This window comes from Pseudorca crassidens, chromosome 2, assembly GCF_039906515.1.
Source record: "Pseudorca crassidens isolate mPseCra1 chromosome 2, mPseCra1.hap1, whole genome shotgun sequence".
NCBI lineage: Eukaryota > Metazoa > Chordata > Mammalia > Artiodactyla > Delphinidae > Pseudorca > Pseudorca crassidens.
Window position 1 is genome coordinate 143,894,534 of NC_090297.1, and position 144,179 is coordinate 144,038,712.

General features: G+C 39.5%; 4 protein-coding genes and 1 pseudogene across 16 annotated transcripts in view; 2 read left to right on the forward strand and 3 right to left on the reverse strand.

Moving 5' to 3' along the window:
* Positions 1-5,153: 5,153 nt before the first annotated feature.
* On the reverse strand, positions 5,154-43,571 carry FLVCR1 (FLVCR choline and heme transporter 1). Of its 9 annotated transcripts, XM_067728991.1 has the most exons (12): positions 42,579-43,571; positions 37,528-37,794; positions 37,124-37,268; positions 30,466-30,606; positions 16,743-16,810; positions 15,937-16,040; positions 14,044-14,154; positions 13,349-13,454; positions 13,016-13,127; positions 8,229-8,296; positions 7,988-8,063; positions 5,154-7,564 (listed from the first exon to the last, which is right to left on the reverse strand). In XM_067728991.1, the coding sequence occupies exons 1-11, from the start codon at positions 43,314-43,316 to the stop codon at positions 7,989-7,991; spliced, it is 1,935 nt and encodes a 644-aa protein (XP_067585092.1). In that variant the 5' UTR covers positions 43,317-43,571; the 3' UTR covers positions 5,154-7,564; position 7,988. The 9 variants fall into 9 exon arrangements, 5 of the variants coding, with proteins under 5 accessions (XP_067585092.1, XP_067585095.1, XP_067585090.1 ...); XR_010941267.1 differs by having other exon boundaries at positions 7,988-8,296; XR_010941268.1 differs by lacking the exon at positions 5,154-7,564 and having other exon boundaries at positions 8,229-11,175.
* A 5,095-nt stretch (positions 43,572-48,666) lies between these two features.
* LOC137218943 (small ribosomal subunit protein uS8-like) lies at positions 48,667-49,299 on the reverse strand (annotated as a pseudogene).
* A 6,140-nt stretch (positions 49,300-55,439) lies between these two features.
* On the reverse strand, positions 55,440-81,490 carry TATDN3 (TatD DNase domain containing 3). Of its 4 annotated transcripts, none has more exons than XM_067729000.1 (10): positions 81,354-81,490; positions 79,337-79,369; positions 78,341-78,414; positions 78,040-78,124; positions 73,491-73,553; positions 72,464-72,573; positions 72,244-72,299; positions 70,841-70,953; positions 69,191-69,271; positions 55,440-66,241 (listed from the first exon to the last, which is right to left on the reverse strand). In XM_067729000.1, the coding sequence occupies exons 3-10, from the start codon at positions 78,403-78,405 to the stop codon at positions 66,098-66,100; spliced, it is 717 nt and encodes a 238-aa protein (XP_067585101.1). In that variant the 5' UTR covers positions 78,406-78,414; positions 79,337-79,369; positions 81,354-81,490; the 3' UTR covers positions 55,440-66,097. The 4 variants fall into 4 exon arrangements, with proteins under 4 accessions (XP_067585101.1, XP_067585100.1, XP_067585098.1 ...); XM_067728999.1 differs by having other exon boundaries at positions 69,191-69,268; positions 81,259-81,463; XM_067728997.1 differs by having other exon boundaries at positions 81,259-81,463.
* Positions 81,478-119,465, forward strand: NSL1 (NSL1 component of MIS12 kinetochore complex). 2 transcript variants are annotated; one of them, XM_067728995.1, is made up of 6 exons: positions 81,478-81,711; positions 83,569-83,647; positions 89,113-89,243; positions 90,963-91,017; positions 115,726-115,793; positions 117,921-119,465. In XM_067728995.1, exons 1-6 carry the CDS (start codon positions 81,478-81,480, stop codon positions 118,197-118,199), a joined length of 846 nt encoding a protein of 281 aa, XP_067585096.1. In that variant the 3' UTR covers positions 118,200-119,465. The 2 variants fall into 2 exon arrangements, with proteins under 2 accessions (XP_067585096.1, XP_067585097.1); XM_067728996.1 differs by lacking the exon at positions 117,921-119,465 and adding an exon at positions 117,189-117,891.
* A 20,923-nt stretch (positions 119,466-140,388) lies between these two features.
* Positions 140,389-144,179, forward strand: part of BATF3 (basic leucine zipper ATF-like transcription factor 3) — a 12,561-nt gene continuing 8,770 nt past the window's right edge. The window contains exons 1-2 of the mRNA XM_067729002.1: positions 140,389-140,553; positions 143,897-144,001. Of these exons, the coding sequence (XP_067585103.1) occupies positions 140,476-140,553; positions 143,897-144,001 (183 nt within the window). The 5' untranslated portion in view covers positions 140,389-140,475. The remainder of the gene's footprint in view (positions 140,554-143,896; positions 144,002-144,179) is intronic.

The window sequence follows — 144,179 nt, forward strand, 5'->3', positions numbered from 1 at the left end:
GAAACTTTCAGTGGCAAACACACTTGTTCAGCACCAGAGAGTCCTCACTAGAGGAAGATGTTACACGTGCAGCGAATGTGGGAAATCATTTAGCAAAAGCTCCCGTCTCATTAGACATGAGAGAGTTCACACTGGAGAAAGGCCTTATGAGTGCAGTGAATGTGGGAAATCCTTTAGCCAAAGCTCTAACCTCATCACACATCGGAGAGTTCACACTGAGAAAAGGCCTTACAATTTGGGGAATATGCTGAATTCTTTACCTACAGTTCCAGTCTCTTCAACCACTAGACTGTTTACACTGGATCAAGGCCTTGTTAATGCAATGAATATGATAAGGCCATTAGCCCAAGGTTTTGACTCTGGAACCGCAGATTTCAGAAGGAAAAAAACATCTTACATGTGCAGGGATGTACAATTTCCTTTTTCAGTATATCAACACTTGAGATCCCTCCTTGTGGTACCATCTGAATTGAACCTCATACATCCAAACATCTGCAGACATCCCAGGCATGTGGGAGCTGCACTGTACTTTTTAACCTGCCCAGGCCCCTTGCCAGATTTCTGTCACTGCCAGTTTCTGTGGCCAAGCCATTTCACCTCTCCCACCTGGCAGGTACTCACAGTGCACAGCATTGACCCACCACAGTGTGTTCAGGAAAAGAAACCTTGGTTTTTCCCATTCACAGGAGGGACTGTGAGAATCCTGAGCACTCACTCCTTTCTCATGTTTTTGATGAGTCAAGTCACTGACCTGACCCATTTTTGGCCCAAAGGACTCTGCTTGTGACTTGCAAAAATGGACGACCTTATTCAGGGATATTGTTGGCCTCACATTAACTCCTATGATAGGATTTTCTAGCCATCAAGTCACCAATCCAGGAGTAGCTTCCCTCCCATTGCTCTGGTTTGTGCAATTATAAAGGTCTCACTGTTTAAGCCACATTAAATCTTGAGGTTCCATTCACTGTATGGGATGATTTGAAAACAGTTGGGTTCTGCTAACGTAAAGGAGTGATCAGCTTTTGTTGGGAATCCCATGCTTTGTGTGCCTCAAGGGCACAGTATGATAGCAGATATACCTCTCTCCATTTTGGCCTTGTTTGCATTATGGCCCAAGGCTTCCAAGGGAAGCCTGAGTACCATATTTTCTTGGTTCAGAGGTCAGCCTGGGGAAGGAGCAATTGTTGTGACAACCTTCGTTGCTTCTGAGAGTAACATAAAATTATTGTCTTGTTCACAGGGGATATTGCCTTGAGCTCAGCATTAGTGAGGAAAATATTCTCCCAGGTCCTTCAGTAGAGCCATGTGCCCTTATGTGCAGAATTCTGTAGCATAGCATCACTGGTTGTAAGATTATAGGGGGAATGATAATTGTTACAGAAAACATTGGATTAATAGTGGGAGGAGGACACTATTACAAGCTGGCTGGAATGTGCCTCATTTAAAGGGGCATCCACAATGACAATGTTCCAGTCATTGTGGCTGTGAAGGATGAGCATGTACAGAAATTCTCAGATCTCCTGAATTGTGAAGCTTGTATAGCAGAGGACATTACAAGAGAAAATAATCCGAAGGTTTTGTGGATTTCTGTAGCCTCTGTGGGCTATCCTCCTCAAGGCCATTTCTGTGCAGACAGAAAAATGAGAATAGAGAGAGGGGATATCTTTTCATCGAGTAATGGACTTTGTGACCCAGACAATATTCTTGTTGAATCAGGTGAGAACAGTCTTCATTGCTTATACATATATATATATATATATATATATATATATATATATATATATGTTTTTGTTTGTTTGTTTTGTTTTTGCGGTACGCGGTCCTCTCACTGTTGTGGCCTCTCCCGCTGCGGAGCACAGGCTCCGGACATGCAGGCTCAGCAGCCATAGCTCACGGGCCCAGCCGCTCCGTGGCACGTGGGATCTTCCCGGACAGGGGCACGAACCCGTGTCCCCTGCATCGGCAGGCGGACTCTCAACCACTGCGCCACCTGGGAAGCCCTGCTTATTTATATTTTTGACCACTGAGGCAAGGTGACCCTCCCAGGGGGTGTGGCACAAAGTGGTGATGTCAATATAGGGGATTTTACAAAAACAGTAAGAAATCCAGATTTTTATTTTGGATAATATTTTTAAGCTTTAATAAGGTATAAATACATGCAATAAAATGCACATGGTTAAAATAAAAAAATATGTTAAAAAAGAAAAAAAAAGAAATGTGCTACTTACCTATATATCTTTGCCTGCTGTGGAAAATGAGAATGGTATTTTTTTTCTGAAAGGAAGTCTTTTTTTCCACTGAAAATCTAAATGTAATTTTAGTGCTTTTCAATAGGATCTAAAAAAGGGCTTAGATTTTGAAGTCTCTGTTTATTATAGGGTAACTAATAAAACTACCCAGTTCTGCCTTTCTTTCTCACAGACTCTTCTGTCTCCAATGATTCTCCTTTCTTCTGTCTCCTTATTAGACACCTTTGATCCTTGACCCCCTCTTACTCTCCACTCTTCCTTTTTTCTCACACTGTCAATCATTGATTGAAAGCCAATCTCTTTTCTAGAACAGTGGTTCTCAAAGTGCGGTTGGCAGAAACTTGGGAGTCCCCAAGACCCTTTACAGGGAATCCATGTCAAAATTCTTGTAATAATAATAATACAAAGAAGTTACTTGCATTTTTTACTGGGTGACATTTGCAAAAAGCGGTAACTGGTAAAACTGCTGGCATCTTAGCCCGAATAGGGCTGTGGCACCAAACTGTACTACTGGTGGCCATTGGATCCTTCACCACCACGCATCTGCAGTTTAAAAAAAGTCAGTTTCGCCTAAGAATATCCTCAGTGAAGGAGTAAGAGCTATTGAATCCCGATCCTTGGGTATATGACTTTTTAATATTTTGTGATGACATGGAAAGTATGCATAACACACCCTGCCACACACCAGAGTATGAAGGTTGTTTCGCAGAAAAGCACTTGTACAGTTATTTGAGTTGCAAGCTGAACTAGAGCCTTATTTTCACAGAAAATCATTTTCACTTGAAAGAACGATTGACATAAATTACGATTACCTAGACTTGGGCATTTAGTAGATATTTTCTCAAGAGACAATGAAGCGAGTCACTTCAAGAAACAACTGACAGAATATTTTTGCCAATGATAAGAATCAAGTTTTCAAACTAAAATTAGTGTTTTGGAAATCCTGCCTCTGCCAAAACAAGGTTCAGAAGACTTGTATGAACTTGACTGCTTCCCAATACGTGAAAGACTTTCTGATGAGATCAGAGGTGATCTGTCTGGCATCATATAATGAAATATATCAGTATTTGGAGGAGCTGCATAATTCAGTGAAATCCTATTTTCCAAATGTCAATGCATAATATTACAAAATCATGCATGGTTATAGATCTCTTTAAACAAGAAGACAGACCATTAGATTTTAATGTAACAAAGTTTCAGATTCCACATAGCAACTAACTTTTAAGACACTACCAGTTCCAATTTTGGTATAGTATTAAAGAATATCCACAAGTACCTGAAAAGACTAGTACGTTTCCCTTTCCAGCTCCAGATACCTGCAAAGCTTTCCTTCAAACATGTCAAAATAGCGTATCTTTACAGATTGAACCCAGGATCTAAGAACCCAGCTGTCTTCTATAAAGCCAGACATTAAAGTTTTGCATTCTTTAAACATTTAAAAGAGTCACTCTTCTCACCACCTTTATTTTGGGAAATAGTTATTTTCATAAAGATGTAATTCATGTTAAGATATAATGAAGTTATTTTTAAATGAATAAAGTAGTTTTGTTTTAGTTTCTAATATGATACATATTGATTTTTAAGTGTAAAAGAATTTTGAGATCAAAACCTTTGGGAGTCACTGTCCTAGACCAATCTTTCATCTGGCCTCCAGTCTCTATTACAGTTTCCTTAATAGACACTAACCCATTTATTAGTACACAAGACTAGCTTCGGGAGGATTTGGAGTGGGCAGCACCCTGCCCGGTTTGATTTGAATGGTGCAGGCCATCACTTCCCTTCTCCCCAAATATCTTCTCTGTTGACCCTCCACAGGACTTCAGATTTTCCTCATTGGTATTCTTTTGAAATGTCACTTGAACGTCTCTCTTCAAATTTAAATACATGTAAGTGGTAGTCGTTGCTAGTTACCAGTCATTAATGTATTAGAATAATGCCCCTTTTTAAAAAAGAAAAATCTTTTGGCTGCACTGCGTGGCATGTGGGATCTTATTCCCCGACCAGGGATCGAAACTGCACCCCCTGCATTGGAAGTGTGGAGTCTTAACCACTAGACTGCCAGGGAGGTCCCAATACCCAACTTTTGAGTGTTGACTATGTCAAGCTTAATTCTAAACACTTTTCATGTATTATCTCACTTAATCTTATGAAGAATGAACATTTATCCTATCCTATTTTCAACGAATAAACTTGTAGATTGATATTATTACATTAATCAGCAAGGCCTTGAGGAACAGTGACACATACTCTAGGATATAAGGTCCCATACAGGCACATGCTACCAGGAGAAAAAGGCAGAGAACAGTCTGGAGCTTAGATGTAGTGTCCATGATGGCTCATGGCGGGCCACCCATCTGGCCAATGAGAGGCAGGCACCAAAGTAAGGGGAAGAGATTGAGCCCTGGCTACTTTGCTGGTTCAGCCCTGAACCTGATCTGGACCCTGACCCTGGTGGGCTTTGTTACCTTGTACAGTTAAGTCCCCTACATACAAACCTTCAAGTTGCGAACTTTCAAAGATGCGAATGTGCATTTGCATGTCCAATCACGTGCTTTTGTGCACCTTACTGTACAGTACTATATAGAGTACAGTAGTATAGCGTATTTACTTCAAGCCTAGGATGTCTGGAAGCAAGCGTGAAAGCAGCAGGGATGTAGCTGGTACTACTGCTAAGAAGCGCCAAGCAATAACAATAGAAACAAAACTGAAAATAACTTTGTTGGACTTACAAACAAATTGGACTTAGGGATGAGCTCTGGGAAGAGAACTCGTTCATATGTAGGGGACTTACTGTATTCCACAAACCACCTCTCTCCCTTGGCCCATTCTGAAATGTTATAATCCCTTTCCATTCCCCATGTGTACTAAAACATCATAACTTAAAAAGAAAAAAGCCACACAAAATTAGCCTTAAAAAAATAAATTTATCTCAAGTCTGAAATAACTGAAGAACAAGAATACAGCTAAATAGTACAAAAAGCAAAAATCAGAACACGAAAAATGACTTAAGACCGACAGGCATTCTTCTGGCAATACTCTATGTTTACACATATTTTTAAAACACATTTTTAAAGACATTTCTCCAACATTCACAAAAGGCAAAAGCTATATTTGCAACATTTATAAATACAAGAGCTTTTGAAAGCATCCAGTTTCTTTCTAAAATCACTTGATTAAAATTTACACAAGTGATAGTTACCAACTCCATATTCCAAAGCTACGACATAGAATTACATGACATTCTTGTTTGATGTATTACAGACAAATTTAATTCAAAATACAGAAAAATTATCAATTCATTTTGTGTTTTGTCACATCATATTTCATTCTTTTTCTAATCAACAAGGAAAAATACATATGACATATATGTATATATGCTTTTTAGAAATAAAATATTCCAACTTTTATCTGTAATTTGTTCAAACCTCAGGAACTTGACAAGTATATGATTATTTGAAATAACATTGACTGTTTAAAAGTAAAAACAATTATTTAGAGGAGGTACCTTAAAATCTATTTTTGGCCATAAAATCTGTGACGTAAATATCTAAGGAAGTTAATGATTCAGCATATTCTGCCTGAGCTATCACCAACTGAACAAAAAGGCTAAAAACAGATTTGATTTTATTTTTTAAAAATTTTGTCATGCATATTTTTTAAATTAATTTATTTTTGGCTGTGTTAGGTCTCGTTGCTGCGTGAGGGCTTTCTCTAGTTGTGGTGAGCAGGGGCTACTGTTCGTTGTGGTGCACAGGCTTCTCATTGTGGTGGCTTCTCTTGTTGCAGACACAGGCTCTAGGTGCATGGGTTTCAGTAGTTGTGGCTCGCGGGCTCAGTAGTTGCAGCTCGCGGGCTCTAGAGCACAGGCTCAGTATTTGTGGTGCACGGGCTTAGACGCTCCACAGGATGTGGGATCTTCCCGGACCAGGGCTTGAACCCATGTCCCCTGCCTTGGCAGGCGGATTCTTAAACACTGTGCCACCAGGGGAGTTCTAAAAACAGATTTTAAGTTCCCTGTATCTACAAGGTAACAACCACAGTTGTTTATTCAACTGTCCAGGGAATTTTTCTACAGCTAGATTTAAGTTCCTGTGGTACAATGATTTGGTCTATCCCCCCATGAGTGCATTTAAAATTCAAAAAAGATCTCTGAGATCAAATTTTACACATTCATTATACGGATGAGGAAAGTGCCGCCTGATTTACAGGGAAACTAGAAACAGATCCAGGACATAGACCTGAAGTTCCTGATTCCCAGCTAAGTTCTTCTGGTAACACGTTCTCCAAGGTAAGATTCCACATAATTTACTGTCGTTTGGTTACAGAGAATGTTATAATTTCAGTATAAAGCGATGCATATAGTACACCCAAATCAGAATTGCTAATTCACTTCAAGGATATTCAAGGGAATACCTGATTGGCTTTTTGTGTTTCTGTGGACATAATATAAATATTATGGCTGTTTAAATGCCATTACTCTAAAGATATTCCCTATCAGCTTAGAGAGCCAGGACATGAACAACATTGAGATTCTCACTGTAAACAAAACGCAGTGGTAGGCACTGTGGAAATGCATTTGGTCCTATTCTCCTTACCCTGAGCATGTAAAAGAGCAGATGTTCCAACAGTTTGGAGCCTATGCACATTCTGTGGTGAAGAAAAGAATCCACTCCCCCAACACACTGAGGGAGCACAGACCTGGGCACAGGATTCCTCAAAGAATGATAAAGATTCCATAAAGAATGATTTTCTGAATTAGAACAGACAGCATTTCAAGAGGTCTCCACTAAATGGGAATACCTAGGCTACCTGAAGTTATTACAGAGTTCCTTATCTCAGGAATCTTCAAGGCAAAAGTATAAGGTGTGATACAAAAAATCATGAAAAAGCCAGTAACACACAGGATGAAATTTTCTTACTAGAAAGTTATATATTGAAGAAAAAAAGAGTAAAAAAGGGTAGTGGATACAAAACTACTCTATATCAAGTTGGAGTGGAAAAATATAGTGTTAGCATTCTTACGATGAATGGGAAGGCAGCACAAAGAAGAACTCAAGGTAATGAGTCTGTGTCTGAGCTACTTCGCTTAATGAGAACATATGCCTAAGACCAAAGTTATGGGTTCCGTCTGCACACAGAAAAGTTTTTACGGTCACTGACAGTACCTGTTACAAAGTATTTTCTAACAAGAATGTAAGAAATGGGAAAAATCTTAAGAGGTCATCTGGAAGTCTCATCCCAATAGTGTCATTTGGTGGGTTAGAAGTGTCATATTCGTAGACTGTATTCACACTGAGGGGGCTTGGACAGCTGGTCTGAACAATGGAAAGGGAGATAATTAGGAATACGTTGTACACTTGGTTCCACTGGATAGTTTTATATAAAAAAATTGCATGTACTCCTATGTGACCTGAAGGGATTGGACCTCCATATGATCATTTTAGAAAGCCTTCTAAGCTTCCATTTTCTACAAAAAGAACATTCACTTTTAAAAACCAAATGTCAAGAAGCTTACTTTTAGGTCAATAATATAAGATGGGACACTCATTAGATAAATGGTAGTGTTAAAATGAGGTAAACAAAAGTATTTTAAGCAAAATATTGCTTAAATTAACAAATAAGAACAGTAACTGCATACAGGAGTCATACAATAATTTTCAAGTAAGTGTCCATTCCCCACAACCTATAAACTAAGCTTTATTACTCAATTATCACATGATATTAACTTTTCCTTTCACCTCAAATTGCTGATTCTGATTGCTTGGACATCAGAATAGTTTTTGATTCTTCATCTGTGGGGCTATCAACTGGTACCTGTAGAAAGAATAAGAGGATAAAAAATTTACAGTACGTATCTGGCATATGCCATTATGACAGAGCCACAGGAATTAAAAAAACAGCTGATGGGGCAGACGGGTTTATACTCACTCTAGGCACACATTTCCCAATAGTATAATCATAAAAATATTCACTACTTACAGCTTTAATATCGCCATTTGTAATTCCTTTATTTATATTGTGTCTTTTCAGATCGGACTTGATTAATGCTGCAAACAGAGAAGCATCAATGGAGTTACCGTAGAGTATGTATAAATATACTTTATTCTAAGCAGTACAAAATCTTTTTTGATACTGTCAAATTTAGCACTCTACAGTACCATAATATGCCATAACATTCTTGTAGCCTGAAAAAATAACAGTATCTCTCTAAGCCATTAACTTAATTAGCAAGTCATTCATTAGTGAACAAATACAGGATGCTAAGAACCAAGACACAAAGATGAAAAGCACCATTCTTTCCCTAAAGGACACTCCAGGCTAGGGAAACACTGACATGCAAACAATTATAACACTGTATAACAACTCCAATAATGCAGGCATGCACAGTGTAGCGGAAGTGTGGGGAAAAAAATGCCTATGTCAGAAGGAAATCAGGAAAGGCTTACCAGAGGAGATATGTTTGAACTGAAACTTGAAAAATGAGTTGGAACTTGTCAAGCAGATAAGAGGAGAGGGGAAGGCATTCTAGGCAGGCGGAAACCAGTACATGCCAAGAGACCAGGACAGGAAGAGTACAGCCTATTCTTGGCACTAGAGGTAGTTTGGGATCATTGGAACATCAAGTACAAGAGGCAGGTGGCAAGATGGGAGGCTGGGTTGGCAGGATGACATTGCGTCTGAGTAGAGGAGGACATGATCAGGTCTGTGCGTTAGGGAACTCAGTCTGGCAGCTGTGCGGGGGATGTCATCAGCAACAAGGCTAGAGGCAGGAAGGCAAGTCAAGAGGCTTTCATCCTGCCGAGAGATGGGAAAGCCTGCATGTGTGAGAAATGGTGATATAAGGACAGGTTTCAGAGATATTTTAGAATCAAACCAATAAGACTCAGTGGTTTGAGGGACTTCCCTGGTGGTCCAGTGGTAAAGAATCGCCTTCCAATGCAGGGGACACTGGTTCGATCCCTGGTCGGGGAACTAAGATCCCACATGCCGCGGGGCAACTAAGCCCGCATGCCAGAACTACTAAGCTCGTGCGCCTCAATGAGAGAGCCCGCGTGCCGCAAACTACAGAACCCACATGCTCTGGAGCCTGTGCGCCACAACTAGAGAAGAGAAAACCCGCACGCCACAACTAGAGAGAAGCCCAGCGCCGCAACGAAGAGCCCGCATGCCTCAGCAAAAGCCCTGCGTGCCTCAAATAAGACCCAACGCAGCCAAAAAATAAATAAGTAAATAATATTTTTTAAAAAAAGATTCAGTGGTTTGATAGGATATGAAAAATGGGGATTAGGGAGGGGGAAGTGGGTGACTTGCTTGGGCAATTGAATGGATGGAGGTCCTAGTTATTGAAACTGAAAATACAAGACGAATTGGTGTGCTTGGAAAGGTGGTGAGTTCAGTTCTGCATAGGTTGAGTATAAAATCCCATGGGACATCCAGGTCCAGAGATAAATAGATGATTAGACATATTGGTCTGAAATGTAAAAGCGATCAGGGTCTGGAGGTACAGATTAATGTGGTAGTTAAGGCCACAGACTGCAAAAAGAGAGTGTAAAACAAGAAAAGATAAAAGTTTGTGGGTAGTTAACTAATCTAATCAGTCATAAAGCAAAGTCTGAAAGGTGAAAGTAAAACCAGTCTTAAAAATTAGACTAATGCTTCTTTAGAAATCCACACTGCCCCTTAGAATTCTGTTCCATTACTGATACCAATATTTTAGAAATTCAGATATTTACGCTGAACTAATTGGACATATGTAAAATGGCCTTTCTGAATGCATTTAAATGATTTTAAAGTGATGTTGTATAACAAGCTCATATTTACAAGCAGCTTGATATTAAAACGGCATGCTTTAAATTGCAGCAATGATCGATATCGGCTGATCCGTTCGACACTGTTGTATAATCCACCAAATCAAAGAGGCTACTTAGGGGGAAACTGTGGATTTCTTTACCATTAATATTAATCATAGCATTTAGAAACACTGTGAAGTGTTTAGAAACATTTTTTTTAATGGACATAAATGGGCTAAGGAGCCTATATAATAGACTTTACAGAGAGCTGTCAATACTGGAAAAGCAGAATGCACTGCATTTAAATGGTAATTCCCCTGTCAAAACAAGATCTGCCAACAATTCTCAAAAAAATGTAAAAAGAAAAGGTACCACCTTCACCACACCTCAGGAATTTCCCAGCCTTCTTTCCTCTGTCTAAACAAATAACTACTGGATATAAATCCATCATCTCTCTCCAGTAAAACATTCAACATATGAGAGACATTAATTAGTATTTTTAGGTGGCAAAAGTATCAATGTAAAACTAATTTTAAAGATCTTTTTTTCACTTCTTAATTAATTTTCTGTACTTCACCTGTTTGAATGAACATTTATGAATCTTACTATAAGATAATGTGAAAAGAGAACACAAAACTGTTCCCTTTTTTGGTGCAACAGAAACACTCTATTTGATAGCTAGGTGTTACTTCCCTGGAAATTAAGAATAAATATGGAATTATTTATGACAGATCAGTAGTTAAGACAGTTAATGTATTAAATTACATACATTCAGTTACAGAACATTCAGTTTTGTACACTTTGTTTTACTAACTGAAGAGAATAAGAAGAAAACACTTCCGTGGTAGGATGTTTTTCTTTGAGGAAATGGTACATTTAGTCCCTTTGAGTGTAATGAATGAATGATAGTGACCTTAGGTGGTTGTGTATTTCCAAAATAAGTGCTTATCACTGGTAAGCATTTATCATATTGGGGGTTTCAAAAAGAATGATCAGGTATTCAAACGAATATAAAAAGAAGCCTTGATTCATATCTTTCTGCTAGATTCTATCCTTGAATCAAGTTATAGCAGATCAAAAAAATAATCCCTCTTCAAGTCTCCATGGCTTCTGTCTCTCATGTTGACAAGGGGACTCTGAAAGAAATTAACAAAGTGAAATAACAGTTGAGGCCAACATGGGCCTGGAAGCACTAATGGATATAAATCTTGCTTTTTTTTTTTGGCCGCGCCCCACAGCTTGTGGGATCTGTGCTCCCTAACCAGAGATCGAACCCGGGCCCCGGCAGTGAAAGCTCAGAGTCCTAACCACTGGACTGCAAGGGAATTCCCTATAAATCTTGCTCCGAAATTCATCCTTACACCCGTGTGCCTGGACAAACTATGGATAAAAGTTCTTTTACATGCTCTTTTTCTGGAGATCGGGCACTCTATTCTCTTTCCTGCCCATGTCTATTGTGACTAAACCTAAGAAGAACTGGCAAATAATTCCACACGCTATTTCCACCACCACCATTTGACTTCGTCCCATGGTTACCACATTATAACAGCCTGGGACTTCCCTGGCGATCCAGTGGTTAAGACTTCGCCTTCCAATGCAAGGGGTGTGGGTTCGATCCCTGGTTGGGGAGCTAAGATCCCACATGCCTCGCAGCCAAAAAAACAAAACATAAAACAGAAGCAAAAATTCCATAAAGACTTTAAAAATGCTCCACATCAAAAAAATCTTAAGGGGACTTCCCTGGAAGTCCAGTGGTTGAGAATCTGCCTTCTAATGCAGGGGACATGAGTTTGATCCCTGGTCAGGGAACTAAGATCCCACATGCCACAGGGCAACTAGGTCCATGTGCCGCAACTACTGAGCACACAAGCCACGGGCCACAACTAGAGAGAAGCCAGTGTGCTGCAACAAAGAGCCTGCACGCCACAGCGGAGGATCCCACATGCCACACAACTAAGACCCGACGCAGCCAAAAAAAAAAAAAAATCTTAAGAAAAAAAAAAGCAGGGCTTCCCTGGTGGCGCTGTGGTTGAGAGTCCGCCTGCCGACGCAGGGGACACGGCTTCGTGCCCCCGTCTGGGAGGATCCCACATGCCGCTGAGCGGCTATGCCCGTGAGGCGTGGCCGCTGAGCCTGCGCGGAGCCTGTACTCCGCAATGGGAGAGGCCACAGCAGTGAGAGGCCCTCGTACACCAAAAAAAAAAAAAAAAAAAAAAAGCAGCCTATGTGATACATGATCAGGCATGTCCTAGGTGCCAGACACTATACTAGGAGCTCTTCATCAACCATCTCAGTTAATCCTCACAGCAACCCCCTAAGGCAGCCTTTTTTTGTTATTGTTTATTTTTTATTCGTTGCTCTAGGGAGTACACTGTGCATCTTTAATTTATCACAATCTTCTTAGACTTTATATAGAATTACTTCAAGAAAGATGTAGAAATCTTGCAATAGTATAGTTGCATTTCCCCCTTTCTTTTTGCTATTTTTACCATATTTATATTACATCTATATACATTTTTTTGAGATACAATTCACATATCATAACATTTACCCCTTTAATGTATACAATACAGTGTTTTTAAAATTATATTCAAAAAATTGTATAACCATCATAAAGCAGGCTTTTAATACCCTATTATATAAATGAGAAAGGGAGGATGTGAGAGGTTGAGTAACTTTTCAAAGTCACACAGCTAGTGAGCAGCAGAATCACAACTTGAGGCCAGGTCTGTCCATTCCAGGCCTTTACTGACACTTGTTACAATGGTTTTATTTTCTATGCATAGTAATTGCATTGAATTTGAAACCCGAAAAATGAATTCATAGATTCATCTCCTTGAAGGGAAACAATAATATCCTGCTTTTTATCTCATTTTTTTCTTGAGTTCTGTCAAGCCTTGAGAAGCAATATAAATGAAAATTAAATATAAAGACAACATGACACGAGTACTTTGGCAGGCAAATTCCCTAATTTACCTGTTAAAATGATGCCTACAAACATCCAAACACAGAGGAAGATGTTCCCTCCCGTAGGACTATAGTCTGATGTGAGCTTTCCTTGCGCCAATGTGAATAAAATTCCAAATATCTAAAATAAAGTAAGAGAAATATTTTTATTGTTTGCTTCTTTAAAACAAATATAATGTTTTCCCCAGAACTTTTCTTAACTATTTTATTCATATGATTTGGCTTCTAGAAACATGCATTGAAAGGTGGAATTTTTAAAACAAAAACTATGGTCAAACTCATTATCCACTAGACTATTTGGTAAACTAATGGTCTCAGATTTAAGAGAAATCAGAGGTTTACCTGTGCAGCAGCATTAAGAAGACCAGATGAAGTACCTTCAGACTCAGGGTAAGTGATTTCAACAGCAAATTCAAAACCCAAGGGGAGGTAACCAGTCATGAAGAAACTAAGAAAATAAATCCAAAATCACAGAAAGAATCATTAAAAGGACAATATCACATATTGATGCAATTGCTTAACTTCTCAGACCTATTCTAATTATCAAGTAAGTGAATGTTTTGAGGTTGGTATGTGAAAGGAAGGCACTATGATGATTCACCAATTAACCCAAGGACATGAGAACTGAGAAGCAAAACCATGAACTAGGAAGCAAAACAGTTTCTCATTTTTTTTCCTGAGAAAAATTTACCCCTAGTTTTCTAAGTCAGTTGTCTTTCTAGCCAAGTAAAGTTACTTGGATGAAGTAAGGCTTATCCATTTTTCACCTACAGTATAGCAAAAAAATAATTTTAAGCTAATTTTTTATAGTTGTAAAGAACTACACATTGGCGTGCACAAGACAGATTTTTAAAGTTTAAAATATTAAAGAACTTTTGAGCAATTATACTCCAATAAAGACGTTAAACAAATAAAAATAAAAAAATAAAATATTAAAGAACTTTCGGATGAACTTAAAAAAGTTAAAAACCACTGTAGTGGTACTTCAGAATTATAACAGCATGCTATCATTCCTCCTAAATACATGTGATGCTTACCCAAGCAACCCTCCAGTGACAAACACGATGATAATGTGTCCAAGGTTTAGTGTGAAAGTAAATATAACCATTCCAACAAAAGACAAAATGTAAACTGTCAAAGTAGTATGTCTAAAACAAAAACAACAAAATTGTTAGTATTTTGTCCGATTTTCTTAGGCATATAAAAATCATGTCTAGCTATGCTCTGTCCATACGGTAATAAATTCTTCAGATTTCAAGATTAACCCCTTCTTATCTATGGAAAATGTTTCCACCAAGGCATGGACTTGAAAGATTAAATTTAAGTTTCAACAGCAACAGACAACAAAACTCACATCATATCCAATGCTCAGACAAGAAGGAAAACTCATAAGGATAAAATCATTTTTGTGCCACCAAATGGGATAGTTCCCTATCCGTTATTTCAAGATACAGATCAAATTCCACCTCTTCCAAAATGCTTTTCCTAACCACTGCAGCTTACAAGATTCTCCTTTCTTCCAAACTCCCTAATCATTTTCTATCTACATAATTGGCACTTGACATCTATTTTAGTCTGTTATATTATTATTTAACGTTACATATGTGAACACCTTATCAGGAACACCTGATCCTAAGGACAGGGATCAAATATTACTTCCCATTGGGCTTCCCTGGTGGCGCAGTGGTTGAGAGTCCGCCTGCCGATGCAGGGGACGCGGGTTTTGTGCCCCGGTCCGGGAGGATCCCGCGTCCTGCGGAGCGGCTGGGCCCGTGGGCCGTGGCCGCTGGGTCTGCGCGTCCGGGGCCTGTGCTCCGCAGCGGGAGAGGCCACAACAGTGAGAGGCCCGCGTACCGCAGAAATAACCAAACCAAAACAAAAAAAAAACCCAGGAACTTGGTGAATGAGTGGCAGTTATCCTGAGAAGAAAGCCAGGGCAACAAAGAACATTTCTATGCCAATCCAGTTTCCTAATTATAAAATGGACCAAAGACTATTAATAAATATAAATCCTTTACATATGCTCCCTTCATCTACAAATTTAATGGGTTTTACTCTAAGCTACCATTACATAATAATGAAGCCATAGTAAGTGCTGTCTTAAATTACACGAGAACTATATTGGAGAATTTCAAGATCAGCAGTACGTTGAAAGGGTTTAGATAATGGTATCAAATATATCTTAGGCCTTGAAAGGCGCAGAGGACATAGTTCCATTACTTCATTCATTCATAGTTCCATTCATTCATTTCTCCCAAACAGATGGGAAGTTTCTGTCTGTTAAGAAATGTAGCTATTCTTCTTCTTTTTTTTGAAATATAGCTATTCTTTTAAGGCCCAGTGCAAAAGATGCTGCCTCTGAAACCCCTTTCTCAGTCTCCTAGTTGGTATTACTCACTTTTTCTTTTGTATTAGCATTTTTCTGGCTCCATATAGATGTACAATTAATATAGCATCTTCATATTATGTATTACAGTATAATAGTTAAGTGGAACTACAGTTTGGGGGCATTTTAGCCAAACAATTTTTACCAAAAAGCCTTTTGATAGGAAAGAACAACTTTTTATTTGTTTGTTTTTAAGTTCATAACATGAGAAAAGAGCAATATAAAGTCTCCGTCAGAAGTCAAATGTTTCTCAGAAAGGGCCCTTTTTAGAATAGAAATGATCCATTCTGAAGAGGTATATGTGAGTATTATTAGAGGGGAGGGGAGTTCATAAGGTATCCAAGTTCTCAAAGTTGAAATAAACAAGACCGATAAGATAATACAGAGACTACTGTATTCAGAAGTTAAGGGAACCTAAGAGTGTCTAGAATCCAAGTCTTTTAGTAATAATAACAGTTTGTAAATTTCTTAAAATAAAAAGTAAAGGTTCCTTCAAAACCAAAATACCTTAGGTTGTACACCATATTTGCCTACTTTCACTTACTTGTATGTTTTGGTATAATCCAGCCATAAACCACAAAGAATAGAGCCCACCATTCCAGCTAACACTAGCGTTAGCCCAATCCTTCCAGCATTCACTTCTTCTCCCTTAAAATGTTTTTCAAAAGAAGTTGATCAGATACTTCTAATTCAAACAGATCCTTCACATTCCAATACCTTCTCAAAGTCAATGGAAATAGCAGATAAAATTAAGCATACAATATAACATGAAGAATTCAGTACATGTGTTAAGGTGAATGGGGTAGAGGAAGGTAAAGCACATGTTAAAGGACATTCTACATTAAAACAGAAAAAAAAAACCCTGATATATGGGAGAAATCAAAAAGGGAATTTTTCTTGATCTTCCATGGTTAGAAAGTACAGTAATTTTTGTTAGAATTCTTAAGTAATTCACAGATGTCTGAAAAGGAAGTTAAGCTGATAGCTTTTACATACTACAACTGCATTCTCCTTTCAAAAGCAAAGAGAGATCAGAGCTTGATGTTTACATCTTTATATTTGTGTTGGTTTCTTTTAAAGTTTGTTCTTTGTCTTTTTTCATATAACCAGTCACACTATCTCTTTAAAAAAAATTTTTAAAAAGACTGAGGTATTGTCAAAGCAATAATGACTTCTGCTTTCCATGTTGTTTTATAAACTGGATCAAATGTATTCTCAGTGAAAACAAATATAAATCTTTTACAGCAACAAGGTCATAAATCTTTAGCCTTATGATCATGCTAACAGGAATTATATTGCTAAAAAAAAATTCTTGGCCAGGCATGCAACACAATATAGGCAGAAGCTTACCTTATAGTATGTCAGTATAATTTGATTTAATAATGTTGAGACTGAATAAAATGCTCCAGTCATGATACCTACAATAAATACAGAGAAAACTATCAATGTACCATGTACTAGTTCATAAAGTAATATGCAACACTCTGTGACAGCTGTGAAAATATAATGTCTTCTTAGACAGTTGACAGAAAAAATTAAGACCTCTTGCTATCCCCTTTCAGGATGTGGACTGATCAACGTAACACCTAAACTTACTAGAGATTGTGATTGTAAAATTCTGTCGTTACATCATTTACTATTATTTAGGTTCAGACAATATGGACCAGAAATCACAGTCCCATGCATAACATTGTATACAGCAATCTAGCAACGGATTGCTTCCTGAGCGCCTACACAAGCTAATGAATGTTAAAGCATTAAGACAGAATCCCTCTTTCAGAGATCTCACCCCTGCATCGAAGACTTATAAGGCAATTAGTAAGACAATGTTAATTAAAGAATACTTAAAAAGGAAAAATAAAAACAGCTGGTTATCAGGAATCATATGACTAGGTTTGAATCATGGAGTTTCTTCACATATGTTGTAAAACTTTAGGTCTAAGTCTTTTAACCTAGCTGAAATTTAAGTTTATTGTTTTTCTATTATTAAATATTTCAAGCATACAAAATAGTACAGAGACTAATTTAACAAATACCCTTACTCATCACCCTCTTGCTAAACATTAACATTTTGCCATCTTTGCTGTAGATTCATTTTTTTAGACCTTCCTTAATCCTATTCTTCCTCAGAGGTAATCCCTATCCTGATCTTGGTGTTTATCATCGTAGATATTATAACATATGTGTATCAATACACAACAGTTAGAATTATTCTGCATGTATTTAAATTTTATATAAATAATATGGTATTAGTATCCATCTGCAATTTGCTCGTATCACTCAATATCATGGTTTTGAGATTTAACCATGTTGATACTTTTAGTTCTAGCTCATCAGTTTTCTCTGGTGTATAATAGTACATTGTGTGAATATACTTCCATTTAATTATCTCTTGTCCTAAGTCAATAGACATGTTAAGGCTTTTTCCAGTTTTTTGCTATTTAAAACAATGTTGCAATAAATACTATGTTTTTGTTCTTATGTATAAGGGTTTCTCTAAGTATGTACCTAGGAGTAAAACTTCTACTTTCTAGATATAGCCAAACTACTCTTCCAAATGGGTGTGCCAGTTTATATAGTAAGTCCCCTACATATGAACGAGTTCCGTTCCGAGAGTGGGTTTGTAAGTCCAATTTGTTCGTGAGTCCAACAAAGTTAGCCTAGGTACCCAAGTAACACAATCAGCTATATAGTACTGTACTGTAATGGGTTTATAATACTTTTCACACAAATAATACATAAAAAACAAACAAAAAATAAAGAAAACATTTTTAATCTTACAGTACAGTACCTTGAAAAGTACAGTAGTACAGTACAACAGCTGCCATACAGGGGCTGGCATCAAGTGACAGGGAAGAAGAGTTACTGACTGGAGGAGGGAGAGGAGGTGGGAGATGGTAGACCTGAAGGATCGTCAGCAATAGGAGACGGGGGATAAACTGCAACTTCACTCACACCTGACATTGACGGAATGCACGTTTGCATCTTTGAAAGCTCACAACTTGAAGGTTCATATGTAGGGGACTTACTGTACTACCAACAGAGTTCCTTTACTCTATATCCTTGCCAACTTTGTTTGCATCAGATTAAAAAAAATTTTTTTTTTGCCAATTTGAATGTGTGGGATATTGTATCTTACTTTGGTTTTGATTCGGATTTCCTCAATTACTAGTAAGGTTGAGCATCATACATGAGCAATATACACACACACAAACATATAAATGCCGCCTTCTGATTTCCCCAGACTGCTTGCTCTTTTCTTAGTGATTAATAGGGGTCACTTTTATATTGTGAGTACGAAGCCTTTGTTGGTTATATGCATTGCAGACATTTTCTCATAGCCTATGTCATGTCCTTTTAGAAAATATCATTAGTTTAATGTATATATTTATCAATCTTTTTATTTAGGGTTTATGTTTTTTGCGTTAGGAAATTCTTTTAAGAATACTAAAGATGTTAAAAAAAAAAAAAAAAGAATACTAAAGATGGTTCCCTTCCCTTCCTTTTATTGCTTCTAAAACATTAAAGTTCTGGGAACTTCCCTGGAGGTCCAGTGGTTAAGACTCCATGCTTCCACTGCAGGAGGCACGGGTTCAATTCCTGCCCTGGTCAGGGAACTAAGATCCTGCATGCTGTGCTGCGTGGCCAAAAAAAAAAAAATTAAAGCTCTGATTTTTACCCTTTGATCTTTAATCCACAATTCATTTTCTAATTTCACCTTATTTTTCCTCTATGGCTAATTGATTGTCCCAGGACAATTTACTATGTAGATTCTCTTCTACAAATATCAAGTTTTCATATATGCATAATGTTCTAGTCATCACAGCCGTCTGCAAATATTCTAGTTTTTCTCTATACAGGCACTTAGTGGCATGGCCATATGACTTTAAAGGTGAGTAAAAGTGATACTTCTCATTTCCTACCTGAGTAATCATGGAGACATGTGCCTGGATCCCTGAGTAATTTGCTGCCTACTCACAGTGAACAGGTAGCATTGGCAAGAAATAAACTTTTGATGTGTTTGGCCACTAAGATTTTTTTTGGTGGGGTTTCATTGCTATAATACAACCTAGCCTATGCCAACTGATACACAGGGCTAGGTCCCTGGGCTCTCTATTCTGTTCCAGTGATCTAATTGCCTATCCCTTACTAATACATGACATCTTGATTACCACTGCTCTATAAATCTTGATATCTGAGAATTAGTTCCTTACCTTGTTCTTTATCAAAATTACCATTGTTGTTCTTGGCCCTTACTTATCTCATAGTAATTTCAGAATTAGCCAAGTTTTATTACAAACCCTGTTTAAGTTGGAGATTGCAAGATGAGGCCTAGGTCTAAAGATGTTATCAAAAACCCCTGGGTAACTAGCCTTTGTTACTCTCTTCCCACTGAGCTCAGGAATGCACAGGGACCCAGCGAGGTTAGCCTGAGGAGGCCAAGGAAAATAAAGGAGGCCGGTGCTGAGGCTTGAGTGTACTCTACTGCACTGTACCCTACGGTGATCTCAAATCTATTCCAGACCTCAGTGAGGATAGCCAGAATCTGGAGAAAGAATTACAATAGCAAAGAATACTGTTAGCTGAATCTAGAGTATGGTATTTGTCTGAGTTTCAGATAGCAAGTAGCTACAGATGGGAACAGTGAGGGATCATGCTTTCTCCAAATAGCCCTAACTCAAAAAAAAAAAAAAGTTTCTTGGTTTATTTGGTTCCTGAGTTTTGGACACTAAAATATCCTGAAAACCTGTCCTAGGAGTGTAGTGCCTATCCAGACTATCCCATGTACAAGTCTGCTCCAATCTTTTGTATATAATACTAGGCATGGAGGGGGACAGGTACAATTCCAAAAGGTGTGATATGACTCTCACTCATTCAGACATTATGATCCCTAACTATGCACCCCTTCGGTGACGAATAAGTCAAGAAACTTCTCCAACTGTCCTGGGGAATATTATTGAACTCTCCACAGGGTTTCCCAACTCCCTCTTTCTAATTCCTTCAACAAGTAAACTCTGTTCAGTTTCTGAAGACTGTGTCTGTGTCTGGCCTTTCCATCAGTCCAAATCCATAATTGACATTTGTTAATACAGTGGTCCTGTAAGGTTAACTGACATTATTACAATCTTGAGTCTTCCAAAAACATGGTATATCCCTCCACTTAACTGAGGTCTTCTCTTATGTCTTTCAATGTTTTATAATTTATAAAGTTATTTTTTAACATTTAAGTATAGCTGATTTACATTAAGTTCTTTTTGGTAGATTTATTCCTACACATCTTATACTTTTGGTTGCTATTATAAAATGTATCTTTTTATAAGAATGCAATTGATATTTTCACATTGTTAGGTATCTCATAATCTTTCTGAACCCATCCTTATTAGTTCTAATACAGTCTGTAGGTTCTCTTGAATTATTTTGTAGACCATGGGGTTAGCAAAAACATTTTCTGTAAAAGACCAGACAGTAAATATTTTAGCTTTGCAGGCTATATGGTCTCTGATGTGGCTACTCTGCTGCTCTTGTAGTTCAAAAGCAGCCATAAACAATATGTAAGCGAACACAACTTTATAAAAACCGGCAATGGCCAGATTTGGCTCCTAAGACAGTTTGCTGACCTCTGGTATACATAATCATATTATCTGCGAATAATAGCATCTTTTTTTCTTTCCAATTCATATACTTTTCATTTTTCCTGTATTAGTGGGCCAGCCAGGACTTTCAGTTGGATGTTGAATAGAGGTGGTGACAATAGGCATCCTTGTTTTAAGGGCTACTTCTTACTGATTTTTTTTTGTTTGTTTTTTGCGGTACGCAGGCCTCTCACTGTTGTGGCCTCTCCCGTTACGGAGCACAGGCTCCAGACGCGCAGGCTCAGCGGCCATGGCTCACGGGCTCAGCTGCTCCGCGGCATGTGGGATCTTCCCGGACCGGGGCACGAACCCGTGTCCCCTGCACCGGCTGGTGGACTCTCAACCACTGCACCACCAGGGAAGCCCTTCTTATTGATTTTTAAGGGTAATGTTCCTAAGGTTCTGCCTTTGGAATGATGTTTGCTATAGGGTTTTTGTAGATAAACTTTATCAGGTTCAGAAAGTTCATTTTTCTCACAATTGGTTAAGAGTCTTTAACCAATGGGTATTGTATTCTATCAAATGCTTTTTCCTCAGCCATTGGGTAAATTTTCCTCTTTGATCTCTTACTGTGGTCAATTATATGCATACATTTCTAGTACTAAATCATTTCTCACTCCTGAGATAAACCAAACTTCGTCAGGATGCACTGTCATTTTTATAAATAGCTGGGTTAGGTTTTCTAATATTTTATTTTGGATTTTTACATCTAGATTCATAGGTAAAACTGGCCTATAATTTTTCTCTTACACTGTCCCTGTCTGATTTTGATATCAAGGTTATACTAGCCTCACAAATAAACTGCAGATGATAAAAAATAAGTTGCAGGTGGTAACAGTGATTCCTTCCAGGGAGTGGATGACCTGGGGATAGAGATGGGAGAAGACTGACTTTTCATTGTATGTCCTTTGTACCTTTTAAATCTTATACAAATAAAATTTAGAATTAAGAAATGAGAACTCAGGGGACTTCCCTAGTGGTCCGGTGGTTAAGACTCCATGCTCCCAATGTAGGGGGCCCTGGTTCGATCCTTGGTCAGGGAACCAGATCCCGCATGCCACAACTAAGAGCCCACATGCCGCAACTAAAAGATTCCCTAATGCCACAACTAAAGATCCCTCATGCTACAATGAAAATCCCGTATGCGGCAACAAAGATCCCACGTGCCACAACTAAAACCTGGCACAGGGACTTCCTTGGCGTCACAGTGGTTAAGAGTCCGCCTGCCAATGCAGGGGACATGGGTTCAGTCCCTGGTCTGGGAAGATCCCACATGCAATGGAGCAACTAAGCTTGTGCACCACAACAGCTGAGCCTGTGTGCTGCAACTACTGAAGCCTGCACGCCTAGAGCCCATGCTCCGCAACAAGAGAAGCCACCGCAATGAGAAGCCTGCACTGAGCAATGAAGACCCAATGCAGCCAAAAAAAAAAAAAGACCTGGCACAGCCAAATAAACAAATATTTAAATATATTTTTTTAAAAAATAAATGAGAACTCAGAGTCTTTATTTTTAAAACAAGTATAATAATCTATCTCAAAAATTTAGCTGAAATAATATATATGGAAGTCCTTTACAAATTTCAAACAACTAAACAAATTTTTACCTAATTAGTTATGCATAACCAGGTGCTAAATAATGCGCTATAAAACACATAAAAGCTCCACAGAAATCAGAATAGTCAGAGACGGTGCCATCTAAGGCCCTTGCTCATGCCATTACCCTCTTCCCCCTTGTCTATCCAAATCTAACCTGTCCTTCAAGGCCAGCCTCAACCACCATCTTTGCTGTGATGCCCTCCCTGCCACCCACACCCCTTCCTTTCTTGTATCTTGTCCCAATTATGTATTCTGAAGGCCTTTAGCATGCACTTGCCATACAACTTCTCTTATGTTGTTATCTTTCTGATAAATAACTTTTACACTATTGTTTACTTTTCAGAGGTTTACATAATCTCCTCAATTGAATTATAATTATTTCAGGGTGGAAATCATGTATCATTCTTCTTTCTAATCCACACAGCATCTAGGGCACTGTTATATATTTAGTAGATACTTGATACTTATTGGTAGGATAAATGAATAAATGAATGAATAATACAATGAACAATAAGTGAGGTAAACGTTAAGCTAGCTCTTATAGGACTGCTTAAGGAAAAAAAGGACACATTTCAGGTAGAAGAAATAATGGCACAAAATGTATTACAGAGATGAGAATTAACAGTGTATGTGCATGTGAAGGCATGTTTGTGTCTGTGTATGTGACACAGGGTTGGTTATAAATTTGGCTAAAAGAGAATTTTGTATTGGGAAACAATGAGGTATAAAAGAAGGAAAGAAGCCACCTTAAATGATAGGCTAAAGAAATGAATTTGCTCTACTAGATAATAGTGAGCCACTATATTTTCTCTGCTTCCTAGTTATGAATTTTAGGTTTAAGCTAAGCAGTGGAGGTAACCAAAATTAAGAAAAGGAACTGAAGTATTTAATTATGAGATGATATAACATCTGGTATTTGCTTTAAAATATTCCAGGGAATTCCCTGGCTGTCCAGTGGTTAGGACTCTGCACTTTCACTGCCAAGGGCCCAGGTTTGATCCCTGGTTAGGGAACTAAGATACCACAAGCTGCAGCGTGGCCAAAGCCAAAAAAAAAAAAAAATAAAAAGGTAAAATATTCCAGGAAAAATGCAGAGGAAATAAAAGCAAGATTGGTGAACTGTTGGTAATTGTTGAAGCTGGGTGATGATGGGTACTTAGGAATTCATTAAATTAAATGTTCTACTTTTGTGTTTAATAATTTCCACTAAGAAAAGGGGTGGGGGGAAGTAATCCCAGTAAAAGGGTAAGAGTTTAGGTCACAGCATAACTTGTTACAACTTATAAAACAATTATGTACTCTTGTGTGCACTGCCCCCCAAAAATATAAAGAAAAGAATAGCAGTGAGTGACTTCTGAAGGCAAGTAAGACAGAAATAGGGGGTATTGGTTAATAAACAGTGTTAATATAAGGACAAAAGAATACTGTGTCACAAAACTCTGAAGGGAACACAATGTGTTGGTGCCTGCAGTCAAAGCTACAGTGTTAGGAGGAATATCTGTCTGCTATGCTGAAAGACCTAGAAGGATGAGACGTTGATACAGTAGTCAAAATAGATGACAGTTTGCACGGGGTCAAAGAAAGGAATTATTGATGACACTTTGCATATGCTTATGGTGGTCACAACTATAATTTATAAAGGACCTAAAGTACCCTGGGAGAACTCACAAAAGAAGACAGCGCTGGCAGACAGCAGAAACAAGAACTACAATCCTGCAGCCTCTGGAACGAAAACCACATTCACAGAAAGATAGACAAAATGAAAAGGCAGAGTACTTTGTACCAGATGAAGGAACAAGATAAAACCCCAGAAAAACAATTAAATGAACTGAAGGTAGGCAACCTTCCAGAAAAAGAATTCAGAATAATGGTAGTGAAGATGATCCAGGACCTCGGAAAAAGAATGGAGATCAAGAAGATGCAAGAAATGTTTAACAAGGACCTAGAAGAGTTAAAGAACAAACACCTAGAAGAATTAAAGAACAAACAGAGATGACAATACAATAATTGAAAAGAAAAATACACTAGAAGGAATCAATAGCAGAATAATTGAGGCAGAAGAACAGATAAGTGAACTGGAAGACAGAATGGTGGAATTCACTGCCGCGGAACAGAATAAAGAAAAAAAAAAAGAAAACAAATGAAGACAGCCTAAGAGACCTGTGGGACAACATTAAACGCACCAACATTCTCATTATAGGGGTCCCAGAAGGAGAAGAGAGAAAGAAAGGACCTGAGAAAATATTTGAAGAGATTATAGTTGAAAACTTCCCTAACATGGGAAAGGAAATAGCCACCCAAGTCCGGGAAGCACAGAGAGTCCCAGGCAGGATAAACCCAAAGAGAAACATGCCGAGACACATAGTAATCAAACTGACAAAAATTAAAGACAAAGAAAAATTATTAAAAGCAACAAGGGAAAAACGACAAATAATATACAAGAGAACCCCCATAAGGTTAACAATTGATTTCTCAGCAGAAACTCTACAAGCCAGAATGGAGTGGCACGATATATTTAAAGCGATGAAAGGAAAGAACGTACAACCAAGATTACTCTACCCGGCAAGGATCTCATTCAGATTCGACGGAGGAATCAAAAGCTTTACAGACAAGGAAAGGCTCAGAGAATTCAGCACCACCAAACCAGCTCTACAACAAATGCTAAAGGAACTTCTTTAAGTGGAAAACACAAAAGACAAAAAGGACCTACAAAAACAAACACAAAACAATTAAGAAAACAAACATATCGATAATTACCTTAAACGTGAATGGATTAAGTGCTCCAACCAAAAGGCACAGGCTCACTGAATGGATACAAAAATAAGACCCATATATATGCTATCTACAAGAGACCCACTTCAGACCTAGGGACACATACAGACTGAAAGTGAGGGAATGGAAAAAGATATTCCAAGCAAATGGAAATCAAAAGAAAGCTGGAGTAGCAATACTCATATCAGATAAAATAGACTTTAAAATAAAGAATGTTACAAGAGACAAGGAAGGGGCTTCCCTGGTGGCGCAGTGGTTGAGAGTCTGCCTGCCGATGCAGGGGACACAGGTTCGTGCCCCGGTGCGGGAAGGTCCCACATGCCGCGCAGCGGCTGGGCCCATGAGCCATGGCCGCTGAGCCTGTGTGTCCGGAGCCTGGCTCCACAATGGGAGAGGCCACAACAGTGACAGGCCCACGTACCGCTAAAAAAAAAAGAAAAAAAGAGACAAGGAAGGACACTACATGATGATCAAGGGACAAATCCAAGAAGAAGACATTACAATTATAAATATATATGCACCCAAAGAGGAGCACCTCAATACATAAGGCAAATGCTAACAGCTATAAAAGAGGAAATCGAGAGTAACACAATAAAAGTGTGGGACTTTAATAACACCTCACTTACACCAATGGACACATCATCCAGACAGAAAATTAATAAGGAAACACAAGCTTTAAATTACACAATAGACCAGATAGATTTAATTGATATTTATAGGACATTCCATCCAAAAACTGCAAATTACACTTCCTTCTCAAGTGCACACAGAACATTCTCCAGGATAGATCACATCTTGGGTCACAAATCAAGCCTCAGTAAATTTAAGAAAATAGAAATCATATCAAGCATCTTTTCTGACCACAATGCTATGAGATTAGAAACCAATTACAGGGGAAAAAACATAAAAAATACAAACACATGGAGGCTAACTAATACACTACTTAATAACCAAGAGATCACTGAAGAAATCAAAGAGGAAATAAGAAAATACCTACAAACAAATGACAATAAAAACACAATGACTCAAAACCTATGGGATGCAGCAAAAGCAGTTCTAAGAGGGAAGTTTATAGCAATATAAGCCTACCTCAAGAAGCAAGAAAAATCTCAAATAAACAATTTAACCTTACACCTAAAGGAACTAGAGAAAGAAGAACAAACAAAACCCAAAGTTAGTAGAAGGAAAGAAATCATAAAGATCAGAGCAGAAATAAATGAAATAGAAACAAAGAAAACAATAGCAAAGATCAATAAAATTAAAATATGGTTCATTGAGAAGATAAACAAAATTGATAAACTTTTAGCCAGACTCATCAAGAAAAAGAGGGAGAGAAAAAAAAAATAAAAAAATAAAAAAAAAAAAAAAAAGAAAAAGAGGGAGAGGACTCAATCAATAAAATTAGACATGAAAAAGGAGAAGTTACAACGGACACTGCAGAAATACAAAGCAGCCTAAGAGACTGCTACAAGCAACTCTATGCCAATAAAATGGACAACCTGGAAGAAATGGACAAATTCTTAGAAAGGTATAACCTTCCAAGACTGAACCAGGAAGAAATACAAAATATGAACAGACCAATCACAAGTAATAAAATTGAAACTGTGGTGCTTCCCTGGTGGCGCAGTGGTTGAGAGTCTACCTGCCGATGCAGGGGACACGGGTTCATGCCCTGGTCCGGGAAGATCCCACATGCCACGGAGTGGCTAGGCCCGTGAGCCATGGCCGCTGAGCCTGCGTGTCCGGAGCCTGTGCCCCGCAACAGGAGAGGCCACGACAGTGAGAAGCCCACGTACTGCAAAAACAAAACAAAACAAAACAAAACAAAACAAAACATTGAAACTGTGATTAAAAATCTTCCAACAAACAAAAGTCCAGGACCAGATGACTTCACAGGTGAATTCTATCAAACATTTAGAGAAGAGCTAACACTTATCCTTCTCAAATTCTTCCAAAAAATTGCAGAGAAAGGAACACTCCCAAACTCATTCTATGAGGCCACCATCACCCTGATACCAAACTCAGACAATGATACTACAAAAAAAGAAAATTACACACCAATATCACTAATGAATATACATGCAAAAATCCTCAACAAAATACTAGCAAACAGAATCCAACAACACATTAAAAGACTCATACAACATGATCAAGTGGAATTTATCCCAGGGATACAAGGATTCTTCACTATATGCAAAGCAATCAATGTCATACACTATATTAACAAATTGAAGAATAAAAACCATATGATCATCTCAATAGATGCAGAAAAAGCTTTTGACAAAATTCAACACCCATTTATGATAAAAACTCTCCAGAAAGTGCGAATAGAGGGAACCTACCTCAACATAATAAACGCCATATAGGACAAACCCACAGCAAACATCATTTTCAATGGTGTAAAACTGAAAGCATTTCCTCTAAGATCAGGAAGAAGACAAGGATGTCCACTCTCGCCACGATTATTCAACATAGTTTTGGAAGTCCTAGCCATGGCAATCAGAGAAGAAAAAGAAATAAAAGGAATACAAATTGGAAAAGAAGAAGTAAAACTGTCACTGTTTGCAGATGACATGATACTATACATAGAGAATCCTAAAGATGCCACCAAAACTACTAGAGCTAATCAATGAATTTGGTAAAGTTGCAGGATACAAAACTGATGCACAGAAATCTCTTGCAGTCCTACACACTAACAACAAAAGATCAGAAAAAGAAATTAAGAGAACAATCGCATTCACCACTGCAACAAAAAGTATAAAATACCTAGGAATAAACGTACCTAAGAAGGTAAAAGAACTATATTCAGAAAACTATAAGACACTGATGAAAGAAGTCAAAGATGACACAAACAGATGGAGAGATATACCACGTTCTTGGATTGGAAGAATCAATATTGTGAAAATGACTATACTACCCAAAGTAATCCACAGATTCAATGCAGTCCTTATCAAATTACCAGTGATATTTTTTACAGAACTAGAACAAAAATCTTAAAATGTGTATAGAGACACAAACGACCCCAAATAGCCAAAGCAGTCTTGACGGAAAAAACGGAGATGGAGGAATGAGACTCCCCAACTTCAGACTATATTACAAAGCTACAGTAATCAAGACAATATGGTACTGGTACAAAAACAGAAACATAGATCAATGGAACAGGATAGAAATCCCAGAGGTAAACCCACGCACCTATGGTCAACTAATCCATGACAAAGGAGGCAAGGATATAAAATGGAGAAAAGACAGTCTCTTCAATAAGTGGTGCTGGGAGAACTGGACAGCTACATGTAAAAGAATGAAATAGAACACTCCCTAACACCATACACAAAAATAAATTCAATATGGATTAGAGACCTAAATGTAAGGCTGGACACTATAAAACTCTTAGAGGAAAACACAGGAAGAAAACTCTTTGACATAAATCACAGCAAGAGCTTTTTTGATCCACCTCCTAGAGTAATGGAAATAAAAATAAACAAATGGAACCTAATATAACTTAAAAGCTTTTGCACAGCAAAAACGAAACTATAAAAAAGACAAAAAGACAACTCTCAGAATGGGAGGAAATATTTGCAAATGAATCAATGGAGAAAGGATTAATCTCCAAAATATATAAACAGCTCATGCAGCTCAATATTAAAAAAAAAAAAAACCCAATCAAAAAATGGGCAGAAGACCGAAATAGACATTTCTCCAAAGAAGACATACAGATGGCCAAGAAGCACATGAAAAGCTGCTCAACTTCACTAATTATTAGAGAAATGCAAATCAAAACTACAATAAGGTATTACCTCATACTGGTTAGAATGGGCATCATCAGAAAATCTACAAACAAATGCTGGAGAGGGTGTGGAGAAAAGGGAACCCTCTTGCATTGCTGGTGGGAATGTAAATTGATACAGCCACTATGGAGAACAGTATGGAGGTTCCTTAAAAGACTAAAAACAGAATTACCATATGATCCAGCAATTCCAGTACTGGCCATATACCCAGAGAAAAGCATAATTCAAAAAGACACATGCACCCCAATGTTCACTGCAGCACTATTTACAATAGCCAGGTCATGGAAGCAACCTAAATGCCCATAGACAGACGAATGGATAAAGAAGATGTAGTACACATATACAATGGAATATTACTCAGCCATTAAAAGGAATGCAATTGGGTCATTTGTAGAGACGTGGATGGATCTAGAGACTGTCATACAGAGTGAAGTAAGTCAGAAAGAGAAAAACAAATATCGTATATTAACGCATATATGTGGAACCTAGAAAAATGGTACAGATGAACTGGTTTCAGGGCAGAAATAGAGACACAGATGTAGAGAACAAACGTATGTACACCAAGGGGGGAAGTGGCGGGGGAGGGTGGTGGTGTGATGAATTGAGAGATTGGGATTGACATATATACAGTAATATGTATAAAATGGATGACTAATAAGAACTGCTGTATAAAAAAACTTTTTTTAATTAAATAAAATTTTTTAAAAAACGAGTGCTTCAGGCTTCCCTGGTGGCGCAGTGGTTGGGAGTCCACCTGCCGATGCAGGGGACACGGGCTCGTGCCCCTGTCCGGGAAGATCCCATATGCCGCGGAGCGGCTGGGCCCGTGAGCCATGGCCGATGAGCCTGCGCGTCCGGAGCCTGTGCTTTGCAGCAGGAGAGGCCACAACAGTGAGAGGCCCGCGTACCGCAAAAAAAACACGAGTGCTTCTCTAATACCCACCAATTTTTTTTGTTCTAAAAACATGTAAGGAAATCCATTCTGAAGTTTTTGCTTTTGGTTAAAAATTTAAGTTTACGACTATGCTATTATTATAGAGTTAATAAACCTATCTCATTATCTCATTAATTAAAGCTCAAAGCACTAGATTATAAGAAAATAATAATAATATAATATAATATAATATACATTAATGATATACTATTATTAATATTAATATATTATTATATATTAATAATATTATATAACAATAATAATAATCTAGCTCAAACCACTAGATTATAAGAAAATAATCTGTAATGCTCAAAGGTTTACACAGACATCAACAAAAATAAAACTACTTACCATAAGTGATCAATAGAAGGACAAAAGGAATATTTTTAAATAGGTTCCTTATTGATTTCCCATAGGAATACTCTCCAGGGGGACTGTCTTGGAGAACTGCTTGAGCCTGGCTTGGTGGATACTGAGGTTTTTCTTTGAATGCTGGAAACATACATGAAAAGATAATTCAATATACAAGTCTTCTTTAGTGAGCAGACTAAATTAAGTTTAAAAAGGTAGTAAAAGTCTTTTATAGTAAGGCTTTTCATTTTCACTAATTTCTAAGTGAAGAATAGTTTGATATTATCATCTCAACCCTCTGAGATGGACTAAAACTCAGAGATTTGGCCAATTCACAGAACTGAACTGTAAAACCATCAATACTATGACACAATTTTGCCCAGTGATTATTCTGTTTTTAGTTAAGCAAGATTAATTTTTATTATATTAAGTATTCAACAATTCTATTTCTAAATTTGGTTCAATCCGTAATTAGAGGTAATATCAGATATGAGCAAGCCAGTAAATTGAGCTTTTAGAGGACTGTCTTGAGTTAGTACCTATTTTCTTCTGAAATTTGATAGAAAGTTTATCATTTGATGCAATTACCCCTCTAGAACTGAAAAGGTCCATGTGGATTCATGGGAGCAGAGCTAGGTCCTGCTTGCTGACTCACTTCAGCTGCATATGGAAAATCTAGGGGTAGAGCTGGGAGACATAAAAGTGTGATACATAGTTTCTGATACTGTAAGTTCTAGCACTGCCCATTACTATGTAGTTAGAGAAAGATCGCACAGCCTTCTCAGCCAGATATTTAGAGACTGCCCTTTTGCTGGGCAGGGAAGGATCTACTAATTTCCTGCCATAGATGGCTAGGCAGAGATTTCTGTAGGGTATGGCTAGCCAGGAGTCAAGACTTTCTGATAGAAGATCTGACCTGCTAAGAGTGGTACATCAAAAATTAAAATCCAGTTTTAGTACTGACTCAAAATTTTAAACTCAAATACATACAGGAAAAATGCTGTATTTCACTGAATCTAAAATGGTCTGAGGCTGGCACTTAATGATCTTGGCAGGCATCAGCAGAAGGTTTTCACATAACCATACCTGAATTGACACCAGTGTTACATGCCATTGATTTTTTTTATTGTGATAAGAACATTTAACTTGAAATCTACCCTCTTAACAAACTTTTAAGTGTACAATAAGTATTGTTAACTATAGGCATAATGTTATACAGCATATCTCTAGAACTTATTCATCTTAGACGCCATTGACTGATTACTAAAGGCACCTCAATTTCAGAGACGCCATGAAAAACATGTACACTTCAGAATCAATAAAGTAGGGTAAATTCAAAAGCCAAAAAGAAGGTAAATGGATTCAGAAGAAAGTAATATTTTCTAAAATATTAGAATTTCCTCCTTCTCTTTCTCTCTCTCTCTTTTTAAATAGTGGCTATTTCTTTCTTCCAACAAAGCAGCCTGCTTTGTAGTTTGAAAGTGGTCTAGATCTGATGGACCTGACTGTCAACTGTAATCATGTAGAAATTTTTTAAAAATACAGATTTGGGGATTCTAGAGAAGGCTCAGTGAATCAGAACCTCCAGAACAGAACCTTAGAACTGTATTACACAAAACTCAACGCTCAGCCAGGTTTGAAAATCACTGCAAAAGCAAGAAATGATTCTTAAAACTTGCACACAATATTGTAATTCTCTTAATTCTCCTGTTTGCTGCTAAAAATAAAAAATTACAGCTCTTTGCTCACCAAAACATGGATTAATTATGATATAAATAAAACAACAACTAGACTTCTATTTTTATAGGTCTTACAACTAATTGAAGCGGAGACATAACTCATATTTACTTTTTAATATCCTTATATTGGAGGACTGGTAGACATAAAACGTTTTAAGTGGTTGCAATCCCTCCCCTTCCTTTCACCCTATCTGCTCCTTGCACTGTTGAGGACGCCTGTTGTCCTCCCCTGAAAGTCTCTTTGCATCCTAGTTAAGATAGGAGATATCTCTCTTTATTAATATTGGTAAAACAGAACTCACATGTTGTAAAACAAAGTTTCAGAATGTAAAAACTATGCTTACAACGTAGTCATGGGTATTGAATGAGTCCTAAGTCTCTTACTTAGATTTTTATTTACTACAATAAAATAAGTCTAAATGGCTCAGATCTGAACTCAAATGCAAAATAAAAACAAGTTCTGGTAGTCTTTAATTCCATTAGACTTGTTTTCTGAATACAAGTGTTATGTCTTAGTTTCAGGAAGTTAACTGCTTTCTTGGACAAAATCAAGATTTTATCTACCAGCTACACAATATAGTAAAGTCAGGCTTAAGTCTATAAAGAAAAAAAAAAAAAAGAGGAACAAAAAAACCATTGGTCTATGACCCTGTTTACGCCTCATTGCTCCTTTCAAAGGATGAAATATGGCTTTTTCTTTCTCCTTTGAAACCGAAAAATAGACTTCTAACTTCTCTTCTCCCCACCAAAAAGTTGTGCAAATAAAATAATTAACTAATAAAATAATTAATTAGTAAAAGTTATTCTCCACCCTTAGCAATAGGAATGGAAAGTAGCCAAAGGATTTTGGGCACCACATTCAAACTTTTTCTCCCATGATGAATAAATAACAAATCTATTGTGTTTAGGACCACTTCTATTTTTTGAAATCAGGTTATAATATTATCTTTTGATTTCATTATTTGTGCTTTTGTGATTCAAGCGGACATTACACATATTAATTTATTATAAGACAAACACAAGTTTGAATCCTGGCTCTGCCTCATCTCACTATATGACTCGAAGAAATCAATTCCTGCTTCTCAGCTATTGCTTTCTCATTCATAAAATGGAGATAATAACAACAAGCTGGTATGAGGACTACATGATATGTGTAAAAGAATTTTGTAATTATTGAGTACTACACAAAATACATTGTCTTTTTGAGGAATATTTATTTTTAAAAATCAGAGACTTTTCAGGGAATTCCCTGGCAGTCCAGTGGTTAGGACTTGGCTTCCACCGCAGGGGGTACAGGTTGGATCCCTGGTCAGGGAACTAAGATTCCACATGCTGTGCAGTGCAGCCAAACATAAATAAATAAATAAATATTTAAAAATAAAATAAAATCAGACTTTTCTCAGGGCTTGAAATTCTTATACACTAAGTAAAACGTACTTCTATTAACAATTTATAATAGGAGCCAATATATAAATATCCTGAATATAAGAATCAAAAATAAAATTATACATGCATGTTTTATACTCATGTATTTAAATACCTTAATATTAAATATTTTGACTGCCATTACTTTTGGTTTCTGTCATCCACTCATTTTAGTGAATCAGGATGATAAGGATTTTAACTGACATACTTAAGTGATATAGTTTACTGCTCTGCATAAAAAGAACAGCTTTCAAATACAACGGCATTACCACTTATACAAGAGGAATTGAAACAAATAATCAGACTAAGTAAAAATTAAAATGATATATTTGTATATGTAACATTTTATTAATGGAGTTAGATTGCCCAGGCTCAAATTTCATCTTTAGCATTTATATACTAACTGTGACCATGGGTAAGTTAAATTTACTTAAATTCTGTGCCCAGTTTCCTCATTTATAAAATGGGAATGATAATAATAGTACCGCCCTTATAGGGCTTTGAGGATTAAATGAAATATAGCATGCAGTTGTGCTTTTAAACATGTTTGGTACATATCAATCAAATGTTAGAGACTGTAATAGTATTCTCCCAATAAGAATGGGGTATTAGCGTGAAATTCAGTGGAAGGTTGGGCTTAATTCCTAGAAATGTTAGATGGATTACACTTAGGGAGGGTAATAGGATTACATGACATGAACCCTCCTCAAGTTAGTATTTTAGGAAGACTTCTGAATACCAGTTTGGTATATGTCACATTGCTGAAAAGCATCAGCACAAAACTAAATTATTTTATAAGATTTGATCGGGCTTCCAAAATATGTATGGGTAGAATTTAGAAGGAAGTAGCATTGTCTCTTAGTAATTAAGGAACTATAAGAAAGTTAGGATTTTTAAAATAATCCATATTTTCCTTAATAGCAAATATTTAGGTATAAGGAAAACAGGTAAATTTTTAATTTAAACGTCACAATTTTCAACCTAGACTTTCATATCACAACTGTATATTATCTTGCTTTTATACTATGCTTAGTATCATAAGATTAAGTTTATAGGTCACCAAGCAAAACTTGACAATGAGCTTTTTTTTTTCCTATTCTATTTCCATTCCATTCACCCCCCATTTCCATTTCCACTGTCTACTCATAAGCCATGAGTACGTAAATAATTATGTACATGAATAGCTCTCTTTTATTTCTTAAATAATACAGGGTGATACGCCAATGGTCATACCTATGTTTTTTGTCCCACTCCTTTGACAAATAAAAATCTTATATTTGTAGCATCTCATATATATATATATGTTTAAATACATGTGTCTTATATATAATTTTTTTTTCTTATATATAATTTTGTATCTATAGATATCTTATATACAGTCTATTACTCTCACTTCTTCCAAAGAGACAAGCAATTGAAGACGATAAAAAAAGGAAAACCAGAATTTATGCAAAGATACATAGCAATCAAAGGAAAGAGAATTATATATATATATATATTTCTTTTTTTTTTTTTTTTTTTTTTTTGCAGTAAGCGGGCCTCTCACTGTTGTGGCCTCTCCCGCTGCGGAGCACAGGCTCCGGACACGCAGGCTCAGCAGCCATGGCTCACGGGCCCAGCTGCTCCACGGCATGTGGGATCTTTCCGGACCAGGGCACGAACCCGTGTCCCCTGCATCGGCAGGCAGACTCTCAACCACTGCGCCACCAGGGAAGCCCGAGAATTTTATATTTTAATAATCCCTATTGCTAATGGAAGATCCATTTATGCAAAATGTATATAAACTATATCTCATACTTCATCTAGCACATCAAATATGGCTACCAGAAAAGTAGATATAGGAATTTGTTTTTTAAAAATATAGATTTCTTTTAAAACCTTGTTAAACTGACAAAATAGTACAAGGGATAATTTATCCTTTTTCAGTAGTCAGCACACAGCAAATATGCCACTCCCTAACAGAAACATAAAAACCAATCATAGGTAGATTGGACATGTCAGAATATTTTAAATGCTACCATGAGAATATTTTGTTCATTATCTTAAGGAAAATTAAAAATATGTGGGCTGAGTTTCCTATCCCTGGGTCCAGCAGTTCATCTCTAAAGGCATCTGTGGTGGTGCAGTGGTTAAGAATCCACCTGCCAATGCAGGGGACACCAGTTCGAGCCCTGGTCCGGGAAGATCCCACATGCCACCGAGCAACTAAGCCCGTGCGCCACAACTACTGAGCCTGTGCTCTAGAGTCCACGAGCCACAACTAGTGAGCCCACGTGCCACAACTACTGAAGCCTGCACGCCTAGAGCCTGTGCTCCACAACAAGAGAAGCCACCACAATGAGAAGCCTGCGTACCGCAACGAAGAGTAGCCCCCGCTCGCCACAACTAGAGAAAGCCCGCGTGCAGCAATGAAGACACAAATCAGCCAAAAATAAAATAAAATAATTAAATAAGTAAAATTTAAAAAAATAAAGGCCTCTCTATCAAAACACTCCATAGTCTTTAACATACATTTTCTTTGAAAACTGAGGATTTTATATCTGGTGATCATAAAAAAAAAATTGCATTTTTCATTACTGTTATAACCATGGTAAAAATTAACATATAAAATTTAAAACTCCAGCTATAATGAAATTTAATTATAAATTTTAATGATTGAAAGATGGCCTTTCAACTTTAAAGTTCCTTTCTTCTTCAAATCAATTTAAGATATACTGAGTGCCCACAGGGCAATATTATAGTTATGTTAGCAGCTCTATTACTTAAATAAGCCTCACCTATTCTTTTCCCTGAAATCAAAATTGTTTCCCATTAAAAATAAACTTTAAAAAGCAGACCTTCCCAAACCTTCTTCCAAACTGATGATGGCTGCTTGCAGCTGATTTTGACTGACTGCTTCAAGAGACAGGCCCGGACGAGAGGACTCGGGGACGAGTGGTGGCAGCAGTGCTTTGCTGGAGTGGCCTAACAAGCAGATAGTTGCCACAGTTTGAAATTCTGCTGAACAGCTTGCTGCTGCCCAGGATCATTCACTGGTCAACATTTTCAGATCCAGTTAACTGTTAAATTGGGGATCCCTAGAAGGATTTATCATTTAAAGGAAGGTTGTAGCCTATTCGCATCATTTCAAAGCACGACAAGAACTTGTTCCTGGCGAGGTTAGTGTAAGATGCAGACACATAGACGGATAGGCAAAGAGGAGGCAGGTAATATGTTTGAAACCAACAGTTATCAGGAAAGAAAAGTTAGTAGGGAGACAAATGAGATGAATTAGTCTTCAAACCCTTTACAATATTAAAACGGATGTAGCGGACCATAACATAGCCTTAGGCGGTAGCATTCATTACCTAAACAAGAAAGTGAACAGCAAGAATGAAACAAGCAAATAGCACTTGAGATATTACCAGTACAAATTTTCAGGGTTGGTTATTTTTATTTTCATATGTTTGTCATGCACTTATCTATATAAGCTTTAGGGAAAATAATTCACTTACCAATTACCGTTAAAATAAATAAAAGTGTGGAGACAGCTGAAGTTCCATAAAACATGGTACTGATATTACAAGCCAGCAGTTGTGTGTTATTCTGTGTGTTCGGCACCAAAACTGGTGGCAGCAAAAAGCCAACTGCAGTTCCAAGCTGTAAAATAAACAGTCCTGTTAATTCTTTCTTCTTATTATAAGAGAAAAAAAAGTAATCAACATAAAGACAACCACTATTGCAAGGTCCTTTTGTAAGCTCTAAAGCACCATGTTCTAATGTCTTTTTACCATACCATTAAAGGAAAATTGTTGTCAAATGTCTTCCCTAGTTAATAAACATTTACTAAGCTCCAACCATCCAAATGATGCTGTTATAAAGTTGTGTAAGACACACTCCTTACCCTTTGGCTACTTACAATAAAAAAGGAGAATAAGGGCTTCCCTGGTGGCGCAGTGGTTGAGAGTCCGCCTGCCGATGCAGGGGACACAGGTTCGTGCCCCGGTCCGGGAGGATCCCACATGCCGCGGAGCGACTGGGCCCGTGAGCCATGGCTGCTGAGCCTGCGCATCCGGAGCCTGTGCTCCGCAGCGGGAGAGGCCACAGCGGTGAGAGGCCCGCGTACCGCCAAAAAAAAAAAAAAAAAAAAGGAGAACAAAAATACACACATATACACAAAAAAATGCTGAGAAAAGACAACATACAAAATGGGAGAAAATATTTGCAAATCATATATTTGATAAAGATCTACCATCCAGAATATATAGAGAGCTCTTACAACTCTACAACAAAAAGACAAATATCCCAATTCAAAAATGGGCAAAAGACCTGAATAGACATTGCTCCAAAGAATATGTATAAATGTTCAACAAGTACATGAAAAAATGCTCAATATCATTAGTTATTGGGGAAATGCAAATCAAAACCATACCCACTAGAATGGCTATAATTTTTTAAAAAAAACAGAAAGTAACAAATGTTGTCATGATGTGGAGAAATTGGAACCCTTGTACACTGCTAATAAGACTGTAAAACAGTGCAGTCACCATGGAAAACAATTTGGCAGTTCCTTAAAAAGTTAAACATAGAATTACTGTATGACCTAGCAATTCCTCTCTTGGGTATATACCCCCAAACTGAAAACAGGTATTGAATATTGTGCATGAATATCCGTAGCAGCCTGATTTGCAATAGCCAAAAGGTGGAAAACAGCAAATTGTCTATCAATGAATGAATGGATAAACAAAACGTGGTATATCCATTCAATGAAATATTATTTAGAAAGAATGAAATACTGATAGATGCTGTAACATGGATGACCTTTGAAAACTTGCTAAATGAAAGAAGCCAGACACAAAAGGTCACATACTGTATGATTCTATTTATATGAAATATCTAGACTAGGGAAATCCATAGTGAAAAAACAAATTAGTGGTTGCCAGGGGCTAGAGAGCGGGCAATGAGGAGTGACTGCTTAGTGGGAACTGGGTCTTCTCTGAGGGTAGATGAAAATGTTTGGGAACCAGATATAGGTGATGGCTGCACAACATCGTGAAGGTACTAAATGCCACTGAGCTGTACACTTTAAAATGATTAATTTTTTATGTGAATTTTACCTCAGGAAAAAAAAAATTAGGCCGACTATGATCATCACAACAAGAGAAATAAAATCAAAGTATTAAAGGAGGATCAGTGGAGGGAGATTTCAGATTCTTTGGGGGACGGAGGTGAGACAGAAGGGCCCAAGATAGGTTTCAAAGAGGAGGCTGAGGCAGAGAAGTAACATTTACCAAATATTGCATTTGCTCCCTATAAAAAGCTGGATAGAGACAGTTAAACCGGTAATTACAAGTGTAGTAAGAGCAGTACTGTGATGAGAGGTAGAGTGCCATGACTGGGAAGATCATGTAATTGATCATTCAAGCAAGAACACTAGTTAGAGTGAAAGGGACCCCATGAGCAGTTGTACTGGACAAGATGTACACCTGGACTATTCTAGGCCAGTTGGAGCATATGGTCACCTTAGCTAAGAGAGTACTTTAGAGGAGCACCCTGTATAGACGTGGGGTTCAGGAAAAATTTCTGAAGGCACAAAGATCTGAATAAGAAATTAGAGTTAGCCAAGTGAAATAGAAACGTTCCCAGTCAAGTAAGTCAGAAAGAGAAAAATATCGTATATTAACACACATATATGGAACCTAGAAAAATGGTACAGATGAACCGGTTTGCAGGGCAGAAATTGAGACACAGATGTAGAGAACAAACGTATGGACACCAAGGGGGGAAAGCGGGGGTGGGGGTGGTGGGATGAATTGGGCGATTGGGATTGACATGTATACACTGATGTGTATAAAATTGATGACTAATAAGAACCTGCTGTATAAAAAATAAATAAAATAAAATTCAAAAAATATATATATGTTCCCAGTCAAGGGGACATCATGTACAAAGGAAGGAGAGAGCATGGCCTTGTGAGAAACTGTAAGTAGTGCACAAGTCCCCTCAGAGCAGAGCAAGTCTGTATATGAGGAATGGAGGCTGTGCAGAGAGGTGATGCTGAGGAATTGGCAGGAGGCAGAACTGGAAGGTCTCACTTGACACTTAAGAGAGTTTGAATTTTTTCCTAAGGGCAATGGAAGACACTGCAGAGGGCAAGGGAGTGTCCAGGACAGATGTGCACATTAGAAAGACCACAATGGATGAATGTGGAGAATAGAGGGAAGAGAGCAAGAACTGCAGATAGGAAAATCAGTTAGCAAGCTCTAGGTGAGAGCTACGGGTGGCCAAGGCTAAGATGGTGGCAGTGGAAATGAAGAGTAATGAGCTGGGAGACAAGGTAAATTTTGATTGGTGGGGTCATATGGGATAGTCAAGTGGAAATATCCAGCTGACCAGTATCTACATAAGTCTGAAGCTCATTAATTTATTGAATAAATTTTTATGGAGAATCTACAACGTGCCAGGCACTCTAATGAATGCTGGACATTCAGACGATGTGCCTATTTCATGAAACTTACAACCTAATGGTGGGGATCGGAGAAGAGTAATAATTAACAATTAATATATAAACATAAATATATCAGACAGTGATAAGCACTACATAGAGGATTAAAGTACAATGATGTAATAAGCCAGTGACTGGGCAACTCTAAATGGGATCCTCAAGAAATGCCACTGAATGATATTTAAAATGAATTTAAACTGAGAGCTGAATGATAATAAGGATATAACAATGTGATCTTAGGAGGAAGAACATTCCAGACAGAGAGAATGTTTTTGCAAAGGCCCTTATGAAAAATGCAAGCTTAGTGTTGTTTAAGGAAGCAAAAACATGTTAGTAAGGTTTTGTAATCCACAGTAAGGAATTTAGATTTTATTTTAATTACTATGGGAAATCATTGGAGAGTTCAAAGCAGAGCTATGACATGGTCTGATCTATGTTTTAAAAGGTTCTCTCAGGAATTCCCTGGCAGTCCAGTGGTTAGGACTTGGTGCTTTCACTGCTGGGGCCTGGGTTCAATCCCTGGCTGGGGAACTAACATCCTGCAAGCCGTGCGGCATGGCTAAAAAATTAAAAAAAAATTTTTTTTTAGAAGGTTCTCTCAGGTTAGAGACTTGGCACAGTAGATGGGTAGTTAAAAGACAGGATTCAGGAATCAGACAGACCTAAGTGTGAATTCTGCTGCTAATTAGCTGTGTGACTTTTGGAAAATAACTTTATCCCTTCAAGTCTCAGCTTCTGTATATATAAAATGAGGAGACTAATAGTTCCTACCTTACATAATGAAATTAAATGAAACAATGTGTGTAAAGTACTTAGCATGGTGCCAGGTTTAGTGAATGCTCAATAATGTTGAATATTACTATGAATGACCACTCCATAATCTAGGCTAAAGATGCATACTTGGGGGTCGTGAGCAAGTGCAGAGCTACTAGAGTCAAGGAAGGATTCGAACACTTAGGGAGAATGTGGGAGGAAGGCCCAGAGGTGTGCCAAGTGTTAGAGGGAAATCTGCCTATGAGAAAACATTTCCATTTATTATCCATGAAATAGATAATCCATAGATATGGAGTTGATAATATTTCCATCATGCTCAATGAAGTATTAATCTTGCATATAATTTCATAAATGAAAAAATAGTTGAAGGAAACAGTTCCTATCCAAACATGTGGAAGCAACCAACTAAAATATCAGTCACAAATTATTTTGGATATACAACTATATTTCAAGCTATTCCTTCTTCTGTACTTTTAAAGGAAATAAATATAAAGCAATAAGCCCACATGTAGAGTTAGTCTTTACATGGAATTTAAATAGATCTTACTGTGATCTTGAAACAAGTGTTAGACCAGAAGTAAAAGAGTAACATTCTTTTGTTACATAGCTACATGATATATGTATAGAGAGAGGTAACATTTTTGTTATACAGGTCTTTTTTTTTTTTTTAAGCAATTTCTTTTAAAAAGTCTTTATTGAATGTTACAATATTGCTTCTGTTTTATGTTTTGCTTTTTTTGGCACCAAGGCATGTGGGATCTTAGCTCCCTGACCAGGGATCGAACCTGCACCCCCTGCATTGGAAGGGGAAGTCTTAACCATGGGACCGGCAGGAAAGTCCCTTGTTATACAGGTTTTTAACTTGATTCTCCTCGAGCTGAATGAACACTCGATATAATTTACATAAAGTATCATAGGACTCCATATGCAAAATTTAAATTACAGTAAAAGGACCATTCTGCAGTTAAAACACACACACACACACACACACACAAATTCTACCTAATAATGCTACTGGAACGCTAATGAATTTGAACCTATGGTGTTGGCAAGTCTAGGAAACAGTTTAATGGAGACTTGGCAAAATAAGCCACGCTTTTGCAATGGATTCTATGATCTATGATTTGTCTTGCATTTTCTTACCGTTAAAATTTGGTAATAGGACTCAGTAATGCTGTGAAGTCTTTATCACTAGATTTATTTAGGGATCATTTACAAATGTCTGTTATGTACCAGGCACTCTGCTGACTGCTAATATATAAAATTAAACAGAAGCTGTTTACATGGACCACTCAAAATAAGAACAAACTTCCCAGAACACAGCACCTTCCTTTTGCAAAGAATACACTGATGACAAAAATAATACCTACTTTAGACTCATTCATTATTGCACTGACAAGTTTTCTATGATGTTAGGCCTAGATATGGGCCTGTACAGTTAATTACTTTACAGGTAATTCTCAAAGATGACCAGGTAGTCATTTTAAACTGGTTTTGAAAGGTCTGTCTTCACAAATAAATCAAAACCCCTCTTTAATCCAAGACTGCTTCCTATTTTATGACTGCTCACCTCCTGCCCTTCATTTATAGAATGCCTCCTAAGGGTCCATCCATATACCTAGCTCACATGGCCTATGACGTTTTATCCCGTCCTTCGGGATCCGATTTTCATCTATTACCCTAGTCCTTACCTGATTACCTAGCACGGCGGTGGCGCAAGCTGTGGACACCTCCTTGGGCCCAAACCACACTGAAGCGATGTGGGAGGGCAAGCCGAGGATGAACACCTGGGCCACAGAGCACAGGCACTGGCCCAACATGGTGACCCAGAAGAGATGCTGCTGCACGCTGCCGCACTTGATCCAGGCGCCCAGGCAGTTGAGGCCGGAACCGAGTAGGGCGGTGAGCCGCAGGCCTCTGGTATCCAGCAGCCAGGTGGCCGGGAAGATGAGGGGCACGTAGGCCAGCATGTATACCATGGACAGCCAGTCAATGTGCAGCGAGGAGACGTTGTAGAAGCCCTCGAAAACGTTGCTGATGATGCTGTATTGGATCCACTGAAACGCGTTCACCATCGAGTACAGGCTGAAGATCAGTAGCACCAAAAAGCGCCGCGCGGAGAGCGCAGTCCGGGGCACCAGGGTGCCCTCGACCGCCGGCGTCTGCTCGCCGGGGTCCTTGGGCAACAACCGGGCCTGGGTCTCCTCCTCCGGGGCCAGCGGAGTCTTCGGCCTGTCCAGAGCTCCCGAGGGGGCCTTGGGGCTGTCCCGAGAGACCCCATTCAGGGCCAGGCAGCCGGCTTTGGGCCCGTTCTGCGTCTCCGCGCTCACCTTTCCAGCGGGCGCGTCCCCCGGGACCGGGAGGTATCCGTTCGCGGGCGGGTGCCCGTTCGCCACCGTTGTCCCCTCCTCATCGTCGGGCAGTGCCATGTCCCTGGGCTCCCCGGAGCCGCCTGGCGCCCCCGCCCTCCTCCCAGCCCTGCACCCCCAGCCCAAGACCCGAGGCCCTCCCTGCACCCCAATCCCTACCCCTCGGCCCACTGCTCCTGCGACCCTCTCCCCGGCCGAGTGAGCCTCGGTCTGAGCCGGGAGCTGCAACCCGCGCTGCCTGAGCCCGCAGGCGAAGTCCTCGTTCCCGTGCGCTTCCCGGCGGGCGGTCACTCAGGGCCAGGCCGTGCCGGGAGAAAGCAGCGTCACTGCGCGGTGAAGGCCCGCTGGCCAATCAGCGGCACCCTCGCCCGCCGGAGCCAATCGGGGAGCTTCCGGAGGGGCGGGGCGGGAGTGAGTGTGCGGGGCGGTAGAGGAGGAAGGCCAAGCTGGAGGTCTACGCTAGGTGTTCTCCTTCTGGATGGATGCTGTGGCCAGAAGTCCTCCGACCTGGGCGTGGGCGGGCGGGAGGCGAGCTTTGGATTGGGCAACTCGGGACTGCGAACGAGGGGCTAGGAGAAACGGGGGAGACAAAGAGGCAGACATGAGTCTCTCCACCTAGGGGGGCTCCTCTAGGGACAGGTCTAACACTGGCAGAGGAAAAACTTGGCCTCTCGGCCCAATGCAGCTCTCAACATCGGACGCTGCCTTTAGAGCAGACAGGAGCACGTTTCATAAATTCGTGCTGTCTCGGCAGAGGGAGAGCACCGGAAAGCATTTTGATCCAAATAAAGAGATTTCTTCAGAAATCTGCCCTTGTGAAGTTGGAATCTCTGGGACGTGCTGTGCCTGAGCAGGCCCTGTTGCTCAACATTCTCCCTTGCACCAACACTTGCAGTTAGTATTTACTGGACACACATTCAGTGGCTTCCAAGCACCACACTTGCTTTGAAAGGTATGTGCCCCACACTGTCATGGACTCTGGGGAATAAAAAATAAAAATGAGACATATTGCCTACTCTCAAGAGCACACGTAGCCTTGTAAGTGTTCCTGGACTACAGGAAAAGTCAGTCCTGCTACTTCTTGGGAAACTAAATTTGAAGGAAAAAAAAAAAGACTCCAAGTATTCATTATTAAAGTGGAATTGAAACTAGGGGTATCTCACAATGGATTTAATCTTAAACGGTAGGGCTTCCCTGGTGGCGCTAGTGGTTAAGAATCCGCCTGCCAATGCAGGAAAAAGAGGTTCGAGCCCTGGTCCAGGAAAATCCCACATGCCGCAGAGCAAGTAAGCCCGTGAGCCACAAATACTGAGCCTGCGCTCTGGAGGCGGAGCCCCGCAGCTACTGAAGCCCATGCGCCTAGAGCCGGTACGCCACAGGAAGAGAAGCCACTGTAATGAGATGCCTGTGCACCTCGACGAAGAGTAGCGCCCGCTCTCCACAACTAGAGAAAGGCTGCTCGCAGCAATGAAGACCCAATGCAGCCAAAAATAAATAAATAAGTTTATTTTTCTAAAAAAGTGTTGCTACCTAGAACTCTAAAACCCAGTACACTTTCTTTTTATTGCCTCTTAACATCATTATTTTGGTAGCATATAAAAATATATCAGATACGTCTCAGTGCAGGTGAAATACTACATAATCCTAAACCTGAAGAAATATGTGCATTTTATGTCTTCCTTGGTCATCCTATATAAATTGCACATTCCACTCCTAATCCCCTTCATTTTTCTTCTTAATGCTTAGCACTCTAAAATGTCATTTTGTTGTTGGTGGTGGTGGTTATTTCCTCCTTCCCCACTAAAACGTCAGTTCTGTGAGGGCAGGGCTGAAAGTTGTTTTGCTTTGCTGCTGTTGCTGTATACTGAGAACCTGAAACAGTACTTAGCAGTAGGTGTTCAATAAATATTTACTGAATGACTGCAACTAACAAGCATTGGACATTTTAAATAATTACTTATTTTTAAAGTGAATCCATTTCTTTTTTAAAAAAATTGTAAAGTTCCTCTGCAAATATGATTTTCTAAACACTGATTTAGATATTATTTTAGATGACTGAGTGATGTCCTCTGAATGAACAAATAAATGTGGAATCCAAAGGACTTCATTCTTAGTTAAGATGTCTATTATATGGATTTCTGAAAAATGAACTAATTGCATTGCTTAATATTCAGTACAACTCACTATTCATTATTCTGAGGCTTTTTTTTTTTAATACCTTCACGAACCATGAAACCTTCTACATAGCTCACACACACACAACAAAAACCTGTTCAGAAAGGGAATCAGGGACTTCTCTGATGGCGCAGTGGTTAAGAATCCACCTGCCAGTGCAGGGGACACGGGTTCAAGTCCTGGTCCGGGAAGATCCCACATGCCACGGAACAACTAAGCCCGCACACCACAACTACTGAAGCCTGTGCGCCTAGAGCCCGTGCTCCACAACAAGAGAAGCCACTGCAATGAGAAGCCCGTGCACATCGGCGAAGAGTAGCCCTCACTCGCTGCAGCTAGAGAAAGCCCGAGCACAACAACGAAGACCTAACACAGCCAAAAATAAATAAATAATAAAATAAATAATTTTTTTTAAAAAGTAATCCAATGGATAGAATTTCATTTTATTTTTGATTCTTTTTTTTTGATGCATTATTGACGTACAACACATGTTAGTTCCAGGTGTACAACATAGTGATTTGATATTTCTACACATCTCAAAATGATCATCACCAATGAGTAGAATTTTAAACGGACCTTTCTTTACTTGCCCCAGTAGTACCTCCAATCCACATGTTCACAGTAAACATTCAGGTATCTGCAAACTTCTCACCCCCTTCCTGAAACCAAAAAGTGGCAAATTATATTAGGCTTCATTTCCCCATTATCCAGTGAAGATTGGAGATTGTCTTCTACCAGACTGGAAAGATAACTTTCCTTTCTGCACAGAGGCAGCTTCCTGAATGTACTCCTGCAGGGAGGCCATTCTTTCTGATTCTTTAGGCTCCATCTGTTCAGAGATAATTTGTCTTCTCTATGTCCTTAGCAAGAATGATTGGGGTTGGGAGTTGGGAGTCCTCTGAGTGTCCCGGATACCAGTTAGCATCTAACTTCCCTCCATGGTGGACTTCCCTGGCGGTCAAGTGGTTAAGACTCTGTGCTTCCACTGCAGGGGGCACAGGTTCGATCCCTGGTGGGTGAACTAAGATCCCTGCATGCTGCTCGGCGCCACCAAAAAAAAAAAAAAAAAAAAAAAAAATTTCCCTCCAGGCTTTTACCAGCTGGTGCCTATCTTATTCTTTTCCACCTTGTCATTTGTCTTCCCTGCACTTAACAAAGTTCTGTATCTGACACCATCATCATCTACATGGAGCATATAACCAAGAGGATCTAGAATAGTGGAGAAGAGTATCAGATCTAGAGCCAGGCTACCTGGAGTTGAATTCCAACTTCAGTACTCACAAGCTGTGAGAACTTGGGCAATTTACTTAGCTATTCTGTAATAGTACATGCCTCGTTAGATTGTTGTTGTGAGGATTAAGTGAGTAAATAACACCTCGCACATGGTTTAGGCATTCTTTTTTTTTTTTTTTTTTTTTTTTGCGGTACAGGGGCCTCTCACTGTTGTGGCCTCTCCCGTTGCGGAGCACAGGCTCCGGACGCGCAGGCTCAGCGGACATGGCTCACGGGCCCAGCCACTCCGCGGCATGTGGGATCTTCCCGGACCGGGGCACGAACCCGTGTCCCCTGCATCGACAGGCGGACCCTCAACCACTGCGCCACCAGGGAAGCCCGGTTTACGCATCCTTAGTTACAGTTATTGAGATAGTCTACTATAGTGGTTAAGGATCCAGGCTCCAGAGCCAAATGACCTGGATTCAAATCCTAGCTCTTTGACTTACTAGTTGCATGACTTTGGACTAGTTACTCTGTGCCTCAGTTCCAACAGAGAAAATGAGGACAATATTTTTCATGAGATGGTTGTAAGAAATAAATGGCTAATAAATATAAAGTACTTAAATGGTTCCTTGATCCCTGATGTACAGTAATACTCAGTAAAATATTATCTATAGCCATTATTATCAACTCATGTCTCCTCAAAGTCATATCACATTCTCGTGTTATCTTAGATTTGATCCCATCTTGTCTATTTAAACCTGCTTGGATTGTCCTGGAGCTACTCCAAGATCTTTTAGACGGAATTTATGGTGGCAAAGTCCCTCTCTGGAAGATGCGCTGAGGATGTCCCTAAAGGGCAGTACACAATGGCAAATGCTAATTACTCTTAGCCTCACAAGAGGGAGATTTCTTGTCATCGGAAGTGGCCAGGGCTTCCCTGGTGGCGCAGTGGTTGAGAGTCCGCCTGCCGATGCAGGGGACGCGGGTTCGTGCCCTGGTCCGGGAGGGTCCCGCATGCCACGGAGCGGCTGGGTCCATGGGCCGTGGCCGCTGGGCCTGCGCGTCCGGATCCTGTGCTCCACAGCGGGAGAGGCCATGGCAGTGAGAGGCCCACATACTGCAAAATAAATAAATAAATAAAAGGAAGTGGCCAACTGTTGAATGCACCACCACGTGACATATCTAGACAAGAGTTAGATGAAATATCTGTGTTGGACTAGGTATGTTGTAGATAAGATTCCCAAACTCCATGGAAAAGTGAGCTATGTTAGATCTAAGATTTTTTCTGACTTTAAGTTTCTATGATTTATGAAAAGTAAGATATTTCCAGTGAAAGGATTTGACAAAATTTGTATGCCTCTTTCAACAAAGTTCCATAAAGGAACAAATGGAGTACAGAAAGGGGAAAGTTCAGCAGTATCTCTTTGTATTATCATTTTAATCTCTTAACCTTGCCTCTTCTCTCTTGAGGCTTCAGTGGTAGATACTTATGTTCCAGTTTAGGCATGAATCATACTTTATATCATGGATATATAACATAACACGAACCTTAACCTCTGCCATAGAGGACAGTACTGAGAACATCACTTGGCTGGGAGTCAAGATGAGTTTGAGCTACATTATGGATGTGAAAATGCCAAGTCAGACCAATTTGAATGAGTAATAGTTCAGTGATATGAGATCTGAGTGACACCCAGGAGACAAGGTCCAAGATACTATTAACAGTGATGTGGCTATTCCTGAGCAAAGGTTTCCTGAAGTCTAAGAGGGTAAGATACAAACCAGAACAAGGTCCCTAGATGTAAAATCCATGTTTCATGGAGACAGGTAAATTTTAGCAACATTGTTTTCAGTTGGCACCACTATTACCATGTCTGTTCACCTGAGTGGCCAAGGCAATGCTGTTCTACGCTGTGGAAAGGTTAAGTTGGAATAGAGGCATGGAGGAAGCTGGAAATCAGAATCCTCCCGTGGTGTATTTTTCCCCCCATTGAAGTGATTTATCTGTATCTATACGTTACATTCCTAGAAAAAGAATCCTAAGGATTTTCCCTTATGTGTGTTTTTGTCTTGCTTCCTCTTGGTCCATGATGTCAGCTAAGTTCATCAGCACGATGAAACCAAACTGACAGGATAGGAGCAGATTATTCTGCCATTTTTCTAGATCTTTGAGTTACACACCTAATCTAGGGCTGATCACTGCACACTTTAACTGCCCAGGAGGTTCACAATTCTCCCAGCACTGTGATCATCAATGACTTTGAATTTACCAATGTCACCATGCTTCAACATCAGTTAGAAGCCAGGCAATGACTTTGAAGCGATGCCTAGTAAGGATTTGACATTTGGGCCTCTTTTTGGCATTGTTGATGCTCCTGAGAGCATCAGCCAGGACATTCATGCCTACCATTGTAGTGGCACGGAAAGATGGTGGAAACCATGTGTACATTTTTGTGCAGATGTGCTAGGGATTTAATTCTGAAGTGGGAAGAGCGTTCTGCCCTAAAACATCTCCACGGATTTACTAAATTAGATCCTGCCTCTCTTAATCTGGCTTAAAATTTGCCTATTGAGTGATTTAAGTATAACCAATGTCAAATCACACTAAATTATCCATATTACATCTTGTTCCTATTCCCTTTACCTGAATGAATTTATCAGATTTGGCATGTTGGTTTTAAAGATGGTGAGATTCGGGCTTCCCTGGTGGCGCAGTGGTTGAGAGTCCGCCTGCCGATGCAGGGGACACGGGTTCGTGCCCCGGTCCGGGCAGATCCCACATGCCACGGAGCGGCTGGGCCCGTGAGCCATGGCTGCTGAGCCTGCACGTCCGGAGCCTGTGCTCCGCAGCGGGAGAGGCCACAACAGTGAGAGGCCCGCGTACTACAAAAAAAAAAAAAAAAAAAAAAAAAAAAAAAAGATGGTGAGATTCATAACAACAAATTTAAAGAAGAGATTTCCATTCACACATTTACCCCTGATGGCTCCCCTACCCCCAGCCATAGTCATTTGAGCTTATTTTCTTTGTTTTTTAATGTTAAGGGAGCGTTTTGTGCTCAGGAAAACAAAAGAAAACATGGTTACTTGTGTTTAAATCAATACAAAATTTATTAAAGTTGTTAATTTCAATCTCAGCTTCAGTGACATCATGTAGGTAGCGTGAAATTGACCATAATGGGAATATGTACACAGTGAAACTGGCAAATGCTACATCTACCAATGCACCACTGCTAAAAATCTAACAAAACAAATCATCCGAAGTATTTTAAACACTACTTACAAACTTAATAAGTCCAAAATTTTTGATTAAAACAGATTTTCTTAAACAGTGAAATACTGTTTGCAAAGAAACTCTTTTACAGCTGTGAGATAATAGAAATATATATATATATATATCGGTCTCTGTCACTGCCCCTCACCCCATTCCTGGCACAGATCTCCTAAAACCCTTGTAATTTCCTAGTTGATAAGAGCACTAGGAGCATCTTTTGTTTTAATATTTGGTCTTTCTAGTTCCTAACACAGAGTTGATAAATCCCTTGGAATTTCCCGGGTGATAGCAGTATCATTAGTCACTTTTAATGAGGTACTCTTGGTGGGCTGCTGGATGGGGACTGGCCACCAGAAAGACCAAGCCATGATTAGAAGCTTGGACTTTTCAGTCTCACTTCCCATTCTCCAGAGAGGAAAGAGGGGCTGGAAATGAAATTAATGATCAATCATGCCTACATGATGAAGCATCCATAAAAATCCCAAAAGTACTGGATTAGGCGAGTTTCTCTAACACCCAGCGAACACCTGCAGGTATGGAAGAGTAGTGCTTCTGGAGAAAACATGGAAGCTCCACATCATTTCCCACATACCTTGCCCTCTGCATCTCTTCCATCTTGATGTTCATCTTACCCTTTTATAATAAACCAGTAAACAGTAAGTAAACTGCTTTCCTCAGTTCTGTGAGCTGCTCCAGCAAATTAATCGAAACCAAGGATGGGATAATGGGAACCTTGATTTAGAGTCAATCAATTAGTCAGAAGCACAGGCGACAACCTGGACTTGCATTTATTTGTCATCCGAAGTGGGGAGAGGAGCAGTTTTGTGGGACTGAGATCTTTACCTGTGGGATCTGATGCTATCTCCAGGTAGACAGTGTCAAAATTGAGTTGAATTGTTGGACACTCAGAGGGTGTCACAGAATTGCTTGACATGGAAAAAAATCCCACACATCTGGTGTCGGAAGCGTTGTCAGTGTGATAGTAGTGTCAGAGTAAAGAAGAAACACATGGGAGGAAGAGTTTTCCCTATACAGAGCTTTCCAATAAAAATACTACAAGTGAGGCTTCCCCGGTGGCGCAGTGGTTGGGAGTCCGCCTGCCGATGCAGGGGATACGGGTTCGTGCCCTGGTCCGGGAGGATCCCGCGTGTCGCGGAGCGGCTGGCTCCGTGGGCCGTGGCCGCTGAGCCTGCGCGTCTGGAGCCTGTGCTCTGCAACGGGAGGGGCCGCAGCAGTGAGAGGCCCGTGTACCACCAAAAAATATATATATATATACTACAAATGGGGGACTTTGCTGGCAGTCCAGTGTTTAAGACTCCATGCTTCCACTGCAGGGGGCACAGATTTGATTCCTGGTCAGGGAACTAAGATCCTGCATGCTGTGCGGATCAGCCAAAAATAAATACGTAAACAAACAAACAAAAGGACAAAAAAAACTACAAGTGGAATAGCAATTAAACATAAATTAAAATCACAAGTCTAGTAAGTCAGATTCTCTAATATATCAGGGTCTCTTAGCCATTCATATATTTAAACTAACAAAATTCATACTGATTATTACGATTACAAAAACATTACCAAAAATATTATGATTTCTTCATTTTCTTGTAAGCAAAAAAATTAATAAACAGAAACCGCAATTAAATAGAGTTGGGAGACCAGCAGGGGGCGCTCTCACACCCTGCAGCAACAGCAGAACGCAACAGGAAGAAGAAAGACTCCTTTCCTGAAAAGGACTCAGCCAATGAAAAGCCACGGACTCTTTGTCTACTATAGCCCTCCCAACTTCTTTCTCCCCTCAATAAAAGCATTCTCCTTTCCTTACTGTACAGGGAACTTGCATGTGGCTCGCCATGGTTGCAGACCCTGAATTGCGATTCTCTACTGATCTGAATAATCCCACCTTTGCTGGAAAAATATCTAGCAGTCTATTTGTTTCAGGCCAACAAGTCATGCAAACAAAGCTCAATTCAGTCCACTTTGTGAGACCAATACCATCTGGGTCCTCTTCCTTGCCTGCCTCTGGCTAAACTTACCAAGGTCAATAGGAGACAATCTCCGGATCCAACCCCATCATCTGAGAAAATTCCCACACTATCAGTTTTTGATAAATCAGTCATTTACGGGAAATCAGTCTCTTAGTCCTTAATTTTGTCTTCCTGAGGGCACACGCGAAAGATTCTCCATTTTATCTCCTCCAGTTCTATTTTGGATTGCAATTCTTTCACACTACCATAACAAGTCAAATTCCTCATGTCCAGGCTTGGGAGGGTGAGGTCGCTAAGACAGTGCCCCTTTGGTCAGGAGTGATGAAGGAGCTGGGCATGGCTGAGTGTAGAGTGGAGACAATAACTAGAGCAGAGGAGGACTGGCAGAGCAGAAAATAAATCACACCACATTAATCCTCGCAGTGCAGCCAGGATGCCATGTGCATGTTTATCATGCAATCGAACTCATGATCTGCTAAGATTTGCTCTCCATATTCTCTCAGTTAGGCCTAACTACCCATCCTTTAGGGTCCAAGTCAGCTCAGCTCCCACCTCCTTCCTTAGTCTTTCTCCATGACTGGAGCCCCTACAGACTTCTCTCTCTTCTGACCTCGTAGCACTATTAGAGCCACTAGCCGAACTCTTCCTGGCAATGTTACTTAGCTTCCCTTTGCATATTTTATCCCTTTTCTGGATTTGAGCTTGCTAAAGCCAGGGACTGTATTATATAGTATCTTATTTTATAACTCCCTCAGTACTTAAAAAGGCTTTTTACTTGGCAGTTCATGCTGTATGGAATCACTTGCACGTAACTTGGTAAATGCTTTTAGATGGCAGTGACTAACATTAGGAAGATAGCCTGCTCCATTATTGTAAAATTTTAATCTATATTACACATTAAATCATGCCTCTGTCCTTCTGAAATGTAACTAAACACAGTTTAAATTTAATTTTACATAGTTGGCCACAATTGTGCATGCCTAGTGTTGTATCCTATAACCTTAGAGTGGGAATGAAGTAAGACCTTGGTAAGGTTTGGTGAAATGTGAAATAAAATAGATTCACTTATGTCAAGGGGTTTTAAAATGGAGCCAGGAACCCATTAAGGAGGTGAACCTCACACACGGATGGAACCATGGACTTCTGAATTGGGCCAAACCACAAATATTCCAAGGACTCTGCAAGAACACCTGAAACTTGTCACAGTTATGGACCGGACTTTCCCCTCCCTTTAGTGTTAGCCTTATCAAACCTGTTTAGTCAACACTAGCTTCTGCCTCCAACTACAATTAAAATTCTTTGTAATACAAATCTCCCGTCTTTGCCTTTAAAAGCTCCTGACTTTTACTCCCCAGCAGGACGCTGTTTAGGTTGCTATCAGAATCTATGTGACCTGAATTACAATTCTTTGATCCCCAAATCGGTTCCTTCCAAGACACAAATTCTAAACTTTCTGAAAAAGATTTCTCAGTTACAAAAGACTGGTAACTCTTCTGTCACCCCCTCCAGCTCCTCAAGTCTGTCCTCCACACTTCCCCCCATCTCCCTCCTTCTTTTCCTCTTCCCTTGCTGAACTCCCTTTTTACTCCCCAAACCCTGAGGCCTCCCTTGATCCTCCACCCCCAACCTCTTTCATTCAACCAATTCAAACTCACAGGTTTAGGGAATTCCCTGATGGTCCAATGGTTAGGACTCCGCACTTCCACTACAGGGGTCACGGGTTCGATCCCTGGTCAGAGAACTAAGATCCTGCAAGCTGTGCAGTGCAGCCAAAAAATAAATACATAAATAAATAGACAAAATCATACATTTAAATTGAAACCTAATAATGAGAGCACCCTTTTAAATCTGATTTACATACTTGGGACTAAGGCAGAATTGCTAGCTATAGCCAAAGGGATTTCCAAGCTTACTGAGAACCCTCACCATTTTGCAAAGGAATTTAACATTGTCATTCAAATCTATGAGCTTGTGTTTCCTGATCGCCCAACTTTGGATGGCTAAAACTAGCTGGAATAATCCTTTAGAGGATCTTCAATGTTTCATGCCAGCTGACAGCTCTGAAGCCAAAGAAATACCAAAAACTTTACATGAAGCCATTCCTTGGGCCTTCCCAAAACCTGTTGATTGGAATAAAATCAAAGCATGCACTCAAGGACTAACAAACTTGTGCATGACTATTACAACAGACTTGAAATTGTTTTCAAGGAAAATCCTGAACTTGTAACGGAGCAGGACATTATGGGGCCTTCCCAGGACAGGCCTTCCCCCATATCCTCTGTTTTAGCTTCTCTCTGAAGTACCTAGATAATAGTTTTTTTTTTTTTTCTTAGAGTTCATCTCCATTTATGTCAACATTACATGTTTAATGATGACTTCAACATTATATTTGCAGTTTTAATATAAACTTAAGTAGGCTTTAATTTTTTTTAATAATTATCTATAGAACTACTTTTAGGCAGGCAAAACATGTTCAGTGATTTTTTTTATCCTCAGCCATTGTCTTATTGCTCATTTTATCAAATTAATCCTTCCTGTCCCAAAGAAAATTAAGAGATCACTATTATCTATAAATTGGGGGATGAGTTATAAAGTTTTTGTATATTATATGTTACATACATATATATACAATATACATATGCATTTTATATATGTAAAGTATCCTCCAGTTTTACAAATTTTTAGTTACAAGTCCTAAGAGGGATAGAATATATAGAGACTACTTATTAAATCTTATTTGGGAATTACTGAAATAGAATGTTACCATATTTGCCTCCTAATAACAAACACCATAAAACATAACTCAGGCAATAAATGGAATTCAATGAAAAATTTAAATATTCTTACAAACCACAGAGACTACAAATGCCAAAGAAAATCTGATGTCTATTTAGGTCACTAAATAAACATTTTTCAGTAAAATCTACAGATAAAGAAGATTTCAGACTGAATAAAAAAAAAACATTTGGAGGAAATTTATCTTTAAGTTCGAAAGTCACAAAATTAATCAACTGTGTCAAAAATTAAGTTCAACACATTTCTTAACAAACACAAAGAATTCCATACAAGAAACTGATTATAAAATTCTGATAGGACTTCCCTGGTGGTCCAGTGGTTAGGACTCTGGGCTCTGAACGCAGGGGGTCACGGGTTCGACCCCTGGTTGGGGAAGATCCCACATGCCACATGGCAAGGCCCCCCAAAATAAATAATTTACAAAATTTTTTAAATACAGAGAAAGGAAAAGAGAAATGAAAAATAGTAAGGTCTAATGAATAGTAAATATTATATAAATGAAAGCAAATAAATCATTTATTGCAAGAATTTTTTTTTTTTTTTTTGCGGAACGCGGGTCTTTCACTGTTGTGAACTCTCCCGTTGCGGAGCACGGGCTCCGGACGCGCAGGCTCAGCGGCCATGGCTCACGGGCGCAGCCGCTCCGCGGCATGTGGGATCTTCCCGGACCGGGGCACGAACCGTGGCCCCTGCGTCGGCAGGCGGACTCTCAACCACTGCGCCACCAGGGAAGCCCTGCATGTCTTTTTGAATTATGGGTTTCTCTGGGTATATGCCCAGTAGTGGGATTGCTGGGTCATATGGTAGCTCTATTTTTAGTTTTTTATGGAACCTCCATACTGTTCTCCATAGTAGCTGTATCAATTTACATTCCCACCAACAGTGCAAGAGGGTTCCCTTTTCTCCACACCCTCTCCAGCATCTATTGGATGTCCAGGATGGACATCTTTAGATGGTTATTAAGAAATGGAATAAATAAAAATGACATTAATGGAATTAAAACAAAGGTTTTAATACAACACCACCTGTAACAGGGAAGAGCCCATTTTGACTCTTCGGATCTGTTTCTTCGACTTTAACCTTTGCTTTTCGTTGCTTTTGTTATTATAATCATACATAGTGGCCTGCCTCAGGGAACCCTGCCCCTCTGCCAGAATGTTAAACTAAAGTGCCTTTGTTCAGCTCACAGGGAGGCAATCTGACCCTGCCCACCTGTGAATGGCTGCAGAAAAGAAGGAATTAACACATTCCCTCCCCAGCGCTGGCCAAGCCAGGCAAAACTAATGGCCTTTTTACTTTACTTCCTCATCTCCTCCCCCTCTCTGTTCTATAAAAGAAACTGGCATCCAGACCCCATAAGATGGTTATTTTGAGACATTAGTCTGCTATCTTCTTGGTCTGCTGGCTTTCTGAAGAATAAAGTCTTTTCCTTGCCTCAACGCCTCCTGTCCGATTTATTGGCCTGTGTGGTGAGCAGAGTGAGCTTGGACTCGGTAACACACCTAGGATTGGATGGAACAAAGAGATCCCCTGCTGGTTCCCCCAACATTAAAGGGCCTGGAACAAGTCTGCTCTATTTCCCACAATTAAAAAAACTTTTTAAAAGCCTGCAAGAAAATTACACTGAGATACCTGACCAGTAATTGCTTGGGGACAGTTAGGATAATAAATCAAGTTAAATACTGACAAAAGGGCCTGAGTCCCTTGGCTCAGTCCCTCAATGGGGATCTCAGAGCCTTTTATACAAAAATGGGTAAAATGGCTGGAGATAAAACGTACGTTTCTGAGACTTCTTGTTTCAGAAGATTTGTTGATGGGATCCTAATCAAGGCTAAAATTAAAGGTATAAGAGTTGATAGAATTGAGGTGACAGTTTATAAAAATTGGTATATTTGAATGGACTTTATACAAGATGGTTAGATCTCTTTTGCCTAATTAGATTGTGGGATTGAAACTGTGCACCTCAGGTTGGGACTTGAACCCGTGTCGGGACTCGAACCCAGCCAAAACCCTGATTGGGACTTGGACCCATGGTCTTTTAATTAGAATCACTCACCTAGTGTCTGGACTTACTGAAGCTCAGGTTCTTTGTGTCTCAGCACATAAGGAATTCAGCAAGAGGCAAAGCGATAGGCAAGAAGTAGATTTATTAATATAGGACACTTGTAAGAGATGCAAGCGGGCAGGCGAGGGAGCTCTGCCCTGAGAATTAAGTGGGCTACAATTTTATAGTCAAAGGAAAGGGAAAGTGTTGGAAGCCATCCTGGAGTCCCTGCGCTGTGACAAAGTCATGATGCAATCAAAGGCAGGACTGCAAAGCAGCACTGTGCCAGGTCGGTGGACTACATCTCTATTGATGTTAAGTCTGCTTGTGTTAAGGAAACAGCACAAGGGGGATTTGTGCCCAGGGTTAGGAAAATGAGAAAAACTACTACCCCCCCCCCCTACTATTATTACCACAAAATGGAAAGTACCTATTCTGGCCTCAGGAAACTGGGAACGCAATACACAATCTGGAAATATAGGGATGTTCCTATGGAAAACACCCCCAATAGAACAACAGTGGTCCTACGAAGGGGTTGTTGATGATTTTGCTTTCATATGGGTCCACTATAAAGAAAGGTTAATACTCTGGCAACAATTGCCAGGTGATAAACAGGAGCGTAGGAGGTATTGTAAGTGCTACTAGTGGAGTCAGGTACACAGGAACTGTAGGATAAATTGTAAATATTTTCAAGGCACTATTCAAAAAACTTGCCCATGCAGAAAGAACACGAAGATTGCACTTCTGTAATAAAAACTTACGTAATAGCTTGGCTTAACTACTAGAAAATAACCTGCAACTAATGAAAACTTAGAAAATTATCTTGTTAGTACATCTAAAAACTGGGGACATTTTCAAAACACTGATAAAAACATTTTGAGGTTAGAACATGTTAAGATTTTTAAATTTTGTACATGATGATGAAACCTGCCTACATATAAATACCTGCTCTAAAAAATAAATTTAGCTTAATGTGCTGACATCTACAAGGGTGTCAGGTCTCATTTCCTTCGCCGACGCCGTCCATCCCTCAGGTTTCCCTGGACTCGTTGGAGCTGGACTCCGACAGGAAAGGGGAAAAGATCCCCTTCTTCGAGTAGACATGAGGCTTACATCACTAGTTCCTCCTTCGTATCAGGCTGGAGAGTGTCTGACCCTATGAGAGCAAACTAGGATTATCAGTAGAAAGGTGGTAACATTTTTCTTCCACCTAATGGCCTGGGGCATATCTCCAGAAATGTTTTCTTTAGGGAGTTCCCTGGTTGCCTAGTGGTTGGGATTTGGTGTTTTTATTTATGGCTTTATAGTTAAGCTAGGCTGCTTCGTTCCACAAGTTCCAATAGCTTTCTTGAGTGATCATTAACTTACAGTGGTCTCCCAAAGTTTTCCTAGGTTTCCCTCTCTATGTATAGTCCCCTATTGGGACTTCTACAACTACGTGTATAACTATCCTATTCTATCCCTATCAGGAAAGGCATTATGTCTCACTAGGGAATGCTTCCTCTGCCTGGTATAAGACAGGCACATAAATCTGCTGCTCAGGCAATATTAATTAAACATACTAAAGGAAACCAATAGGGTTACCTGAGCCCACACAGTATAAAATAAAAACTGGGGGCTAATATAAGCAATAATGGAGGGTATTATTTTTTTTCTTTTTTTGCCCCTAGGGTAAATGGCTAGACCCATCCAGAAAGAGGGCCTCTGTTGTATGTCGTGCGCAAACTTTTGAAAGCATGATAAATTGAACCCTAAAGTTCTAAAACATAGAACTCTTGATATCCAGCTTAGTTGGAAATCTTCTCTCTCTCTCTTTTTTTATGATATAAAAAAAAGAAAATTAAAGAAAATGTAGTTGGGACTTCCCTGGTGGTGCAGTGGTTAAGAATCCTCCTGCTGATGCAGGGGACACAGGTTCGATTCCTGGTCCAGGAAGATCCCATATGCCACGAAGCAACAAAGCCCATGCGCCACAACTACTGAGCCTGTGAGCCTAGAGCCTGTGCTCCGCAACAAGAGAAGCCACCGCTATGAGAAGCCCGTGCACCACAACGAAGAGTAGCCCCTGCTCGCCATAACTAGAGAAAGCCTGTCTGCAGCAACAAAGACCCAACACAGTCAAAAAAAAAAAAAAGGAAGGATGCTATCCTATCTGATTCTTACTATAATAAAAAAAAGATGAGAGCTGGAATAAGAAATGTTTTCTTTAGGGAGTTCCCTGGTTGCCTAGTGGTTGGGATTTGGTGCTATCAGTGCGGAGGCCTGGGTTCGACCCCTGGTCGGGGAACCATCCTGCATGCCGCGCAGGACAGCCAAATCACAAAAACAAATAAGTTAATACAAATTAAAAGAAAAAAAGAAAAAATATAGAAATTAAGAAAAAAACGGTTTAAAAAAGCTTTAAAAAAAATTGTTTCCTTTAGTGTGGCAGGTCCCCATATGCATAGAGGGGAGAAGCTCTTTTTGCCTTTCAGCTGGGGAACAGCTCCTAGAGAATGCAAAAAGAGTTGCTTTTCCAGACCAATTGAGTTTATTCCTATTTTTCAAAAGGTTTAATGTTAGAAAATACTTGAGTAGTATTTAATACGTTTATAGGTTAGAGGAGAAAAATATGCATCTAAAAACAAATAATAAACCCAGTGAAGACATACATATTATCCAATATCCATTTTAAAGAGTAGTTTGAAAGATGAAATACTGGACTTCTCAACTGCAATCAGTTGGACTTACTGTCTCCATTCCCTTATTTATTTATTCACGAATTTTTCTTCCAGTTTTGTTGAGATATCATTGACATACAGCACTGAAAACGTTTAAGGTGTACAGCATAATGATTTGACTTACATACATCTTGAAGTGATTATCACAGTAAGTTTAGTGAACGTCTATCGTCTCATACAGATACAAAATTAAATAGAAAAAAATTTTTTCTTGTGATGAGAACTTTTAGGATTTACTCTTAAAAACTAACATGTAGGGGCGGAGTCAAGATGGCGTACTAGGAGAACGTGGAATTTGGGTCTCTGCACAACTAGGGCACCTACCAGGCACTGGAGGGGGACCATGGACACCTAAGGGGATGGGAGGAACCCCCAGCGACTGGGTAGAATGTGGGGCATGGTGGGGAGTGAAGGTGGAGGAGAAGTGGAGGCAGGACGGGACTGGCGTCCCTGAGGGGTGGCTGGCGGAGGGGAAGGGATCCCACGTCCGAAGGGGGAAATTGGAGAACCATTGGGAGGGCAGAGGATCAAATGGGAGCATGGACAGGTTTCCCGTGCCCACTTGGGCCCCCAGGAACCTGCTGAGATCCCTGGCCTGATCCTCTGCCCACCTAGGCCCCCTCCAGCCATGCGGGTCCTGAGGGAGTGGGAGGGAAGGAAGGGGGAGCAAAAGTAAAGGCCAGACCTCCAGGACCAGCACCCCTGAGGGGTGGCTGGGGAAGGGGATGTGTTCTCACACCCAGCAGGATCCACCCACGGTTAGGGGGCCAAAGGGGATGGGGGAGACCCTAGGGGAGACCATGGGGGGGGGCACGGAGGAATGGAAGGGAACGCGGCCAACGCTTTCCCTGTCCACTTAGGCACCAGGGAGTCTGTTGGGCTCCCGGGCCTAATTCTCTGTCCTCGGAGCCTCCCTCCTGTCGCCCAGAGCCCGAGCCCCACCCCTACACCCGCACCCAGGGCCCTACCTCTACACTCGGAGACCCCCTCTGAGACCCCCTCCAACTGCACTGTGCCTAAAACACACCCACACACCCTCACCCAGGGCCCTAACTCAAAACTCCGGAACTCCACACTCCAGAGGCCCTCCTTTGGACGCGCTGCCTCTCTCCCTCAGCCCAGGTGTTAAGCAGAGGCACTGCCTAGGCCCCGCCCAGGCCCCGCCCCCAAGGTCTTTTCCTGCTGTGAGGGTCCTGAACCTAGGTCCCGCCCCACACTCAAACATCACCCCCCCCCACTCGCCTAGGTTCCACCTAACCCTAAACCTTGCCCCTGCCTAAGTTCCACCCCCACCCCTAAACTCCACCCCCAAAGGCAAGGGTTTTTCTTTTTTTCCTCTTTCAGATTGGGGTTCTGTTTTACCTTGTTGATTCATTGTTGTTGATTCATTTATATTTTTATTTTTCCTAATAAATCTTTTATTTTTCTAATTTTATTTTATTCTTTACACTTTGTTATTGTTCTCTCCTTTTGGCTTGTTCCCCCTGTCCCCCCTCCCCCCTTTTTTTATCTGTTGTGGTTTTACTTTACCTTGTTGTAGTTGTTTCAATTATATTTTTATTTTTCCTAATATATTTTTGATCTTTCCAATTTTATTTTGTGTTTTAATTCTTTGATATTGTACTACTCCTTTTTTTCTTTTTTTCTGCCGCTCCATGCAGGTTGCAAGATCTTGGTTCCCAGGCTGGAGGTCAGACCTGAGCTCCTGCAGTGGGAGCTCCGAGTCCAAACTGCTGGACTAACAGAGAACCTCAGACCCCAGGGAATATTAATCAGAGCGAGGCCTCCCAGAGGTCCTCATCTCAGCACCAAGACCCGGCTCTATCCAAGTGGCTGCAAACTCCACTGCTGGAGGCCTCAGGCCAAACAACCAGTAAGATAGGAATAGAGCCCCAGCCATCAAAAACAAACAAACAAACAAAAAAACAAAACACGACAAAAAAATATGTTACAGACAAAGGAACAAGGTAAAAACCTACAAGACCAAATAAATGAAGATGAAATAGGCAAACTACCTGAAAAAGGATTCAGAGCAATGATAGTAAAGATGATCTAAAATTTTGGAAACAGAATGGAGAAAATACAAGAAACATTTAACAAGGATCTAGAAGAAATAAAGAGCAAACAGACAGTGATGAACAACACAATAACTGAAATTAAAAATACTCAAGAAGAAATTAATAGCAGAATAACTGAGGCAGAAGAACGGATAAGTGAGCTGGAAGATAAAATAGTGGAAATAACTGTCAGTGAGCAGAATAAAGAAAAAAGAATGAAAAGAAGTGAGGATAGTCTCAGAGAACTCTGGGACAACATTAAATGCACCAACATTCGAACTGTAGGGGTCCCAGAAGAAGAAGAGAAAAAGAAAGGGTCTGAGAAAATATTAGAAGAGATGATAGTGCAAAACTTCCCTAACATGGGAAAGGAAATAGTGAATCAAGTCCAGGAAGTGAAGAGAGACTCATACAGGATAAACCCAAAGAGAAACACACTGAGACACATATTAATCAAACTACCAAAAATTAAATACAAAGAAAAAATATTAAAAGCAGCAAGGGAAAAGCAACAAATAACATACAAGGGAATCCCCATAAGGTTAACAGCTGATCTTTCAGCAGAAACTCTGCAAGCCAGAAGGGAGTGGCAGGACATATTTAAACTGATGAAAGGGAAAAACCTACAACCAAGATTAGTCTACCCAGCAAGGATCTCATTCAGATTCAGCGGAGAAATTAAAATCTTTACAGAGAAGCAAAAGTTAAGAGAATTCAGCACCACCAAAGCAGCTTTACAGCAAATGCTAAAGGAACTTCTCTAGGCAAGAAACACAAGAGAAAGAAAAGACCTACAATGACAAACCCAAAACAATTAAGAAAATGGTAATAGGTACATACATATCGATAATTACCTTAAATGTAAATGGATTAAATGCTCCTACCAAAAGACAGACTGGCTGAATGGACACAAAAACAAGACCCATATATATGCTATCTATAAGAGACCCACTTCAGACCTAGGGACACATACAGACTAAAAGTGAGGGGATGGAAAAAGACATTCCATGCAAATGGAAATCAAAAGAAAGCTGGAGTAGCAATTCTCATATAAGACAAAATGACTTTAAAATAAAGACTATTACAAGACACAAAGAAGGACACTACATAATGATCAAGGAGTCAATCCAAGAAGATATAACAATTGTAAATATTTATACACCCAACATAGGAGCACCCCAATACATAAGGCAAATGCTAACAGCCATAAAAGGGGAAATCACAGTAACACAATCATAGTAGGGGACTTTAACACCACACTTTCACCAATGAACAGATCATTCAAAATGAAAGTAAATAAGGAAACACAAGCTTTAAAAGACACATTAGACAAGAGGGATTTAATTGATATTTATAGGACATTCCATTCAAACACAACAGAATACACTTTCTTCTCTAGTGCTCATGGAACATTCTCCAGGCTAGACCAAATCTTGGGTCACAAATCAAGCCTTGGTAAATCTGAGAAAATTGAAATCATATCAAGTATCTTTTCCAACCACAACACTATGAGACTAGATATCAATTACAGGAAAAACTGTAAAAATACAAACACATGGAGGCTAAACAATACACTACTAAATAACCAAGAGATCACTGAAGAAATCAAAGAGGAAATCAAAAAATACCTAGAAACAAATGACAATGAAAGCACGACGACCCAAAACTTATGGGATGCAGCAAAAGCAGTTCTAAGAGGGAAGTTTATAGCAATACAAACCTACCTTAAGAAACAAGAAACATCTCAAATAAACAAGCTAACCTTACACCTAAAGCAATTAGAGAAAGAAGAACAAAAAAACCCCAAAGTTAGCAGAAGGAAAGAAATCATAAAGATCAGATCAGAAATAAATGAAAAAGAAATGAAGGAAACAATATCAAAGATCAATAAAACTTAAAGCTGGCTCTTTGAGAAGATAAACAAAATTGATAGCCCATTAGCCAGACTCATCAAGAAAAAAAGGGAGAAGACTCAAGTCAACAGAATTAGAAATGAAAAAGGAAAAGTAACAACTGACACTGCAGAAATACAAAGGATCATGAGAGATTACTACAAGCAACTCTATGCCAGTAAAATGGACAACCTGGAAGAAATGGACAAATTCCTAGAAAAGTACAACCTTCTGAGACTGAACTTGAAGGAGATAGAAAATATAAACAGACCAGTCACAAGCACTGAAATTGAAACTGTGATTAAAAATCTTCCAACAAAACCCCATGACCAGATGGCTTCACAGGTGAATTCTATCAAACATTTAGAGAAGAGCTAACACCTATCCTTCTCAAACTCTTCCAAAATATAGCAGAGGGAGGAACAACCCCAAACTCATTCTACGAGGCCACCATCACCCTGATACCAAAACCAGACAAAGGTGTCACAAAAAAGAAAACTACAAGCCAGTATCACTGATGAACACAGATGCAAAAATCCTCAACAAGACACTAGCAAACAGAATCCAACAGCACATTAAAAGGATCATATACCATGATCAAGTGGGGTTTATCCCAGGGATGCAAGGATTTTTCAATATATGCAAATCAATCAATGTGATACACCATATTAACAATTTGAAGGATAAAAACCATATGATCATCTCAATAGATGCAGAAAAAGTTTTTGACAAAATTCAACACCCACTTATGATAAAAACTCTCCAGAAAGTAGGCATAGAGGGAACCTACCTGAACATAATAAAGGTCATATACAACAAAGCCACAGCCAACATCGTTCTCAATGGTGAAGAAATGAAACGACTTCCTCTAAGATCAGGTACAAGACAAGGTTGCCCACTCTCACCACTATTATTCAACATAGTTTTGGAAGTTTTAGCCACAGCAATCAGAGAAGAAAAACAAATAAAAGGAATCTAAATCAGAAAAGAAGAAGTAAAACTGCCACTGTTTGCAGATGACATGATACTATACATAGAGAATCCTAAAGATGCTACCAGAAAACTACTAGAGCTAATCAATGGATTTGGTAGAGTAGCAGGATACAAAATTAGTGTACAGAAATCGCTTGTATTCCTATACACTAATGATGAAAAATGTGAAAGAGAAATTAAGGAAACACTCCCATTTACCATTGCAACAAAAAGAATAAAATACCTAGGAATAAACCTATCTAAGGAGACAAAAAATCTGTAAGCAGAAAACTATAAGACACTGATGAAAGAAATCAAAGATGACACAATCAGATGGAGAGATATATCATGTTCTTGGATTGGAGGAGTCAACACTGTGAAATGACTATACTACACAAAGCAATCTACAGATTCAGTGCAATCCCTATCAAACTACCAATGGCATTTTCCACAGAACTAGAAGAAAATATTTCACAACTTGTAGCCAAAGCAATCTTGAGAAAGTAAAACGGAGCTGGAGGAATCAGGCTCCCTGACTTCAGACTATATTAGAAAGCTACAGTAATCAAGACAATATGGTACTGGCACAAAAACAGAAATATAGGTGAAGGGAACAGGATAGAAAGCCCAGAGATAAACCCATGCACATATGGTCACCTTATCTTTGACAAAGGAGGCAAGAGTATACAATGGAGAAGAGACAGCCTCTTCATTAACTCGTGTTGGGAAAACTGGACAGCTACATGTAGAAGAATGAAATTAGAACACTTTCTAACACCATACACAAAAATAAAGTCAAAATGGATTAAAGACCTAAATGTAAAGCCAGACAGTGTAAAACTCTTAGAGTGAAACACAGGCAGAACACTCTATGACCTAAATCACAGCAAGATCGTTTTTGGCCCACCTCTAGAGAAATGGAAATAAAAACAAAAATAAACAAATGGGACCTAAGGGAAACCATAAACAAGAAGAAAAGACAACCCTCAGAATGGGAGAAAGTATTTGCAAACGAAGCAACTGACAAAGGATTAATCTCCAAAATATACAAGCAGCTCATGCAGCTCAATATCAAAAAACCTGGGCTTCCCTGGTGGCGCAGTGGTTGAGAGTCTGCCTGCCGATGCAGGGGACACGGGTTTGTGCACCAGTCCGGGATGATCCCACATGCTGCGGAGCGGCTGGGCCCGTGAGCCATGGCCACTGAGCCTGCGCGTCCGGAGCCTATGCTCCGCAACGGGAGAGCCAGAACAGTGAGAGACCCGCATACCGCAAAAAAAAAAAAAAAAAAAAAAAAAAAAAAAACTAGACACTCTCCTTTCACTGGATAAATCCTGTGGGAAGTCAAACAGGTGGTAAAGGATCAAACTTTAGCCTATTCCACGCCATCACAGTAGCACTTATTTCTTACCTGTGGGAGCCACCCTTGCCAGAAGAAATGGTTTCAGTTCATTTGGTGGTTCTATTTAACAGGGCAAAGTAAGAAGCAGTGGTATTTCCCAATCTCCTGCTAGGACTCCGTTAATTGAAAAGCAGTGCAAGGTAGAATTAGAACCCAGGGTTTTAGGATCTAAGCCCAGTTTTACTTCTAAGAAAAATATTTCTCTAAAATTATAATCCCAATACAATGGCTTCTTCAGTTCAGACTCTTCATCAGAACATTTATTTTTCTCAAACAGTGCCCTCTGCACTTGATTTTGTTTTGAAGCTATTTCGAGAGCAGGTACTGAAGTTTGGGAAACAGTTTCAATGCGTTCTGTGTTGTCACTTCTATAACTTCCTCCACTGAGATCCCTTTCACCTGGGCAATATATTCTGCTGAAATGGAAATGTTTTGGGGCTCATTCCGTACCTGAGACAGACAAAGCAGACATTAATCAAACATGACACTCAAGGGAAGCAATCCTTGAAGACTGTAGATAAAAGAGATGAAAATGAGTTGGTAAAAACAACTGATGAGCTCTTTCTTTTTTTTTTAATGGGGGTGAGGCAAAGCTGAGGAAAAGGCCCTGAACTTCAGCTTGAAAGCTAAGGCTACAACATTAACTGTAAGTCTATCCTGCTCCTGAAAAGAGCCCTGGGGTATTACCAGTCGAGGTCCCAGCACCTAGCATATGAAGCAGTCTGCACAAAGTGGACACTTGGTGACCTGCCTGACTGATGAATTAACTGTGCTTTGGTTTGTTCCTCAAGTGAGTGCTTGCAAAGGTCAAGCTCTGTAGCTTGGCCATTTCAACTCACAGGCTACGTTACAGTTTGACTCAGTAATGCCATGGTGTCTGGAAGACTACACAGATTATGTAGTCATATTTCACTGATTCTAAGATGCATTTCTCCCCTACCTTAACATCTCTGAAATTGACATATATTTTATTTTAATGACATTCAGTGGCATGTGAAAGTATAATTGTAGTGTTTTTTTCCTTAATGGTCACAAAACAGTGGTACATCTACAATCAGTGGCATTTAGATTTGATGAAATATATCATTGTTGTTACTATTAAGTTATCGACTCAGGTTGATAATGTTCAGAGGAATAAGATAACAAGGTTAAAAAATAACCTTGATAACGTAGCCTAAGAAAACAATGAAAAATGCACACCAAGATTTAGGTTCAAGGACATTCATCATATTGTTTATAATACAGTTGACCCCTGAAAAACATGGTTTTGAACTGTGTGGGTCCACTTATACATGGATTTTTTTTCAATAAATACTACAGTACTACACAATCCAAGCGTGGTTGAATCTGTGAATGCAGAACCACGAAAATGAGGGCTGAATCCGCAGATGCAAAACAGCAGACGTGGCGGGTGGACAGACATGTATTTTCCATGGTATGGGGCGGGGCTGGGGGGTTGGGGAGGGTGTTGGTACCCCTAAGCACTTCTTGTTCAAGGGTCAACTGTACTGTGTTGGAAACCAATAACCTAAATGACAGTATCAAGTTAAATATATTGTGGCACATTCACACACTAAAATTTATATACTTATTAAACATGATGAGGAAAAGTATATTTATTGATATTTACATGTGTTCACCACATAAAAGCAAGTTATGGGGGCTTCCCTGGTGGCGCAGTGGTTGAGAGTCCGCCTGCCGACGCAGGGGACACGGGTTCGTGCCCCGGTCCAGGAGGATCCCACATGCCGCGGAGCGGCTGGGCCCGTGAGCCATGGCCGCTGAGCCTGCGCGTCCAGAGCCTGTGCTCCGCAACGGGAGAGGCCACAACAGTGAGAGGCCCACGTACCGCAAAAAAAAAAAAAAAAAAAAAAAAAAAAAAATGCAAGTTATGAAATGATGTGTTGAGGCTAATCCTATTTTTATGAAAAAAATATTATGTATACATATATGGACATAAAGAAGTGTGGAAGGACATAAGAACCTTCATTTATTTAGTGCTTGTTGTAGGCAAGGTTTTGTTCTAAGGTTTTCATGGAATTTCTCATTTAATCCTCAAAATAACTCTGTGAGATAGGTACTATTATTATTAGCATCCCTTTTTTACAGATAAGAAGGGATCCTAAACAGCGAGTAAGTAGCCCAGTTGAGGTTTAAACCTGTGCAAGCTGACATCAGAGTTTATGCTTTTAACCACTATACTATAGTGGTAACCTTTCAGTGGTAGATGGTTCTATTTTCTTATGATTTTCTGTTTTCTATTTTTCTAGAACAAACACATTTTACTTAACAAAAAGCATATTCAGTTTTATTTTTTTTATTTTTATTTTTTGGCTGCGCTGTGCGGCATGCAGGATCTTAGTTCCCCGACCAGGGATTGAACCCGTGCCCCCTGCAGTGGAAGTGCAGATTTCTAATCACTGGACCACCAGGGAATTCCTCAGTTTTAAAATTCATTTATTCAATAAATGGTTTTTGAGTACCTACTATGTGCAAGGCACTATGTGCAAGGTACTATGTGCAAGGCACTATGCCAGAAACCCACAATTTTTATCAAATTATCTAAATACAAACATAAAACTGAGTTATAAGAGCATTTGAAATTCATTTCTGTTTAGGGTGAAAAAGCTAGGTCATTTTCATCCTATTTCACACTAACCAGGAAGGCAATTTTGTACCATTCTGTCCTACAGTCAAACAAGAAAATAAATGTGGTTATAATCCTCTATTTTCTCATTCCTCTTCTATATTCTTTTCTTTTTTTTTTTGCGGTACGCGGGCCTCTCACTGTTGTGGCCTCTCCCGTTGCGGAGCACAGGCTCCGGACGTGCAGGCTCAGCGGCCATGGCTCACGGACCCAGCCGCTCCGCGGCATGTGGGATCTTCCCAGACCGGGGCACGAACCCGTGTCCCCTGCATTGGCAAGCGGACTCTCAACCACTGTGCCACCAGGGAAGCCCTAGGCACTTTCATATACATTACTTCATTTAATCCCCACTGTAATACTTCAAAATATTTTACTATTATTTTACCCACATTTTATAAATGTAGAAACAGTTTCAGAGAGATTAAGGAACTTGCCCAAAGTTATACAGCTAGTGGGTATCAGAGACAGGATTTGAATCCAGCCCTTTCTGCCTCTAGACACTAAGCTTTTTACTATACTGGTCTGAATTTCAATATTACGTAAATTAGGACATGACCCATATCAAATAATATTCTGTGTAGCACAACAGCCATATTTACAAAAGACTTGAAATTAAGTCAATATAATCTTTCAACCTAGCATTAAAGTAGGATCCCATTATATTTACACTGGAATGAGAAACACAGCTAAACTGAAAATAGTTCAAATAAAAGACACAATCTAAATAATGTAGAAATTAGAAAATCATTTACCTTTTTTTCTGGCCCTAGCGCAGGTGAATCTGTTTCCAAGCAAATCGAAGTTAAAGGCAACTGTTTAACAAGTTTCTGCTTCTTAGAGAAAAGAGAAAGCTAGTAAGTTTAAAACATGAGAAGTAAAGATTAAATAAGTAGCATTAAACCCACATGTCAATGCATACTACTCTGCAAGAATCTAAAATTCATACTTTAATATTCAATTAATAAATGTTCACTATGTTCTCATCATTCTACATTAATGGTTAGATTTAAGAAGAAACATTCTTTGCCAAAAATTATCCGAAGCCTCTAGGAACCCAAAGAGTAGTAACCAAGAGCAAAAAATGAGGTAACATCCAGCAAGAACCCAAACATCTGATATCATATGCCTACTGAAAGAGCCAAGGAAGAGTGACTTCCCTGGTGGCATAGTGGTTAAGAATCCACTTGCCAATGCAGGGGACATGGGTTCGAGCCCTGGGCTGGGAAGATCCCACATGCCATGGAGCAACTAGGCCCATGAGCCACAACTACTGAGCCCACCTGCCACAACTACTGAAGCCCACGTACCTAGAGCCCGTGCTCTGCAACAAGAGAAGCCACCCAATGAGAAGTCTATGCACCACAATGAAGAGTAGCCCCTGCTCCCCTCAACTAGAGAAAGCCCGCGCACAGCAACAAAGACCCAACACCCAAAGATAAATAAATAAAATAAATAAATAAATAAGAAATTTCTCCACAAATGATAAAAGTAGGAAAAATAAAAGTAATCATGGACTATCAATTAACATGACCTAATTGACATTTCTAGAACTTTCCACCTGAAACCGTATATAAGGCCCAGTGTCCCTGTATTTTGAAGTAAATTGCTTTTGCTTCAAGTCTCCCAGGCCTCCCCTGGGCCTCAAAAGGCTGGTTCAAGAATTAGTGATTAGGAAATGTGAAGATGTAGGAGCAATGAATAGCTGTTGGGTCAGAAAACTGGTAACAACTTAGACTATAAATTCGCCACATAGCAGAATCACCAAATTCCCAGTTCCCTGAAAGTTATAGATAGAGGCCTGACACACACTCCTAAGCTGTTCTTACAGGAAGCAGACCCCAACCAGATGGAAACTGCTGACCTCAAGCATGTAGACCCCAGACCAGCTGAAACCAGAAGATTGATGATGCTCAAAACTTCACCTTGACGCCAATCAATTTGAGAACTGAGCACAAGCTGCTCACATACCCTGCAGCCTCCTCCCTCACACTGCCTTTAATATCCTTTTTCTGAAAGCTATCAGAAGTTCAGGTCTTTTGAGTATGAGCTGCCCAATTTTTTGTTAGTGGAAGTTTATTTTTTTTGTGAGTGGAAGTTTATTTTGATGATATCCAATTTATCTATTTTTTCTTTGGTTGCTTGTGCCTTTGGTGTCATAGCTAAGAAACCACTGCCTGATCCAAGGTCACAAAGATTTAGATCTGTTTTCTTCTAAGAGTTTTATAATTTTAGCTCTTATTCTTAGGTCTTTGATCCACTTTTGAGTTACTCTTTATATGAGGTAGGGACCTAAGATTAATTTTTGCAATGAAACCAGAATAGTATCACAAGTATATAATAAAAGTTCATATTTCAAAGTATATTTCACAAAGTATAAAATGAGGTTTAATGAAAGAATTTACCTGTCCACTTCTTATGATAGAAGGAGGAATTGAGAAGAAGTACCCAGCTTTTACTCCTTCCATGGCTACAGATGGCCGACCATCAAATGCATGCAGCAACACTTTGTCAGCACCTCTCAAAAATTAAAGATAAATCACAGTTCCATTTTATTTCCTTAATGAGAGGTTTTACCACTAATCAAATTGAACAACACAGATTTTAAGTAAATGTCGGTCACTATAAGGTTCTATGATTTCTAAAGAGTAGATAAACATACAGTGTTCAACCAGTAGAATAAAAATATAGCAAATTCTTAATCTTCAGAATAAAATTAATAAATATAATTGAGCAATTATTTAAACTTCCTATACCATCAAACCTTCTCCAAAAGTTTCTGAACTGTCAAATTATTGTTCCTAATAGGTTTTTAAGCAAATTGTCCTTAAGAAGGATGCTAGTGAAAGAAGAAATGAGGAAATAAATGACTCACAAATTCAACACTCAGAGTTAGTTTCACAAAAACCATCTCCAGTTCTTAAAGGATGGCTGCTCAGCCTGCACAAAAATCATGTTCTTGGTGAATCCAGGGGGACTCAGTACTCATCACTGAGAAATACAGTGCTTTCTAGTTGTAGGCAATTATGTTTACTTCACTATTTGATACTGTTGGTAGGTGTGACATTTAGTGAGTTACTACTGTGAATTATGAAATCAAATTAGTGGGTCACAACTGGCCAGTGTGTGCTTATATATTTGTGTGCATAAACACACGCACACACACATATCTATACACACATACATATAGATGTACTGCTTCTTGAACTTTTGTCAGTTTTCTGTATATGTATATACTGAGTTTCGAAATAAAGTCAGTGCCAAAAACAGTATGTATGTGTATATATCGAGTTTCAAAATAAAGTATATTTCTTACCGTGGACAGCACTTTAAAATTTTGAAAAGTAATCCTATGAGAAGTATTTTTTCTTTAGGAACAACTGGTGAAGATGACAGTGCATTTTATATAAGATGGCCACAATCTGTATAATACCATTTTCTAAAGCAGCAGCCATAAAACATGCAAAACAGTAACTCAATGTGATCACCCTTCTTTGCTTTGTTTTTTCCTCTCTCACATAGGCTGACTAAAATGTTGGAGCTGCTAATTTTCAAATTAAGGCATTAAAATTACTTGATCCAATTTTTCATTTGCTTTATCCTGGCCTGATAAACATCACAATCACACTGAAAACCTTGTAAATAGTAGGCTGACTTGCAAAACCATCTTAGTTGATTTCCATCTCTACCCTTGACCCATTCCCTTCCCTTTAAGAAATCAAGTAAAGCATGGCTTGTTCTACTGGGAATATGGACTGGAATTGTCAAACTTAAACATTAGGCACATTTTTCTCAGGAACCTAAATACCTTGCTCATTTAAGAGGCTGATGGTGGGTCTTCCAGCTGAACGTGAGTGAACATTTCTGGTAAACAAAAAAAAAATTCCTTTTCAGTACTTAATATGAAATTATTATTTTTGTTATATTAAAGCAATTCAGAGAAAAAGAAAAGTAGAGCTCAATTTCAGGAGAATCATTACTTAATTTGCTCTGTAACTATTAATATAGAAAGATGATAATTAACCTACAAAGGCAAATTTAGTCTTTTGGCTAATTGGACCTGTCTGATTAGGACTTGTCTTTGCTCTTCCTTCTGTTCATCAGTGCCAGCAATTCTGGGGGAGAAATCTAGTCCAACCTATAATGGACAAATAAAACAGAATTACATGTTTATGGTTTAATGAATCCCCGAAGACATATTATGGTGCAGTACAGTCCAAGAGAAATATAATGGGAGCCACACACATAAGCCACATACACAACCTTACAGTTTCCAGTAGCTACATTAAAAACACTAACAAGAAACAGGTGAAATTAATTTTAATGATATATTTAATCCACTATATCTAGAACATTATCAATATTATCATATAGTCATATTATTATGTCAACACATAATCAATAAAAAAAAATTATTGAGTTATTTTACATTCCTTTTTTGAGGTATTGAGACTTTGAAATCCTCAGTGCATTTTATCCTGATAGCACATCTCAGTTTGGGCCAGTCACATTTCAAGTGCTCAACAGCTGCATGTGGTAACCACACTGGACAGGGAAGATTATAAATGACTGCTTCCCTTGATTCTATTCTGGCATGCATCGTGATAACCTAGATTCTGAATGTAAGTGCTATTCTTATTTTTTATCTTTAATTATAAGTGGAATTACCAAGTGATACGATGTTTCACAGCTGTAAATTATTTAATAAAAATGTTCTTTAATTATAAACTCTAACCTATTTAAAGTATGCTTGTATATACTATTTTAACTAACCAGAGAGATAACCCTATGTAAGCAAAAGGAAAAAAAGAGGAAAGTACATTGAAATGGTAATAGTTTTCTTTCATTAACATAAGCCCATGGGGAGACTTCTATTGTTTTATCCCTAAGCACTTTTGATTATTGAGGAAGTACTGACAAAGTGTTATTCAGCTGAACAGGGTGAACATAATTATCCAAGTCTGTTATAATCACTAATACTGAATTAAGGACTATTTTCATCTATCACATGAAAGTCTGGATTAGAAATCACTTGATCAGCTAGTGGGTATTTACCTCTCCAATTGCCAACAATCGATCCTTATAATTCTCGATAATGGGCAAAGCTACATCCAAATCCTGGGATGAAAAAAAAGTAAATTTATTAAAATAGGAGAAGGGACTTTTATAGGTTTTGTATAAACACCCATTATATGCCAGGCACTATGCTATACTGGATCCTTTACATAGTCAATACCTTTTAACCAGTTGAGGAACTAAGAATGTAATCCTTCTATAATGGTGAGTACTTCTGTCCGGAAATTTGAGTACAAACATCCCACATCCATTTATGTTACAAGAACATGACTTCCTTTTTTAAAAAGTATTTATTTATTATTTGGCTGTGCCGGGTCATAGTTGCGGCATACAGGATCTTCGCTGCTGTGTGCGGGATCTTCGTTGGGGCATGCAGGATCTTTTAGTTGTGGCATGCGGAATCTTTAGTTGCGGCAGGGGAACTCTTAGTTGTGGCATGTGGGACCTAGTTCCTTGACCAGGGATTGAACCCGGGCCCCCTGTATTGGGAGCGCAGAGTCTTAGCCACTGGACCACTAGGGAAGTCCCAAGAACATAACTTCTTACGAAGATTCCCACTTAAACCCTTCCTTCTGTTCAGGAGGCATTTCCTGGCATTTAGGAGGAGTGAACTGGATTTCCTGGAATAGCTGAGCAAGAGAGAAGAAAGCCACCAAGTGGTCACCTTTGTGAGTTTTGGGGAGTGCACTGCTATGTTCTCCTCTTAGGGTACTGATGCCTTGTGAATTTTTAATAGTGATAATCCCATACATCCTTTGCACTATTTTCACTAATTTCTTTTGTCTTTATAGTCCTGTGTAGCCTATTTTTGTCCTAAAGGTTCAACAATATACATATTAAATACCACAAATATGTTGTTTGCCAACTATTGAAGTAACTGTGTACTGTTAGTTTCCATGATATTACTATTTCCACTTAAAGAGAATTCCCCCTGTGAGGGATCCCTTTAAGACAAGGGAAAGACAAATACATGGAAAATTTGCTTCTAGATATTTTAAACTACTTTGAGGATTTTAGTCTCAGAATATGTAAATTCAAGGTACTTCTAGTGAGGATAATCAGAACAAGGGAAAATTAAGAAAAGGGAGGTAGGGCTTCCCTGGTGGCGCAGTGGTTGAGAGTCCGCCTGCCGATGCAGGGGACATGGGTTCGTGCCCCGGTCTGGGAGGATCCCACATGCCGCGGAGCGGCTGGGTCCGTGAGCCATGGCCGCTGAGCCTGCGCGTCCGGAGCCTGTGCTCCGCAGGGGGAAAGGCCACAACAGTGAGAGGCCCACGTATCGTAAGAAAAGGGAGGTAAACCATATGGTAGAGGAAGAAGAGGAGATTTTATAATTATACCTCAAGAGAGAGAAAAGAAGATGAGGAAGGGTAAATCAAGGCCTCAGACATTCCAGTAGACTCAATGAAGAAGAATTAATATTGTCATGTGGAGCTAAGAGTATATAACCCTAAATACCAGAGAAGATGTCTGGCAATAGCTGAGTAGGTCAAAGTGTCAGGCAAAGATTTTCCATATCAAACATCCAAACTACTGTGTGTCTGTGGGACCTCAAAGGGACTGGAGAAGTTGGAGAGATTACTCAGGAAATGTTTGACACTTAGAAAGTCTTCAGTCAGAAAGAAATTACACATTTGGATGAAGACGAGATACAGGGAAAATATGCTTCTTGGAATATGTATTATCTATAAAAAGAAGCAAAATACATTTACGATGAGACTGTTCCCATTCCTCATGAAATATTTTGGAAGTTTCTGGCAAGTCAGGTATAGTAAATAGAAATTAATATAATTCATATCACAGATTCAATATGTATAAATGTATGTGTGGTCTTTATCATTTTAATAGATGTAAAAATATTTATAAGGACATTCATAGGTCTAAAACTGACTTCAGTTCTATTCTCACTTCCTCCATGAAGTCTCAAGTTCTTTAACAGCTAATGGTTCTATTGTAGGGTTTTAAAATATCCTATACCTCTATACCCTATGACTGGGCATACTACAACTAAATAATTATTCACGATTTACCAATGAGGAAATTGAGACTTGGCAAAGTTAAGTGCCACAGATCACAGAAGCCAGTAGGCCAAGTCTCTCTGACTTCAAAGCCCATGCTGTTTCCACTATGCTGTTGAGAGAAGAAAGGAGAGAGAAGGAAAGGATGGAAGAAAGAAGGGCAAGGGGAGGGAGGAGAGCTTTATTCTGAATGATTTAAAATAATTAGAATTGATTTTTTTATTAAAGAAAATGTTTAGTCTTCAGAACCTTTAGAACAGGGGTCAGGCGTGTAACCGAAATGAGTGAAGTGGGTTAAGTAGGGACAGGAGCCAAATGGACAGCACGTGCCCTGCCTGGAGGGGGCAGTAGCTTGTAGACAGTGAATTGTGATTCCCCAGGGTATCCCAGGGGCTTAAATTCTGCCTGGTAATAATATTTATTGAATATGCTGAAAGATTTGTGTGATGCTAGGCAATTTTCATTTTATAAACCAAGGTAATTTAATGAATACTTACATATTGTACATACCTACCTTTGTACCACATGGTAGGAGCTTGTAATCTAACCACAATGGGAAAACTAAACTATTGTGGGGACTACAAGCACGTTAGGAACAAAACTGCTTAACTCTGGTCTTTTCCAGCGGGCTATCTTGAGATTTGCTGAGTTCCTGTCTGTTTTGAGAATCTAGACTTACCTGTATATTGTTGGTATTTTATTTAGTTTTGTAAGTTAAATAGTCCCATCAGTTCTACATTCATGCCAAAAACATGCCAAATCCACTCACTTCTCTTCATCTCCACTGCTACCACTCTGGTCCAATCCACCATCGTTTCTCACATGGACTATTGCCAACAGTCTTTTAACTATTCTCCCTTCTTCCTTTTTTGCCCTCTTCAAAATTGATTCTTCACACCATTGCCAAGGGTATCTTTTCAAAACAGAAATCACATCTTGTCACTCCTTACTTTAAATCCCCCACTGATGTAAACTACAATCCAACAAGGCCCTGTATGAGGTGAGTGGGGATCCCTGCCCAATCCCTCTGACCTCACTATTCCTTCCTCTTCCATCTAGTCACATCAGTCGTCTTTCTATTTCTTGACCACATCAAACTTGTAACTACCTTAGGACCTTTGTGCTTCATTGTTTCCTTTGCCTTCAACACTCTCACCCCTCTCTTTGCATGGCCAACTGCATTCAGGTTGCAGTTCAAACATCACCTCCTCAGAGAGGCCTTCCCTGACTACACAATCTAAAAACCAGCATCCACAATCCCCATCACATAATCTTGTTTCATTGCCTTTAAAGCACTTAGTTCACGTATCTAATTGTTGACTGTCTTCCCCAATCCAGAATCTGGCTTCTGTGAGAGGGATTTTACTCTATAGTGCTTAGAACAGTGTTTGAAATATAGTACATGCTCACTAAACACTTGTTGACTGACTACTGAAATGAAGGACTATTAGTATAAATCTCTACATAAGTGAAAGAAATACTGTCCTGCTATCATCCCCAACATCTTGGGAATTGCAACTCTCTGGCAATTTAGCTAATTTTATCATATCAACAACTCAGGAAATCTACAGGATAAGTATTTATTTTTACCTGAAGTGAATTAAAAGTAATTTTGTTTCAAAATAAGTAAAACTACCTCGGGTACCCCAATGTAGGAATACAGATTTATTATTATAAAAAATGATAGTCTTCATATCTTAATTTATTCATAGATAACAAAAAGTCTTTACTTCTTCAACATGGGGCTTTCAATCTCATTATGTAATAAAGCACTCAGGACACTGTGCATCTCCCTGATGCTGAGTCAGGAGAAAAGTCTAAAACATAAGACATATTGACTACTGTGAGTCAGTGAGATCTTGTGGGTAGGAATTTTTTTAGAGCGGGTATAAAAGTAATGCAGTTTAACAGATCAAGAGCACTCCTATAGGGATAGTTCAATGTTCAAAGAAGACACTATGTACTTGAACTCATCTGTTCCCTTACAGTACCGCATCTATGAATTTGTATCTTTCTTTTTCTGGATATCTTATCACTTTTATTGCCAAAGCAATATGATAACATGATAAAAAATATGAAAACAAGGTGCTTATAACTCTACCAGACCATCACAACGAGTATAATTTCTGTACTTTTCCCTCTAGTCTTTTCCTTATAGAATATATTTTTACATGGATGTCACAATGAATAAGCCATTTGGTATCCTGCTTGTCTCCCTACACTATACCGTAAACATTTTCCATGTTGCTACATAAACCTTATAGTCCACACTTTCTATAGTTATATTTAACATTGTATAAGTTAACTAGTTATTTATCTCCTAACCTCTAGGCTCTTTCCACTTTTTCTCTATTTCAAGTAACTGCTGTAACAAACATCTTTGTGAAAGAAGATAGAATTTATTTCTTTTGGATTATTGCCTTATAATATTAATTTGAAAGAGGAGGAGCACTGAGTCAAAAGATGTTATGATTTTTTTATGGTTCTTGTTTTATAAGACTGTTTGTTACCTTTAATGTGACACTTCTTTGGTCTTTTGGTGAAACTCCCTGAACTGGGTGAACACCCAAGCATGGCAGAACAAATCCATTATACCTAAAAATGTAGAACGAATTAAGAAAGCAGAATATTAGACTAGGAGACAAAGTTACTCTGAAGAACAAGTAGTAAAGAATTTTTTTAGGGCTATGTTAATGTGATTGTTTTTCTTCTCATTCTCTTTAAAAATTGATGATCTTTGATATTATAAATATGAAATCATAACTGCATCCTTATTAACAACTCTTTCTAAATCTTAATGAGAAGTAACACCTTTCTGAAAGCTGCATAATCTTTTCAAATTCTCCTGAATGTTCAGCAACCACCACAAGAGCCATAACATTGGCCTGCAACAAAAATGAAGAGAATAGTTAGAGTCTCAAACAATATACATCCAATATAATTAAATAAAAATTTAAAGTTTTCTGTGCTTTTAGTTATCCTTGCTCACTCACACTCCATCAATATAATCGTAATAGCTATCACTGAGTAGTTACTATGCTTCAGGTATTATGTTCGGTGAATATAAATATTACCCCCCATTTAATCTACATACTCCTATGACATAGGCATTGCTGTAATCCACTGTATGGATCAAGAGACAGAGTTTTGGATGGAGTCAAATAACTTGCCCAACATCACTAGCCCTGTGTAACTCCAAACCCCATACTCGTAATTAAGCTGCCACAGTGAAAGATGGCTGTATGTAAAAATGGCAACCATTTCTGACTATCAATTTTGGGGAAGATCACAAAATGCTAGCTTCATAAACACTTCCAAAGATTAATAATTTTTTTCCCACACAAATCAAACTGTTTCAGAAAACTTTTATAATTTCTCCAAGATCTCCAGAATAATGTTAATTCAAGAACTGAAAGATGGACCAATTTGTTCCATATTGCTGGTAAGCATGGTGGCTGTGGGAATGTGTTTTGGATTCAGACTATCTTGTCTACATCACTCACTAGTGGTGTGTCTTTGGACAAGTTAATCTCTAGGTCTTAGTTTCCTCATCTATAAAATGGTAATGGTTGGCTATAAAATAGTAGCTTCCTCAGAAGCTTGCTGTGAAACATTAAATGAGATAATGTACAGGATGGGCTTAGCTCAGTGTCTGGCACACAGTAAACAATAAATGCTGTTTATTATTAACTTATTATTATTGAAGTAACAACAACATAGTATAACTAAATTTCAAGCTGTTTTAGATCAAAATTAGGAGGAAAATAAAAACAACCAAAAAAAGGGCAATTATAGGTATTGGCTTACTTTCTTGGCTTTCTCCAACACATCATCCAGATCCTAAAATAAACATAAGTAATCACAATCATTTTAGATGGATAAGTAAGTGTCCTTTGGCTGTGTATATCAATGTAATTGAGGCACCATAAAGAATGACAATGATGGCAAGGAACAAGGTGGTGGAATGTGAAGAGCCTATGCTGACCCTACCTCCCATCTACTCTCTCAGTAAAATGTGGCTTCTGTTCCCACTCTACTAAAACAGAAACTTGTATTGTCAAATATAAAGGACACTTCTCTGTCCTCCTACTCTACCCCTCAGCAGCATTAGAAACTCCTCACTTGTCCACTCCTTCCTTTTTGAGATATTTTCCACTCTTGGCTTCTGCAAATACTCCTCTCTAGCTGGCTGCTACTTTTCAGTCTCCTTGACTGGCTCTCTCTTCTCTGATTTCAGAACCCTATGCTTCTCTCTCTGACTCACCTTAAGTACTCTTATTACTATGCTCATTATGCTAATGAGTCCCCAGTTTTTATCTCCAGCCTATAACTCTCTCCTGAACCCAAGATTCACATTTTATTTTATTTATTTATTTATTTTAGTGGTACGCGGGCCTCTCACTGTTGTGGCCTCTCCCGTCGCGGAGCACAGGCTCTGGACGTGCAGGCTCAGCGGCCATGGCTCATGGGCCCAGCCGCTCCGCGGCATGTGGGATCTTCCCGGACCAGGGCACGAACCTGCGTCCGCTGCATCGGCAGGCGAACTCTCAACCACTGCGCCACCAGAGTAGCCCCAAGATTCACATTTTTAAATGACCATATGACATCTCCACTTGGATGGATATTAGGTTTCAACATGTGCGGAACATAACCATTTCTCAACAAACCTATTCTTTCTGCCTGCCCTCTCCAGCCTGTTTTCCCTCATCTCAGCACCACCACCTCTCTACAGCATCCTCAAGTTCTCCCTTTCCCTCTCTTTCCTCAATTCCTCTCAGCATGTACTACAGATTCTATCTCTAAAATATACCTTGAATCCATCTGCTTCTCTCAAACTCAACCACTATCTTTAGTCTAAATACTACAAAAGCTTCTAAGCTGGTCTTCTAGCTTCCATTCTTGTTCTCTGTCCATTAGCCACACATCAGCAAAATGGTTTTTAAATGGATTATCAGATCTTGTCTCTCTCCTTAAAAAGCAAAGCCCTTTACTGGATCCCCATTGTGCTTCTAATGAAATGCGAACTCCTGACTCACTAAACCTCGGCAAACCTCTTCGGTCTTGTTTTACGCGTCTTTTTAGCTCATCAGGCTCCACCCAGCCTTCCGGTAGCTCGAACGTCCAAATTCTGTCTTGCCTGGAGGCCTGCAACCCGCTTGCTTTCCTCACCACCATGCACTCACCTATTTGTCTTTCCAGCACCAATTTAAGCTTCACCTCTTGAGAGGTTTTTCCCCTAAAATAGACCCCGCTCTTCTTTTTTATTAGCCTCTAGTTTCCAATGTAGCGGATAAAACACTTTGAAATTACGTGTGTGTGTGTGCGCGCGGTAGTTTTTGTTTGCTTCGCTCCCCTGTAGAACTGGAGCACGCGGCGTGCGGGAGTGAGCCCGAGTTTCGCGGACGGCGTCCTGGGGAAAGTGGATTCTCTGCCCGGAGCTGAGAGGCTGGTAGGATAGCCGGGCCAAGGCGGGGTAGGGGGAAGGACTCCAGTAGCCAGTAACAGCAAATAAAAGCCAAGTGGAGATAGAGGATATGGATATTCGGAATGAGAGAGAAAAATCAGTGTGAGTGAGATTAAATAAGGAGTAAGGAGCAAGTCGCACAGGACCACAGACGGAGGCCCGGGAGGATTTGGGGCTCCGCCCTAAGGGAGGAGAACAAGGATAGCCTGAAGGGAAAGAATGGGGGCCTCCCTGCTCCCACGGGCCCGACCTCGCCCTCACATACGCGGTCAAAGTCCGGGGCGGAGAGGTGGCAGTGACAGTCCACCAGCCCTACGCCCACCGCCCCCATCGCCGCAGCCACTGAATCCCTCGACTTGCCCGCGGAGCCTCAGGCGGAACGCTGCTGCTGCAGGCCGAGTTTCCGGCCGGACGTATGCTCTTTCCTCCAGGGGAACCCGCTCTTCCGCTCCCAGAGTTCCCGCCCACAGTTCAAGTTGGGAAAATGGAGGGGGCTCTTGCGTCGGTGGACCTTTCTGCTCCGCGGGACGTGGAGAGAGTGGCCGGGACAGACGACGGGGCCCCGGTTCTTGCCACTTCCCGAAAAGACTTCCGGGTGCGTTGCACCTCGAAGCGGGCCGTGACGGAAATGCTAAAACTGTGCGGCCGCTTCGTGCAAAAGCTGGGGGACGCGCTGCCAGAGGAGATTCGGGAGCCCGTGCTGCGAGATGCGCAGTGGGTACGGGCCCAGTCTTGTTTTATCACCCCCTCTCTCCACACCCCAGGTCTCAGTGGTCAGAAAGAGCGCACGCCAGGCTTCGGCAGAGTTAACGGTGCCCCACGCTTGGTTAGAAGCAGCTCGGGACACGGGAGGGAACGAAGTAGATGCTAGAGGCAGCTGGGTATTGTTAATTACCTAGACCAATGCTGTCCGACAGAGAAATACAAGGCGAGCCATGTATGTAACTTGAAATTAAAAGTAAGAAAAAATAGGTGAAATTAATTTTAATAACATTTATTTAACCATGTCTAAGATATCGTTTTAACTTGTAATAATTAAAAAATGAACGAGATAGTTAAATGAACGAGATAGTTTACATTCTTTTGTTCATACTAAGCTTTTCAAATCTGTCTTAAACTTACAGCTCATCTCCTTTCCTACTAGCCACATTTTAAGGCCTCAGCAGCCATAAAGTGGCTAGTTGCTCCCCTATTGGGCGATGCAGACAGAGACTATGAGAAATTCTCCAGGAGAGGGTAATCCTGGAAGTCAGTCAGTCAGTCACCAGGCTAGCTTTTGGTCTTTCCTTTTGTTTGTTTTAGAACATCTTGTAAAGAGAGCGAGAACTTTTTCCCTACAAGTCTAAAGTCTTGCTTTTATAAACTTCAGTAAGATCACACACTGGCCCTTATAATACATTTCCCCTTCCTTTCTTAAATATTTTGCAAAGCCCTGAAGAAGATAGTTTTTTGGGGAAAGACACAACAAATTGAGGGATTTGTGTCTGTCAAAAGGAAGCACACAATCTATTTATATTCAGGAAAAAAAGTTAAAATGTTTATAATGCAGTACAGTTTTGAGTGTGAATGACCACAGTGCAACCAAAATAAAGGGTAAATGGATGAAGGATGAAGGAACACTCCCTGGGTTGTGATTCTGTATTCCAGTGTTGTGTACACTGGCTCTTACATCATTCTCTCCTCGCAAGCAAGGGAAGAATAGAGACATACCTGAGGACATTTTTAGTAGTTTCTTGGAAGAAGACTGTTCTGTTGTGTAATGATCTTAGAGTTTACCCCTTTCTAGGAAGTGCTAAGCTGCTTAGAACATTTAATTATCTTACAAAAAAAAGGAACTTGGCTTAACCTATTATACCTTATTTAATGGATGAGAAAGTGAATTAGAAGATAAAAGGTGTGAAGACTTAAACTACCAAGGGAATTAACTTGTGTTTTACTTTAATTAAGAGAACAGATAAAAGGCAGAGGCTTTAATTATGTTGACATCTCTTTATCTAAAACCACATAATATAGTATTATCACAGTCTTTTTTGTGATAGTTATTTTAAAATTTATTTTATTGAAGTATAGTTGATTTACAATGTGTTAATTTCTACTGTACAGCAGTGGTTCAGTTATATATGCATTCTTTTTTTAAAAAAATTTTATTTATTTATTTTTGACTGTGTTGGGTCTTTGTTGCTGCGTGCGGGTTTTCTCTAGTTGTGGCGAGCGGGGGCTGCTCTTCGTTGCAGTGTGCAGGCTTTTCGTTGCGGTGGCTTCTCTTGTTGCAGAGCACGGGCTCTAGGTGAGCAGGCTTCAGTAGTTGCGGCACGCGGACTCTAGAGTGCAGGCTCAGTAGTTGTGGCGCGGGGGCTTAGTTGCTCCGAGGCATGTGGGATCTTCCTGAACCAGGGCTTGAACCCTTGTCCCCTGCATTGGCAGGTGGATTCTTAACCACTGCGCCACCAGGGAAGCCCCTGCTACTTTTTTTAATATTCTCTATCTCAAATCTGAAATGGTTATTTTGCCAAAATGTTTGAATTCAGTATTTAAAGTTACTTTCAGTGACTTGACTATTGTGACTTTATTGCAGACTTTTGAATCAGCTGTGCAAGAGAATGTCAGCATTAATGGGCAAGCATGGCAGGAAGCTTCAGACAATTACTTTATGGGTATGTGATTTCACTTTGTCCCTCTGTCATTCATTTCTGAGTTATTTTTGTGGCTAGTTTTATTTATTAATTTAATTTAATTTTATTTTATTTTTGGTCGTGCTGCGAGGCTTGCAGGGTCTTAGTTCCCCAACCAGGGATCAAACCTGTGCGGAGTCCTAACCACTGGACCCCCAGGGAATTCCCTCTAGTTTTATTTTGAGTGCTAATTCTTAATCCCCATTTTCAGTGTCACTTCTTTTAAAATTCCTTTAGTGGAAGAGTTCCTTTGCTGGAAAAAAGAGAAAAGTAATCTAGAAGACTATCGAGGTCATAAGCTGAGGCAAACACCGTAGTGGTTACTGTGATCCTTTATATTGATATATATACTATCTGGCATTCCCAACAAGACTTTCATCTGATTAAACTTCAGAAGTACCCTTGTCAATAGCTTATTGGAAAATACTGTAAAACTATCGCCAGATGAAGAAACAGGTCCAGAGAATCCCTATGCTTAATACTTTATAAATCAAGTTGTATTTTTACAAGTGATCCTTTGAGTAGATAGTGAAGTACTCTTAGAAATGTGAAGTTAAACTATAAAAGTACCATGTAAAGGATGAGGTCAGTATTTGTAGAAACCTCCTTGATAAAACAGAATATTTTCCTGGTGTAGAGCAGACTAGATTGTACCCTAACTAATGATGTTGACATATCTAAAGAAAAAGTTTTAATAGAAAGAAGATGGTTAGTGTAGGAAGGAAAAAATGTAGTAGAAAAAGAGTGATCAGTGTGGGAAGAGAGGCAGAACTCTCCAGCAATGTCCAGGAGAAGGGCTGCCCCGATAAGAGGACTGGAGTGTCTTGTTGGTCCCCATAGTAATCGTATGGAGATTTGACCAGCATAGATTGATATCACTGCTAGCTGTTCAGCTTAACCACTTATACCCTTGAGCTTATTCCAAGCCCATCAGGATACCCTTGAGCTTATTCCAAGCCCATCAAGTAATTCTCTGTGGCTATAATTTTTCTCCTCAACATTAAGATAATTCTTTGCCCAGAAGACTTCACTGTTTAATCCTCGGCATTATTATAGTTGTCTCTTCAAAGTCACCAAAGTTCACTTTCCGGTTTATATATTAAAATGGAAAAAATAACGTCAGATTTTCCAAATATTATCAGAGTGATTGCCAATTAGTGGGGGAGGGGCAGTGTATCATAATCACCTCGGAGTATTTTCAAACTACACAGCTTCTACTGTGTGTTCAGCTGACTCTTGTTCTTTGAAGTTCACTTTGGAATCGCTTTATTGATTGGTCCAGACTGCCTTCAGCAGTATGATTCATCAGTTTATAGATTACCATGTATTTTCTGACAGGTTGGCAGCCTGGGTAGATGGCTCTGAAGTGTGGATATTCTCTATCCCTTTTCCCCCTTATAACTCTGAGGGGAAATAGCTGAGAATACTACATTTTTACCTTCTTTCATGGGCACTTGATAAATGCCAGACACTGCCAAATTCCAGGAAATAGATGAAAAGATATGGTTCTTACCATTTAGGAGCTCATCACTAAGGGAAGGAAATAGACAAAGAATCACTATTACTCTTCAGGAAGTAGGAGAAGATGTAACAGAGTAGGTTGTTGTTAAAGGAAATGCGTTTAATAAGTAAGCGTGTGCTAGACAGAAAGGAGGTAGGAAGGACATTTGAAGCAAAGAGAAAAGCATATGCAAAGGCACAAAGGAGTGATATGTTTGCAAAATGTCAGCAGTGAATTGGGAATGCTAATGACAGATGTGGCCAGAAAGATAAGTTGGGACCAGATCACAAAAAACCCTGTAGGATATGCTGAGGAATCTGCACTTTATCCTGTAGGTAATAGGAAGCTGGTGAAGGTTTTTAAAGTAAAATTACAGTAGTCCCTTCTTATCTGAGGGGGATGGGTTCCAGGACGCCCAGTGGATGCCTGAAATCTCAGATACTACCAAACCCTATATCTACTATTTTTAAAAAAATTTTATTGAAGTATAGTTGATTTACAATGTTGTGTTAATTTTTTCTGTACAGCAAAGTGACTCAGTTATACATATATGTATATTCTTTTTCATATTCTTTTCCATTATGGTTTGTCACAGGATATTGAATATAGTTCCCAGTGCTATACAGTACGACCTTGTTGTTTATCCATCCTATATATATCTATGATAGAGTTTAATTTAGAAATCAGGCACAGCAAGAGATTAACAGCTATAACTAATAATAAAATAGAACAATTACAATAATACACTATAATGCAAGTTATGTGAATATGATCTCTCTCCCTCGTTCTCAGAATATCTTATTGTACAAATTTAATGCCTTCTCCATCTTAACTAAGGACGTATCATGCAATATGGCTGTAACTTTTGGAATTTGAGGTACGACAACAAAGCTAGTACGGATTTCTTTTTCCTTCTTCACAGTTTCATGGATAGAAGATTTATTCTTACTGTCAATCTTAGCAACTTCAGCATAAAATTTTTTTCCTTTATTAAGTTGTGAACTTTCACCTTTTCATTTAACGGAAGCACAGCTTCTCTTTGCCATATTTGAATTGCCAGCATCACTACTCTTGTGCTTTGGGCCCATTATTAAGTATCAATAAAATAAGGGTTACTTGAAAACAAGCACCACGATACTGCAGCAATAGCTACCAAGTCACTAATGGGCAGGATACACTGGACAAAGGGATGATTCATGTCCTGGGTGGGACAGAGCAGGATGTTGCGAGATTTCATCATGCCACTCAGAATGGCGCACAATTTAAAACTTATAAATTTTCCATGTAATATTTTCAGACCATGGTTGACCATGGGTAACTGAAACTGCAGAAAATGAAACCACAGATTAGGGTGCACTACTATAACAAGAAAAGGCTTGTGTTTTAGAAAGCTAACTGCTGGCTGTGTGGGGGCAGATTGGAGAAGGGAGAAATTCCAGGGAGAACCTCTAAGACCTTAGGACGTTATTGCAGTAATATACCAAAAGGTGGTGAAGACTTACCCTAAGAAAGGAGAGAAGAGGACAGGTTCAAGAGATGTTAGCAGGTAGAATTAATAGGATCTGTGTCTGATCTGATACATAGAATCAATAAGTAAGCTTCACAAGGGCAGAGGTTTTTGTCTGTTTATTCATTGAGATCATTGTGCAAATGAGTGAATGAATAAAGAATGAATGAATGTACAAATGAAACCAACTTTCTCCTTGCCCCTCTACCCTGAAAGGAATTGAATTCAGAAGGCTGGACCTGACACATTTAAGAATTAAAAGATAAGTTCTTGAGAGCAGGGATTATATATTTTTTTCTCATCACTATGTTTTCAATACTTGGCTAGGCACACAGTACATATTTGTTAGATTAACGACAAATTCTTCCCTGCTCAAATTTATATATTTCAGTTTTGTAGCTTTATCATTAGGTGGCGCTAAGAAACCGTTTTCTTCTCTACATGGAAGATTTAGCTGGGAGACTTGTTTTTTTAAACTGATTGTGAAATAGTTACAATATTCCTTTCAGGCTAGTGATTGAACTTTTTAAATAAATTAAAATATAGGGAAGACTGCTCATTTAAATGAGTATTCAAAGTAAGAAATGACTATATTTTATAATACTCTCAGAAGAAGTAATTTAATTGGACTTGGTGAATATTATTTTCACGAATGCAAGGCCATACATGATATATACCTCATTAATCTTTATGATATATATGTTTATGCTGATGTATGTCAGCAGTGTCTCAAAACGTTCTCAAAATATGTAACATGTTTCAGACTTCTCCCTAATGAAGCTCTACTCAATAAAATAAATAGATCTATTTCTATGATAGACTTTGACATAGCAGAACACAAATGACGTAAGACCAGTTAAGCTGAGGACCTAGCTCTTTAGTATTTTTAGCTACTTAATATTTGCTGCTTTTTAAAGTGATTTTCAAAATAAAGTTGATGTATCCCCTGCATTCATTTCATCTGGGGTGCTTAATTTCTGGGCCCCATTCCAGAGAACTCTACTAGGAATCAAAATTTCTGCACTTCTTACCAAAGAGTATGTACTGTGTGATTTCATTTATATAAAATTCTAGGAAATGAAAACTAGAATATAGTGACAAAAATTTGATCGGTGATTGCCTGGGGATAGAGAGCAGTTTGGGAGGAGCAGGAGGGAGAGATTACAAGGGAGCATTAGGAAACTTAGGGGTGATGATTGTGTTCATTATCTTGACTGTAGTGGTGGTTTCAAGGGTATACACATATGTCAAAACTTATCAAATCGTATACTTTAAATATGTGCAGCTCACTGTATGACAGATATACCTCAATAAAGCTGTTTTTTAAAAAGTAAAAAAATATGTCTGCACTTCTGACAAGTTCCCCAGGTGATTATTCATTCTTTCAGAGTTTGAGAATCAGTACATTTGACTCTTGAACAGCTCAGGTTTGAACTGCAAGAGTCCACTCATACAGGGATTTTTTTCACCAAATACAGTACGACACCATTTGTAGTTGGTTGAATCCACAGATGTGGAAACTCTAAAGTTTCCACAGAGGGCAAACTATAAAGTTACGCTTGGATTTTTGACGGCAAGGATGGTTGGTGTCCCTAACCTCCACGTTGTGCAAGGGTCAACTGTACTTTAAAACATAGGAAAGCAACTGACAAGATAGCTTTAGCCAAATCAAAGAAACTCTAAAGTCACCATATCTTTTATGTTTTCCTGCCATTTATCCAGTTGTACCTGATTCAAATCTAGCTACTCCACTCACTGCTATTGTCACTGCTTTGGTTCACCACATGACACAGTCAAAACTTATTAGCATCCCTGATGTTAAATGTTCTTTACAGTGTGGCTCTTCTATATATTATCATCCTTTTTTCCTTATACTTTAACCTGCAGCCATTTAGATCTTTTTCTGTTTCCTAAAGACTCTTTGATCTTGCAGATACTGTTTTCTCTGCCTCAAATGCATCTCCCTATTATTTTTTTCCCTACCTTTTTTTATGCAGTGGATTTACACTTATATTTCAAGTTCCAAATCAAATGTTATTTTCTCTTTAAAGTCTTAAATTCCCAAGGCAGAGTTAGTGTTCCACTGTTCTTTGTCCAGGTAGCATTTTGTTCATACCTCTACTGTATTTATTCAGTTGTTTTGCAGTTGTATGTCTGTTTCTTCCAGTGAACCGTGAGCTCTTAGAGAACAGGGATTATGTTCTGTTCATCTTTGTATTTCTCTGATTTAGGCTTGGCTTCCCATAGGGGCTCAGTAAGTAATCGACTGTTCAATGAATAAATGAATCAGTTACCAAAGTGGAGCATCCATTAACTTGCCATATTTGTTTTCCTTAAATTTTGTGTTTTCTAAATTTAATTTATTATGTTACATTTTCATATAGAATATTAAAAAATGTGTTTAAGGAATTTTTTGATATTATTTTTCCCTCGAAATAGATTCTGATATCAAAGTCCTTGAAGACCAGTTTGATGAAATCATAGTCGATATAGCCACAAAACGTAAGCAGTATCCCAGAAAGATCCTTGAATGTGTCATCAAAATCATAAAAGCAAAACAAGAAATTCTGGTAAGATGATTTACCTTTAAAATAGTAAATTTTATGTAATGTCTATTTTACTACAGTAAAAAAAATTAAAGTATGAGATCCAAGTGGAGGTAAGTGACATTTTGTTTTCTTTGTCTTTCCTGCCTCAGTTGCTACTGTTTGTCTCCTTCAGAGTCACACTAGGTTTTGAATACAGCTGATGATAAAATAAAATAGAATTTGAAGATAGAAGACTGACAGTGACTTAATTCTGAGACCAGGACGGAAAAAGAAATGTATTTTTTAAGCCTTTTCCTTCTATCCGTCATTTGTGTTTGGCACATTATTTGTATATGTTTATGTATTTTGGAAGACCCTTTAGTTAAATTGATGATGAAGATTGACTACCTGTTTTTTAACAACAAAATTTGCTTTATGAATTGTGTATAATTTGTTTTGTTCCAAAAATCATGATGAGGTGGAAGTAGGTTTGCTGGGAATGGCATTGCCTGTGGAGTGAGACATACATGTTGCTTTCGATTGTGCTTTACTTTTTGTCATTAGTTTTTGAAATTAGCATACTTTCACATATAAATTTTCTAGTTGCTTTCCTTTCAGGAATTGTTTTAGAGAGTGAAGACAGGTACTTTCTCTAAAACATTTTAGTTATCATTCTGTGAGAAAAAAATAATTATAAGCAAAATTTTTCATTTTTTTCTTCCATAGAAGTCAGTCCTCCAAGAAATACCCCACTCCCTTTGCCTCATCCACTTTTAAAGTTTCCTCGGGAAAAACATTCAAAATGTATTTATTTTCCAGCATCTCCCTCTCTATTACTACCCTTCCTCCCCCGCCCAAACCTAGTAATCAGTATTGCATAAAAGAAAGGAAGTTGGCCGGCCTAGGTGGGGTACTGCTGTGGAAGTTTAAAATTGATGCAAAATGGATGGGGTAAGGATACTAAAGACAGCTTTTTTAAAAAACAAACAAACAACAACAACAGTAACAAAAACTTTTTGGCTTCTGCTACTTTGGGCAAGAGAAAGGAGAGACATTCTTCTCTTTCTTTTTGCCTGAATTTTGGATCCCGTTCTTATAGTTCTGCTATTGCAGTCCCAGTGTATCACAGGATACGTAGGTAGGCATTAGTGTGCTGATATGGTAGTGGCCTGGCCACGTTTTTGGTTTTTTTTTTTCTGGCCACTTTTTAAAACAGTTTCTGTGGGACTATGAGTTCTGAGTTCTAAACACTTCTTAAAATGAACTTTTGAAAAACAGTCCATTCATAATTTGAAAACTACCTTGTACTTTATAAACACAAGATTCCATCTCTATGCCTCTAATTTGCTTGATTGCTTTTCTTATGCTTTTTGTTTTTCCTGGGTTTTTCTTTTGGCTGCACTTTAGTTCCTTGACCAGGGATTGAACCCTGACCCTCAGCAACAAAAGCGTGGAGTCCTAACCACTGGACCACCAGGGAATTCCCTCTTATGCTTTTTTATGGTGCTATATCTTAGTGTATGCAGTAGGTGGCAATACTATAAAAGGTATAATTCAGTCTTAGTTTGATCTTTTCTTTTCTCCTCCCTTTCCTACAGATTTTCAGGATCTAATTTTGGGGTTTTTTGTTTGTTTTTGTTTTTTTAGCAAAAGAATGGTACTACTGACTAATAATATATTTGCTTATATAAACTGAAGAAAATGTTTGTATGAGGCACTAAGTTGTTAAATTAAATCTATTTTAATTTATTTTATGTTTAGAAGCAATACCACCCTGTTGTACATTCACTGGACCTAAAACATGACCCTGATCCAGGTGAGTCAGTGTTTATGGTAAAAGTTAAGCATGAGCTTGTAATTTTCAGGAGTTCCTGATACTCTTTTAAAGGTTTCAGCATCAAGGGTATCTTCCCTTTGATGCTCTAACTCACTACCAGTCATCAGTGTTTAACTCTTTTTTTCACTTAGGATTATAAGAACTTGGTCTAAACCTTCCAACTCAGAATCTCCAGGACTAGGACCCAGGAATCTGGACTTTTATTAAGCACTCTCCTGACCTAGACTATTATAACACCTTGTCAATCTCTAACTTCTGTTATAATACCCTCCCATCTCTAATGCTATTAAACCATCCATTCTTTGCATTACAGCCAAAGTTATACTATTAAAGCACTCATGGTGTCTCTCCTTAGTGTGATAACCATCACTGGTTTCTCATTATTTACAGAATAAAATCCAACAAAAATATAATGTTGAACTTAAGAAGAGATACATACACTTGTTATGCCTTTGAACTCAATTCTGTTTCCACTTAGGTGCATCCTCTAAATCACAAAGAAATAAAATTTATACCAATTTTGTAAATCCAGCAATAGAACTGACTTTGCTAAAAATGTGGATCATATGTATTTTTAAATGACTGTATTCTCACATTTAAAAATTTCTAGCAGTTTTCTTGAGACCTTTTGAAATTTGCCTTTGGTGCTCAAAAGTACCATTTCTGAAATATCAGTGAAACAGTTAAGACCTTCATTTATTTGTATGGGATTTCTATACATATGGCTTTGAGTACCTCACCCTTGTTGAATTCTGATTTACTTTCTAACATGTCCCCTTGCCCTTCGTAAGTGTCCCAAGCCACTGGGATAAACTGAGAGGGGGAAGTAAAGATACTCTGAAATTGGTTAAAATCACAGCACTCACTGTATTTGATAATAAAAATTGACCTAGGACCTAACACTTAATTGTCATGGTTCACTAAAAAGGATTAGTTGCCAAAATGCAGTGGTTGACATATACTTGTTTTGGTTTTGAACAACAAAAAAATAATAATTGAAAAATGTGTTGTCACAATATACTCAAGTATTACTTTTTAACTATAGTTAATTCTCCAAAGAAACTTGGTTAACCTTTTTATCTTAGGAGGGAAAACAGGTTTATTTAAATGATCCTTTGACAGTCTACGTGATTTTCTTCCTACCATTCCAGTTATGTAGTATTAGTGGAAAAATCTTCTTTGTCATGTGATTCTGACTTAACAGTTAAGCAAATAATTAGAATCTATCTTTTGGATAAATTTTGAGATTTTTGTCATTATACATTTTCATAATGTTTATAAGCTTAGAATAGCAGCAGCTCTTTAAGCACAGCAAAATTAACTTATTGTTTTATTAGCTGGATGTCCTTGGGCAAGTCACTTGACTTCAAGCCTCAGTTCCCAGGGGGAACTCTGGGGGATATGGAGATAAAAAAGATTCTCCCCGTAAAGAGCTTATGTCTGAGTAGAAATAAGAGATAAACATAAAACAGGATTCTTTCATGCTCTCCAACTGATTCCTTTCCCGGTTTTCTCCATCCGAGTAAACAGCACCTTCTCCTACGTACTGCTTTAGTGAGAAGTCAACTTTGATTCTTTCCTCTCCTGAACTCCTCATCTACAATCCATCAATAAGTCCTACAAATTATTCCTTTGAAATATAATCTCACATTCATCCACTTCTCTTCACCTCTCTATTATCACCTCTAATCTAGGTCACCATCACTCTAGCCAGGATTTGTAGACGTGCTTTCCTGAAGGTCTTCTGTTTCACTCTTATTCTCTTCCAATCCATTGCATGCACCTCAAGCAGAGTTGATTTTTTAAAAAATTCTTTGAAAATTTCAAACATATAGAAAACATGGAGTATAACGTAATGAACATCTTTGTATTTACCACTTATTTTTAAGGGCTATTCAAATTTGCCAAACTTGGGTCAGACCTTCTTAGGAATTAAAAGATATGGATACAGTTGAAACTTTCTTTGTACCCTTCACCATCCCATTCCACTCCCTCTTACTTCAGAAGTAACCACCATCCTCAAGGTTAGTGGACCGTTCCTATCCATGTTTTTATGCTTTTATTGATACTTCATCAATGTATCCATAAACAATGTATGGCATTTGTTTTAAAATTTTACATATATTGTATCATACCAGTCATATCATTCTGCAACTTATTTTCCCCCCTCAATATTTTATACACACATCTCTCTCTATTCATTTAGTTTCTAAATAATATTCCTGAGTATGAATACACCTGTAAATCCATTCCTCTACTGAGGGACACTTAGTTTCTTTTTTTTTTTTTTGGCTGTTATAAACAATATTACAATGAATATTTTTATACCTGTGTCCTTGTAAAGTGTAAATATGTCACATATTTTGTGGGGTAGATTTCTGAAAGCAAAATTTCTAGGTCCACAGGGCTTGTCTCTGTTCAGCTTTATTACATATGAGCTTTACTACCCCTCCAAAAGAGTCGTATCAGTTTACCGTCCTGCCAGCAGTGTTTGAAAGTTCTTGCTTCTCTACATTTTGCCAACAATTATTACTGTCAGGGTTTCTGTATTTTTTTTTTTCTGCCAATTTGATGGACGTGCGATAGTATTTAAAGTGAGGTTGAGCATCCTTGAATTCCCTATTTATATTTTTTGCCCGTTTTTTGGTTGGGTTATTTGAATTTTCCTTATTCATTTCTAAGAGTCATATACACAGGCACATGAATGTACAGGCACATGAATGTACATGCACACATACATTATGGATATTTAGGTTATGAGCACTGTAAATATTTGCTCTAAATTTTTGGCTTGTCTTATAACTTTATAATGACATTTTATATATGCTTACATAAGTTTTAATGTAGTCGGATTTACCAGAGTTTTTCCATTATAAATTCTCTTTCAGTGCCTTTAAGTGTCTATCTAAATGACATAAAGATCCTTTGTTATTTTATTTATAGACTTTTGATTATCATATTTAGGTCTTGAATGCAACTGAATTTTTAAAAAAATTTTATAAGGAAGGGATCTAATTTCTACTGTACTGGTAGCCAGTTGTCTTAGCATCATTTATTGAATAGTCCATCTCTTTTCCACTGCTTTGTAATGTCACTCTCTAATATACTAAGTTTCCATGTATTTGGGGGTCTGTTTCCGGGCTCTGTCTCTCTTTTTCTTTTTTTTTTTTTTTCTGGGCCCGCGTCTTGTGGGATCTTAGTTCCCTGACCAGGGATTGAACCCTGGCCCTTGCCAGTGAAAATGTGGAGTCTTAGCCACTGGACCACCAGGGAATTCCTTTGGATTCTCTTTTAACGTTATTTGTTGACTTGGCTGTCTCAGCACCATTACCACACTTTTTAAGTTTCTGTAGTTTAAAAAGAAGTCTTGATATCTTGCAATTTCTTCCAAATTTTGTTGCCTGTTTTTGGCCCTTTACTCTTCCATAGGAATTGTTAGGATCAACTTGTAAAATTGCTTGAAAAATCTTATTGGGAGTTGATTGGGATTGCATTTAATTTATAGATAAATTTGGAGAGAAGTGCCACGTTTACAATATATGTCTTCCCATTTGTGGACATATTATATCTCATTTTGGGTTTTTCAAAATGTCCTCCAATAGTGTTTTATAAACACATGTAATAAAGATGTTTATAAGAATGCTGCCTGCTTGCTATGTTGAAAACAGTGTTATTTAAGGGACTGGATCTGATAAGATATTCTGTAATGCATGTAGAGAAGTGTTTAAAGACATGTAATAAAGATGGTTTTAAGGAAAAAACAGTATTTTATAAATTTCTCCACATAGGTTTTACACATCTTTTATTTGTTCCTAGATACCTTTTTGTAGCTATTGTAAATAGTAATATTTTGGGATTGCACATTGTAATTGAATATTCCTGGTGTTTAGGAATACCGTCGATTTTTATTTGCTGAACTCTTGTTAGTTCTAATGGATTATCTAATTTCAACTAGATTTTTAAAAATGTAGATAATCATATCATTTGCAAGTAATGCTAGGTTTTATCTTTTTCCTAACTTTATACATGTTCTATTTTTGTCTTATTATTACATTGATTAGAGCCTCCATTATAAATATTTAGGGGGTGCGGGAAGGATAAATCAGGAGTTTGGGATTAGCAGATACAAACTACTACATATAAAACAGATAAACAACAAGGTCCTAATGTATAGCACAGGGAACTATATTCAACGTCCTATAATAAACCATAATGGAAAAGAATATGAAAAAGAATATATATACATATGTATAACTGAATCAGCTTGCAGTACCCCAGAAACTAACACAGCATTATAAATCAACTATACTTCAACAAAAAAATTTTTAAGGAAAAAAAACCAAAAACTGAAAAAAAAAACAACCTCCAGTGTAATGTTGAATACTAGTAATGATAGTGGCCATGATATATATATATTTTTAAAATTTATTTTATTTATTTATTTTTGGCTGCGTTTGGTCTTCGTTGCTGCGCGGGCTTTCTCTAATTATGGCGAGCAGGGGCTACTCTTGGTTACGGTGCGCGGGCTTCTCATTGCGGTGGCTTCTCTTGTTGTGGAGCCCGGGCTCTAGGTGAGCAGGCTTCAGTAGTTGCAGCGTGCAGGCACAGTGGTTGTGGCTCGCAGGCTCTAGAGTGCAGGCTCAGTAGTTGTGGTGCATGGGCTTAGATGCTCCATGGCATGTGGGATCTTCCCAGACCAGGGCTCGAACCCATGTCCCCTGCATTGGCAGGCGGATTCTTAACCACTCCGCCACCAGGGAAGCCCAGTGGCCATGATATTTTAAAATTATGAATAAATGTTTAATTTTATTGAACACTTCTTTTGCATCAACTGAGATCATATACTTGTTTGACCAACTTTATTGAGGTATAGTTTACATATAATAAAATACATCAATTTTATGCATACAGTTTGAGTTTTGACAAATGTATACAACTATGTAACTGTGACCACAATTCAGATATAGAATTTTTCATCACTCATGAAGTTCCCTTATGCCCCTAGATCGTATGCTTTTTTGTCTCTAACTGTTAATATGGTGAGTTAACAGTGACAGATTTTTCTGATGGTTATCTTTGCATTCATAGAGAAAACCCCACACTCATTAGTATATTTTTTCTTTTATACACTTGAATTAAATTTACTTATACTCTATACCTGTATTTTATTTAGTATATTAACCTATAGTATATTTGCATCTGTAGTCACACAAAAAACAAACATGTGTTTTAAAACATACTGAACAGGCAGGAATAGAGACATAGACGTAGAGAATGGATGTGTGGACATGGTGGGGAGGGGCGGGGAGGGTGGGACGGGTTGGGAGATTGGGAGTGACATGTATACACTACCATGTGTAAAAAAGATGGCTGGCCTGAGCATGCTGTAAAGCACAGGAAGTTCAGCTCGGTGCTCTGTGACGACCTAGATGGGCAGGATGGAGGGTGGGGTGGGTGGGAGGTTCAAGAGGGGGGATATAGATATGCACATGGCTGATGCACTTCATTGTACAGTGGAAGCTGGCACAACATTGTGGAGCAATTATACAATAATAAGGAAAAAAATAATAGTAAAGCAGGTGAACTTCAGTGAAAAAAACAAACCATACTGTCCCTTTCCAGTTTTGTCATCAAGGTTATGCTGCCCTCACAAAACAGTTTCTAAATGTTGGAGGTTTTTTGTTCCTTGAAGAGTTGATAAGGTTCATGTATAAAACTGTGTGGGCCTGGGGTATGTATGGGGGTAAGTTTGACTTAACTGATTTAGTATACTTAATGGTTATTGATTTCTTCAGGTTTTTAATTTTTTCTTGAATCAAATTTGGTAATATTTGTTTGGAAAATAGTCTGTTTCATCCATGTGTTCAATATGTTGGTATGAAACTGTAGTAGTTGCTTGTAATTAAAAAAATTTGTTCCACATATGCTTATTTCTTAATGTTGTTTGTTTTTGCTTTCTCTTTTTTCTTGATATCTTGCTCTAGATTTCTTTGTTTTTATTGGTCTTTGCAGAGAGTCAGCTTTTAGTTTTGCTGAGTTTCTCTATTGTTTTTTTACTTTTCTGGTTCCTTGAGTTCTGATCTTATCTTTAGTGTGGTCTTCCTGCTTTCTTGAGTTTTCTGTTATTTTTAGCTTCTTGAGTTAAACACTTAAGTTTACTTCAGTCTTATTTTTTAATAAATATGTTTAAGGATACATTTAGATTTATCTCTAAGTCCTGCTTTAGCCATATCCTCGAGACATGACATGTAGAACTTTCACAATTCAGCTCTGAATATTTTTTTGTTTCCAATATAGGAGTTTTACTATTTTCCCTCTTTTTTGCCATCTATCATGTTGATAGATTTTTCTTTATTCTCTTATTTTCCTTTTTTCTGGTTTGGAAGCTATATGCTATGCTTCTTTTCCTTTAGTGTTACCTGTAAAATTTTAGCATACTATAATTTTAAAATTATCTAACACAGTCGGGAGTTATACAGTATTTCAAGTCCCCTCCTGGGCAAGAAAAGGACTTTATTACACATTACCCACTGAATAAGCATACCCCTCCCCCAATTTTCCTTCTTGTTTGTGTCTAGAACTTTAGTTCTTCTCTTGTTAAAAAACACTTCAATAGTTGCTACTTTTTTGCACTCAGTGATTAATTAAATTTATAGCAAAATGTTCCAAACTCTCTGTCATGGCTTCCTTCTAGGTTTACTACTCTGTTGATGGGTTCCTTAGGTACTTTGAGTAAAAGTCTGTGGGCGGTAGACTCTTAGTTTTTATTTCATGCTCTTGAATTTTGTTTTATTTACTTTCATGTACCATATGGAATATATTACATCATTATCTTTGACACTTATTTTTTTCTAGTGGCTTTATTGAGGTACAATTCATATACTATCCCGTTCACCCATTTAAAGTGTGCAACTCGATATTCACAGGGTTTTATGCAGCCATCACTATAATTAATTTTTAAACATTTTCATCACTTCAAAAAGAAACCCTACATTCTCCCCCTAATCTCTCATCCCTCTCCCTTGGCCCTAGGCAACCATTAATCTGCTTTCTATCTATATAGATTTGACTATTCTAGACATTTCTTATAAATTAAATCATGTCATATGTCATCCTTTAAGAATGCCTTCTTTGAATTAGCATGTTTTCAAGGTCCATGTTGTAGCACGTATCAGTATTTCATTTCTTTTTTTTGCCAAATATTCTATTTTATGGACATATCACATTTTATTTATCCATTTATCAATGTATAGCTATTCTTGAGTTGTTTCTACTTTTGGTTGTTATGAATAATTCTGCTATGAACATTTGTGTACAAGTTATTGTGTGGACATATGTTTACAGTTCTCTTGAGTATATATAGCTAGGAATGGGATTGCTGGATCATATGGGAACTCTATGTTTAGAGGAACTGTTGAACTGTTTTCCAAAGTGGCTGCCCCATTTCACATTTCCACCAGCAGTGTTCGAGGGTTCCAGTTCCTCCACATCCTCATCAGCTCTTGTTATTTTCTGTCTTTTTTTTTTTTAATTGGAGTAAAATTGTTATGTTAGTTTCTGCTGTACAGTGAAGTGAATCAGCTATATGTCTACCTATATCCCCACCCTCTTGGACCTCCCTCCCCCCTTCCCCCCCCACCCCCGGCCCTCCGCCATCTAGGTAATCACAGAACACAGAGCTGAGCTCCTGGTGCTATACAGCAGGTAGTGTATTTACACATGGTAGTGTATTTATGTCAAACCTAATCTCCCAATTCGTCCCACCCTCTCCTTCCCCCGCTGTGTCCCCATGTCTGTTCTCTACGTCTGTGTCTCTATTCCTGCCCTACAAATAGATTCATCTGTACCATTTTTCTAGATTCCACATATATGCATTAATACGTGATACTTGTTTTTTTCTTTCTGGCTTATTCCACTCTGTATGACAGATTGTAGGTCCATCCACATCTCTGCAAATGACCCAATTTTGTTCCTTTTTATGGCTGAGTAATATTCCATTGTACATATGTACCACATCTTCCTTATCCATTCATCTGTTGTTGGACATTTAGGTTGTTTCCGTGTCCTGTCTATTGTAAATAGTGCTGCAATGAACATTGGGGTACATGTGTCCTTTTTTTTTTAAATTTTTTTTTGGCTAAGTTGGGTCTTCATTGCTGCATGCAGGCTTCCTCTAGTTGCAGTGAGCAGGGGCTACTCTTCGTTGCGGTGTGTGGACTTATCATTGCAGTAGCCTCTTGTTATGGAGCATGGGCTCTAGGCACACAGTTTTCAGTAGTTGTGGATCAGGGACTCTAGAGTGCAGGCTCAGTATTTATGGTGCATGGGCTTAGTTGTTCCGTGTCTTGGACCAGGGCTCAAACCTGTGTCCCCTGCATTGACAGGTAGATTCTTAACCCTGCGCCACCAGGGAAGCCCTATGTGTCCTTTTGAATTATGGTTTTCTCGGTATATGCCTAGTAGTGGGATTGCTGGGTCATATGGTAGTTCTATTTTTAGTTTTTTAAGGAACCTCCATACTGTTCTCCATAGTGGCTGTATCAATTTACATTCCCACCAACAGTGCAAAAGGGTTCCCTTTTCTCCACACCCTCTCCAGCATTTATTGTAGATTTTTTGATGATGGTCATTACAGCCGGTGTGAGGTGATACCTCATTGTAGTTTTGTTTTGTTTTGTTTTGTGTGATACGCAGGCCTCTCACTGCTGTGGCCTCTCCCGTTGCGGAGCACAGGCTCTGGACGCGCAGGCTCAGCGGCCATGGCTCACGGTCCCAGCCGCTCTGCGGCACGTGGGATCTTCCTTGGACCGGGGCACGAACCCATGTCCTCTGCATCGGCAGGCAGACTCTCAACCACTGCGCCACCAGGGAAGCCCTAATTGCCATTTTTTTTATAGATAATCTATTTTTTCTCTCCTGATTTTTCAGAATTCTTTTTGTATTCTTAATGTTCTGCACTTTTACCATAATGTGGCTAGATGTTTATTTTTATTTACGTAGCATGGTGCTTGAGGTGCACTTTTTTTTTTAAACGTTGAAAGGAACTTTATTGCTTTTTCTTCATTATGTATAAATGCATTCACATTCCACAAGTGTTAAAAGCGTAAGAAACAAATTTAAATCACACAAAATCATGTACTCAAGAGATAATCACTATTAACATGTTTATAACCAGTGACCAAGTATTATAATATATTGCTTGAGGCTACACCTTCAATCTACCTGAAGGTCTTGCTTCCTTTACCTTGAAAATTGAATCCAACTACTTCCTACCAAATCCATCTGTACTGCTGTTGTCCTTGTCACTGTATTCTCCTAGTGGGACTGCTACAGTAGTCTCCTCACTGGTCTCCTTCCATTTCAGTTTGCCACACAGCGGATTCTTTTTAAAGCATAATCCGATTAAGTCACCCCCTGCTTAAAAGTCTCCAGTGGCTCCCCATCATACTTCCCTTGGTCTCTCTGACCTGGTCCCTGAGTGCTCCTCTTATTCCATCTCTGACCCCGGTTTCTTACCACTCTCACCTTTGTTTACTGAGCTCCAGCTACACTAGCATTCTTTCTGTTTCACCAAGAATGTGCCAAACACACAGTGGCCCTGTGGCTTTCACACTTGCTGCTCCCCCATTCCTATCTGAAACTTCATTCAGCTGTCTGTTCAAAGTGTTACCTCATCAGAGAGGTCTTCCCTGACAATCTGTGTCAAATCCCCTACTGACCCACTTGGTCATACTCTATCACTTTAACCTGCTTTATTTCCCCCACTCCTTACTGACATTATGTAATTTCTGTTCATTTTATTGTCTTCATCCCTTCCCCCCGCCAAGGACTTTGTTTTGTCCACTTTTGTATCCCGTAGCTCTAAGATCATTATCTGACATAGCACACTCAGGAAATATTTATGAAATAAGTACATAATTATACATGTTCTTTTTAAATTAAAAAATAAGGATAGCATTTTATTTTTTGTTTTTGGCTTCCTTTCTCCTTTCCCATCTACTGCTCCTTCAGATGTCCAACATTAATCTGGTATGAATCCATTTATCCATTTTTCTCTTCTCATATAATCATATAGAAATACATATGTACTAGACATTTGGGGAGCATAATTTATTTTACAGAAAATTGATTTATGTACTCAGATTATCTACACCTGACTCTTCTAACCTAAGTATATGGGAGAATCCTCCAATTCAGCTGCCATAGATCTAACATTATTATTTTAAACTGTTTTATATTTTTATAATTAGTTTTTGTTTTGTTCTCTTAATAAGTGTAAGCTTAATATAAACTTTTAAATAATCAGTGGTGTATATATAGTAGAAAATGAAAGTCCACCATACTTGTCTTCCCAAGTCTATCTGATGCCACACACCTTCAAATAGATAACTACTGTAACTGTTTGATATGTCTAATTTTAGATCTTTATATCAGTGCATTTGTATGTGGGCAGATAGGCACAGGGAGTTTTGAGTTATTTATTTTTTATATATAAGTATTATACAATATATTATATTCTGTTATTTTTTTTCACTCAACTATGTAACATATAGTTCAGCTCTGTGCTGCTTATTGGTAATTTCTTTATGTTTTTGTACATATACACACAATTTTATTTAAATAGATCATACACATATTTTTTTGGTTTGGGTGGATTTTTTGTTTGTTTTGCTTGCTTCCTTTTTCTTCTCATCTTCCACTCAGATCTCTGTGTGTACTTTCAATCTGAGGACTCCCATCTTCTAGAAAATCTTTAACTTAATCATTCAACTTTGCTTCTTTATCATTTTTTCTATTTTTGTAGTATTCTTGTTTTTATTTCATAGCGTATTTTTTTTCTGTAATGTCTGTTATGATTTCCTTTAGCTATTGGAGGATCCTAAACCTTTAAAAATCATTTTCAGATTGCTCTATTTTTATTCCATCTGCAGCAGGTTCCTCTCCTTGACATTGGTTATAGTGGCTGTCTTTCATGGTTGTAATTTCTTCATGTATTTAAGAATTTTGCTTAGCAAGTGCTTCTTGACTAAGTTTTTCATGTGCTTATTTTCTTGTTGCTGCTTTCCCCTCTTCCTGTCTAGTAGTTTTGTGGTTTCCTTCCGTCTGGCCCTTGAACAGTCCCAGGCTAGAACCATATCTTAAATTGACACTGTGGGGCCCCTGTTCCACTGCAATATTGGAGATAGTGGATCTGGTCACTAAGTCAGCAGGCAGCTTAATCTAGGCCTGGGCTTTGAGGTATTTTCTGCTTCCCATCAACTTCTAGTGTAGCTTTAAGTATGCTGCAGCTCCTTTCAGTGGTTAATGTCAGGTTTTTTTTTTCCAGCCTCCTTTTCAGGGTAGGAAAACTCCATTTCAGCCCTTGGTTTGATTATGAGGTCGACTCTCCCCATTTCCTGCCCCTCTGGAGCACTTTGATCCCCTTTTATCTTGTGGGAAGCAAATTCCTGGTTACTTACTGCCTACCTACCATCTGCCTACCAGTGGATCTGCAACTTCAGCCTGACTTACAGCTTTTTCTCGTCTGCGTTTTTCTGGTTCAAAGAAATGTTTACTTTATATATGCTTTGGGATTTGTTTTTTTTAATTTTCTGTATTTATCCAATGGTGTTTTGGACAAAGGTGGGGAGTTTATGAACTTCCAAGACCAACTTGAATAAAAATCTAGGATACTCTTAAAAACACAAATCAACTTTAATTCCTTTGCTTAAAATCCTAAAATCTTCCAATTTTAAATATAATAGACTTCAAACTTCTCAGCATTCCTTTACATGACCTGGCTCCTCTAAATTCATTTCAGGCACTTTTTGCTGTAGCCCTAGACCCCATCTTTCAGTTCTTTGAAAGTACCTCACTTTCACATATGCTTCTTCCCAATGCTTCTTTTTTTTTAAATTGTTATTGAAATATAGTTGATTTACAATGTTGTGTTAGTTTCAGGCGTATAGCAAAGTGGTCTCTCTCTCTCTCTCTCTCTCTCTCTCTCTCTTCTCTCTCTCTCTCTATATATATATATATCCCTTTTTAGGTTCTTTTCCATTGTAGGTTATTATAAGATAATGAATAGAGTTCCCTGTGCTATACAGTAGGTCCTTATTGGTTATGTATTTTATATATAGTAGTGTGTATATTTTAATCCCAAACTCCTGATTTATTCCTCCTATCCTTTCCCCTTTGGTAACCAGAAGTTCGTTTTCTATGTCTGTGAGTCTATTTCTGTTTTGTAAATAAATTCATTTGTATCATTTTTTTTAATTCCACATACAAGCAATATCATATGATATTTGTCTTTCTCTGTCTGACTTCACTTAGCATGATAATCTCTAGGTCTATCCATGTTGCTGCAAATGGCATTATTTCATTCTTTTTATGGTTGAGTAGTATTCCATTGTGTACATATACCACAGCTTCTTTATCCATTTATCTGTCAGTAGACACTTAGGTTGTTTTCATGTCTTGGCTATTATAAATAGTGCTGCTATGGACATTGGGATGCATGTGTCTTTTCAAATTATAGTTTTCTCCAAATAAATGCCCAGGAGTGGAATTGCTGGTAGCTCTATTTTTAGTTGTTTAAGAAATCTCTATACTGTTCTCCATAGTGGCTTCACCAATTTACATTCCCACCAGCAGTGTAGGAGGGTTCCCTTTTCTCCACACCCTCTCCAGCATTTATTATTTGTAGACTTTCTGATGATGGCCATTCTGACTGGTGTGAGGTGATACCTCATTATTGTTTTTATTTGCATTTCTTAAATAGTGATGTTGAGCATCTTTTCATGTGCCTGTTGGCCATCTGTATGCCATCTTTGGAGAAATGTCTGTTTAGGTATTCTGCTCATTTTTTTTTTAATCCGTTTATTTATTTTGGGCTGCATTGGGTCTTCGTTGCTGCTCGCTGCCTTTCTCTAGTTGCGGCAAGCGGGGGCTCCTCTTTGTTGCCGTGCGTGGGCTTCTCATCGCGGTGGCTTCTCTTGTTGCGGAGCACGGGCTCTAGGCATGCGGGCTTCAGTAGTTGTGGCTCACGGGCTCTAGAGCGCAGGCTTAGTAGTTGCGGCGCACGGGCTTAGTTGCTCCGCAGCATGTGGGCTCTTCCCGGACCAGGGCTCGAACCCGCGTCCCCTGCATTGGCAGGCGGATTCTTAACCATTGTCCCACCAGGGAAGTCCCTGGGCTCATTTTTTGATTGGGTGTTTTTTTGTTTGTTTTTGATATTGAGCCGTATGAGGTGTTTGTGTATTTTTGGAAATTAATCCCCTGTCGGTCACATAGTTTGCAAGTATTTCCTCCAGTTCCATAGGCTGTATTTTTGTTTTGTTGATGGTTTCCTTTGATGTGCAAAGCCTTTTAAGTTTAATTAGGTCCCATTTGTTTATTTTTGTTTTTATTTCCATTACTCTAGGAGACAAATCCAAAAAAAACATTGCTGTGATTTTTGTTAAAGGGTGTTCTGCCTATGTTTTCCTTTAGGAGTTTTATAGTATCCAGTCTTACATTTAGGTCTTTAATCCATTTTGAGTTTGCTTTTGTGTGTGGTGTTAGAGAATGTTCTAATTTCATTCTTTTACATGAAGCTGTCCAGTTTTCCCAGCACCACTTGTTGAAGAGACTGTCTTTTATCCATTGTACATTCTTGCCTCCTTTGTCATAGATTAATTAACCATAAGTGCGTAAGTTTATTTTCCCCAGGGCTTCTAAGGTTGACATCTTTTCAATTTTTCTTTCGCATTTAAAGGCTACCTCCTCAGAGGATCTTCCCTAACTACCCTAACTAAAATAGCCTCTCTCCAGTTCTCTATCATAACCCTTGTTTATTTCCTTAATATCATTTGTTACGATATGTATTTGTGTGTTTCTTTATGGTTTCTCACAAAACTGAAAGCTTCATGAGCTTTTTACTTTGTGTTTGCATGATATAGTATCATGCTCAGTAAATACTTACTGCCTGATTATTATTCACCCATCCATTCAGCATATTTATTGAATGTCTACTATATGCCAGAACTGTTCTCACTGTGGAGGATGTAATGGTGAACAACACAGACAGGGTCCTTGCTCTGTGGAGCTTATGTTCTAGTGGGAGAAGAAAAGTATCAACAAATAGTAAAATAAATAAGTAAAATCAGTGTTACGGTGGTGTGTTTAGGTGATGGGAAACACTTTTCTGAGGAAGCAGCAAGAAGGAATTTACCTTGTGACAATCAAGAGGAAGAACTTTTCAGTTAGAGAGAAGAGCTAGAACAAGGTTCGTAAGTTAAGAATGAGGTTGAGTATAGAACAAGAGACCACTGAAGCTGTGGTGGAAGAAATAGAGGGAAAGAGCATTACAGGATAAGGTTAGAGACTTGGCTGAGACCAGGTAACACAAGCTAGGAGTTTGAAAGTATGTGGTAGCTTAAGACAGATGCAACTCTTCAGTATTGAAGGAGCTGGTGAGGTGCATGTGGGAGTGATTGCAGAGGATTACATACCTGCTACCTAGCAGGTGTGTTAAACAGATGTGTTTAAATTGTAGCAAAGTGTTATCTTCCAGAAAGTCATAAGTCACTGCTTAGTTTTTGGTTTCATTTTCACCAGGGATGGTACTTTTTAATTCATGGTTCTTATTCATGCCTTTGGTTACCCCTTTAGAAACTAGTACAAGCCAGACATCCTCTGTTATGCATGCTTGCTCATACATGCTCATAAAATACAGTGGAAATAGAAAGGAAGCATTCAGTTAATGCTTTTTTGCTGAATTTCTGAATTTGTGCAGGCTTTTGGAATTTCATGTTTCCTAGTTTAGTCAGTGCAATGACCTGAAAGCCAAACAAGGTTGATTACTCAATCTTTCATTTCCACTTTTTCATTTCCCTATGTTTTAGAAAGCAAGTGACTAGGGAAGGCAGTGTACTCAAGGGTGTATAACTTCCACATTTTTAAGAGCAAACTTTTTAATATCTTTGCAGCAATCTTTTAATTAACTATCTACTAATAGGATGAGTTTTCATTTGTCACTTATAATGTTTTGTGATCCTATTAGTAAAACTAATCATTGCTTCCATATCGTCATTTTTTAAAAGTTATTTGAAGTTTATCGATGAGACTCCCTTTTAATTATTTCCTGTCCTTCTCTAAACATGTAGTGATGACAAGGAGCTATTTTAAGTTTCTCTGTAGTAGACTTTATGATAGTTCCAGTTCTTTTGGTGACCCTACAAGCAGAGGACTTAGAGGCTGTTCCTCTTCTCTCCTAATAATGACTTGCTTAAGCCACTGCCAGAATACTTACAGGTAGTCACCCACTTACATTTCAGACATTCATATTTAATCTGAGCTTTGGAATTTGAATTGTATTTCCCCCCTGAAAAACAATTTACAAATGGTATTATAAATGAATTAGTTTCTAGGCTACCCTTTAAAGATCTACGTAACCTACAGGGTAGCTGAAATATCAATACTGCACATTTAGGATGAAAAACATTAGGAGAATCACATTTCAGATGCACGTTAGTTCTACTACATGATGTTTAAATAGGAGGGATTCCTAAACATCTTTGTTTGTGGTGAGAGGATGAACAGTGGTCCCATGAAGATGTTCCCATTGAGGCTATGGAGAGAGCCATTGGGAACGCCTCTGGAGGAAGCCCATCCCCATCTCCTGCATGGCAGGGACTAGCTGTCTGCATGTGAGACATTCTTAAGTCAAATGGGTGTATATCAGGAGTATCTGTATGCTCTTACTAGTTACAAAAAGTGAAAAATTCATTAAAAGGAATCTTAAGTGAGGGATTGAAAAGTTTATATATTTTGAAATTTCCAAAGCAGATGTTAATGTTGATAAATGCTTTTCTGATACCTTTACAGACATTTCATGTTTAGTGATATTTAATTGTGTGTTCCCCTCCCCCTTGTTTTTTTTTTTAATCTTTGTGTGTTTTGGGACTTCCCTGGCAGTCCAGTGGTTAAGACTCTGCGCTTCCAATGTGGGGGCAGTGGGTTCGATCCCTGGGTGGGAAATGAAGATCCCACATACCGCACGGTGTGGCCAAAGAAAAAAATCTTTGTGTGTTTGGTTTTATTCCTAAAATTATTGATGATCCTTAGTTTTCAAAGAAAGGAATTTAATTCACTTAACTAAAAAGAAAGAAAATGGTACTGTAATGTTAACATTTGAAACAAATTTAACTCTAGACTTATTCTACTTTTAATTCTTTACCAGGCATAATTTATTTTTATTTCAAGAGATTTTCATTATATTGGAGCTAATTTTTGATCATTCTTCTGAGTATAGTATAATTCCTGGCAAAGTGATATTTTGGAAAGTTATGTATAGAATACAGAAGAGCATGTGCTGTGGGTTCTAATTCTATTCAATGTTTATTCAGTTATTCATTCAGTTCAGATACATTTCTCAGCCCTGAACAGCTTCTTTTTCCCTATATATAAAAGGAGGCTGATGAAATCTGCTTGCCTCACAGAGTTGCTAAAGTTATTACATAAGATTGATTGGCAATGTATGACAGCCCATAATACCAGAAATGGGCTGTCGTAGGATCAAGTAGGGAAAGCTTTCATGCCATTGTGTTTCTTTTCCCTGAACTCTCCTCCTTTTCATAGCCAGGTTTCTCAAAAGAATAATCTACACACATCAGCTTTACTTGTAATCTCTCATTTTTGTCAGAAATAATCACTGGTATTTAGCATTGATATTGTTATGTTAAATGTTCTTCAAATGAGCCAGGTAATCATACTATGAGTATATTTTCTTTCTTGAACATCTTCCCATCCCCCTTCAGAATGCTTTATTTTTCTGTTTGCTTTGTTTGCTGTTGTGTCTTTCACTAATTCTTTCCCAAACACTTCAATAGAACTGTAAAATTCCTCTCAGTATAGTAAACACTTCCATCAAATGGTTATCCATCAAATCCATTTTAAAACCCTTTCCTTTTTTCTTGGAGGTATTCCTCTGGGAGTCTTTTGTCCTCCTAGTATAATCTGGACTGTTTGCTCTCTAGGCCTGCTGCAAAGCTTTCATCCTGTCTGTTCCTTTCCTCATCATCCTGGGAATTTCCTTTACTTCTTCTCTGTTTTGGATCATGTTTCCTGGTTCCTGTGTTTTCTTCTTTCTTGATTTATTCCCTTGTTTTGGTATAGCACATCCTCTACCACCCACCTCCTATTCCCACTCACCCCCAGCCATCCAAGTCCTCTTAGGCTAGGCAACTCTCTTACAACATCTATGTAGTTTTTACTCTCCTTTCAATTCCCCTGTTGGATTGACCTCACCTCCCTTTGTGCCTCCATAGAATACTTTATCATAGCCTTGGTCTGTCATACTTATTAAGCACCTACTCTACATGTCAGGCACTGTGTTCAGCACTAGACCGTCCAAGATTAAGAGAATGAGGTTCTTGTTCCCAGGGAAATTCTGAAAGGTGGAAAAGAACACCATGGTTCTCACTGGAGGCAGTACTGCCCCCTAGCGGCCCTTTGAAAAAGTGGGGGGAAGTTTTCTGTTACCACAGTAATGGGAGGGTACAAGCTGGCATTTTGTAGTCAGGAGCCAGGAATACTAAATGTCTTATAAGTGCAGCACAACTTTAGAATGTTCCACCAAACATTCATGTGTGAAAATCTGTTCATAGTTATTCAAGCCTGGGACCTAAACTCCATTTTACGCACAAACCCAAACTACTTGGCGCTTTTTACATTGTCTTTGCTTGTGCAACAGATGGAAAACAGCTACTGTCCATCATTGTGGGTTTATAGAAGAAACATTTTTTTAAGTAGCATATGTTTATAAAAAAAGTTAAGAATCCCTTGGATGATAGATTCATGCAATAGCAATGAAGAAGGAAATGATTGCCTTACTCTATACATAAAAGTAAGAACTTTCTAGAGTAAATGTTAAAAAAAGATTCTGTTCATTATTGTGTGTATGTTTGTATATACTGAGCTATAATATACAGTGCACAGCTTGATGAATTGGTAAACACACGTACACATTAAGACATGCAACTGCCACCTGGATCTAGATAGAGTGTCTGCATAGTTGGGAAACATAGGATAAACTTATTTTTAAAAAGTATGTTACATTTTCAAGTAATGTGCCCGTTATATTTTCATGTGTACAATAAATTCAGTCAAAGTGTCCAAAAAATCTGGAAACATCAGGAAACTATCCTATTTAATACATTTCAGCAGTTGGACCCATTGTTTTATTTTATTTTTTTAACATCTTTATGGAGTATAATTGCTTTACAATGGTGTGTTAGTTTCTGCTTTATAACAAAGTGAATCAGTTATACATATATCTCCATATCTCTTCCCTCTTGCGTCTCCCTCCCTCCCACCCTCCCTATCCCACCTCTCTAGGTGGTCACAAAGCACCGAGCTGATCTCCCTGTGCTTTGCGGCTGCTTCCCACTAGCTATCTATATTACATTTGGTAGTGTATATATGTCCATGCCACTCTCTCACTTTGTCCCAGCTTACCCTTCCCCCTCCTCGTATCCTCAAGTCCATTCTCTAGTAGGTCTACATCTTTATTCCCATTTGCCCCTAGGTTCTATATGACTTTTTTTTTTTTTTTTTAGATTCCATATGTATGTGTTAGCATATGGTATTTATTTTTCTCTTTCTGTCTTACTTCACTCTATGACAGACTCTAGGTCCATCCACCTCACTACAAATAACTCAATTTCGTTTCTTTTTATGGCTGAGTAATATTCCATTGTATATATGTGCCACATCTTCTTTATCCATTCATCTGTTGATGGACACTTAGGTTGCTGACATGTCCTGGCTATTGTAAATAGAGCTGCAATGAACATTGTGGTACATCACTCTTTTTGAATTATGGTTTTCTCAGGGTATATGCCCAGTAGTGGGATTGCTGGGTTGTATGGTAGTTCTATTTTTAGTTTTTTAAGGAACCTCCAGACTGTTCTCCATAGTGGCTATATCAATTTAAATTCCCACCAGCAGTGCAGGGGGGTTCTGTTTTCTCCACACCGTCTCCAGCATTTATTGTTTGTAGATTTTTTGATGATGGCCATTCTGACCGGTGTGAGATAATATCTCATTGTAGTTTTGATTTGCATTTCTCTAATGATTAATGATGTTGAGGATTCTTTCACGTGTTTGTTGGCAATCTGTATATCTTCTTTGGAGAAATGTCTATTTAGGTCTTCTGCCCATTTTTGGATTGCGTTGTTTTTTTGATATTGAGCTTCATGAGCTGCTTGTAAATTTTGGAGATTAATCCTTTGTCAGTTGTTTCATTTGCAAGCATTTTTTCTCATTCTGAGGGTTGTCTTTTTGTCTTATTTATGGTTTCCTTTGCTGTGCAAAAGCTTTTAGGTTCCATTAGGTCCCATTTGTTTATTTTTGTTTTTATTTCCATTCCTCTAGGAGGTGGGTCAAAAAGGATCTTGCTGTGATTTATGTCATAGAGTGTTCTGCCTATGTTTTGCTCTAAGAGTTTGATAGTGTCTGGCCTTACATTTAGGTCTTTAATCCATTTTGAGTTTATTTTTGTGTATGGTGTTAGGGAGTGTTCTAATTTCATTCTTTTACATGTACACGTCCAGTTGTCCCAGCACCACTTATTGAAGAGGCTGTCTTTTCTCCACTCTATATTCTTGCCTCCTTTATAAAAGATAAGGTGACCATATGTGTGTGGGTTTATCTCTGGGCTTTCTATCCTGTTCCATTGATCTATATTTCTGTTTTTGTGCCAGTACCATACTGTCTTGATTACTGTAGCTTTGTAGTATAGTTCGAAGTCAGGTAGCTTGATTCCTCCAACTCTGTTTTTTTCCCTCAAGATTGCTTTGGCTGTTTGGGGTCTTTTGTGTTTCCATACAAATTCTGAAATTTTTTGTTCTAGTTCTGTGAAAAATGCCAGTGGCAGTTTGATAGGGATTGCATTGAATCTGTAGATTGCTTTGGGTAGTATAGTCATTTTCACAATGTTGATTCTTCCAATCCAAGAACATGCTATATCTCTCCATCTATTTGTATCATGTTTAATTTCTTTCATCAGTGTCTTATAGTTTTCTGCATACAGGTCTTTTGTCTCATTAGGTAGGTTTATTCCTAGGTATTTTATTCTTTTTGTTGCAATGGTAAATGGGAGTGTTTCCTTAATTTCTCTTTCACATTTTTCATCATTAGTGTATAGGAATGCAAGAGATTTCTGTGCATTAATTTTGTGTCCTGCTACTTTACCAAATTCATTGATTAGCTCTAGTAATTTTCTGGTAACATCTTTAGGATTTTCTATGTATAGTATCATGTCATCTGCAAACACTGACAGCTTTACTTCTTCTTTTCCAATTTGGATTCCTGTTGTTTCTTTTTCTTCTCTGATTGCTGTGGCTAAAACTTCCAAAACTATGTTGAATAATAGTGGTGAGAGTGGACAGCCTTGTCTTGTTTCTGATCTTAGAGGAAATGGTTTCAGTTTTTCACCATTGGGAACTATGTTGGTTGTGGGTTTGTCATATATGGCCTTTATTATGTTGAGGCAAGTTCCCTCTATGCCTACTTTCTGGAGGGTTTTTATCATAAATGGGTGTTGAATTTTGTCAAAAGCTTTCTCTGCATCTTTTGAGGTGATCATATAGTTTTTATCTTTCAATTTGTTAATATGGTGTATCACATTGATTGATTTGCGTATATTGAAAAATCCTTGCATTCCTGGGTTAAACCCCACTTGATCATGGTGTATGATCCTTTTAATGTGCTGTTGGATTCTGTTTGCTAGTATTTTGTTGAGGAGTTTTGCATCTATGTTCATCAGTGATATTGGCCTGTAGTTTTCTTTCTTTGTGACATCTTTGTCTGGTTTTGGTATCAGGGTGATGGTGGCCTCGTAGAACGAGTTTGGGAGTGTTCCGCCCTCTGCTATCATCATCATATTTCTTCAAATATTCTTTCTATCTCTGTTAGTTTACATGTGCAGGAAAGGTAAATTGAACTAAAAAGAAACAACTCTTTGCAACCAGTTACATTTTATCAGTCTAATTATGAAATGTTTTAGATCCAGTTACAACTTTCATACTCCCTTTTTTCAAAAGATGATGAATTACTTAGAGCGTTGTGTGTAGAACAAAGCTAATGGGAAATATGTAATAGAAGATTTGAGAGTCCTTTTAATAGAACCAAATGTTACTGAATTAATAGAAGCACACGAAGTATAGGAATCTCATTTTTTATTATAAAAATGATTTTTAAATACTTCCTATTATTGCCACATTAAATATTAAAAACTATTTTTGTACAGTGATAAGAAATTATGTGAATATTAAATTTTTAATTCGAGTTTTAGATTGCTTTTCTTTACTCTTACTCTGAATCTATCCACAAAGGTCAACCACATATCTTCTCTGTAGTTTCTCATATTTCTGTTTTTGTCTTATCCATTCTCTATTGCCCACTGCCTTTCAACAGTGTGATCTCTGAATTCTTTTTGAGTGGATGTATATACTGAATGTAATTTGAATTATGGTGGAATTTCAAAGTAGGAGATATGTTTTCTGTTGGATTTAATCTTACACTTTCTCATGTTTTAATGTAGGGAATTACTTTTTTTTTTTTTTTGCGGCACGTGGGTCCCTCACTGTTCTGGCACCTCCCGCTGCGGAGCACAGGCTTCAGACGCCCAGGCCCATTGGCTGTGTCTCACGGGCCCAGCCGCTCCACGGCGCGCGGGATCCTCCCGGACTGGGGCACGAACCCGCGCCCCCTGCATCGGCAGGCGGACCCCCAACCACTGCGCCACCAGGGAAGCCCTCCATGTGTCTCTTTTAAACTGAAAGTTCCTTGAGGGGCAGAGACCATTTTTCCTTACTCTGAATACCTAACTACTGGTATTTGTCCATGGAAAGTACATAATAAATGTTAGAAGAATGGGCAGCTCCACACAGGTGTGCAAGTTTGATGAGGAGAAAATGTGGGCCTGGCTGGAAGACAGATTGCTACAAGAGTACTGAAGGTTGGATCATTTATTTGCCATACCCAGGGGAGAATTTAATAATTGCCTGAGTGCTCTTGGGGGAATCTCCCCAAATCGTAAAAGAATTGAAATTAAATCAGCATACTATTTTAAGGCAAGGGTCCTGAGAATATAGGAGGCTGTGAACTTGGAGAGGAAAAAAATTACAGTGTTATTCTTATTAACCTCAAACTGAAATTTAGCATTTCCTTCAATTTTGAATGCAGGTAATGGTGGTAGTATTAGCAGTACCTGTAATTTTTTTTTTTTTGCTACTGGAAGCCACAGATATTTTCAGTTTCTGTTGTTGCAGACACCTCGCAATATTGTTTATACTCATTATTTTCTTATTATAGTAATTAGACCTGCCGCTCGATCTTTTTGTTTAAATCATTATAAAGAAGCACCTGTATTACCTATTACAATTTTTAAGTAATTATATTTTTAAATTATATTTTAAAACATCGTTCTGAAATTCTAGAGTAAGCAAAACTGACGTATAATGATAGAAATCAGATGAGTGGTTGCTTCTTGTATAGAAGATTGGGAAAGGGGCACAAGAAAACTTCCTGGAGTGATGGAAATGTCCCATGTCTTTGGTGTACATTTGTCAAAGGTGGTTGAATGCTAAACTTAAGTTCTGCATTTAACTGTATGTACATTATACCTCAATTTAAAAAATAAATACATTAAAAAATATTCTGAGAAGGGGTCCATAGCCTTCTCCAAATTGCCAAAGAAATCTCTGGGAACTAAAAAAGGTCAAGAACCCTTTTTCTGAGGCTATGATGTTGCCTTTGCCTTTGCCTTTCTCCTTTAAGGCCCCATTCTCTCAGTTCCTTTTTTTTTTTTTAATTAATTTTTATTGGAGTATAGTTCCTTTACAATGTTGTGTTTTTACTGTACAGCAAAGTGAATCAGCTATACATATACATGTATTCCCTCTTTTTTGGATTTCCTTCCCATTTAGGTCACCACAGAGCATTGAGTAGAGTTCCCTGTGCTATACAGTAGGTTCTCATTAGTTATCTATTTTATACATAGTATCAATAGTGTATGTCAGTCCCAATCTCCCAGTTCATCCCACCCTGCCCCTTCCCCCTTGATATCCATGTTTGTTCTCTACATCTGTGTCTCTGTTTCTGCTTTGCAAATAAGATCATCTATACCAGATTCCACATATATGCGTTAATAAAAGATATTTGTTTTTCTCTTTCTGACTTACTTCACTCTGTATGACAGCCTCTAGGTCCATCCACGTCTCTACAAATGACCCAATTTCGTTCCTTTTTAAGGCTGAGTAACATTCCATTGTATATGTGTACTGCATCTTCTTTATCCATTCATCTTTCGATGGACATTTAGGTTGCTTCCGTGACCTGGCTATTATCAGTAGTGCTGCTATGAACATTGGGGTGCATGTGTCTTTTTGAATTATGGTTTTCTCAGGGTTTATGCCTAGGAGTGGGATTGCTGGGTCATATGGTAGTTCTATTTTTAGTTTTTTAAGGAACCTCCATACTGTTCTCCATAGTGGCTGTAATCAATTTACATTCCCACCAACAGTGCAAGAGGGTTCCCTTTTATCCACACCCTCTCCGGCATCTCTCAGTTGCCTTTGCTATTCATTTTCTTTATTCTAAATGTGTTCTCACTTTTTTGAGCCAAGAAAAGTCAGAAAAGAAAAAGAGCAGCTATGAAAGAAATTCTTTGCTTGGCTTATTTGCCAATCTGTTGAAGTCAGTAAAACTGTGGCCTTCCTAACATAGTTACATACTTGCTTAGACTTTAAGAAATTTCTAGTGAGAACTACTCTTCTAAAAACTAATTTGTAGGGGCTTCCCTGGTGGCGCAGTGGTTGAGAGTCCGCCTGCCGATGCAGGGGACATGGGTTCGTGCCCTGGTCCGTGAAGATCCCACATGCCGCGGAGCGGCTGGGCCCGTGGGCCATGGCCGCTGGGCCTGCACGTCCGGAGCCTGTGCTCCGCAACGGGAGAGGCCACAACAGTGAGAGGCCCGCGTACCACAAAAAAACAAACAAAAAAAAACAAAAAAAACTAATTTGTAGATGATTTCATAATGGAATGATTGTTCTTATCTCCAGTTTCACTTGGAGTTTTATTAGGATTTTTATACAGAGGTATCATTAAATATGCAGTTCTGTTATGAAGTAGGCATGAACATTTGTAACACAGATTGGAAGAAAAGAAAATGTATTAGGAATCAGAAAAGCATTGAGTGGGGCTTCCCTGGTGGCGCAGTGGTTAAGAATCTGCCTGCCAATGCAGGGGACATGGGTTCGAGCCCGAGTTCAGTAGTTGTGGCTCGTGGGCTCTAGAGCGCAGCCTCAGTAGTTGTAGCGCACGGGCTCAGTTGCTCCACGGCATGTGGGATCTTCCCAGACCAGGGTTCAAACCCGTGCCAGGTACATTCTTAACCACTGTGCCACCAGGCACATCCCTGTCTATCATTTTATACTTATAACCATAAGTTTTTCTCTGCTATTCTAATATTTTCACGGTCTTTTTATTTATCTGGATAAACTTAATAGGACACTTGTTTTAAATAGATTACAAAGTATTCTAAGAAAGATTGAGCCAAGGTGAATAATTCTAACAGACTGTCGTCCAGATAGCATCTGCATGTCTTTTATGACTTCGTATTAGATAAAAAGCCTAAAATACTGTTTGACGGTTTCTTTGCAGCCCCTCGTATGGAAAATTTGAAATGCAGAGGAGAAAAAATAGCTAAGGAGATCAGTGAAGCCATGAAGGTAAAAGCTACATACTAAATTATAAGTGAATAACATGTGTGGCTAGGTGTTTGCTTTTAGCATTCTTAGGTGTTTTAGTCTGTTGTAACAGGAATTCTCAGTAGTCTTTTAAATAGATCTTTAATGAATTATTAATTGACGGTAACATTCAGAATAATTACCATTTATTAGACACCTACTATGTGCCGGTATTATACCTGGCTTCTTTAAAGGTTGGTTATATTTTTGAGTTCTGAGAGTTAGCAATCCATCACACAATTTTGGATGATAATACCAGTTAACATTTAGCCAGCATTTAGTCTGGATTAGGCACCATCTAACTGCTTTACATGTATTATATTTCCTCATTTAATCCTTACACTAACCCTTTGAGATAGGTACTGCTGCTGTTTTACAGATAAGGAAACCAAGGCACAGAGGGGCTAAGTAGATTGCCCAAATAAGTAATTGTGCCAGGATTTAAACCCTAGATGTTTAGCTCCAGAGCCTATACTCTCAGCCACTGTATTATTCTGTGTTGATGCAAATAATCAATAAACAATATACAATAAGAATAGAAGAAGAGTTTTATTAGAGCCAAACTGAGGACTATAGCCCAGGAAACAGCTTCTCAGTAGCTCTGCTGGGACTGCTCCGAAGGGGTAGGGGAGGAGAGAAGATACATGAATTTTTTTGGCTGGAAAAAATGTGGTCAAGGTTACAGCTTGGTAAAAGATTACTGCTAACCACAAAGAACAGACATCTCAAGTTAATGAATTTAGGATTTTTTCTGTGTATGGGAAGATGCAAGAATCTGGGGTCGTTGAAATTCATCCTTAAATATGCATCTTAACTATCTAGAAGCCTATACATCCAAAGCACAGAATGCCTGAATTCCCCTGAGGGCTCACTGTCTTGGGTGGCTGCAGTGGGTTGCAGCTTAACCCTTTATGTAAGTGGATGATGAACAAATTCTTTTCTTTAATGATGAAAGCAGATGTACAATGTATGTTTGACAGGCCACAAGACAGGCTGTTTCAGTTAGCATAAAGTTCAGCCTAAATCATGTATAAGCCAGAGTGATTTCCCCATACCTCAATATGTGAAAATTTCTTCCATCAACTGTATATCCAACTTGGAGTTTAATATTATTATCATAAATTGTTTATATTATTGACATTTATTTTGCCCAAACAGAAAATATTTAGATTTCTAGTACAGGAAAATTATTTTAAAACTCCTTCAGAATCTCCTCTGTTTTGATCATCTTCTGTAACACTCTTTTGTGGTTTGTACTGATGCCATGATTTTCTGGTACTCACACTTCTCACTTCTCTCATAACATGTTTTTTTTTTTTTTTTTTTTGCGGTATGCGGGCCTCTCACTGTTGTGGCCTCTCCCGTTGCGGAGCACAGGCTCCGGACGCGCAGGCCCAGCGGCCATGGCTCACGGGCCCAGCCGCTCCGTGGCATGTGGGATCTTCTCGGCCCGGGGCACGAACCCGTGTCCCCTGCATCGGCAGGCGGACTCTCAACCACTGCGCCACCAGGAAAGCCCTCATAACATGTTCTTAATCAGGAGTTGACAAACTGTGGTGGGACAGGGTAAAATCCAGCCTGCCACCTGTTTTTGTAAATAAAACTATTTTGGAACACAGCCATGTACATTCGTTTACTTACTGTCTATGGCTTCTTTACATTACAACAGGAAAGTTGAATAATTGCGACAGAGATGTAAAGGCCCTCAGAGCCTAAAATGTTTACTGTATGGCCCTTTACAGAAAAAATGTGCTGATCCCTGCTCTTGATAATTAAGATTTCTAAAATACTTACTATCGTAAAATATGGAATTTCAGACATTAAATTTTAAACTCTGAAATTCTGTTACCTCCTGTTTTGCCAGAGTTTTATTTTACTACCAGGCATTATAGGAACAGAACATATCTTTTTAGTTTTAGCTTTTTGTTAAAATTCCTCAGCTAAAACTGGTATTTTAAGGTAAAGTTGAATATCTATGACCTAAAAAATTAGGTTTTAGAAAAAGCCTTGATCTGAAGAGTTAAAATACTCAAGTGTTGTGTCTATCTCTGTGTGTTTGCGTTTCAACCTGAGATTAATGTTAAGTATTACTGTTGTTTGTTTTTTAAGTCCTTGCCTGCATTAATTGAACAAGGAGATGGATTTTCCCAAGTTTTAAAGATGCAGCCTGTTATCCAGCTGCAGAGAGTCCACCAAGAAGTGTTTTCCGGTTGTTGTAGAAAACCAGATGTTAAACCTGAGAGCTTTATAGCACAAATAGAAACCACACCAGCAGAGAGTTCTGCTAGGAAAGACACTGACTTGGTACTGAGAAGAAAGCGAACTAAAGACTGCCCCCAGAGAAAATGGTATCCACTGCGGCCAAAGAGGATCAGTCTTGACACCTAAACTCTTGTTGTTTATCTTGGGAGTTGAGATTAGGCACTATCAACATTTAGATTCCAGCTTAATGCCTGGACGGGACTTCATTTAAAACAACAGATAAGTAGTGATTCTTTTACACAAATATAGTAGCTCTGTGCTGGGGTATGATGTAATATTGTATTTCTTTCCTCACCTTTGCATTGATAGTCAGTGAAAAGCGTATTGTTTGAATATTGGCACAAAGCCTGTCAGTGGTCATTAAGAGTGCAAACTTTTACTGTCCTTGAATACCATCAACGCTTGGCTGCCTTATAGCTTTTATGGAATTTCAGAAGTAACATATTCCATTGGGTTTCCTGGATATACATATTTCTTTTTAAAAAAGAGCTGTGTGACAGTTATCATTATTTAAGGACTGAAAGTCATCATCAGTTCTGCACAGGAGCAGATGCAGTCCTCCCCCACCCCTGCAAAGCAGTTTGATTTATCAAATTAGCGTGCAGGTGACAAGACTGGCTCTGACTTTGTTACTCTAAGTTTCGCTAATTTGGATTTGTGGGATTAATTTTAGGATTTTTTGGTTTTGTTTTGTAAGGTAAAGAAGATGATTATTTTGTGAAGATGATTATTATGTGTAAAAATTTCTGTTAGAAATAAAAATTGGCATGTAGCCAATGTTTCTTACCCACACTTTTGTTTTCCATAGATCTCTTAACTTTTAAACATAATTTGACTTGGAACTAATAAGTTTCTTTTCAGGATTTCTCATTATTTCTTTGTAAATGACTCCAGGTCAAAAATATATATCAGATTAATACATTAAACAAATTGTCATTGTGGAACAAATATAGATGCAATCATACTGAACTATTTTACATTTAAGAATGTTTATATATCAAGTATATAATCATTGGTAGAAGTCTGAGAAAGCTATATTGCCTATACTTCTAACATTAACTGCAGTTTCTTATCTCTTATTGTGTCTCTTACATTAATACATTGTAGGCAGCGTCATCTAATTTGCCAACTGTTTCCATATTAATGACTGAATACCTTCATTCCTTTGCAGAGGAATTTACTAATCATGAGGCTGGAAAATCCGTACTTCTCTTGTTCATTATGTCTTAATAATCATAAAAGTCTAAATGTGACAGAAAATCTGTCTCAGTGAAGAAAACTTACAAAGCTACTTCATCGCATTCTGTATTTGAATGTTACAACTTGAGATCTGTATATTCGTACACAGCAGTGTGTTTTTTATTAAAATAATGTACAAAGACTTCAACCTTATACTGTGTATTTTTTTTTAATTAACTTATTTATTTTTGGCTGCATTGGGTCTTCGTTGCTGCGTGCAGGCTTTCTCTAGTTGCGGCGAGTGAGGGCTACTCTTCGTTGTGGTGCGCGGGCTTCTCATTGTGGTGGCTTCTCTTGTGGAGCACAGGCTCTAGGCATGTGGGCTTCAGTAGTTGTGGCTCGCGGGCTTCAGTAGTTGTGGGTCGCAGGCTGTAGAGCGCAGGCTCAGTAGTTGTGCCGCACAGGCTTAGTTGCTCCACGGTATGTGGGATCTTCCCCGACCAGGGCTCAAACCCGTGTCCCCTGCATTGGCAGGCAGATTCTGAGCCACCAGGGAAGCCCCTGTGTGTTTTTAAGAGTTGTCTCAGGCCTTCTTGAGCTCAGCTTTAGTTAGATGGTAGATCAGCACCTTGCATTTCAGAACATACTAAATTTCACTTTAAAACTGTTTTTAGTCTACAGAATATTGCTATACAAATGCAGTGCTAACTTTTTCATAGTACAGAATTCTGTATGAGTAGTTTCACTTCAGAAGCATGCAGACAAAAGAATTATTGTTAATTCTCCTAGATTAGATAATTACAATGTGTTTACATAAGAAAATGTCTCCTTTTTTTAAGAGATTCATATTGAGATACATAGAGTTTAATGACTTGATGTCTTAGATTTGTTCTGAAATATGTCAGCAAAGAAAAAAAAGGAAAAGGAATAGATTAAGCAAGTGTGACAAAAATCTTGATAATGTTGGATCTGTGTGAGGCTCTAATCTTTCTACTCCTGGGTCTGGAAATTTTTGTAATTAAAAAAAAGTATTGTTGTTTTTAAAGTGCTCAGACAGGCAGCTGAAACTTTTTTTTGGGAGGGGTGGGAATCGAACCCACACCCCCTGCATTAGAAGCACAAAGTCTTAACCACTGGACTGCCAGGGAAGTCCCTGAAACTTGAAATCTTTCAGAGAGCCCCAACTTTCACTCCACAGTTATAGCAGAGTTACAAATGAAATACCATTAGGAAAGAAAATATATTAGCATTATTAACTAAGATAAAGATGGCTGATATCAGTAATAATATTGATAATATACATTTTTAAGAAGAGAAATTGAGTTTCTGCATAGACCAAGAACTAAGCTAAGCTAAGGTGATAAAAGTCCAGAAAGTTTATAGTTGCAGGGAATATAAGGAAGGAATAGAAAGTCAAGGAAGGAATAGAAAATCAAATATTGACCTACCTATGGTAAAAAGAAGGCTGGATTGGATGGAGTCTTAAAATTTCCTTTCAACAAAAACCAAAGCCAAACAAACAAAAAAACACAACACGGGAAGTTTAAATCCAGTTCCACTGGAGAGAGAACACTGTTAAAGCAGCTGGTTTCTGAAAACACTGAAGGAATATCTGTGTTTTCCAAACTTCAGACATTAGAAACTGTATTAGTTGGTTTGAGTTGCTATAACAAAATACCACAGACTGGGTGGCCTAAACAACAGAAATTTAATGTCTCACAGTTCTGGAGGCTTGAAGTCCATGATCAAGGCAAATTCGGTTTCTGGTGAGGTTTCTCTTCCATCGTGCATGCATTGGGGGTTGGGGGATGTTGGTGTCTTTTCTTATAAGGACGTTAATCTTATTAGATCATGGTTGCACCCATATAACCTCATTTGACCTTAATTACTTCCTTAGAGGCCCCAACTCCAAATACAGCCACACTGGGGGCAGGGTGGGGGCAGGGTTAGGGCTTCAACCTATGGATTTTGAGGGGAGGCAAACATTTAGTCCATAACACTAGATAAGAGAAATCTTTTCCTAGACCTCTTTCTCTGGGTCTTTATGGCTTGGGCTGCATAGAGAACAAAGCCAATGACATCAGACTTTTAATTTGCTTCAGAATGTAGCTATCTCTAAGAATGAGCTTGTTTGACTTCTATTGAAAGCCTTGGTTTTTCCCTACACACCTTCATTCATTCATTAATCCATTCAGCAGATTCCTGTTAGTCACTACTCAGTTCAAAAGTCAGAGAGGTTCAGAGCATAGTCTCTCAGCCAGATCATCTGCATTCAGATTTCTGCTCTCCTGTTATTAGATAGAATTGGACAAGTTGCTTAACCTCTCTGCACTGCAGTGTTCTCATATGTAACATGGGTGTGATGATAAAACCCACCTTATAGTGTTATGATGGGAAGGAAATGAGTTCATAATATAAAGTCCTTAGACTAGTACTTGGTGCGTAGTATACATAGTAAGCATTCCATAAGCATTATTATTACTTGGTTTGACAAAGGAAGTGAAAACACCCATAGGATAAAACTTGTCTTCAAGAATCTCATATTCTAGTGAGGAGAACAAGCATGTGAACGATGATCGTGCGGTGCAGCAACTGCTATATAAATGTGTGTGGATGGAACTTTGGTGAGAAGTCATGGAAGTCTTTGTGGAGGAGGTGACATTTGAACAGTCTTGAATATTTTAGGCGAATAATCAGGGAGGAAGATTCCTGGCAGCCTGAGAGAATTTAACAAAGCAGGTGGTTGTGACGGAGCGTTGTGTACTGGAGGACCATCAGGTAAGTGTCTCTATGTGGGTCTTGTTTAAAGAGGCTTGCTACAGGTGAACCCGAAGAAAGAAGCAGGATCAGCTCTTAAGAATTTTGTACTTCTTAGAATTGGTGATGAGGAGCCATTAATTTCAGAAAATGAGGGAAAAGGAAGTGGAAATCCATTGAATCCATTTTCCTCCTTTTGTAGCATTTATCCCAAAATAGCAAAAGAAAGAAAAACACACTCATCTTTTGATGAAACCAGGAGATACGTTGCCCCAAACCTTAGCATATGAAGAAGGAAAGTATATGGAGGAAAGAGAAATGATTTAGCAGATCAGAGGAAGATCAATCCTAAGTGTCTGCAGAGAGATGCACTGGTAAGAGAAATCCAGTTTTCCCCCAGAATCTCTGAACAGTGGAAGAATGGAGGACACTACACCACCACAAAAGGCTGAGATGAGATGGAGGAGCCTGAAAATGAGATTGTGTCCTTATCTCCTCCACTCACTGTCAGTAATTAATCTTCGCCAAAGGAATTTGTTTTCTGAAAAACTGAAGTACAGATGCTCTGGAGAGAAGGGTGAAACTCAGTACAAAAAAATGGGCAAAATGAAATTCTGCTCTGGAATGATAAGACTTGGAATAATAAGACTTGGAATCATCTGGAATGATAAAACCCATTGAACTGTATAGTTTAAGTGGGTGAATTGTGTGGTACGTGAAGTATATCTCAAAAAGAGAGTGAAGAAATAAGAATAATACAAGAAACATTCCCAGATACCAAGACTCCAGAGGATGAAAGCTGAGTATTCAATACAAGGAATGAAAAAAGACAAGAAACAAAAAACAAACTCACACCCACCAAGGCACATAACAGAGAAATGTTAGATAAAGAGAAGTTCCTAAAAGCTTCCGCGAGAGGAAAAAGATCATAAAGAAAAGGGAATTGGAATGGCATCAAACCACTAAATAACAATCCTGAATCTAGAAGTCCCTGGAGCAATACAATCTGGAAATTCTCAGTATAAGTGATTGGCAACCTAGGACTCTATACCCAGCCAAACAATTAAGTGTGAGGTTAGCTAAAAGCCTTTCCCAGACATGGAAAATCTTAAAAAAGAAAAGAAAAGAAAAAAATTACTTCCAAAGCATCCTGTTTGGGGACACTTCTAGAGGATGTGCACCACTACAAAGGGTAAACCAAAGAAGAAACCCATGGGATCTAGGAAAGAGAGGCTACAAGATAGCAGCCAATTCAAGTCCACAGGACACTGTTCAGCAGATCTCGAGAAGAGTCCAGTCAGACCAGGTTGGAATATGAACATGTCAGACTCCAAAAGAGATATTTTTGGGAGGAGAAAATATAACTGACAACATGGAAAATTTTACAGAAGAGGTATTTTATAGTATTCAGATGTTCAAAGAGACAAATCAAATATCAGGCAATTATTCACTACAATAAAAGCAGAAAGTTACACAAGAAAAGAAATGTAGTAATAGTTGGCTCCACAGTGAATAATATTTATATAGGCATAATAATGTATACTCCAAATCTGAACTCAATAAAAAATCAAGACAGTTATATTGGGAGGGCAAGAAGATTAGGAATTAACAATGAGTACAGCATGAGTACTGGACATTCAGAACAGACAGTGGTCAAAACACTGGAGCAGGGGATCTGGAATGCCCGCTTATCTGCTGGGTCCTGGGGAAGTCCAGGGTTTCCCAGGATGGGAACTGGAGCAGCCAGGGTGACAGGGATAGGATGCTGAGGAAGCTTCTGTACCAACCAGTACAGAAGTTCATTTTCAGTGCTGAAACAACCCATATGGTTGTAACTCTGACCATCTGAATATCAGCCACGAAGTGGGAACGTTGGGGAGTGAAATCTTCGTCAGTGCAAAGTGTCTAAAATAGCCGACTCAAGAGATAGCCGGAGATGGATATTATTCAGTAAATGCCAGAAAAACACAGCTAAAAGAATGGAAGTAGCTAACTGTGGATGAATCTAAGTGGGAAAAGTGGGCCAAGGGACTGATATTTTTTGTTATAACCCTTATAGATTTGATTCTTTAAATTATGTGCATATAATACTTGCATGAAAATAGATTTGATTTTTAAATGATTTAAAAACTATAACACAAATGCAAGTGAATGTGAATTGTCTTAATTCTCAATGACTCTTCTTCCTGTCATTGAGAATTAAGAAACAAATTGTACCCCAGAGGCTCTTTCAGCTGTTTCAGTTCCATTATCTCAGTATATTTCAGATAAGACTGTTTTTAGCTGTTCGTTTTGGTTTCTTTGGAGTTACCCCCTGCCCCCTGCTCCCTGACCATTTGTTTTGCAAACAGATTCTATTATCAAGCCTCTCTGTACAAAAATGAAGAAAAAAAAATCTTTCTAGAGAACCACTAATAGGTTAGTGGAGATTTTATATGAAAGGATTTGGAGAAATTAATACTATATTCATTTGAAGCTTCAGGGTTGAAGAGTCCTCCTATAATTCATTGCTGTATCCCTAAGTTGTTTGTACCCCGTGGGCTCTCCACTAATATTAGTTGAATGAATGAATGAATGATTTCATATTGCAAATTTCTAACTTTTCAGTTTCCCTATATCACAATCTCAGGCATTAGTGACCTGTGGTATTCATATTCTTTATTAATTGAGTTTAGAAGACAGTCTTCCTAGCGGGAGGCAGGGGAGTGGAGTGGGGAGTAGGTGCGTGGCTGGGGGATTTAAAGTCCTGAGGGCAAATCACTGGGAAGCTTCCCTGAATGAGAACTCTGGAGTCTTCTGGCTACTACCATTGAAGTCTAATCCCTGTAGCCCTGAGGATGTCAGAGCAGAGGAGGGCATACACACCCCTCAGACTGACTCCCTGGTGCCAGCAGATATATTTGCCCTCTGGCCCTCCTTTCCTTTAGCTACTAGGTGGCCTGGGAGAGCCAGGTAAGAAAAGCTGACTCCTCTGGGTCTACTGCTCCAGCCGATACCTGTGACTGTTGAAGGCTCACGCCGACTGTATTATCACCTTGACTAGCTTCATTTCAGAGACTGTCTCCCATGCCTTTGAGCTCATACCTAGTCATGGGTTTTAAGGCCTCCGTTGTTGCCTGCATATGTGGCTCTGTGGCCCACATCTTCCGCCACAATGGCACTGGAGCTTTCTGTCCATTTCTGCTCCTGGCGTTGCCTGGATGGGAATCCCCTTCGCCAGTCCGTAAGTATCTGAGACTTGGGCATTTCATTCTTTTGGTTCCTTCAGACTCTTCTGAGGTTTAGTTCCTCCTTGAAGCAGCCAGTGGTTACCCTCGCCCTTCAGGGTTCTTGCTGCCTGCATCACCTCAACAGCGCCTGGATCCCCCCATCCCTGCCCTTTGCAGCACCAGCTGGTTCAGTGACTTTTCCCAGGTTAGAGTTCCTTTGTTCCTACATTTGAAGCTCCTTTTCTTTTGAGGCATTTAACACCTGAGCATCTCCACCAGAAGTGTAGGTGGGAAAAAGAAGAGAGGAGGCTTTGACCTGCATATCTTGCTTCATTTCCTTCCCTGTTGAAAATAATGTGGTGGGAAGAAGGTTCAAATAAGTGTGGGTATGAATTCTCTCTGATTTGTCACACTTGACATATGTCACGTCTGCTGCCCACTTCTGATCCTGTGAGGGTGTGGAAATTAGGGAATGACAGGGTAGAGTAATAACATTTGACCAACTTGTAGGACACCTCTGTGCCATCCCACACCTCCCAGCTCCAGAGCCTTATCATCTTTCCCAATCACATTCCAAACCATTTCAAAATCATTTTTCACAATCACTCCTTCTTTTATTCTACAAATTCTCAGTGTGCTAAGAGGTATTAGACACGTGTAAACCAAGGCACAGACCCTGCCCACAAGCAATCTGCCATTGGTCACGGGAGACATCAGTGGCAGCTGGGAATTCAATGGGGTGACAAAAAGGAGCCGAAGGAAAGGGCCAGCAGTGGGGTGGGGGGATGGGACTTGCACTGTTGCTAGGTTTCCAGGCTCCCAGAGGGAAGATGAGGTTAAAACTCATGTGTTCTGAGACTTATGTGGAATTAGCTGCTTGCAAGCAATTGTTTTGTCTGGTTTCGAAAACTTAAGATGTAGCACTAAGAAATTCCTGTAATTTACTGGCAAATCTTAATACTTTCTGCGATTTCCGTTTGTTATAAGACCAATCCAAGAATTCCTCTTTTAAAGGAATTTTTCAGATTTAACAAATGATTGCTTCTCCAGAAATACTCCTTAAACGAATCCTCGCTTCATTTGTCTTTCACACTCAAAAGGAACAAAGTTCAAAAACATAAATCAAGGGACTTCCCTGGTGGCACAGTGGTTAAGAATCCGCCTGCCAATGCAGGGGACACGGGTTCGAGCCCTGGTCCGGGAAGATCCCATATGCCGCGGAGCAACGAAGCCCACGTGCCACAACTAATGAGCCCGCGCGCCTAGAGCCTGCGCTCCACAGCAGGAGAAGCCACCGCAGTGAGAAGCCTGCAGGCACCGCAATGAAGAGTAGCCCCCGCTCGCCACAACTAGAGAAAGCCTGCGCGCAGCAACGAAGACACAACGCAGCCAAAAATAAATAAAATTAATTAATTAAAAAAACCCCAAACAAACATAAATCAATATTGTGTTCTCTCTGCCTGGGTGATGGACTCTGTGGCCACTCCACCCCCGACTTCCAACACTCCCAGGCTTGCCCTCCCTGAAATATAGGACTTAATCTGCTGGGGGCTCTGCCCTGGACCCCGCTTCCTGCCTCCCAGCTGTTGTCGGATCAGAGAGGGAGGAAACAGAGGAGGAACAAGACAAGATGTGGCATCAAAGGGACCATGATCAAGTTTACTCCGTGTTATCTGTGAAGGTGTCACACTCTCCAGAGATTTCCTCGAATGGCTTACGAGATGTGCAGATAAGCCTGTGGTTCCCTTCACTATTTAATACATAGATCAAAGCCTCAGAATTCTCAGAAATCATTTTTTCCCCCAACACAACCCCTTTTCTCTTTCATATCTCCCTTTAAATATGATTTGAAAAAATTGTTTAAACCAACCCATGATGTTACAGTGCAGCAAAATCGAGTGAAAGGCCATTAATAGAATGAATTATAAAATTGTTTAAAGCAACATATTTTAATTTTTTTTATTTTTTAAGGTTTGGGTTTTTTTTTTTTTTGGTGGCGGCAGGGGCTGGGATGGGCGGTAAGCCGTTCTCTCACTGTTGTGGCCTCTCCCGTTGCGGAGCACAGGCTCCGGACGCGCAGGCTCAGCAGCCATGGCTCACGGGCCTAGCCGCTCCGCAGCATGTGGGATCTTCGCGGACCAGGGCATGAACCTGTGTCCCCAGCATCGGCAGGCGGACTCTCAACCACGGCGCCACCAGGGAAGCCCAGAGTCTTTTTATTCTATATGCTTTCCAATTGATTCTAGATTTTACTATCATGTATGACCAGAAAAAAATATATATATTAAAGGTTATAAAGTTAGCTGGCTGACTATTAGGTGCCAACTACCTGCCTACCTCTTCCACAGTGTTGACGAGCAAGGTTGTAATTAGGAAAGTAATTCTCTTATTCTGAAAAACAAAACAAAACAAACAAACAAAAAACCTACAACAAATTACAAATGTAAAAAACTGACAAATACCAAAAATATCAGAAAAATTAAGAAAAATACCATATTTTTATTAATTACCTTCCTGACATACCTTTATAATACTTTTTTCTCACCTTTTAAGTGCACATTTTTTGTTCTTTTCATAAGACAATGCTCCTGTAATATCATTTTCTATAGACCAGAAAGATAATTCAGTCCTTCCATGTGATGGATAAAAATTTGATTTAAAAATATTCAGATAATTTCTTTCAGCCTCACAGCAAGTTACTGGTAATTGTCATATAATTTTTTAGAATTTTTGTCAGATTTGGAAAAACCTCTAAATTTGTCAATGTGTGAGTTGTAATATTTCAGGACATTTCATGTTTCTTTTCCATTGATTCATCTTAAATATTCTTAGAACTGATGACATTCATTAACCAGTTTGTTACCGATGTCCTCATTGTACTGGCATATTTTCCTTATCAATGTCAATATTTCACATGAGAGCAGCAAGAATTGTAAATGTTTCTCCTTTGTGATTGTATACTGTACTCTACCTCATTATTGGATCATCAGACAATCCAAGGGCCTGTTCATTGATTCCATTTGACATTATCTTTTCCTCTGAATGAACTACTGCTTGCAGTATAATCTGAAATGTGTTGTTATTATTTGCGTATTGATGTCAGAAAAATTTCTATTGATTTTAATTACTTATCTTTAACTCTTTTTTACATTTCACTAATTTTATGTATCTTTTTCTCTCAATTCTTTAATACATAAATGAATTGACTTTTAAAATTATTTATTTTGATTGAAATATAGTTGATATACAATATTATGTGAGTTTTGGTGTACAACATAGTGATTTGCCGTTTAAATACATTACAAAATGATCATGATAAGTCTAGTAACCATCTGACACCATACAAAGTTATTACAGTATCGTTGTATATATTCCTTATGCTATAAGTTACCTCCCCGTGACTTGTTTACTTTATAATTGGAAGTTTGTACCTCTTATTCCCCTCACCTCTTTCATCTAACTCCCCACCCTATACATAAATGAATTTAGAGATGAGAAAGAATAGTGTCCTCCCTATAAGGAAAAAATCAGAAGTCTGTACTCTTTTTTTTTTTAAGATTTTTTTTTTTTGATGTGGACCATTTTTAAAGTCTTTATTGAATTTGTTACAACACTGATTCTGTTTTACGTTTTGGTTTTTTGGCAGTGACACATGTGGTGTCTTAGCTCCCTGACCAGGGATTAAACCTGCACCTCCTGCATTGGAAGGCCAGGTCTTAACCGCTGGACCACCAGGGAAGTCCCTGTACTCTCTTGTATTGAAAATGTTCCAGAAGATATTTCCAAATAGCAGTTAAAATGTCATATTCAAGCTTTATCAAATATATCACTCCCATTAACAAAGAAAAAAATCCCTTATGGTACATTTATTATTGTATAAGCTGTATGGTTGATTTCACTCCTGGCAGGAGAGAATGCTATTTTGACTAGACATAAACAAAAGCTGAATCTTCTGCTTACCATTCTACACGTGTGATGATCTGAAGAATTTTCAGAGATTAGCTTCTGGGGCTGTACATTTCAAACCTTGTTTCTCTTCCACCACTGACATAAGTTTGGTGCCTGGCAGTGTAGGAATGTTCCTGTCTCAGTACAACATACCTTGTCAGGTAAGTTAGCATGGAGCGCAGTAGGAATATTCCTGGAAGCCATACAGTAAGCAATAATAGGACTTGACAGAAGTGACTGCAAACCACATCCCTGTATCCCAATATAAAAATATGTCTCTGATTAAACCTTCCCCCAAATGCCCACAGCCACTTCAATACCACCAGACTTGAGGGGACTGAGGGGAAGTTGGGGTGGAAAAGAGACAGTGGTCTTAACCATTTGTGGTTGAAATACCCCAGTTTTGCAAATTTTATTGCAACCTATCACCATGTGAACACATTACCAGGGCCCCTTCTGGGCCTTGAAAGGAACCTGTCCAAGTGAGGAGCCTTGAAGCTTATGCTCACTGACTTCCTGGCAAATTGGGCTCAGCCTCCCCCACTCTCAACATCTTCCAAGCCCTCATCCACGCTCTCCTGGATTGTTGCCATCACTTCCTCTTTCTTCCCTGCTCCTTTCAGTCTGTTCTTAACACAGTGCCCAAAGAGATCCTGTAAAAACTTAAGTCAGATCGTGTCATACCCCTGTTCAAAAGCCTCCAACGTTTTCCGATCTCAATTCCAGTAAAAGCTAATAGTCCAGGTGGCACTGAGTGACCTGGCCTTTTGCCTTTCTGACCTCACCTCATGGTATCCAGCCCTTCCTCACTCCACTTCAGTCTCCTACAGTTTCTGGAGTGGCCAAACACAGTCCCATGGGGCTCTTGAATTTGCTGTTCATGGAGCCTGGACAGCTCTTCCATCTCCTTCAGTGAAACCTTGCTTGACCTCCCCTCACAAGTCCATTTCTTGTCCCTGCTTTATATTTCTCCATAGACTGAATCACCATCTAAATACTATGTTTTCCTTTTTTTTTTTTTTCGGTACGCGGGCCTCTCACTGTTGTGGTCTCTCCAGTTGCGGAGCACAGGCTCCGGACACTCAGGCTCAGCGGCCATGGCTCACGGGCCCAGCCCCGCTCCGCGGCATGTGGGATCTTCCCGGACCGGGGCACGAACCCGCGTCCCCTGCATCGGCAGGCGGACTCCCAACCACTGCGCCACCAGGGAAGGCCTGCTTATTATTATGTTTTTTAGTTATTTTATTTTTTTAACATCTTTATTGGAGTATAATTGCTTTACAATGGTGTTTTAGTTTCTGCTGTATAACAAAGTGAATCAGCTATACATATACATATATCCCCATATCTCCTCCCTCTTGCATCTCCCTCCCTCCCACCCTCCCTATCCCACCCCTCTAGGTGGTCACAAAGCACCGAGCTGATTTCCCTGTGCTATGTGGCTGCTTCCCACTAGCTATCTACCTTACGTTTGGTAATGTATATGTATACATGCCACTCTCTCACTTTGTCCCAGCTTACCCTTCCCCCTCCCCGTGCCCTCAAGACCGTTCTCTACGTCTGCGTCTTTATTCCTGTCCTGGCCCTAGGTTCTTCAGAATCTTTTTTTTTTAGATTCCATATATATGTGTTAGCATACGGTATTTTGTTTTTCTCTTTCTGACTTACTTCACTTTGTATGACAGACTCTAGGTCCATCCACCTCACTACAAATAACTCAATTTCATTTATTTTTATGGCTGAGTAATATTCCATTATATATATGTGCCACATCTTCTTTATCCATTCATCTATCAATGGACACTTAGGTTGCTTCTGTTTCCTGACTGTTGTAAATAGAGCTGCAATGAACATTGCAGTACATGACTCTTTTTGAATTATGGTTTCCTCAGGGTATATGCCCAGTATTGGGATTGCTGGGTCGTATGGTGGTTCTATTTTTAGTTTTTAAGGAACCTCCATACTGTTCTCCATAGTGGCTGTATCAATTTACATTCCCACCAATAGTGTAAGTGGGTTCCCTTTTCTCCACACCCTTTCCAGTTTTTATTGTTTGTACATTTATTGGTGATGGCCTTTCTGACTGGTGTGAGGTGACACCTCATTGTAGTTTTGATTTACATTTCTCTAATGATTAGTGACGTTGAGCATCCTTTCTTGTGTCTGTTGACAATCTGTATATCTTCTTTGGAGAAATGTCTATTTAGGACTTCTGCTCATTTTTGGATTGGGTTGTTTGTTTTTTGATACTGAACTTCATGAGCTGCTTGTAAATTTTGAAGATTAATTCTTTGTCAGTTGCTTCATTTGCAACTATTTTCTCCCATTCTGAGGGTTGTCTTTTCGTCTTGTTTATGGTTTCCTTTGCTGTGCAAAAGCTTTTAAGTTCCATTAGGTCCCATTTGTTTATTTTTGTTTTTATTTCCATTCCTCTAGGAGGTGGGTCAAAAAGGATCTTGCTGTAATTTATGTCATAGAGTGTTCTGCCTATGTTTTCCTCTAAGAGTTTGATAGTGTCTGGCCTTACATTTAGGTCTTTAATCCATTTTGAGTTTCTTTTTGTGTATGGTGTTAGGGAGTGTTCTAATTTCATTCTTTTACATGTAGCTGTCCAGTTTTCCCACCACTACTTATTGAAGAGGCTGTCTTATCTCCGTTGTATATTCTTGTCTCCTTTATCACAAATAAGGTGACCATAGGTGTGTGGGTTTATCTCTGGGCTTTCTATCCTGTTCCATTGATCTATATTTCTGTTTTTGTGCCAGTACCATACTGTCTTGATTACTGTAGCTTTGTAGTATAGTCTGAAGTCTGAGAGCCTGATTCCTCCAGCTCTGTTTTTCTTTCTCAAGGTTGCTTTATTCGGGGTCTTTTGTGTTTCCATACAAATTCTGAAATTTTTTGTTCTAGTTCTGTGAAAAATGCCAGTGGTAGTATGATATGGATTGCATTGAATCTGTAGATTGCTTTGGGTAGTATAGTCATTTTCACAATGTTGATTCTTCCAATTCAAGAACATGGTATATCTCTCCATCTGTCTGTATCATCTTTAATTTCTTTCATCAGTGTCTTATAGCTTTCTGCATACAGGTCTTTTGTCTCATTAGGTAGGTTTATTCCTAGGTATTTTATTCTTTTTGTTGCAATGGTAAATGGGAGTGTTTCCTGACAGCTTTACTTCTTCTTTTCTGATTTGGATTCCTTTTATTTCTTTTTCTTCTCTGATTGCTGTGGCTAAAACTTCCAAAACTACGTTGAGTAATAGTGGTGAGAGTGGACAGCCTTGTCTTGTTCCTGATCTTAGAGGAAATGGTTTCAGTTTTTCACCATTGAGAATGATGTTGGCTGTGGGTTTGTCATATATGGCCTTTAATATGTTGAGGAAAGTTCCCTCTATGCCTACTTTCTGGAGGGTTTTTATCATAAATGGGTGTTGAATTATGTCAAAAGCTTCTGCATCTATTGAGATGATCATATGGTTTTTCTCCTTCAATTTGTTAATATGGTTTATAACATTGATTGATTTGCGTATATTGAAAAATCCTTGCATTCCTAGGTTAAACCCCACTTGATCATGGTGTATGATCCTTTTAATGTGCTGTTGGATTCTGTTTGCTGGTATTTTGTTGAGGATTTTTGCTTCTATGTTCATCAGTGATATTGGCTTGTAGTTTTCTTTCTTTGTGACATCTTTGTCTGGTTTTGGTATCGGGCTGATGGTGGCCTCATAGAATGAGTTTGGGAGTGTTCCTCCTTCTGCTATATTTTGGAAGAGTTTGAGGACAGGTGTTAGCTCTTCTCTAAATGTTTGATAGAATTCACCTGTGAAGCCATCTGGTCCTGGGCTTTTGTTTGTTGGAAGATTTTTAATCACAGTTTCAATTTCAGTGCTTGTGATTGGTCTGTTCATATTTTCTATTTATTCCTGGTTCAGTCTTGGAAGGTTGTGCATTTCTAAGAATTTGTCCATTTCTTCCAGGTTCTCCATTTTATTGGCATATAGTTGCTTGTAGTAATCTCTCATGATCCTTTGTATTTCTGCAGTGTCAGTTGTTACTTCTCCTTTTTCATTTCTAATTCTATTGATTTAAGTCTTCTCCCTTTTTTTCTTGATGAGTCTGGCTAATGGGCTATCAATTTTGTTTATCTTCTCAAAAACCAGCTTTTAGTTTTACTGATCTTTGCTATCGTTTCCTTAATTTCTTTTCATTTATTTCTGATCTGATCTTTATGATTTCTTTCCTTCTGCTAATGTTGGGTTTTTTTTGTTCTTCTTTCTCTAATTGCTTTAGGTGTAAGGTTAGGTTGTTTATTTGAGATGTTTCTTGTTTCTTAAGGTAGGATTGTATTGCTATAAACTTTCCTCTTAGAACTGCTTTTGCTGCATCCCATAGGTTTTTGGTCATCGTGTTTTCATTGTCATTTGTTTCTAGGTTTTTTTTAATTTCCTCTTTGATTTCTTCAGTGATCTCTTCGTTATTAAGTAGTTTATTGTATAGCCTCCATGTGTTTGTATTTTTTACAGATATTTTCCTGTAATTGATATCTAGTCTCATAGCGTTGTGGTCAGAAAAGATACTTGATATGATTTCAATTTTCTTAAATCTACCAAGGCTTGATTTGTGATCCAAGGTATGATCTATCCTGGAGAATGTTCCATAAGCACTTGAGAAGAAAGTATATTCTGTTGTTTTTGGTTGGAATATCCTATAAATAACAAGACCATCTTATTTAATGTCTCATTTAAAGCTTGTGTTTCCTTATTTATTTTCATTTTGGATGATCTGTCCATTGGTGAAAATGGGGTGTTAATGTTCCCTACTATGACTGTGTTAATGTCGATTTCCCCTTTTAAGGCTGTTAGCATTTGTCTTATGTATTGAGGTGCTCCTATGTTGGGTGCATAAATATTTACAATTGTTATAACTTCTTCTTGGATTGATCCCTTGATCATGATGTAGTGTCCTTCTTTGTCTCTTGTAATAGTCTTTATTTTAAAGTTATTTTGTCTGATATGAGAATTGCTACTCCAGCTTTCTTTTGATTTCCATTTGTGTGGAATATCTTTTTCCATCCCCTCACTTTTGGTCTGTATGTGTAGGTCTGAAGTGGGTCTCTTGTAGACAGCATATATACGGATCTTGTTTTTGTGTCCATTCAGCCAGTCTATGTCTTTTGGTGGGAGCATTTAATCCATTTACATTTAAGGTAGTTATCGACATGTGTGTTCCTATTACCGTTTTCTTAGTTGTTTTGGGTTTGTTATTGTAGGTCTTTTCCTTCTCCTGTGTTTCTTGCCTAGAGAAGTTCCTTTAGCATTTGTTGTAAAGCTGGTTTGGTGGTGCTGAATTCTCTTAGCTTTTCCTTGTCTGTAAAGGTTTTACTTTCTCTGTTGAATCTGAATGAGATCCTTGCTGGGTAGAGTAATCTTGGTTGTAGGTTTTTCCCTTTCATCACTTTAAATATGTCCTGCCACTCCCTACTGGCTTGCAGAGTTTCTGCTGAAAGAACAGCTGTTAACCTTATGGGGATTCCCTTGTATGTTTTTTTGCTCTTCCCTTGCTGCTTTTAATATTTTTTCTTTTTATTTAATTTTTTATAGTTTAATTATTATGTGTCTTGGCATGTTTCTCCTTGGATCTATCCTGTATGGGACTCTCTGCACTTCCTGGACTTGATTGACTGTTTCCTTTCCCATATTAGGGAAGTTTTCAACTGTAATCTCTTCAAATATTTCCTCAGCCCCTTTTTTTTTCTCTTCCTCTTCTGGGACCCCTATAATTCGAATGTTGGTGCATTTAATGTTGTCCCAGAGGTCTCTGAGACTGTCCTCAATTCTCTTCATTCTTTTTTCTTTATCCTGCTCTGCGGTAATTATTTCCACTATTTTATCTCCCAGGTCACTTCTCTGTTCTTCTGCCTCAGTTATTCTGCTATTGATTCCTTCTTGAGAATTTTTAATTTCATTTATGGTGCTGTTCATCATTTTTTGTTTGCTCTTTAGTTCTTCTAGATCCTTGTTAAATGTTTCTTTTATTTTCTCCATTCTATTTCCAAGATTTTGGATCATCTTTACTGTCATTTCTCTGAATCCTTTTTTAGGTAGACTGCCTATTTTCTCTTCATTTGTTTGGTCTGGTGGGTTTTTACCTTGCTCCTTCATCTGCTTTGTGTTTCTCTGTCTTCTCATTTTGCTTAACTTACTGTGTTTGGGGTCTCCATTTCACAGGCTGCAGGTTTGTAGTTACCGTTGTTTTTGGTGCCTGCCCCCAGTGGGTGAGGTTGTTTCAGTGGCTTGTGTAGGCTTCCTGGTGGAGGGGACTGGTGCCTGTGTTCTGGTGGATAAAGCTGGATCTTGTCTTTCTGGTGGGCAGGACTGCATCCGGTGGTGTCTTTGGGGGTGTCTGTGACCTTATTATGATTTTAGACAGCATCTCTGCTAATGGGTGGTGTTGTATTTCTGTCTTGCTAGTTGTTTGGCATAGGGTATCCAGCACTGTAGCTTACTGGTCGTTGAGTGGAGCTGGGTCTTAGCGTTGAGATGGAGATCTCTGGGAGAGAGACCTTTTGCTGTTTGATATTACATGGGGCTGTGAGGTCTCTGGTGGACCAATATCCTGAACTCGGCTCTCCCACCTCAGAGGCACAGGCCTGACACCCGGCCGGAGCACCAAGACCCTGTCAGCCACACAGCTGGCCTGGAGCCTTCTCCCACAAGGAATGGGAGCTGTTTCACTTTCTCTTGAGCTTCTCTTTAACCAGATTAAAAGGGCCTCTGAGTTTCTGTTGGTGCAGTCAGAGTTTGCAGTATCTGTGTTTTGCTTATTATCTGTCTCCCTCCTCTAGCATGTGAGCTCCTTATGGTGTGGATCTTTGTTTTGTCCACTGCTGTACCCAGTGCCTGACATAATGACTGTTTTCTGGTAAAGACAGGGGTTTCTGCCTTAAATGTTCCTTTCTCTAGCCCCACCAGCAGCCTGCAGGACCACCTTCTGAGAAAGATCAGTGAAAATATAGTTACTGGAAGTCCAGTTTCCCTAAAAGAGAAGAGCAAAGGTGACATAGTGGCAGGGTTTTCTAGCATTTGAGCAGCTTGTTTCTATATAGAACTGTTTTCTTGTGAAGTGACTCACCGGAGGATTTGATCACTGAATTATAAATCTCGTGCACCTCCTCCCCTTGTTCCCCAAAATGTAATCCAGAGTCACTGCGGTAGTAATAGGAAATTGCCAAATCATATAACTTTTCTTACCATTTCAAAGGAAAAAATACAAATAAAAAGAAAAGAAGAAAAGGAGTCACTTGAAATGTTTGTTCTTATCTTTTCTTCCTTTTCATTTTTCTTTCTCCTCCTGACTTCGAATAAAATGAACCAGAAAATATCACAGAAAAGCAAGAAAACAGGCTGTTATTAGAGCCTCCCACTTATTCAGAGGGTTTTGGCATTCTGCTGTGACAAATGAGCTTAGGGCCAGGGGAGATAATATCACTTGTAAATATAAAATATTTTAAGTTGTTAACATAATAAAACATTTTCCAAAAAGTTTTAAAAAGACAAGTAAAAGGGGGCTTCCCTGGTGGCGCAGTGGTTGGGAGTCCGCCTGCCAATGCGAGGGACGCGGGTTCTTGCCCCGCTCCAGGAGGGTCCCACGTGCCGTGGAGCGGCTGGGCCCATGGGCCATGGCCGCTGAGCCTCCGTGTCTGGAGCCTGTGCTCCGCAACGGGAGTGGCCACAGCAGTGAGAGGCCCGCATACGGCAAAAAAAAAAAAAGACAAGTAAAAGTATTCATAATCCCACCACCACAAAAGAAAAGCTAGAACTTTGGTATATTCCCTTCCAATTTTTTCTCTCATGCATACACTTTTTCATCATGGTAAAAAACATACAACATAAAATGTACCATCTTAGCCATTTTAAGTGTACAGTACAGGAGTGTTATGCACATATTTTTTAAAAATAAATTTATTTATTTATTTTTGGCTGTGTTGGGTCTTTGTTGCTGCTCGCGGGCTTTCTCTAGTTGTGGTGAGCGTGGGCTACTTTTCATTGCAGTCCGCAGCCTTCTCATTGTGGTGGCTTCTCTTGTTGTGAAGCATGGTATCTAGGCGTGCAGTCTTCAGTAGTTGTGGCTCACGGGCTTTGTTGCTCCGCGGCACATGGGATCTTCCCGGAGCAGGGCTCGAACCTGTGTCCCCTGCGTTGGCAGGTGGACTCTTAACCACTGCGCCACCAGGGAAGTCCCCATATATTTTTACATATGTGTCATACTTGTACCTTTTGTACCCTGATTTTTTTCCCTCACTTTACCTCATATCAAATAAATCTTCCATGTAGCCAATTTGTCTACATGCTTGTAATTTTAAAGATGCATAATATTCTATCCCATGGTTATAACATACTTTATTTAACTGTTCACCTATAATTGGACATATATGTTGCTTACAGTTTTTCACTCAAAATATTATTATGAACTTTTAGTTCATACAGTATTTTTCTCTTTAATACTTTCAATGAACTTGACTTTCTAGAAGTTTTCTGGGGAAAACTAAGTCAAAAGTGATGTCTTGTATGGTTCTTAAAAATTACAATAAAATGGCTTCCCGGTGGTTTGTACCAGTTTACAATGATCCCAGTGAAGTATGAGAGTACGAATTTCACCACACTCTCACTTTTTCTGTTGCTAATTTAATAGTATAAAACGTTTCTTATTTTAATATGTATTTTTCCTATATCTATTTTCCTTGATTGTTTTCTCTGTTGGGAAATGCCAGTTCCTGTCACTTGCTCGGTTTACCTTTGGGAGGTTGTCTCAATATTTTTCTTATTCCTTTTCATGGGCTGTATATATAATAGAGATTTTAACCCTTTTTCATATTTATTGTGAATATTTTCCCCCAGCTATTGGTTTAAATTTACTTGTTATACTGTCATCTGAAGAAATTTAACATTGTTATACAGTTCAGATCTTTATCAATGTGGTTTTTCCCATCATCTGTCATCTTAGAATATTCTCTCCGCTTTGTCTTATCCCCAGGGCTTTGATAAAGGATTTAATTCTGCTTTATCTTCCTGATTTTATTTTCTATATCTAATTATTTCATTCATCCATTTTGATGTAAATGATATGCAGGTTAAATTAATCTGTTCCTTAAATGCTCACTAGTTAACCAACACTCTTCCTTTAAATACACTTGAAAAAACCCTTGAATAACTGAGATAGTACGTCTATGCCTGTATGAAGAGTTCTTGTGTGCTGGGGTAGGATTCCAGGCTCCCTGGGGAAAGTATAGTCCCAAAGGACTTAGGATGTGGTGTGGTTCAGTGAGAACACAAAAGGAGCAATAACCAGAGTGAAGTGTGGGAGTGCCCCTAAATGTCCTTGCGTTTTCACCTTGCTCGTCCCTTCCCCATTTTGGGGAATGACTGCATTTCTAAAAATTAAAGACCACTTGACCCAGAGGTTTTCCTATCTTGTTAGAGTCCTGCTGAGTTTCCAGGAATGAGGGCTCTCAGTTGACCTACAGCAGTACATTTACTAATCACTCGTGCATGGAGTCTGTGCTAGGCACATTGTGTGTGCCTGTGTACGAGGCAGAATAATAGCCCCAGGACAACCATGAGTTATTGCTGTGAGAAGAAAACGATAAAAGGGAGATGAGAAGAGAAATCTAGGTAGATGTAGAGATGGTTCCGCTGTGCAGCCTTAATGGTGTGGGGTGCGGCACTGTCCCTGTGAAGGGCTGTGCCCGCCCTCCATCCTCCTGCCGCCGCTGTGCACCTCTACCCTCCTCTCAGTTGGTCGAAGCCCCTGCACACACAGACAAGACTCTCCACTTGCTTCCCTGCCCTCGGCCAGGCTGCATCTCAAAGCTTTTGCAAGGGTCTTAATCCTGGCGGAGAGCCACGTGCACTAGACGGGGAGTCAGAAGTGCCCGCCCCCACTCCCCTCCCCCCCCCCATCCCCACTGCTGTCCAAGAGCCTGGAGCCTGAAAGCTTAAGCGGCTACACTCGGAAGGAAGGCACGTCTGACCTCCTGGTTCTGGTTCCCACCCGCCCACCCAGGTTCGCGGTTATGTTTCCTTCCCGGTGCTCACAGTAAGGCAGACCGCAAACCCATAACCACTTGTTTTTTCTCTGCTGGGACCATGTACAACGATGGTCTTGACTTTGCATCTTTTAACTGGCAGGCAGGTGGAGGGAACGCGCCTCAGGACCTCTGTTTCATCCTGTTTGGCATGAAGAAGTCATGCATCTTAACCTGTTGACAGAGCATCTGCCACTTTAATCTTGAGAAAGAAAAAGGATCTGGTCCATTTAACGTTAGCACGGAGAGTCCAGATCCCCGAACCTGTTAAACAGAGACGTCCACCGCGCCAGCTTGGCTCTCGGGGAAGCCCAGCCACTGTTAAATTCCAGGACAATCTCTTCCTTGCCACCCTCCACTGAGGGAATTCACCCTCGGGGCCGCCCCGCCTGGCTCCCTCCCACAGCCCTGCGAAGACTGGAGTAGGTGCTCCCCTCAGAAAGGCCCTGGAGTGCCCCGTGGCTCTCAGGGTGCGCAGTGGGACTCGGTAAAGCCGCTGTCCCCTCCCGGGGACAGCGCCTCCTGGGCAGGGCAGCCGGGGCCCGCGGAAGGAGCGAGAGTGGTGCCCGCGTGACTGATCGCGGCGAAGAAAGTCCCCCGAGACTGTGACCCCTGCGCTGGGGGAAGGCGGGGCCGATGCGCAGGAAGATGCCGTGATGGGACCGGGAAAAAAAAACACCAACCCCAAACCACCCACTCGTGTTTCTCAACCCGAGTTCACCGAGAGCGGCCGAAAGACCCCAGAAGCTGCGCCGCACCTCCTCGACCCCCACCTGCCCAGCCTCGCTTCTTGTGGGTGGGCTTCGCGCTCCCTCCCGGGTTTCGGAGTCACCACGTGACTTCCACGAAGAGTGAGGCCCCAGCGGAAAGCTGCCACAGGGGTGGTATTTGGGACCCCGAGGTGCGGCGAGAGGGCGGGGAGAGGAGGAAACGAGGCGGGGGTGGGAGGAGGGGGCGGGGCGGACTTGAGGACGGGAAGGACGGCGGGCTTGGACTGGGGGGTGGGGAAACCCGGGCGTTGCGCAGAGGGCGCTGGAGCCGGGAAAGCGGGAAGCCCGAGGGGGCGCGGCAGAGGCGGCGGCCGGCAGGTGCTGGGGCGCGGGGATGCCGGTGGCTGGAGAGAGCCGGTAGGCAGCTCCCCGCGTGCAGGGCGCGCCGGGCCGGGCGGCCGCTCCTCTGCTAGGCTGCGCGGCGGGGCGGGCCGGGCCGGAGAAGCGCGCGGCATGTCGCAAGGGCTCCCGGCCGCCGGCAGCGTCCTGCAGAGGAGCTTCGCGGCTCCGGGGAACCAGGCGCAGCCGCAGGTAGTGAACTAGAGGCTCGGGGAGGACCGCGGGCGATGCGGGGGTGGGCGTGCCTGGGGGCGCGAGGAGGTGGGTGCCGGGGCTCCAGTGTGGCGACCACTGAGTGCAAGGGTGGAGGGCCCTGCGGGAGCTAGACGCGAGCGGTGTGGGGGCCGCGGGGGCGGGCCAGGGACCCTGGCGTGCGCCTCTGCCCTGCCGCCCCCGCGCACGCACGGTGCCCGGGGCGTCCGGGATGGTGACTGGGCTCCTGAGCCTGGGAGGGGGAGAGGCCAGAGGGCGCCGTCGCCTGGTAGGGCTGGGCACTGTCCACGCTCCCCCGCACGTGGGGTCCCCGCTGCCTTGGGCGTCGCCATCCATGCGCCGCCGCCGGCTGCCACCCCACCGCTGGAGCGCGTGGTCCTTCCCCGCCGCTCCGAGCGGGGGCCAAGGTGTGGAGAGGGGAAATTCCGCTACAAGGGGAAACTCGTGCCCAGGCACTCCCAACATCTACCGGCTGCCTCCCGAATGGCCTAGCGGTGCGAGGTAGGGGCCAGAAGTAGGCGGACTCCACCCTCAGAACTGGTGGAAAGCTCTTGGCTGGCGCTCGGTCCTGTGCGCTGTCCACCACCACGTTTACAACCGCGTACTGGGGAAACTGACACAAAGTTGCCCGCAGGGACTGCAGTATGAGAACTTCCCGCTCTGCTGCTTTAGGACTGAGTCTTTTCATGGTTATGCCCTTCTCACTTCGGTGCCTGGCACAGGATGTCATCGGGTGACGCTAGAGAGCCACACATCTGAGTTTAGGCCTGGACTTTGCCACACACAGGCTGAGTAGCCTTGGGCAATTTGCTCAACCTCTCTGAACCTCAATTTCCCCACGTGTAAAATCAATATGACAATAAAAACTTCTCATGATATTTATGAGAACTAATTGAGATGTGGTTAATAATACATGAATATCTCAACAGTTTGCTCCCCTCTTTCCATCTTTTTTTTTTTTTTTTTTTTTTGCGGTACGCGGGCTTCCCACTGTTGTGGCCTCTCCTGTTGCGGAGCACAGGCTCCAGACACGCAGGCTCAGCGGCCATGGCTCACGGGCCCAGCCGCTCCGCGGCATGTGGGATCTTCCCGGACCGGGGCACGAACCCGTGTCCCCTGCATCGGCAGGCGGACCCCCAACCACTGCGCCACCAGGGAAGACCCCCTCTTTCCATCTTGATTAAATGTTTCTGCTGGTTGTCAGGTATGACAATATGATAGGTGATAAATCCAGTTGGAGTGTCTGCTCCTATAGGGCGGAATGCAGACTGCTTCATGTGCCCTATGAATTTCTGATGATGAACAGAGAGGCATGATTTGGTGACAGGCACTATGGGGGACTCAATAAAAACTAGCAGCAGCCTTAACAGAGATTATTGAGGGCATACCATGCGCTGGTAGCTTTGGGATAAAATCTCATTTTATCCTATGCAGCCCCAAGCATTGGGCTGTTAGGATGATCATTGCAGAGATTACTGACCACTTGTTCAGGGCATGTGTCTCTAGTGCCCAGGACAGTGCCTGGCACATGGCAGGTACTCAGTTAATACTTGCTGAAGGAATGAATGAATCACACAACAAATGAGAAAATGGAAAAATCAGAGAGTTTAAATCATTTGCCCGACACCATATTGATAGTAAGAGACAAAACCAGGAACTGTGTATTTCTAAAGCTAAAAGTTCTGTCTGCTGCACTCGCTGTTGTGTTCCGGTTATATCTACCAAGACTTCTTTGCTTCTAAGGGACTACATTTTAACGTTCTATGCCTGTTCCCTTAAGCACTGCCTCCAGTCCACTTCTATTTGTTATGTTCTTTCTTCTTGTCCTTTCATAGCTTTATATTCTTGCATATGCTGAAAATTCTTTACCTGCTGTAACTTGGGGAGGTGATATGGGTCTTTTCTTATTTGGAATATTAGACCAGATAAAATGATAACTGAAAACATCCATTATTTTATGTTATCAATATTTACTTTCCATTAATAGTAATAATTGAGTAGCTTTCCTGTGTTTGTATCCCACTAATCTCTTGGCCTTTAAACTCTTTAAAGGTAGTATTTCCCGGGTGTCTCCTCATAGGGTTCTGGAAAGCAAATACTGCCCCACCTCTCCATGTTTTCTATAACTGGATAAAGTGTTTTTACCATGGTAGGTGGATTTTTCTGCCTGCCTGTTTCAGGATAACTCTTTTTTTTTTTTGCTGTATGCGGGCCTCTCACTGTTGTGGCCTCTCCCGTTGCGGAGCACAGGCTCCGGACGCTCAGGCTTAGCGGCCATGGCTCACGGGCCCAGCCGCTCCGTGGCATGTGGGCTCTTCCGGGACCGGGGCACGAACCCGTGTCCCCTGCATCGGCAGGCGGACTCTCAACCACTGCGCCACCAGGGAAGCCCTCAGGATAACTCTTGAAGGATTTGACCAAGTTTGGTTAAACCTCATATACAGCCAAGAGCTTTCAAGACACATCATAAATTTGCTTTCTCATTCGCCCTGACCTGTGTGTGAAACAAAACGTCAGTCAGACATTGTTCAAAGGAACCTCTTGTTGTGGCGTTCAGGATCACGTGGTATGTTGGGAGAGTTCCGTGGTTGCAGTTAGTTATCAGCGTAATGGTGATTTGTACACGGTCTCAAAAGGACCTGTTTGCAAACATTTTAGAAATATGTTTTAGAAATGATGCTTCCTATATACAAGAAACCAAAGTGGTTAACTAGGGGTCTGCTTTTCAATGTTTTATTCTTTCTAATTTTTAAACTATGTAGATGTTTTACCAACTAAAAATTTTAAATGATATCTTCTAAATTAAAAAAAAAAAAAAAAAAAAGTACCTGTTTGTGTGTGGTGGCAGAAGCCCCGGCCCACAGCAAGTCCCAGATAGCAGCCGCCTTCTGCCTTTCCCGTCCTCAGATGAGCACCAACACCACACCTCTTCCAGGCACAGGCCCTGCAGGGGAGAGGTTTGAGAACGTTGGTTTGGAGTCCAGCAGACCTGAGTTCCACTTCCCGTTCTCCCCGCTACTAGCTGTGATACCTGGAGCAAGTTCCTCAGCATCTCTGAGTTTCTTATTCCTCATCTTTTAGATGGCGGTCCCACCACACATTTCTCAGGGTGGCGACAGGGGTTAACAGCTAGCACAGTCATAGCGCATGGTGAGTGCTCCTCGACGTGGGGCCACTGTTACCCTACTGATGTAGCAGCAAGCACTGCTGTGGCTGCAAAGAAAATGGTGACGCTCCGTAAGCAATGCTGGGTGAAGAGAAAGGGCAGGGAAGGTGAGGCGAGGGGCCTCAGCATCACACCTGACCAAACCTTCCCCCCCAGAGCCCTGAGGATGATGACAGGAAGGTCCGAAGGAGGGAAAAAAACCGAGTTGCTGCTCAGAGAAGCCGGAAGAAGCAGACCCAGAAGGCTGACAAACTCCATGAGGTGAGAGTGTGTTTAGGGCAGAGCCATGCAAGGGCCACGGCAAGGAGTCATCCTCCACCCTTGCACTGTGGTGGACCTAAGGTCACACCCTGGTCCTCACCAGTTCGGCCACATGCATGTCTAGTTCTGCTGTGTCCTTCCAGCCCAGTGTTCTGAGTCTTCACTCACTGGTGTCTTC

What these genes read in the sequence shown, in the direction of transcription:
- NSL1 (XM_067728995.1), top strand. Translation starts at nt 81,478, where the DNA reads ATGGAGGGGGCTCTTGCGTCGGTGGACCTTTCTGCTCCGCGGGACGTG. An exon ending in TGCTGCGAGATGCGCAGTGG is followed by an intron (nt 81,712 to 83,568) that starts GTACGGGCCCAG and finishes ACTTTATTGCAG; the next exon opens with ACTTTTGAATCAGCTGTGCA. An exon ending in AAAACATGACCCTGATCCAG is followed by an intron (nt 91,018 to 115,725) that starts GTGAGTCAGTGT and finishes GTTTCTTTGCAG; the next exon opens with CCCCTCGTATGGAAAATTTG.
- TATDN3 (XM_067728997.1), bottom strand. Translation starts at nt 81,324, where the DNA reads ATGGGGGCGGTGGGCGTAGGGCTGGTGGACTGTCACTGCCACCTCTCC. An exon ending in TGTTGGAGAAAGCCAAGAAA is followed by an intron (nt 78,415 to 79,336) that starts GTAAGCCAATAC and finishes TTTTTGTTGCAG; the next exon opens with GCCAATGTTATGGCTCTTGT. An exon ending in CGCTAGGGCCAGAAAAAAAG is followed by an intron (nt 66,242 to 69,190) that starts GTAAATGATTTT and finishes TGTCTGTCTCAG; the next exon opens with GTACGGAATGAGCCCCAAAA.
- FLVCR1 (XM_067728989.1), bottom strand. Translation starts at nt 43,316, where the DNA reads ATGGCACTGCCCGACGATGAGGAGGGGACAACGGTGGCGAACGGGCAC. An exon ending in CCGCCGTGCTAGGTAATCAG is followed by an intron (nt 37,795 to 42,578) that starts GTAAGGACTAGG and finishes GTCTTTTCTCAG; the next exon opens with CATTTTTTTGTGTATATGTG. An exon ending in GTCACTGGAGGGTTGCTTGG is followed by an intron (nt 13,455 to 14,043) that starts GTAAGCATCACA and finishes TTATTTTCTTAG; the next exon opens with TTTCTTCATGACTGGTTACC.